The 115,607-nt window shown below is 41.3% G+C and overlaps 12 protein-coding genes across 18 annotated transcripts in view; 5 read left to right on the top strand and 7 right to left on the bottom strand.

Annotated features, from left to right (window-relative positions):
• LOC147269606 (AN1-type zinc finger protein 3-like) overlaps positions 1-3,929 on the bottom strand; it is an 18,790-nt gene extending 14,861 nt beyond the window's left edge. Inside the window, exon 1 of the mRNA XM_086187779.1 lies at positions 3,577-3,929. Within this exon, the coding sequence (XP_086043905.1) occupies positions 3,577-3,659 (83 nt within the window). The 5' untranslated portion in view covers positions 3,660-3,929. The remainder of the gene's footprint in view (positions 1-3,576) is intronic.
• A 9,682-nt stretch (positions 3,930-13,611) lies between these two features.
• Positions 13,612-22,635, bottom strand: slc7a9 (solute carrier family 7 member 9). Its single transcript, XM_086195318.1, has 13 exons — positions 22,527-22,635; positions 21,834-21,965; positions 21,292-21,439; positions 18,698-18,940; positions 18,416-18,541; positions 18,217-18,316; positions 16,928-16,972; positions 16,067-16,190; positions 15,816-15,919; positions 15,526-15,622; positions 15,158-15,307; positions 14,903-15,077; positions 13,612-14,441 (listed from the first exon to the last, which is right to left on the bottom strand). Exons 2-13 carry the CDS (start codon positions 21,939-21,941, stop codon positions 14,362-14,364), a joined length of 1,500 nt encoding a protein of 499 aa, XP_086051444.1. The 5' UTR covers positions 21,942-21,965; positions 22,527-22,635; the 3' UTR covers positions 13,612-14,361.
• Positions 22,636-24,666: 2,031 nt separating this feature from the next.
• Positions 24,667-31,430, top strand: nudt19 (nudix (nucleoside diphosphate linked moiety X)-type motif 19). Its single transcript, XM_086187792.1, has 3 exons — positions 24,667-25,568; positions 26,691-26,898; positions 27,190-31,430. The coding sequence occupies exons 1-3, from the start codon at positions 24,783-24,785 to the stop codon at positions 27,390-27,392; spliced, it is 1,197 nt and encodes a 398-aa protein (XP_086043918.1). The 5' UTR covers positions 24,667-24,782; the 3' UTR covers positions 27,393-31,430.
• Positions 31,431-33,920: 2,490 nt separating this feature from the next.
• Positions 33,921-36,163, bottom strand: LOC147269609 (regulator of G protein signaling 9-binding protein). 2 transcript variants are annotated; one of them, XM_086195337.1, is made up of 2 exons: positions 35,809-36,163; positions 33,921-35,561 (listed from the first exon to the last, which is right to left on the bottom strand). In XM_086195337.1, exon 2 carries the CDS (start codon positions 35,557-35,559, stop codon positions 34,819-34,821), a length of 741 nt encoding a protein of 246 aa, XP_086051463.1. In that variant the 5' UTR covers positions 35,560-35,561; positions 35,809-36,163; the 3' UTR covers positions 33,921-34,818. The 2 variants fall into 2 exon arrangements, with proteins under 2 accessions (XP_086051463.1, XP_086051454.1); XM_086195328.1 differs by having other exon boundaries at positions 33,921-35,564.
• Positions 36,164-48,960: 12,797 nt separating this feature from the next.
• zdhhc7 (zDHHC palmitoyltransferase 7) lies at positions 48,961-61,162 on the top strand. Its single transcript, XM_086187804.1, has 8 exons — positions 48,961-49,126; positions 51,069-51,177; positions 54,845-55,192; positions 55,650-55,774; positions 55,927-56,023; positions 56,656-56,737; positions 57,773-57,903; positions 58,131-61,162. Exons 3-8 carry the CDS (start codon positions 54,851-54,853, stop codon positions 58,311-58,313), a joined length of 960 nt encoding a protein of 319 aa, XP_086043930.1. The 5' UTR covers positions 48,961-49,126; positions 51,069-51,177; positions 54,845-54,850; the 3' UTR covers positions 58,314-61,162.
• Positions 61,163-63,214: 2,052 nt separating this feature from the next.
• terf2 (telomeric repeat binding factor 2) lies at positions 63,215-70,583 on the top strand. Of its 3 annotated transcripts, none has more exons than XM_086187816.1 (13): positions 63,215-63,421; positions 64,937-65,032; positions 65,368-65,498; positions 65,573-65,659; positions 66,407-66,547; positions 67,144-67,265; positions 67,385-67,912; positions 68,201-68,314; positions 68,791-68,901; positions 68,988-69,134; positions 69,698-69,774; positions 69,871-69,908; positions 70,304-70,583. In XM_086187816.1, the coding sequence occupies exons 1-13, from the start codon at positions 63,274-63,276 to the stop codon at positions 70,463-70,465; spliced, it is 1,902 nt and encodes a 633-aa protein (XP_086043942.1). In that variant the 5' UTR covers positions 63,215-63,273; the 3' UTR covers positions 70,466-70,583. The 3 variants fall into 3 exon arrangements, with proteins under 3 accessions (XP_086043942.1, XP_086043961.1, XP_086043951.1); XM_086187835.1 differs by having other exon boundaries at positions 70,307-70,583; XM_086187825.1 differs by having other exon boundaries at positions 63,216-63,421; positions 68,991-69,134.
• On the bottom strand, positions 69,836-72,462 carry nip7 (NIP7 nucleolar pre-rRNA processing protein). Its single transcript, XM_086187844.1, has 6 exons — positions 72,250-72,462; positions 72,050-72,136; positions 71,829-71,967; positions 71,192-71,332; positions 70,883-71,002; positions 69,836-70,734 (listed from the first exon to the last, which is right to left on the bottom strand). The coding sequence occupies exons 1-5, from the start codon at positions 72,303-72,305 to the stop codon at positions 70,883-70,885; spliced, it is 543 nt and encodes a 180-aa protein (XP_086043970.1). The 5' UTR covers positions 72,306-72,462; the 3' UTR covers positions 69,836-70,734.
• Positions 72,355-80,550, top strand: cdc42se2 (CDC42 small effector 2). Of its 3 annotated transcripts, none has more exons than XM_086187857.1 (5): positions 72,355-72,505; positions 74,480-74,722; positions 75,308-75,409; positions 75,492-75,570; positions 77,636-80,550. In XM_086187857.1, exons 2-4 carry the CDS (start codon positions 74,669-74,671, stop codon positions 75,564-75,566), a joined length of 231 nt encoding a protein of 76 aa, XP_086043983.1. In that variant the 5' UTR covers positions 72,355-72,505; positions 74,480-74,668; the 3' UTR covers positions 75,567-75,570; positions 77,636-80,550. The 3 variants fall into 3 exon arrangements, with proteins under 3 accessions (XP_086043983.1, XP_086043999.1, XP_086043991.1); XM_086187873.1 differs by lacking the exon at positions 77,636-80,550 and adding an exon at positions 75,898-77,629; XM_086187865.1 differs by having other exon boundaries at positions 72,400-72,505; positions 74,483-74,722.
• Positions 80,551-82,058: 1,508 nt separating this feature from the next.
• LOC147269614 (interferon regulatory factor 1-like) lies at positions 82,059-87,849 on the bottom strand. Of its 2 annotated transcripts, XM_086195356.1 has the most exons (7): positions 87,640-87,849; positions 87,439-87,538; positions 84,431-84,610; positions 84,187-84,360; positions 84,033-84,085; positions 83,689-83,779; positions 82,059-82,498 (listed from the first exon to the last, which is right to left on the bottom strand). In XM_086195356.1, exons 1-7 carry the CDS (start codon positions 87,727-87,729, stop codon positions 82,380-82,382), a joined length of 807 nt encoding a protein of 268 aa, XP_086051482.1. In that variant the 5' UTR covers positions 87,730-87,849; the 3' UTR covers positions 82,059-82,379. The 2 variants fall into 2 exon arrangements, with proteins under 2 accessions (XP_086051482.1, XP_086051474.1); XM_086195348.1 differs by lacking the exons at positions 87,439-87,538; positions 87,640-87,849 and adding an exon at positions 85,275-85,485.
• Positions 87,850-90,017: 2,168 nt separating this feature from the next.
• LOC147269615 (uncharacterized) lies at positions 90,018-95,320 on the bottom strand. The gene is made up of 9 exons (XM_086195367.1): positions 95,115-95,320; positions 94,912-95,020; positions 94,155-94,303; positions 93,814-93,959; positions 93,162-93,324; positions 92,743-92,836; positions 92,512-92,590; positions 92,263-92,336; positions 90,018-91,711 (listed from the first exon to the last, which is right to left on the bottom strand). The coding sequence occupies exons 1-9, from the start codon at positions 95,170-95,172 to the stop codon at positions 90,832-90,834; spliced, it is 1,752 nt and encodes a 583-aa protein (XP_086051493.1). The 5' UTR covers positions 95,173-95,320; the 3' UTR covers positions 90,018-90,831.
• Positions 95,321-107,017: 11,697 nt separating this feature from the next.
• On the bottom strand, positions 107,018-111,274 carry LOC147269616 (retinol dehydrogenase 13). The gene is made up of 7 exons (XM_086195377.1): positions 110,994-111,274; positions 110,274-110,414; positions 109,921-110,112; positions 109,447-109,608; positions 109,076-109,192; positions 108,151-108,355; positions 107,018-107,886 (listed from the first exon to the last, which is right to left on the bottom strand). The coding sequence occupies exons 1-7, from the start codon at positions 111,067-111,069 to the stop codon at positions 107,790-107,792; spliced, it is 990 nt and encodes a 329-aa protein (XP_086051503.1). The 5' UTR covers positions 111,070-111,274; the 3' UTR covers positions 107,018-107,789.
• Positions 111,275-111,737: 463 nt separating this feature from the next.
• tmed3 (transmembrane p24 trafficking protein 3) lies at positions 111,738-114,579 on the top strand. Its single transcript, XM_086187919.1, has 3 exons — positions 111,738-112,128; positions 112,352-112,597; positions 113,993-114,579. Exons 1-3 carry the CDS (start codon positions 111,985-111,987, stop codon positions 114,224-114,226), a joined length of 624 nt encoding a protein of 207 aa, XP_086044045.1. The 5' UTR covers positions 111,738-111,984; the 3' UTR covers positions 114,227-114,579.
• The last annotated feature ends 1,028 nt before the right edge of the window (positions 114,580-115,607 follow it).

Genomic DNA, 115,607 nt, shown 5'->3' on the forward strand with positions numbered 1-115,607 from the left:
AGCAGCATTCCACGGTGGGGGATGAAGGAGAAAATAAACACATTAATGAGTATTCTCAACTCTTTTCTACCATGGGCTGGGTGCATATTCTAATCTGAATGGCTGCTGGAAATCCGCTGACTTTTGATATGTGTACAACTGCTGTACTGAACAGTTCCAGTCAAATTGTCTGTTCTGAACATCTTAACCTGAGCAGTACCCATTAACTGAAAGGCAACAGTAACGACGAGCTACAAGTTCACTGAAACTGGGAGACAAGTGTGGTCTTACATCATACGTGACAGTCTCATGTCCCATTGACTCATCAACTCTCCACTTCAGGCTGCAACACAGTACAGACGAACTATCATTTGTTCTCTAAAATCTTTATTTGGGGACACTTGACACGTCTGGTATGACATTTGATGTCATACTGTCTATTTATATTAACTCTTTGTTAAACATACACAAAGGCATTAATTTTGACTCTTGCTAGCATAATTTTAGCTTTCTGGTGAGTAACTCAGTGGGTAAGACCTCTCTACCATTGCCAGGCTGTAGCTATGGTCTACCCTATTTACCAGAGAAGTGAACATTGCTGTCATTGGATACGATCCCTGTCGTACAGTGATGAATTTTCCAGGTGTTAGTCACAAAAAACCCTGGTATTACCATAGAGTGATGAAATGACAATCGCATGAAAATGTAAATTATTGGGGGTTTTTCCTTTAGCAACTGACCAGAGTATAAGTGAGATAATACCCTTTGAGGTTTCCATCTGTGTGCCCCCTACCACCCATTAATTCTGGCAAATGGATAACTCCTTAGGCTTTATCACTCACTTGTAGTAGAACATGTGTTCAAAATCGACACACGCATGAAAGAACGTTGTTTTCCCCTGACATGTTTTGCCCTCGTTTTAACCACTTGTCCAATCGGGCGAGTAAGACACTCGTTTTACTAAACCAAGGTGGCATTTTATTTGCCTCAGGCAATCAGGCCACCCTTATTGTCGAGCTGTGAAACAACTCAATCACAACAGATGTTTGTAGGCTTTTCTCTGAGAGGGCTCCTCTCATTTCCTCTCCAGCCCTCGTCCTTACTGTCTGCCCACTGAGCGTGACGGTCACTGCTATCAGTCACATCCTATTTATTTTGGGCATTTGGTGCACACCTTTGTCCCCATTTCTAAATGTAGGGTCAGCTGCAGGGCTGTCTGTCTCTCTGTCTGTCACTCTGGTGGTATGTTGTCTTGGGTATAAAAGAGACAAGAGGAATCAGGAAGTAAGAATGGAGGAAAAATCTCATCATGAGACACAGGCAGGGAGGAAGCCGAGTAAATAACAAGTCATCTCCTGTTGTCAACCTTACAAACCAGAGGTAATCAAATCACAGAATAATCAAGGAAACTAAAAGGGGTGAGGAGAAAAAAAAAAACATGCAGGAAAGAAATAACTACATGCTTATTTAGCTGAAGGAAGTTTGAACAGAGTGCGCGCAATCAGTCAGGCCCATAGTTGGACCACTGCTGCTTCTAATGACGGTATCTGATTGGAACAGACAGGAAGATGGATTCTGCCACCTCTGTGATTCAGTCTGAGTGACACAAAAGAGCAAAGCTTTGATGATGTTACAAGCTTTGTGGGAACTGTGTTGAATTAAGTGCTACTGACATCAACAGTGACGTTGAAAAAAATAAATTCAGTGTATTACAGTTAGAAAAGAGTTAAGATTGAAATTAAGAGGATGTGGCAGAATCACATTTAAGAGAATCACTTCTTCAGTGGCATAAACAGCCAAGATTTTTTTAAAGATATTTCCAACTTGAAAAGAAAAATACATTAAAAGAACCTTGATCTGAATAGCTTGAATGACATCTGGTTTATTAACATTTCATAAAAGCTACACAGCCTTGTAACTTATACTGATGTAGCACAGACAAGTGTTAATTAGGAGCCTCTCGTTGAAAGCAATATCATTTGAATAATGACAAACTAACAGCTACACCTCTCCTTTGATTTAGTGTTTTTTTTTAAAGAGATCTACTTCTTTCACATATTCAGCAAGCGCATGTCTATAAACCAAATGTTTGATCTTTAGGATGACACACTTAATTGCTGAGTTTGGTAATACAGCAACTTATAATATAAAGTAATGATATATTTCTGGCATTTTGCCATCTCCATCAACTACGTCACATTCAGAAAATCAGTTCTTCTTTGCCGTATGTATAAAAAAATTGACATGAGCGTGACTATGTTAGCTATATTCACTCCAAATTGAAGAATTCCAGTCAATTCTAAATCAAATGTTAATAAATTGCAGAATAAAAAGCCGACCATGAAGCCCCCTAAAGATGATATCAAGGCGCATTAGACATAAAACATGCATATTCAAATATTGGCAAAGCACAAGTCTGTCATAGCCAGACTCCACTGGTCTATGGCAGAGACAAGCAAAGCACTCGTCTAGTTCATTAAACCAGTGTGACAGGGATGAGCTTGAAATTGGATGATTACTTCATTCAATGTACTCCGGCCTTGACTCTACAAGTTGCCAAGTTCGGACCAAGATTTGGATGGTGCAGAAGGACAGGCCTAGCCCTCAACAGGCTGACACGAGCAAGGCACAGGGGGGTACTTTTTACTCTTGAAAGTCATCTTTGACTTCTAAGTTTATATATTTTGCATGAATACTACACTAATTAATGCACCAACATGGGTTTTAAAAATGAAACAATAATGATTTCCATTGTCAAACTACAGAGGGTTCTGGAATGTATGGTCAGGGAACACCTGCAACGCTTTCATGGACCACTGAGGGATGACCCGCGGGCCACTGACTGAAAACCGTGTCCTCAACTACAACTTAAGGCACACATGACACCTTAAGGGCAAATAAGGGTTAAATTAATTACACTGTCAAAAAAAGTGACAACTCAATGAAGTCCGTGATGCACAAGATACGTCTCTGCATACACAAGTAACACTTGAAATCGTAATTATCCCTGGAAGTGCCTCATACGGGCTAGTAAATACCCTTAACCGGTGGCAATAATAGATAAGTGAGGAACACATGAACAGACAAAAGGTAACTAACTTATTGAGTCCTCCGGCAGCGTTTCAGTCCAACATATGCAAAAAATAGTAACAACACCACTGTAGCATTGTTACTATTTTTTGCAACTACATGACAAAATCTAAGAAGAGTCATTCGCTTAAGAGCCAACTTCAGCTGGTTAACACTATCAGTGTTTGAGTTCCACCCAGGTTAAGTTAATAAACTATCACGCCTTCAGTGAAATGTCGCTAACCGAGTGTTTAACTGTTATATTTCACCGTTTTATTGACGTTGGCACACCTGTCACTTTACCCGAACGGCTTTTCCCACAGCTTTCTCCCTGTTCAGGAGGTTACCGAAGCCAGCTGGGGTTAGCTAGCTGCTAACGCTACAAAACAATGGGGAGGGGGAGATAACAAGGGAAGCAGCTCATCCCTGCTTGAGCTGCTAACGCTAGTGGCTAGCAACCAAGCTAGCCGCTGCCAGAGAGAGAGAAAGCATCTAAAGCCAAGATATTTGAGCGGTTATCGGTCTTACCCCCAGAACCCACAGGGGCAGCGCGGTGGGATAACGTTAACGTTACTCGGGGGCTTGCTGCCCTCGCTCCCCGTGTCCCCCATGTCGGTCTTCCGTGTGAGGCTCTTCGCGTAGCAGGTGAATCCGGGGATGGAGTGAGGGCCTTTTTATTTGCGTTTAGATCCCCTGGCTTTGACAAATACAGATGCAGTGCCCCGACCAGATGACCCTTTTTCAAATTACACTGGACGAGGAACGATTTGCCGACACGAGCGGCCACTGAGTCCTAAGGATTAAAACAGTTTAAGTCGACGGTTAGACATGAGAGCCGTCAAAGCCAATGACGGACAGGGCCACCGGGGATTCCTGGGCCGATCAGCTGGAGTCAGGAACAAACCACTGACAGGCAGGGGGGAATTGGGGCAAACTGGGCAACCAAAAGCTTAATTAGTGTCTTTTTTCCATGATCAAATGTGCAGTTGTTGTGTTTTTTTTTAAATACACACGCTATTATTTCTCAGGATATATAATAAAGTTTTAGGACGTCGAGAGTTTGAGTTAACATGGTACGATCCATACAAACTTCTTACACTTTGGATTCCACAACACTGTTTTAGACCTTATTTATGCGTTATTTAATCAACACAATTCTTGTAGAACCTTTTTTGTTAATATTTTATACTGGAAATATTATGAAAATTTATTTGTGTCTGCTTCCTGTTTTACCTCCAAACTTCCATTTTTTTTTAAGTTTTGGTGTGATGGACTACAACAGATCTTAACATTTGTAGATATTTGTCTTGATGACTGTTCTGCCTTCACAACATAGAGGCATATCTTACATTTAGATTTTACATGGAATTTAATTGCTCCTCCTGTGCTTTATAAGTTATAAAGTTGCAAAAGACTGTCACATTCTATTGACATGATTTCATGTTAAATGAAGGTTAAACTCATGGAAGTGAATTACTGAATGCAGTTTTCTCCTCACATTGGGCTACAGATTACCTGCCCAGAAATTATATCATACATTTAAAACAAACAAGTGAATTACTGTCAACCTCAGCTGTCGATTAACCATTTGCCAACCCGACAAATGTTTTGAGCAAAAAAGTCTACATCTTGTATTGAGTAGGCGTTAATCAAAAGTGACACTTGACTCTGTGAGTAAAAGCACAACTCATAACTTCATAACTTACCTGTGTGTTTTGCATTGATATGGAAGGAAATATAATAAAAACCTGCTTTCCATTGCCACATCAGAACAAATATCTCCAGGTCTGAGGTTCATGGGACTGCACTTCTATCAGTATTTAGATTAACATACCCATTTTTTTTAACACGCACCAGCAGGTGTTTTGACTCGTCACGACAACACAACAATAACAACAACAACAACAACACCACAGTATCATCAAAATGTGTTAATTTCTTCCAAACTTCCAAAAATGCATATCCCTGATCACAGACCTACAATGACATCCACACCACCTCAGTGAGCTAAATACCTATCCCTAATTCAGACACGTGGTTTTTATCCAAATGTTATTAATATTGAAAATTGGTCTTCTGGGTAACAAGTTCAGAATACATCCACTTGGAAGACATGTCCAGAAATACCCCCTGCCACGCTATCCTCTTGATTGTCCAGTTCGCACAACATTTGCTAAGATCAGCCACAAGTTTTAATGATGTTAAAGAAAATGTTTTAATCAAAATTTAACTTTTTAAGGATGTTTCATCATTTCACAGTGTTCCTAGTTTATGGATCTTTGTCTCTGCCCCTCTCTCCTCCTCTCTTTCTCCCCATCCAACAATGCAGACATCTGTCCCCATTGATGCAACTCAACATTCCTGAGTCTGTTGAAGGAAGATTTTTGTCACAGCTGTTGCAGGATGTGCTTGCTCATGGAGAACTGTTGGGCGTAAATTCAATGAGGGAGTGTAGTACTAGACCTGTTCTACTCATAAAATGTCATGAGATAACTTTTGTTGTGATTTGGCGCTATACAAATAAAACTGACTTGACTTGACTTGACTTTACTTGGGCAAACTTCAGCATTGTGCTTCAACTGCATTTGAAGAATGTTATCCTACCTGTAGGAAGAAAAACTTTGCACAGTGTAAACAGAGGGTGTCAAACAGATCCAGTAAAGGGCCGTGTGGCTGCAGGTTTTCATTCCAACCAAGCAAAAGCAATACCAGATCCAACAAATGAGCTGTGTGGACACAGCTTGATTGATTTGAGTCGAATCAGGTGTTGCTTTTGCTTGGCTGGAATGAAAACCAGCAGCCACACGGCCCTTTACTGGATCCGTTTGACACCCCTGTAAACCATTGCATATGATATTCTCAGAATTAAAAAAAAATCTAGCTGGGTTATCAGTTTTCCTTTGGAATATTATTCATATTTTCACTAAATGCGATGAATATCCATCCGTGATTTTTTTTTTTTTTTTTTTTTTTTACATATTCAGGCAACAGACACACATCTGTGATCACATGACCTCCTTGCCGCAAGGAATAAATGCAATCTTGATTTGGAAGTGTGGACAGACACAGCATAAACATGAGAAAAAGACTCAAACAGAAACTAAAGAATTAACTGAGTTGCACTGCTCTTAAGTTATTTCAAGGCTAGTTAATATTTGTGAGAAAGATTTTAGCAAACATTCAGGTCACACATGCCGTCTGCAGTTTGTTATGACTGAGGAAAGCCGGTGTTTGGTATTTTATGTTTCGTATTAGAACACGATGATCATCATCACAGCCCCAGCTGCCAGGTATCTTGATTGTGAATGTTGTTTTGCTTTCAAAAATATTGATTGTGATGTCTTGGACAACATCTGAATAATGCTTTTTACACTTCATAATGACTTCCAGTAAAATGCAACACTTCACATCATAGCCAAGTGGGTTTCCTCTAAACAAGAACATTCAAGAAGCAGCTTTTGTCTGCAGGGAAGGACAAAGTGTGCCCTGGGTGGAATGAAGATAGATAGCTGATAGTTCATTAGCTAGGCACAGGGAGGGGGGATACCGCAGAGGATTGCAGAATCTCATTTTTCAGAGTTGCTAAGAACTCATATCCAGCGCAGGGCCAAACAATGCCTGCAAAGTTGTTGTTTCAGTTGTTATGTCAAAGCTAATTTTTAGCTCTTAGTTCTCCAGCCACGTTTCTGCTTGCATTATTTTTCTGATGGGAAATACTATTAAAAATAAACCAAAAAAACAATGGTCATTCAGTGTAGCAAACAAGGACATCGCAAGCCCCAGTTTGGGCCTCACTGTGGAAAAATGGTTGTTGCTTCCTTCCCCTCTGCCTGAGTCCAGCCTCGGGCTTGGTTGTCCTCTAGAGATTTGCAGAGCACCACTTCAAAGACAGATCCCCTCTCCTCACACACATACCCTCTCCCCCTTCCCGGCAATAAACACTAGAACTTAAGGAATTAATTAGACACTGGATCAAACACAGGTTAGTAAATTCTATGGGAGTACTGCGATCACATTGTCGTATCCCTTGTCATGTCATGTGGAGCATCTTCGGTATGTTTGTCAAAACTTTCATTTAATTTCAGATCCAGCATGGCATCTTACATTGGCAGTCTCCTGACCTCGTCTCAGTCACCGAGGGATGCGGTTAGGTATTTTGCTGGCTTTGCTCCTCACACTGAGGGACAGCCCTGTGAGAATGCAAAGAGAAATTTCCTTGGTACAGCAACTGTTCCTTTAAGGCCTGTTCTTTAAAGAGAGTTTCTGCCACAAGGGCAGCTCAGGAATTCATTTTCCCATGGCTCACATCAAAGAAGTAGAAGTTCAGATCATCTGTGAAGTATCAAATCCTTCTTATGTTATGGGTGAAAAGGTGGTGTAGTTTTGCAGTATATCTTATTTATGTTGAGGGCAACTTGGTATGGTCTAATCAATATCAATACGAGCTGTTACTCCACAATCCTACAATATCACAGCCCCTTTGTTACCAATGTAATATTGGTATTTATTACAGTAACAAACCAGAGCCTGTACAGTACATGCTGATTACCCAGCTATGCTTGCATCACTCCATGTGTCAATAAAACATGTTGATTCATGGCTGCTAATATGAGAGGCAGAAGCTCTAAAACATGCTCTAGATGGATTGTATGGGAAATCCATGTCAACGCACATGTCCGTAAATGAGTCTTTCTTATCTTTTAATGCCATCCCCAGATAGACAGGCCGGGAGTTATTGACTGGAGGACAAGCCTCATGTCACAGCCTGTAGATTGGCTCTGAGGGCGTTTATCAGAAAACAGGATTAGTCAGATAACTGTGAGAACAGCATTATGGATTTGAATAAGCAAGCTATTTGGACATGAGATTTTGGTTTGAGATATCCAACAGTAATGTTTGCTAATGGTAAATTGTTAGGAATATTTGATGATTGTAAAATGATTTCGAAAAGTAATCTGGAATGACAGCCGAGTATTTTTTAACCGTATTCTTGGAAATCGTCAGGGTAAAGAAATGCACTGCCTTTAGTGATTAAACTTAATGCTGAGTACAAATGTTGTTTTATGGAATTTCTGCTGCTCAATTTGTGGTTGACAGACGATGGAAATCTTTGACAATGAGCTGAGAGATCATAACTTGGCTGTGAAGCAGCAGTGGCTGAAGGCAATGTTTAGAAGCACACACAGATGGGCTGAACATCAGAGAGGACCCTGCTACTAACAGTAAAATCTGTTTGGACTTTTTCATTCAGGGAAAAATGCCCCCCCCCCCCCCTAAAAAAATAATTATTTCTTCATATTTTTCTTTTCTTGACTTACACAAATTTTTTTCTGCCTATGTGTTTCCCTATTTCTTTTTCTTTTTTTTTAAACTTCGCATGTATCTCATCTTGCGTTTACGCATTCACATACACAAACGTAGCCACATCAACAGTCAAGCCTCCCACTGTGAGCTGAATGTGTAGAAGCCACCCATGCATCAGGCAGAGAAGCCAACATGACCAGCCTCCCTACCATCTCACTATCTGCTGATCAAAGAGCCGCTAAAAAGCCAGAAACTACAGCGGGTGCAGAAGAGGAGCATGCACAGCAACACAATTAGCAAGCACCACTTTTTTATATGCTGAATTCCACTCCTGATCCCCGACATTTTCACACACAGATGTGCAAATATGTGCATACAAATTTGGCAAGTATACACAAATACTTCTTACTGTTGGTTTGTTTTGCACACGCACGCACACACACACACACACACGCATACACACACACACAGGTTTGCCCAGCTATCCTTACAAGGACATTGGATTGACTTCTATTTATGTGGACAACCCAACACTAACCCTAATAAACCCCAACCAATTGATGTTGATGTTGATGCCTAACCCTAACCTTACTTCTAACTTTAACCAAGAAATTAGGTTGTGTCACATTAGAACTGGTCTTTGGTCATCGTGAGGACTAGGGGTCTTGATAAGTTTAGTGGTGTTTATGCCACAAAAAGTCTTCAATAGATAGCAAAAAAAAACAACAACAAAAAAAACAGGCACACACACGTAAGACTAGAGTCACTTGTGACAGTGTATGATGGCATCTACCACTGATCTCTAAGCTGCGCAATTAAAGTTAGAGCCTTAACTGGGTGAGAGGAAGGAAGATCAAAGGGAATACAGAAAAAAATCCCAGCAGGAGAAAGAGAAAGAGCATGTGTGTGTTTGTGTTTGTGTTTGTGTGTGTGTGTGTGTGTGTGTGTGTGTGTGTGTGTGTGTGTGTGTGTGTGTGTGTGTGTGTGTGTGTGTGTGTGTGTGTGTGAGAGAGAGAGAGAGAGAGAGAGAGACGTGAGGGAAGGGGCGTGAAAGGGAAGAGGTTAACAAGGGGAAGAGAGTGAAAGAGATGGATGGAACAGAAAGAGTGTGATGGTGCACAAAAGGGAAGAGACGGCAGTAATTAATCTGTTGTGATTCATCATTTCTCCACTGAGCAGAAATCATTTTATTGTAAAACCCCATAAGCTGGCAGAGTTTGTGGGGTCAACTCATGTCATTACCAATTTATCAACAGGAATATCCATTGCCTTGGGCTCAGCTTATCCACACCTGGAGCTGGTGGAAACATTGAGCAAACAACGCTGTATTTTTAAGATTAGCAAGCCGGTGTGTTTTGTATGTGTTAGAGAGAGAGAGAGAGACACACACACACACACACACACACACACACACACACACACTGAGAACAGAGGCAACACATCATTTAAGTCAGAATAAACAGTCATACAAGGAATATTTGAAATAGTCTAAGCACATCTCCTTTTCTGAGATACTGTCTAAATGTATCCTAATTCATTTCATGAAACTGATGAAGAAATATAAAAATTCTTACTTTATTAAACTGTAATTGTTATGGGTTTGTGCAAAATTTGAAAAACTAATGATTAAATGTCCTTTTTTGATAGCTTTTGTCACGCATGAATGACAAATAGGCACATGAGAAAGGCTGTCAAACAAAGTCATCAGTGAGACACTTTTGAAAGACCTTGTAATAATATTTTAAATGAAGCAATCTTCTTAACACTACAGTTAATGCCAGGTGGGGGTGAGTCACAAATCTGGGAAATGTGTCTGGGAAAATGCATCTGCACGGCTCCTCTACTGTAAAAGGATCACAGTGTACATGAAATAGCGCTGGCTCATTTCACCACTACTGCTTATTCAAGTGTGCCCTCCAATGGAGGAAAACAGGTCATGTTGACAAAACAGACTCCTGCGAGATGTTAAAGTCTTCTCTTTCCCACCTCTATTTGGACTCTTTAAAAATGTTATTGTTCCCTTCACTCAGCCAGTTGAGTGCATTTTCCAGAGACTCTTTAAAGTTAAACTCTGAAATCATGATTCCTTCTAACCATTAAATTAAATTAGATTTCATATCACAGTGGCGCAATCAGCTGGAACAAGTTGAATAAGTGTCAGGTGAAACAGAAACAGGAACATCTCAACCAAAAATGTTTGCAAATTGAAATCAGATATTCTAAATAGTTTTCATCATTTGACTTATTGGGGTATTTTTATCTTATTAACCAAATTTGTAGTATGTTTTTTCCTTCTTTCAATGTGGTTTGCTGTATGTAGGAAACAAACTAAATCGAGTTACTTGGACATAACTGTTCCCTGAGGCAATTATTATAGTGTACATGCACTTACATTTATATTGCCATCGTGAGATGGAGGGACATTTAAAAGTAAATTGCACTCATAATGTGAACCCAAGACAAGAGCACTGATTTGCCATAAATTTAAAAATTTATTGCAATTTATCACAAGTAATTTTCCAACCCTGCTGATTAAGTTAACCTTTTTGTCCAACGCTCCCATCCATCTCTGACCCCTCCATCCCCAGCCACCTGAGAACCTCACACAGTAATAATTCTTCAATTTTTGCATTCCTTATTTTTTTCTAATAGACCTAAGCATTACTTGTGACAACACAAAAACAGGAACAAGCACAGCATTCATGTGTAGCGTATGTTTATTAATGACAGATGATAATGGTGTTTTTTGAAAGGTCACTGAGTGATTGCAAGGTTCCAAATGCTAATTCAGTAACTGATTGTCAAACCTCAGTAATGTCATGATAATGATATGCAGATGAGTCCTCATCAGCGCCATCTATCCATTAATGAGATCATCTTTGAATGTACTGTACGTGTGTATATATGTGTGTGTGTGTGTGTTCATTTGTGTGTGCATGTAGCAAAGTGTGCATGTATGGATCATGTGTATGATCTAAGGTTCATTCATTCACATCATCTGAATATTTAGCATATTCATTTTCAATCAGTCTTCCCGAGCTCTAATGCAAAGTTTGATTAAGACATACTCCAGTGAATAATTAACAAATGGAAGCAACTGCTTTTGATTGTCTCACAATTGGTTCACATGACCAGCTTCTTTAAGAAAACCCAGAAAACTTGTTGGCAAATATGTAGCTTACAGCAGGAGTGAGATGTAACGCCAGTGATTATTTGACCCTGCATGTCAAAGTTCTTGATTATGTCTTAAGCAAATTTGAAGGCATTTAGTACAAATGGTAACAATGTTATTTCAAAGATACCACAAAGAAGATTTAATGGGTGGAAGTGAGTTGGTTGAAACTCGGCTGGCTTTTTCTATATTCTGGAGTCACAAAGATGTTAAAAATAACATGCAAGAACATGCTAACTGCAAACAGAGAGAACATAAAACTTGCAGGTATGAACCCACAGCTTCTTGCTGTCAGGTAAGAACCTCTGTGTCTTTATGCCGTCTGAGTAGAAAGCCCATTGAAGTTAATATCTGAATGCATAACCAACCCAGAGTAACAAAATGTCAAGAAAGAACACAGTGAGTCATTCATGAAAATGTCCAACAGAGCTACGTTTTACCTCTGCTTGGGATAAATCTCTTGAGTCGCTCAGTAATGTCATCAAATCCCTGAACTTCAGCGACACTGAGCAGAGTTACTTTGCATCATCTCAAAAGCACCAACACCTCATGAAGATAGAACTTTTTTTTTAAACTTCAGAGTGCTTTTATTCTTTCTGCCCACAATGAAAATGTTGTGGGTTTTTTTTCATTCTGGAATCCAAGCACATTAAAGAGTGATGAAACAGAATGTAACCGTGTATCCCCACTGTTAAAAAGCTAATAGGAGAGTGAGCCAGGCCATTTATGTTACATGTGCACTGAATCCTAACTCCATCTTTGAGCTGGCCTCTGTCAGGGATGTCCTGCATTTTGTTAATGTCTGTAATATCTTCACGAGGGACTTGTAGAGTTGACTCTGCAGGATTACAAAGTTCTCCATGCACTCTTAGACAGAGCCAAACACGACAGGCTTGATAATCAGCTTGCTGCTTCACTTCACAGTTCCAGCCTTGTTTGGCAGACGTTACAAAGCAAATGTCCTCTCATCCACCACAGCCAATGCAGATTTACTGGAAATCAGAAAACCTTTACTTTTACACAGTGATCGCGCGTTAAGATTTCTAGTTCAAGAGAAAGTCTGAGCCACTAGATGGCAACAAACACCAACTACTGTGAACACTTAGCCATGGAGACGTTTCACTACCTACATTTCCACATCGATATTACATCCCCATGTATAAAGAACATGGAGGACCCAGCATGCCTCAAGAACCATGCTACACTGACATCTGGTGGACTTTCTTCAGGGATGTCGGTCGCTGTGATGAATAAAAGCAGTAAGGCTCATTCGTTAAATTGTATCACTCACATATAGGTGTAACTGTCAGAGTAGCCATACAGACAGGAAACAAAGCCTGAGTATTATTCATAACCCCTTGACCCTGATATCTACAGTGCACCTCTTGTAACTGACAATCACCCAGGCTTGCAGACTGACTTCCATGAATAAAGACCGTTTTTCTAGTACAGGTTGTATCTGTAATTGACTTGCTTAAACCAGCTCTTGAGTCTTCACCTTGCTGTAAAGCTGAAGTGGGATTCTGATTTATTATGTATTTTTCTCAAGAAGTATTTATTATTATACTGTGTATGTTTGCTTTTATACAACAGCAGAAACAAAATTTAAACCAGACAAGTATGTAAACCAAAAAAATCTGTTTCCATCCTTCTAAAAAAAATGTTTTAACTGAATGATGATGATTTATATTATCATATTAGTAACAGAATACTATCTTCTGATATTTTGAGACAATGATCATGAAAATCTCAAGGCAGTACAACCCTCCACTGCACCATATGTAATATTAAAATCATAATAAGAAGATATTTAGCAAGAAGCTCTGTGACTTCAAAGGATTTCTCTGACGAAGGCCATGAAGCAAAAACTGTTGCTCAAATAATAAAATTGGTCTTCACTTCAAATGTTGCTTGAGTTTTAACCTTTTGACCTCATTGTTCTTCTGCAAGCTGACTGATCTAAGAACTCACTTTGACTGTCACACTTCTATTAATGAATAGAAAAAAAATCCCAGTTTTTGCCTCAACTGATGCTGCCGTGGGCTGTGAAAGAGAACTCCATTTCCCAGCATTAAAAGCAATCTCTAAATATTTCCTAAACATGCATCGTTATTTACAGTTGTGGTTTCGAGATTTTATTCCCCTTGACAGAGAACTCTTTAGCTGAAGAAGCTGGAATCACAAATTGTTTATTTCAATATATTCATCGAGAGTGATTGATTTCATAAATGTTCCAGTATAATCCGGAGTGAAAGAGAGTAGAGACCGTTATTAAATAATGCACAGACATTATCTAAGAAATATGTTTCAGTTTACACTCCCTGGAGTGACAAAAGTAAACATGTCTCTGCATCACTTCCTAACATGATCTGCTGAGCCTTCATTTGGTTGCCTCCTTCATGCATTTCAAATGTTTACCATATCCCTTTGCTCATGTGACCATTCATCCGTATTAAAATCTTCTGGCAGCCCTCAATTGAATGATCTTTGCCTCAGTGAAAACTGTATTGCACATCAGATAGATGAGGAAATGTTAACGTGGTTGCTCAATGCTTCAGTGCTGGTTATATTGGCAATAAAAAGTTAAAATGTCTCATTTTTCAACTGTCATTAGACTGTATCTTTATTATAAATATAGAATATAAAGTATTTACAATAATTTTCTCATTAAAACAGTAGTAAAAACAGGGATTTGTTGTTTGTTTTTGTTTGTTTTTTTCAAGTTTTTGGACCCACACAACAGATCTTACCCTTGTACACAGATTCACAAACACAAGTAGCTTTTGTCATGTCAAGCTCAGTTTCATCCTTTACTGGCACCAGAACCCAACTGAAGTTCATCTGGTTGTCTCCTCTGCCCGTTCGTCCTCAGGGGGGACGACTTCCATCAGTAACTGGAGATACATGGTGATGGGCCCTAAAAATGAACAAAGGTCTCAGGTCAGGGAACGATCATTTGGAAGGGACACTCCAGTTTATGCTTTTGTTTCCTACTTTTACAATTTAGTCGTGATTAAAGGCAATCCTGGCTCATTTGTACTTCTTTTTTGTCCTAATCCAGTATGCAAACAGGTAGGCTTGTTTTTACTCTTCTACTACACTTCTGCTCTACTCTTCTTCTTCTTCTTCTTTTTCTCTATGCTTCTTTTTTGACTTCTTCCTCTTCATCTTCTACTTCTACAACAAACAAGAGTTGTCCAGGGTGCTCAATGAGCACGAAGCACAAAATGGCACAATAGATGGATTGATGAATGAACAGTTGGATGGATGGATGGATGAGAGGCTACTCTTCATTTAAAATCTTGAATGTTTTTTTTTCACTTTAATAAAGGGAACTGTTTGGAACCAGGCAGACACAACTGTGAAGGGTAAACTTACTCATGAGATTGTGAGCCCAGCTGACCTTCCAGTGGACAAATGGGTAGTAGAGGAGGAGTCCGCTGAAGATGAAGATAGTACAGTAGAGGTACTCCAGGTCTGGCTTATCAATGATGGGGGCCAGGACCAAATAGCAGGACACCAGGACCATTAGCCCTGCCAGGACAATCGGCACCTTTGGGGAATCAAACAAGTTTACATGTTTTATGTTTAACTTGTGCTGTTGTCTTTTGATCTAATCTGGGTAAACCTCACCTTCACAGGTCTATGGAGCTCCTTCCTGGTGAAGCGCATGACTATAAGCGCCAATGCCGTCAGACCGTAGAATGCCCACTGAGCAAAGCTGAAGTAGTTAATGAGGGTGTTGATGTCTGCTGGGATAATGTAGAGAATAGCCACAATACCCTAAAAGATACAACACTTTCACTTTCAGCACTTTCTACTTGATAGGAAAGGCAGTAGAATGTTTCATCTCATTTTTGTGTGTTGTTTTAAAGCAGATTTTTGTCACAAACTTTAATCAAAACACATTGAATGGTCATGCAACATCAAATAAATCACCTGATTATACAAGAATAACAAGATTAGTTTGTTATGTCGACTAATTTAAATGCAGGACTCACGTTAAATACCAGAGCAGGCAATGGGGTGTAACGCTTCAAACTAATATAGGATAAGATTTTCACCATGTGACCTTCTCGAGCAGCAGCATAAGCCAGCCTGTGACAAAGGAAAGACAAAATGTGGGGGTATTTTTTTGTTTTCAAATTTGTATCCCTTTCCTGTTTTCACTCAGTGCACACCATTAAAGTATGTGTATACACACACACACACACGCACGCACGCACGCAGGCAGAGAGATTTCTTCGTTAGCTTCTGCATTTTTAATAAAGTTCCCTTAGGTCTAAGTTACCTGCCAGCAGTGAAGCAGCTTCCATTGGCTGAGCCAAACGTGGAGAAGACAACAAAAAGTGGAATAATCCAAGACAGGGGGTAAAGTACTCGATCTCCAAAAGTCTAAAAAAGTTATTTAAAAATAAAACTCAGAAAAAAAACAGAGGAACATTTTTAAATAGAGTCCAAACAAGACATTTACAAGCTTCGATTTTCACATGCAAAACTGACATGAACATTCATGAATGTTGGATATCAGTTTATTGTTACCACGGCAACGGCTGGAGACAACAGTAGTTCAGTGGTGGTCATGACAGTGAAGTAAGCGACGTTGACCAACACGTAGCACACAGACACAAGAGGGATCCCGATCAGGATGGCCAGTGGCAGGTTCCTGGGGCCAATTAAAGGTATAGTCAGTAATTCTGGAGAAAGATTTTTAACATTGCTTTTGCAGAAGCTCCACCTCCTAAATTCATGGATGCACATTACCAAACAACGTACACACTCCTGTCAAAAGAAGCTGGAAACAGCTCACCAATCAAGTTCACTGAGGATTTGCTACATCTGTGTTTATTCAAATTATTGGAATAAATCAATTGTAAATGAACTGTCTGTTTCCTCTTTTTTTTGGTCAAACGTTCTGAGGAATTTGAGAACGTTTTGGTGCATTATGCCGTATCATAAAAAGCAAAATGGGCGTCAAAAGGCCTTGATGGAAACATGGCCAGTGATAGCAATGTCGTTAGGTGGAAAATTGAACATGGACTCTCTCAGCTGACGCCATCTGATTTCTGACTTTCTGGTCATCATTTCTACAGCCACTTCAATCTAAATATAGTATTTTTTTATCAGCAACTTGCATTTTACCGGTTACTTTTCTTGACTGCACTGTAAGCGAACTGTTACTAGATATTCCCTGAATACTGCAATTGGTGTGTTGCATTAGAGTCAGGGACTGCACTTTCAACAAAATAAATGTTAAAAAAAAAGTGTAACACTGGGTATTGTGATTCAACAGAAATATGTTTTTCTCAACACGTCTGCATAAATAAAGTTCCATAAATGCAGTGAAAAGAATCAGGTGTGGTATATAGTAAAGGAACCTCTTGAATTTTTACTTTTTTATACCTGAATGGGTCTTTCAGTTCCTCTGTGATGAAATTCAGCTGGTTCCTAAGAGAAAATAGGAAGTGGGGGAAAATGGAATATATGAGTCACTCTCAAAGGTGTTAATGCTGCCATACAATAAGATATATGACTAACTCTGATCTTTAATCAAGTGTTTTTCCCCTAAGAGACTATTATTCCCTACTTGTAAGGACTTGCTCAGCCAACCAGACAGACCCAGTTTTTCCTGCAGTAACGACCATATGTGAGGGAATCACTGGAGCCCCCCTTAGCATCTAAAATGTTCCTGACATATGGTTTTCTCACACACTTTGCCCTCTAATTTGCTATGTTGAAGATTTGAAGCCTGGCACTTCCGCTGTGATCTTCCATGACATAAAAATAAAAGTGCATCAATCACATGACCCCACTTCACCCTTTCAGAGAGAACCCAGATTGACCTTACAAAAGCAGAAATCTGGCGACAGTTTTAGACCAAACACTCCTGTGAAGAGGAGATTAGGAGGCAGGCCAAGCAGACTAAGCAGAGACAAAAATAAGTTAACACAGTTTAACCAGTGCATCCTTTTTATATACTGTGGGTAAATAGAGACTATTGACTAACTAATAGAGGTTAAAACAGGTAAACTGTCTGTGCCTGCATCCAAGGATCAGGAAATTAAAGCAGCATGTCAACACCCTCAAGGCTCAGGATGGTCATGGCAACTGAGGAGAGAGCATTTACGCTTCTGCGGCGGTCTGGCTGCATCGCGCTGCAGTTACAACAAAGACTTGCTGGGTGGCAGTAGGACCTCCGCACTACTGTACTGCATTTCCCCCTGCTCATTAAAGCAATGGAACGTGAAATGGAGCAAGTTGTTTTGAACTTTGAATACTGTTGAGCAACAGCTACATTAATTGAAATATATATGTACTGAAAAACACTCAGAGAAGGAGGAGGAAATGGTGTAGAAGTGAAGTAAGTGTGTGGAAATGCGCAGAAGGAAATGTGAAGCCAGGAAGTGGACACCTGTTGTGTTGCTGTGCAGTTGTGGGTGAAATACATCAGGTACATCTGTGATGCAACGTAATGGTTGATTATAATCAACTTGAGCTGCTACACTGACCACAATGGCTCCACATGATGGATCTGTATTGTTAAATGGCTGCTATAGTTTGGTCTATCTAGAAACAACTACTGGAAACAAACAGTTTTTATTACTTAAAGAAATGTTTCATTGGATCAGAGGTAACGCGAAGGAACGGTAGATTTTTTTCCACATCAATCAACAATTTTAGGGAAGTGTTACCATCCATCATAAGCCCAAAGCCCGTTATAGAATGCAAGTCCGATTGCTCCAATAGACGCTGATGTGCCATCGAAAGCATTTGAAAAGGTTTCTGTATTTCCTGGACACAAAGACAAATATGTGCTAGTTATTTATTACAACTGAGTGTTTAGCAAGGGGGACACACGTTTTAAAGCCACTAGTAGAGCATAAAGCTCACCTTGCGCCAACAGAACAATGCCAGCTCCAGCTATGATTACAATGATGACAAGTTTGGCTCCAGTGAAGAAATTCTGCATGAAGCTCGCTAGTTTGACACTCAAACAGTTGACGGTGACGATTAAAACTAAGAAGACAAAATTAACAATATTATACAATATCACCAACACATTAATTGAGCCAGCATCTATTAATTATAAAAGCTTTAGCTAAGGGCAGTGTAGTTTTTAACAACTCCATAAGAAATGTACCACTTTTAACTCACAAGTATTGCAGTACTTACTTATGGCTGCTGCCGACAGACTCTTGGTAACAACAAGAGGAGGAGAGCAGCCAGGGTAAAAAGGGGCGGAGGCATATTCTGCAAAACTCAGTGTGATGATGGCGAAGGAGGAAGGTTTCAACACCATAACAGTGGTCCAGGAATAAAGGTAGGCCACGAGGGAGCCAAAAGCCTCCATTAGATATGGATACTCTCCTCCAGATTTGGTGATCATGGTGCCAAGCTCAGCATAGCATAGTGCTCCTGTGTACACACACACACACACAGAGAGAGAGAGAGAGAGAGAGACAGAATAAAGATGTAAAACAAACTGACGAGGGACTTTTATAATTGCTTCTGTTAGGAGTTTCCAAGAAAGTTCGAAACTTCCTTCCACACCCACAAACTCTGCCAAACACCCTGAAAGTCAAAGCTCTTTACAGCGTAAATCTGTGTTAAGAACATTATCCCCCAGCACAATGATTATTTTATCAAATTATTTTGTTTCTCTTATGATTTAGTCTACTGGTGATGATAATCTCTGATGAAATATAATCATTTTAATTCCTGCTTTCTCTATTTGAAATGAAAATATATTTCTTCAACAGACCTTAGAAATAAAGTACTGGCAACAAGTCGATATTCATTTTTGGAAGCATTTTTTATTTTCTTAGATTTAATCATATTCTGTGTTTTCTTGAGGATAGGTCAGCATGATAAGGTGTGCGCAGAAAAACGTATGGTAGGAACTTGTGGTGTGACACAGAAGGTATTTCCTTACAGCAGGAGTAGGGAACCATGTACCATGGAGGGCCGTGTGTATGCAGGTTTTCCTTCTAACCTAACACTTCAACAGGTGATTTCACTGATTAACACACTTCTGCGGCTAAAAGTGTGTTAATCAGTGAAATCACCTGTTAAAGTGTTAGGTTGGAAGGAAAACCTGCATAGACACGGCCCTCCATGGCACATGATTGCCCACCCCTGCTTTATGGTGTTGCCAATGATTACACTGCTGCTTGTAAACGGACCTTTTATGCTGCTAGATAAATATTTACCACCTCTTACTTAAGGAACAAAGTCCCCATTTAACAATTCCTTAGAAATTTGAACACACAAAGACATCATTTTTGCACAAGCTTCTAAAGAGACACTTTGCGAGGTGTAAATCTTTTTCGGTCAAAGCATCACGACAGTCACGTCTACTGATAAACACAAAAACACTGACTCAGCCGTTCAACTGCCATCAGATTTACTGCAGGGGTCCATTATTTTAGCGTACCATTTTCTTCTGCAAGTGTTCTTTCGGTGACGCAATATTGTCCAGTAAATCCTTCAAGCGAATCCGGTCTTTACAAGGACAGAGGACTAAAGACATGTGCTGAAAGCAAAAAACAATTACTTTGCCTGACAGACATTTGGAGTTGTATTCTAATGATCTCCAGAGCAGGTGTCCCTCCATATTCATGAGGCTTATTGAGTTAATTAGGATTGTGTATTGCTTGTCAGACTCATAAACAGTAAAGGATTCTTGTATGCGGTCTCATATATCTCGGTAGATGCTTTTGTCTGTGCACGCATGTTTCAAGCAGTCCATATTCATTCACCAGCAACTTCCTTAAAGAGGCAACTTGTTTATGATGTTTACCCATTGCAGGTGACAGGTGAGTGACCTGGTTTGGATCATTTGATGTTTGTTAAGAATAAAATATTTACTTTTTTATATCGTTTCAAGATTGCTTTGACCTTGGTCATGACTGTGATGTCATTTGCGAGAGAGAAAAACACTGCGGGGAGCCGAAGATCTACAGACACTGAGCTACCCTTGTTATAAGGACATTGAATGACACTGAAGAACATTCTCTGATTGAATACAGCAGGAGACAACACACTGATTTATAGTTTAGATAATCCGTGCTATGTGTCCTAGATTGTGTGAAATTCATTGGCAGTGACTGAAACCTTACGAAGATAAATACAATACAACGGTGTCCTTGTCACTTTTTTGTCCGATCAGATCAAAAATAAAGGCCTACAAACTCCCCTGCACAGAAAATGTCTTACACCCTGAAAGATACAGTTAAATTTAAATCTTTTAGTTTGTACGGCACACGAGGAACAGAACACAAAAACCCTGACCAAGACACATGCCCCTGCTGCTGGTTGTTGTTTCATCATTTGTAGAGATAAAGGTAACTTCAAGCCATGCAATCAGTTTGCTTCAACAACAGTGCTCATCATGTCAGGAGTTAAGTCTTATTTAGAATCTGAGAAATGTGCTCCCAGCGAAACAGTTTCACACTACAGACTATGTGTGATTAATATTTTGTGATTATTCCAACTTACAGTCAAAGTAATCGTTCACATTGTAGCCAAATTCCTTTTTTTTAACCAGCAGCCTGCTTGTTATGTTTTGCCCACAATCATATCAGGGGCTAAAATGTCAGACAACTTTGACCATCATGGAATGAATTAAAATTTGCAAAGCTCCAAATAAAATATGATTTTATGAGTTCCATCAGAAGGCCCGTCATGACTGTGTTATTGTATTATTTCATGCTGTCTGTGTATTAAAATACTTGGAGCCATCTGAAGTGATCATTTCAGTTTCTCACCCAGAGTGGATAAAACACCACAGGCGGCCCAGATGAGGAGGCAGGGCCCCACAGCTCCGGAGTACAGTAGAACAGCCTTGGGGGAGATGAAGATGCCCGAGCCGATCATCGTGCCCACTATCAGACAGACGCCACTCAGCAGACCAACCTGAGCACCGACAGACAGAAGAGCACCAGACGTGTTGCTTTCTCAGTGAAAGCTTTCATCTGTACACTGTTTGATACCTCAAGTTTTCACCGGCAACTTCTGCTTGTACATGTTTCAGGTTTAATTATGATTAGAGTTAGGAATCATAGTGGTTTATCGAGAGAAAGTCTTTCACTCCCCTTCCGTTCACCTAAGGGTGTAGGAGGATTATAGGTCCTGTGCAGTAGCAATGAGGGAATCATTGGTGAGTGGCACTGCCTGGTACTCAGTCCCAGCCCCCATTACTGCAATTAAATATGGATGGTGGGATCCTACTTTGTGAACACCTAATAAGACTCATTCTCATGGACCTGCACACGCGCAGAGAGGGAAACAGACACATTCACACGGTCACCTCTTTTTGAAGCACAGCGGCCTTCACAGGCTGCTGCTGCTTGTCTCTAATCTGAGAATCAACACTGTGGCCAGTGGACCCATTCTGGGACTCCTTCCTCATCCTCATGCTTCTTTCATCAATTTCAGGTTGCTGACGCGCCAGAAAACACAAAAGATGAGCAAATGGGTTAAATATTGACTTTTACTAGACAAACTGCATCAATTCTACTGTTTGTTGTCATTGTAAGAGTGTACAAAGCACGACTTGATTTAGCTGATAGATAGATAGATAGATAGATAGATAGATAGATAGATAGATAGATAGATAGATAGATAGATAGATAGATAGATGATAGATAGATAGATAGATAGATAGATAGATAGATAGATAGATAGATAGATGATAGATAGATAGATAGATAGATAGATAGATAGATAGATGATAGATAGATAGATAGATAGATGATAGATAGATAGATAGATAGATAGATAGATAGATAGATAGATAGATAGATAGATAGATAGATAGATAGATAGATAGATGATAGATAGATAGATAGATAGATAGATAGATAGATAGATAGATAGATAGATAGATAGACCTTGAGTAAAAATATTTGAATCTGACAATGGCATTGTCAACATAATATGAATAAATGTTTCAATATGAATAAATATTTCAACATTTGTATTTTTATGTTGTTTTACTTACATTGTACCCGCTCTAAAACCACCTCAGGGATGCTCCATGAACCATGAATGTAGCTATTTCCAAATACAGGTCCAGTGAGCCAAGTTAAGTGAAGGGAGGCAGGAATTCTGGATGCAAATGAAAACCTGTGGCTCCCTGTGACTGAGCACACTCCAGTGGTGGGAGGTTTCCTCATCTGATTGGACATGCCTGCTGGCCTTGTGCGAAAGGGAGGTGGTTTCATTCAAGAAAAGTGCCAATGATGTTTTAGTTTTTGTGTTCATGAAACTGGTCATCAAAACTCAAAGGAGAGAGGGGATTTTTTAATTATGACATATACAGACATATATATATATATATATATATATATATATATATATATATATATATATATGACTCATCAAATTGACTTTCAAAGTGACTCATCATAGAAAAACAAGTGGAGTGTCAAGTTACAGTTACAGTTTTTATTGTCAACAGAATTTTGTGACAGTCCTGTCAAGATGCTACTAGAGGTCACAAAGGCAGATGCAGCTGAGATATTTCACTCAGAGTTTTTAATAACAACGTGACATATTAAGGGCAGTTTCAAGTATCAGCAGAAAGACATCTTCCTTATCTAGCTTTGCCTCTCCGACTTCCTTCACAATGCCTCCTTTGATAAGGATACTTGAAACCACTGTGTGTGTGTGTGTGTGTGTGTGTGTGTGTGTGTGTGTGTGTGTGTGTGTATGTGTGTGTATTATATTCTCTTTCTACTCCGTGGCTCATTTCTTTTCTTCAAAAATGCCTTTCTGCTTGAAAAGTCACATTCTCATCTTTCGTACATACAGCAGCCAGTATTTACTACTTGCTGACTATTGCTTCTCAATGAGGGCTGTGAGTGGGGCTGCATGAGTTAAGAAAGAGAAAAGTTTGATTTTTGAAATGAGAAAATACATTTTGCACATGCATGGGTTTATTTATTCATTTTTGCATCAAAGATAAAAAAAAATGGGCTTCATTGTTGTGGTCGGAGTGAATGAGTATATGCAATATTAGAAACATACCAAAAGGGAACTTATTTGAAACTTGCAACTGAAGTAGTTTAACCATGTCTTTAAAAGCTTGTAATATACTGTATACATATCTATACAATACAAAACATTGCAGCAGACATATTCACCATAGACAGCCAACATCGCCTGATCTGCGAGAGAACATAGGTATTTGAACTCAGTAACCCTGACAAAACAGACTTTCTGACCAAAACAGCAGCGCAAGTTTCAAGTTCACTGGGGCTTAAGATGTGACTGAGGGCATTTATGTAAAGTAGCAAACTCAGTCTTGTTAATCTTGTGTATTTAGAGCACCACATATCAGATTCCTGAAAATTTTTGCTTTCATTCTTCATCCTGTATATTCTATTAATTATTTTAAAAAACGATTGTAGCTGATTATGCCAAAGTACAACCATACATATTTTCCTAAAATGCATTACACAATTCTATTTCTGTCAACAAAAATATTTTTTGAATGAGAAAGACAAACACAGGTTTAGTATGAAATAGGGTTTTATCCAATGTTGTGCCTATTCTATTACTATCAAAGGAGACTGAGGGTGTGAGAGTGGTACAGCTGAAGAGTGGAACACTAAAAACAAAAAGATATTATGAATAGTATAAAAAAATCTGTACTATTAATTTCTGATTCACAAATGTGTTTCTCAGTGGTGCAGTGGTCAGCACTGTCGCCTCACAGCAAGAAGGTTCCGGGTTTGAGTCCTGGCTCAGGCACAGGATCTTTCTGTGTGGAGTCTGCATGTTCTCCCTGTTCCTGAGTGGGTTCTCTCCAGGAACTCTGGCTTTCTCCCACAGTCCAAATGTGTTTCTAACAGTATCATTGGCTGAATAAATGTTACCCTTATTTGAGGTAATGTGAAATTGTTAGCCATTTTGTCAGACTTGTACAAAATTAAAATATTGAAAGTTTTTTGGGTTGTGTGTGTTTTTTTAGACGACAGTCTTGATTCGTCCCATGTATTGTGCATATTCCAAAAAGCTCCAGTTCTTTAAAATAGCAAATGGGAACAAAACAAACTGTGCAGCGAGCATTTATTCAGCAGCCTGCAACTCTGAGTCATCCCGCCGGTAGGTGGCGGTAGCAGCTCAGGACAGGCGTACACGACTCCTTTACATGTCACTTCCACCAAAAAAAGTGCGACCCCGAAGGAGGACGAACGAGTAGTTCATAACTTCCAGATGCTTTTGGGGAACATTTCGAGATCTTGTTTTTAAGATGAACACCGCGCTGAAGCACTGGAAGGAGGCTGCCACCCTCATAGTAGCCGCGGGTCACCGCTTCGGCGGGGAAACGCTGTCGTCCAGGACGCCGCTGTCAGCTGCTGGCTCGCCGCTGGGCAGCAGTTTCAGACGGGCACAGCTGCCGGACGAGTCCTGCTATGATTATAAGGTTTTAATGCTGAAAAGAAGTAGTAAAAGTGGATACTTACCCAATGCTTACGTGTTTCCCGGCGGCATGGTGGACTCCTCGGACTTCTCGAGTGAATGGTTGGACATTTTTAAATCTTTCCTTGCCACTCCTAATTTTGGTTTGAGAAGTGTCAGGCAAACGCCGGAGACCAGACCAATAATCTACGCTACTGACCGACGGAAACTCGGTTCTGCCATCCCGGGAGAGGTCGCCTTCCGGATCTGCGCCTTAAGGGAGACGTTTGAAGAATCGGGGGCTCTCCTGTTTGTGCCCAAAACAGAGGAGGGGAGTCTTTTACAGCGCATAAATGACAGGTGTTCCACTGATGAAATAATCCACCACAGACTAGATGAACTGTGTAGTAGTGAAGTCATCAAATGGAGGACTCTGGTGATCCAAAACCCATCCAACTTCATCCGAATGTGCAGAGAGTTGGAGGTGTTGCCCAACATCTGGGCTCTACACGAGTGGAGCAACTGGCTGACACCCATACGTGGGTTCAGTAGGAGGTTTGACACTGCTTTCTTCATGTGCTGCCTGCAGGAGCCCCCCCACACAGTGCAAGATGAGAAGGAAATTGTGCACTGTCAGGTGATACATAAATAAAAGCAATGTGTTGCATGTGAATCTTTAATGCAGGTGCGGAGACAGAAGGGTGGCCTTGAATACTCTCATATCTGAGTGGCCACCTCAAGCTGTTTTTATTGCAGAAACAATGCCGGCTCTACTATTTTGCCAATGGGAATGGAGCTTAATTTTCTGTCATGGTCCATTGTCTCCCCTGAAGTAGCCTCGCCCCCCTGTAAAATTTGACTCCCAACACCGTTCTCTAGCCAGGTAAACTTGGAATATATTGAATGAATTGTGTCAAATATTGGGTGAAGTCTGATGAACTCTCAGGTAAGCAGTCGTATCCGGTACTGCTGGATTGACAGGTACTTGACCCTGCTAGGCCACACAAGCCTCATTCCTTTCATTTGTAATAATTTCGCACACCTTCCCTCGAGACGCCACCATGCCCTCAATTAGTCGGATTTTCCCTCCAACGTAGATTTGCCCGGTCGATTCTTACCACAGCAATTGAAACCGACACACTAGGGTAACATCTTTGAAGCACACCAGGTCAGAACCCCTGTGCACTTTGTCGCTATCCCGCCTTTTGGCCACGTGACACAAATAGTGAGTTCTGGCTCACCTGACCTGCTGTACAAGCTCCTCGTCTCACATAACTTGATCTCCCTCCGTCAAGCTCAGGAGTAACAAGCCTTGTACCTGCACTGTAAATACATGGAGATGAAACTCGTAAAAACAGGACTCCTTTTGAAACAATGGCTACCAGACATGAATATATCAATAAAAGTATTTATCACAACAGACATTTTGTAGGAGAACCACAGGTGTTAATTGAAAGATGAACGCGTCAGAGCATTAAAAGCTGTATTTTTTTAATTTGGGAAACACTGGAAAAAAATACAAAATACAGATAACAACATAATGTTCTTGTTAATTAAAAACATGTAGTGATGGCGACTGGTAATGTTACAGATTATGTTATTGGTTAAAAAAGGTTCCTGTCTCACCGTTGAAGCAAAAATCCTACCCTGTGATCCGGGTCTGCCATGTAATATATGGCAATCACTGCACTTGATGAGTTCTACAGACATTGTGCAGTATGAGCTCTAACAGTAGCATCTGAACCTCTCTGTGTTGCAGTGGTCCACGCCCTCAGAAGTCCTGCAGAGCTACCAGGCACGGAAGTTGTGGACCAGCGTTCCACAGTTCTATGAGCTCGGTCGCTTGTGCCACTTCCCATTGCTGAATGACCTCAACAATTTTGCATGTCTGCGTGCCGCCGAGGGCTGTGAGCAGTGGCTGCCAGTTATTCTCCCCAAGGGTGATCACGTAATAGGAATGCTGCCAGGTGCTGGTCTCACTCGGCGAAGCTTCTCAAACTCTTCCTTTAGATTTGACGATGCATGGCTTGTGGTGCACTTATATAACTGGAATATGAAGTGAGGGTTAGGGTTAGTGAGGATGAGTTGGTGTTAGGTCAGAGTTAATAATTTATGATTGAAAAAGCCATGTATCGACTGGAATCATTGCTCTTTCTGTGAGTGATTGTTTTTTCTTTGTGGAAACAGAGTGTTGAGTGGTTTATCCTCACTGTATCATTTTATTAACAAATGAACATCACTCCTCCCCCCCCCCCCAGGTGACGAACTTTACCCAGTGAAGATTTCCAGGGAGGCAGGGGACGACACAGACCCTCAGCAGGAGGAACCTGGAGATGGTTATGCCCTGAACCGCTTCCTGGTGACGGACTCGTACGTCAGAAGCATACAGACCACCGTCACACCCAAGTACAACCAACTGCTGCCTATTGTTGGGACATACGACTTTAAAAGTGAGCTTTGACTCACCTGACCTGCTGTAGAAGCTGCCTACCTCCTTCAGTCATAAAACAAGACAAGTTTACTTTTTTATTAACTATTGATACAAACCGTGGAATTTTTCACAGCCACTGTCCAAAATATGACTTGTGGCTGTTGTCATCTTTTTCATAGTGCCACTGAAATACCTTCACTCCATTCTGAAAGCGAACAACATATACAACAATTGGACATCATAAAATGCAACACATTATTTTAAGACTGTCCTTGAAGTTCAAGTTATGTTTGACCTTTATGGAACTTCACATTGATGTATAAAGTGTAACATACAGTATGTCTTGTCCTGGCTAAAGGCACTGGAAAAATTGAATAATAGAGTTTATTTTATTTTGGATTGTATGATCAAAAAAAGTTAACCTCTCAATGACTCCCTGTTCGGTGTCCTGTACCCATGAAGATGTTCTCCCCCTTTGATAAGCACAAGGTGAACAGCAAAACTGTTCCAAAACTTCAGTTTACAAACTCTCAAAATCATCATCCACTACAGTCCACAGCTTCTTTATTCAGCCATATACTCAATAATTGTCAGAGGTTTTGGTTACGGGCCCAAAATGAGAATACTATCTTGATATTTAGCCAACGATAACAGTTTTGATAGATACGACAGTGTATTGCAAGACACTGCAATGACAATTCGTCACATTATCAGATCACAAAGTCAAAAGGTGATTAGAGAACCTGTTTATTAAAGATATTAAAAAAAATTAAGAAATTGGTCTGTCAGTGTATTGTAAATGGAAATAACACAATTCTATTGCGCCATTATTTTACTTCATCCCTTCTTAGGGGTTTTCAGTCCAAAGTTAGCTTGTAACCATAGAAACATACCTGCTGTATCAAAGGAATTTGGAGACGCTACCTGCAGCTAATTGGTGAGGTGTGTGTCATGATGGGGCTTCTCGGTGGGAGCGTGTGTGTCTGTGGATGAGGCGCTGCGGGGCACCCTCCCTCACTCCTCTGGGAGTCTTCCCTGCTAGTAACTCAGAAGAAATAATCTCTGTCAAATGGGTTGTACCCTGTGTCTGCCATTTAGAGATTGATTTATTATTAAAGGAATCAATCAATTCATTATTAATTTGATCTTTTTACTGATGCTGTCTCAAACTGATCTTTGGTGATTTACTCAACAGCATCGCTGCAGTCACTGGTGCAGATCTGTAACAGCACTCAGTGAACACATTGAATTCAATTGAATAAAGTGAAGGGATGCTCTACACATTGTACCGTCCAGTTCTGGCATAATAATGCAGACACTAAGAACCTGGCAGTTTTAGTTCAACAATCGCGTGCTGTCGCTCAACTGAAGACTCGCTGGTTCAATCCTCACTTCCCCCAGTGACCATGTCAAAGTGTCCTTGAGCAACATACTGAACCCCTGATTGCTCCGGATGGCCCTGTGACAGACTGGTGACCCATCCAGGGTGAACCCACCTCTTGCACGATGTCAGCTGGGATAGGATCCAGACCCCCGTGACCCTTAACAGATAAGCAGTATAGAAAATGGATGGATGGATTAATTTATTCTAAATAAGTGTTTACTTGAGTTTCCCATAGAATATTACTTTTATAATTCCATTTAAAAGCTACAGAGCAACAAGTCGACTGATTAGTCGAAAACATCGTCCGACATTCGTTGCTGCATTCTACATCAGAGTTTCTCACTGGATGAATTAAAAGCAATTTTTCGGGAATGTTTATCACATCACCCAATCTACCATCTGACCTCTACATCATAAAATTTCCCGTCTTGCAATGTAGCCGAAAGAAAAAAACTGACTCATCCATTCAGCTCGTGATTTAGAACCACACCAAACTTTTTGCGTAATTCAGCCTGGCGATTTTTACGTAATCCTGGAAATAGATATCAGCCTATTCTTCCCCCAGACTTTCATCATCCCGCCGGGGGTTCAGTTTCACAGGATTCAGTAAAACTGTTCTCAAGTTGCAGTGATGACTGTGGTTACAGGGGCAAAAAGGGGAAAGAAAAAAAAAAGTGCAAAATTCTCCATTTCTCAAAGGCCCCCCTATCTTGTTCAATGATTGACTGAAATATGAAGCCAAACCTTCAAGGCGCATGAAGGATATTTAAGAATCTGTTGCAAAAATAAACACCACCACGGGAAGTTAGCAACAGCAATCAAAAACAAGTGACCCAGCTTTGACCAAGTTTTACTGGATTTGGTGAAACTATTTTGCAGAAGTAGAAACACACTTTGGCATTGACAGTTTCATTTTTAAACTGAGTCCCTCAATGAATGTAATCTGTCATTACGGTGCTTTTCTGTTTTTAAAGGTTCCCTCATGTCACGATGACCTGACATTTTATTCTGAAATGACGATGAAGCACACTATAACAGTTCAGCACCTCTCTGTCTGACTTTAATTTGTATGGCACATTTCAACTGTCAGCATGCCCTCCCGGGTCCTCGCTGCCCTCCTCTGTCCTCCCGCTGCACCTCTCTGCCTCAGAATGTTTAATGTGGAGGATGATGGCAGCGTCGCATGGGAGCAGAGTTGAAACAACACGACTCAAGCTTCTGTGCTGTGGAGAGTCAATTGTGGGTTTCTATGGCAACGCACAGCCTTGGAAACCCACTATCTTGGTCCAGATGAGATGATGATGCAGTTGTCTGTCTGCCAAGTGTGTAGCTGATGTCTCTATGAACAAGTCTGCTTAATTTATTTGTTTCTAAGCAACAGAGTGAGAAAAATAAATGGCTCTGTCATGCATAAAATAAAATATCTCCAGTCAGTAGGATGAAAGTGGATTTACTCACCTCTGAATGGCCCAAGGTCAATGTTTATGCGCGATGAAGCGCATATTTAAAAACTTTAATACTGCGGCTATTTTGAGAAACCACTTACATTGCAGAGATTGCAACAACAAAAAAAAGTCATTACAGCACACTGGAAAGTTGGGTTAAAGTAGACTTGCTCCTGATATGTCATGGACAAGTGCAATGTCTTAGAAGTTTTCATCTCGTCCACTATTTAAATCCCTACCCTTTCTTCCCCATGTTTAATTAATCATCTGTATATTTTTGGATCTCTGAGATCTCTAGATGACAGTGTAACTCTGTCAGAAATTTCACCGTGAACAGAGCTCGGTGCCTCTGTGAAAATGACAGCAAAGAGAGACAAGATGTCAGAAAATCGACTCTAAATCCCGCTTGAGTACGCCATGCAAGTGATTTTTACCAAAATCCTGCACTGATCTCTCTCAGCTCCTTCCTTCAGCAGTCCAGTTGTCTAGCATGTTTCCAACCCACAGTGGCTAAGAAGAGAAGGATAATTTAGGGCTAAACAGTAATGAGGTATGGAGAGAGAGGCAAGCCTGCTGAATAATCATGTTATGCCCGAAAAATACTATATGTCTATAATCGTGCAATTTTTTTTTAAATATTAAAAGAGTATAATGTTTTGTGTGCAAGTGCAACCATTTGCTTTTATCAGGGTCTGGCTTCTTCTTTTGGAGGGTAGAGATTAAATTTGGTCTTTTGAGATTATTACATTAATTGTAAAGCCTGAATTAAGACTGAGTGCTATTTAAATGCCACGTACCATTATAGATTAATAGGGGAGGTCATTCTCTCAATATGGAACTACTTTAATGGGCAACTGCTGAGCTGCAAGCAATTACATCTTATATTACGGTCTTAAATTACAGTCTTTTCATTAAAGAATTCACATAGAAGCTTTTATTCAGAAATGAATTGCTGGTAACTTCCTGTAGAGCTGCGCTGTTGATGAAACATGCAGACAAAAAAGTAACTGATGTCAATACAAGACAAACATTTTAAGTGACAGAGGAGAGGCACCAGATCCTCTCAGATATTCAATATTGGCAATGAAATAGTTTTCCTTATCATTATGTGATATTAATACCTGCAAACTTTTAATACCATTTGGTCCTGATCTTTTTTTTGTACACTATAGACCCTCATGAGAAGAAAAAGAAGACAATAAAATACATTCTTCAGGAAAGCTTGGAGGAAGAAGATTTTTTTTAAGTTTTTGAGAGTGAGCATAACCATAGAAACAATAAGCAAAAGTAAAGAATACATTTTTGAACAAACACTAAGAGAGGTCCTGTGAAGGGGGAGAGGAACTTGTACGGAACCTCCTTTCCCACCTGAGCAGGAAAAAACAAAGTGGGGATGGAGGGAGGTGGCATGGTGGTGCAGTGGTCAGCACTGTCGCCTCACAGCAAGAAGGTTCCGGGTTCGAGTCCCGGCTCCAGCACAGGATCTTTCTGTGTGGAGTCTGCATGTTCTCCCTGTTCCTGTGTGGGTTCTCTCTGGTACTCCAGCTTCCTCCCACAGTCCAAAGACATCAAGAGGGGACGAGGCTGATTGATACTCTAAATTGACCGTAGGTGTGACTGTGAGTGTGAATGGTTGTCTGTCTTTATGTGTTGTCCCTGTGATGGACTGGCGACCTGTCCAGGGTGAACCCAGCCTCTCGCCTGTAACTGCTGGGATAGGCTCCAGCCCCCCCCCCCCCCCAACCCATTCCCCGGCAACCCTTTTCAGGAATAAGCAGAAGAAAAAGGATGGATGGGTTGAGGGAATATATCAGGCACACCTGAGAGCTGGAGAGAGGAGAGAGGGAAATTTCACAAGGCTTTTGACAAGAGGACAATGGAGAAGTGAGCGAGAAGCAGAAGGAGGAAATGACCCAGAGGTTTGATTCAGTTTATGACAAGTTTGAACTGTGTTCCGATGACAAGCTTCTGAAACTTGAGGGACAACAATGGTCGGTGGAGATGAGCTGATCTCAGGATTGGGTGGAGCTGGTTAGGCTCATCAGACTCTAGGACCTGTTCGGATGCAGTGGTGGCCTTCTTTGGCTCTGGTTGGACGGTTGGAGCTTCACAGGTTAAGTTAAGTCTCCTTTCTTATCAGCTCTCCTTGGCCTCTCCAAGCCTCCTCCCTCAAACTCACCCATATTTCCCCTCCCACTCATTCAATCCACTTCACGCTCCCTGAACCGAAATGAACTGCATTCAGTTTAAGTTATTATGGGTCATTATGAACCTTACGCTTGGGACAAGTCTTCCTTTTTTGGATCTGAGCACCAAGTGAAACTGGTTTTTGTAGAAAGATTCTGTAGTCAGGGGATATCTGGGATATCTCTCTTGTTCTTTGATGTCATTAATATACTTTTAAAGTGACAGGTTGACAATACATAACAGAACACATTTCCCTCTGTGGCTGTCAACTTAATTGGAAGAAAATCCTACGCTACGACTGGCTTTTTTTTTTTTAACACATTTGACAGTCAGTGTTCACCTTTGAATGACCTTTTTAAAAGCCAAATTTTGAATACTTGATTTTAACTTTATGTTGAAAGTGTAAATTTGTAAAAAAAAAAAAAAAAAAAAAAAACACAACAAAAACCCAAGATTTTCAGAGGCATGTCCAAAAGTGAATGTGATATAAATCCAAAATTTAGCAAAGATGATTTCTGAGATTGACATCTTCCGGTCACGACCAGTTAGAGCAGACTTTACTGGGAAGTAACAGACATTTTATGTTCAGCAATTTCACAAATTTGAAATTAAACATATTTGTTTATTCATGGAATCTGGACCTTTTGAGAGAGAGAGGAATATATGGCATTTTATTGATGTTAATATGTTACTTGTATGTGTGACTTGTATGTTTTTTGCTTCAAAGCATGTCAGACACATGTACAAATACTGACACATTCTTGGCAAATTTCATATACCGGTATCCAGTTCTTCAAGTCTCTTCCTAACTCATCACTGGCGATGAGGAAACGACCCTTAATCAATGATTTATGGGGGTTTCCAAATGTTTTATAAATTCTTAAGGTTTTCATGTTTTTTTTTCAGTGTGTACATGTTCTTTTTGCTTCATTTTTTTAAATTTTTGTATGTTTAAATGCGTTTGTGGAGGGGATCTTCAAACACGGCAATCGATACAGCCCCAAGAATGTTCTTGCAACAACTAATGTATATGTCAGTGATTCACTCCTGCCCATCTAACTGTGACTTTTGGTCTTAACTTGTTCTGTATTATTTTCAAGTCCTTCTGTTCATGCACGGCCCAACCCCCAAGCTCCCAACCCCCTCAGCCGACAGCCAGGCTTTTTCCATCACCTGCTGTTCCAGGAATACCCTCAAATACTCTTAGAAGTAAAACCATTAGGGAGGGAGTTAAAGCATCTTTTTTAGTCATGTCTCCATTTTAAATGAACCCTACTTTAGCCTTAAGGTGGTTACGTCCAAGGTAAGTAATCCTGCTCTTACCACTAGTATATGTATCTAAAGCTGTGCAGTGATTACAAACTCGACCTGGCTTTTGGCTCATAGTTTGATCTCAAAAGCAGGATTCCAATATTCCGAAGCCTCCTAAATTATAGAAATGCGACGTTCAATTCATGCGTCATTGTCTCTGCAAAAACCGATGGACACTGTGTTGCTTTTATAGCACCTGAGGGAGCAATTTCATCAAGGCTCAATGTGTTTCAAATTTTTTTTAATAAATATACTTGATCGTATGTACATTATCTGACACAGCAGTAGACTGCATGTACAAACTATTCACATGTTGCAATACATTCAACACTGTTTGCAAGAAAACCCTGAAAGGAACATAAACAGGCTTACAGTGAACGGGTGTGTTATTAAAAGACAGGTGATGTCTCTTAGGTCCCAGGGTTCTCATCAAGAACACTGGGATTTGATGCAATGAGATGCAGGCTTACTACATCTATCTGGATATACAGATCTTTTATGTCAAAAGTGTGTGAACTGGAGTGTAGAGCGGTGAGGGCAAACCTGATGTGAGGAGCAAACGTTTACCTTTAAGTCGTCTCTTCTTGTTTTCGTTTTACGTCTCTGCTGCTAGTGTGACTACATGCCCCCATGGTCCCTTCTGATTTGGCTTGATTGAACTTGTAAATTTAAAACATCAATCAGCAGGACATCAAGGCGAATACTTAACAGTAGGCTACATTTATGCATGAGCTTTTCCACTAATCCACTTGGATTACGTGTTGTTTATATCATCCTGATGGCCAGACTCTGTCACGTAATTTTCTGACTTTTTTTTTCCCTCTCTTCCAAAAATACACAACCCTTTGCCCCCTCAAAATACCTCAAACTGTGTCCGTCATCCTTTCTCTCTGACTGACAGACGCTGGCTATACTGATCTACATTTTTATCTAGTCCAACAACTCCTGGACTCCACCAATTACATTCACAAATCAAGATTTATAACTGCTTGTCCATAAATTTCAGCCCCTCGAGCCCACTAGGAGAGCTCTGTTACTCTCCTGTGGAGCTGTTGGCTCTGACCCACGGTGGCGCTTCCGTGGGCTGCCTCGCAGGATGTCCGTCAGGTCGGGCTGGTACTCAGACAGTTCAGGACATATTGATCACCAAATATCCTAGAACCAAAGCTACTGTCACGATGACAAAGAATACAACAACGGCGCAGATGGATGCAAACCCCGCGTCCCTGCTGCCCCCACCTTCCTCCTCCTTTGGCTCCTCTTCGCAGATGGAGATGACACCCACGGAGGAATTTCCTACACTCATGTTGGACTTGAGCTCGGCGCCTGCCTCCTGCTTCGCCTCCACGGCCCACGGCGCCACCTGCACCTTCATCTCCATCTCCTCCATCATTTGGCTCACCTGGGATATCTCGGACTGCAGGTCCCGCAGGTCCGCCGTGTCGATGTTGCTGTCCGCCTCGTACTTCATATTCTGCACGCTCATGGCTCGGGCCGCCACGGTGGTTGTGCTGCCGGTCATCCCGGTCTGGATGAGGTGCCTCGTCGGCACTTTGAGGGGGAAATCCTTCCCTATCTCCAGGGACCTTTTCATGTCTACCTCCAAGAGGTCCATGCTGCTGGAGAATAGCACCCATAGGCGCTCATACTCAGCCCGGTCCTCTTTGCTGATGGTCTTGTCTTTGAGCAGAGTGGTGAGTTTAGTCCTGTTGGCCACGGCCAGCTCCTGGGCCTTTTTGCGGGTCCTCTTCAGCTCCTCTCGCAGGTTCTGCGAGTCCGAAGTGCTTCCCAGGGCGATGACCAGATGCCTGTAGCAGGCGGTTACTTTGTTGAGAGCGTCCAGCATTGTTTTGCACTCTTCTTTCCCCATGGCTGCTAACAAAACAATGCAAATTAGTGTGAAACAACAAACAAAAGACCCCTTAATAGAAATGGCGAGCTGTTAGTGACGGCGCTTCAGCCACTGTCCGTAGTTTAGTTTCCACGGTAGCACATCCCCAGCTCTACAAATCCCCTAGTCAGAGCAAATTCCTCTCTATCCATGCTCCTTCCTGATCTGCAAGCAGACACAGAGAGCGGCTTAGAAAAATTAATGCGTCCGTAAATGGCTTACGGCTACCTTTGCGCTTCCTCGCTCCAGACCAAACAGCGCTGGAGCACCTCTTTTGCAGGACGGATGTGAAATAATTCAACCTTCCTGGAGTGGATATCCAGATTCAGCTACAGGTGTCAAAGCATCCGCCTATTTGTGGTGAGAGGTGGTGCCCTTTTTCGTCTAAATAAGTCCGGAATGACTCAAAGACAAAGCTCGGCTGAGAGATGGAGATCTTCATTGAGAGTTGAGAGGAGAAGCGGCCCTCTGAGGGTCCGTAAGCGTGGGGAGCCGCCGTGTTTTGGTGTGTTTATCTGAATGGGGAGCTGTCCACTTCAGGACCCAGTCGATGATGTTTAAATACCAGTAAGCGCCTTCTGTTGTCACATGTGAGCGCTTAACAGAGCTATTCTGTGACAGGCGGAGAGGCTGGCAGCGACACAGAGCAACCTCGCTCCCATTGGCTGGCTCGGGATATTCGTCAAGTTTGTAAGTGTCCACGTCATTGGCTCGTACGTCCCTTCTGTGGGCTGGACGGTGGAGCCGGGATATCAAATCACAAAGCCCCAAATTATCTGTCACTATCTGCTATTTGTCATCTAGATCCCCGCATATGTTGTCAGAGACAAGTGAAGTGATGGCTGATGGAATCAGAGAGTCAACAACAAGAGAGCCCCTTCCTCTGCTCTATGAATGAAGCTAATCAGCTTTTATTCATCAAAATAAAGAACTAATATAAGAGAATCCGCATGTTGCCGAAACAGTTAACATCTGAGGAGGAGGGTGCTGCATGCTGTATTGGTTGGATGATGCTACACTGCTGTTTACATAGCCGGCTCCTGCTGGGCTGAGAGGTGAGAGGAAGACAAGGCTGTGTGGTGTCTGCCTGGTTTGCTCTTTTTGCATTATTGAAACGGATGGAGCTTAATGATCCAGTAACTTCACTGTAAAGCTAATGGACTTAAGCACAGAGGATGCCTGCAGAGCTGAGGGAGCGGCTCCATCATGTTCGCTGCACATGACATCTGCTGTTGCATGGGGATTTATGTCCTCTGTTCTGTTTCGTCCTAATTTGAGAATAATAAAACATTTGTTTTCCTTATATGTATTTCATTTGTTTTGAGAAGGGCGAATGTACATTAACCAACATTCAAACAAATGTAAATGTACCCAACATCAGGCAGTCCCTTTTCCTGATGTTGTCTGGGATCCCAGAATAATACAAATAGCACAATAATCACAATAGTTAAGAACATACCACATATCGATCTTAGGGGTGGAAGTTGTGGTGATATAACTGATGTTAATTTAGCTCTCATTTGTCTGTAAACACTAACAACAAATGTCCTGGCTGAGTCCGATTTTTTCTTTTAAAAAAGATATCTGCAAATGGTTCCTTCTTGTTGTATTTGTTTCCATAGCAACCTCTTACCCCCCTGCAAGTTATTTTTCACAAGGTTTTCAATTACTGACATTGCAGTACATTTTTTTTATGCATAAGACGTTTATGGCAGAAATATTTGCACATGGGGAGTAGTTTAATATCCAGCCAGGATAATCAGATCCGGTGTGTTTTTCTTGTGACGTGTCCCAGCGTTGCCAGATCACAAGTCAAGTTTGCAAGCCTCCAAATACGTCGTTTTGTTGTTTGTTTGTTTTTACCAGAAATGAATAAAGCGAAGATCATTGGTGCTGCCTTCCCTCTCCTCCTTCAGTTTCTGAAACAAAATCGATCTCCACCGTTAAACTAGTGTTAGTTCGGATCCTCCTCTTCATGCACTGGTTGCCTACGAGTCAGAGACGGTTCAGAAACAAGACGCTACCTTTTGAGTCATTTTCTTGTCTCTGTGTGACTGCTGCACCCCCAGGTGCTGAGTCTGTCCTCTCCACTGGCCTCAAAATACTTATTTTCATAGAGTACTTCATTCATAGAGTAGAGGAAGGGGCTCTCTTGTTGTTGACTCTCTGATTCCATCAGCCATCACTTCACTTGTCTCTGACAACATATGCAGGGATCTAGATGACAAATAGCAGATAGTGACAGATAATTTGGGGCTTTGAGATTTGATATCCCGACTCCACCGTCCAGCCCACAGAAGGGACGTATAAGCCAACACTTAATACTTATTATTTTCACTTCTGATTTTCCCATTTAGAAATAAATCAGTAAATTCCATTTAAATGAACAGAAAAATGAGAGAGTTCATCCGTGTAACAGAAGCAACACCCTCACAACTGCAAAGGAGAATTCTATTGCATCTGTTCCCGCTACCTTTCCATAGAACCACTGACAGTATGAATGCTAAATTGAAAGATGACCCTGTAAAGCCTGTGGTGCTGCCTGGCCGCGGTGCTATAAAACCAGCTGATAACCTGGTCTGTTTGATTCAAGTGTGGAGATGAGTCAGACATGCTGAGGTCTGATTGCTCTCAGAGTGAACCCATCATGGACAGCTTAATGTGATTTCCGATGCAGAGGCTCCAGATGGGTCACAAAGAGAGTTAGATCTTTTATTCCCCAAATGCTGATGTTCGAAACACTGGTTGTGAAAAGAAAAATGAATCCTGAGAAATCCCAGTATGCCGACATTTTATCGGTTGTTGTCAGCAGCCCAGTTTTATGGGGGTGTTGTTTCTATTAGGTCTCTTCTTTCTTCTCTTAGATGTGTATTATTTACCTGACTAAGATAGAAGGTGATCTATCCGTTTCAACCAGATGTTTCAGCGGAAAAATAACCAAAAGCCAAAATGTAGCAAAAACATTTCTTCTGATGTGATATTTTATACACACATCCAACACAATAAATTCCCAAACCCACAGAAAGAATAAATCAAAGCTGTTGCCCAAAAAAGTTAAGTGCAGCTTTCCAGCTGACTTCCACAAAATATCATTAATCACCTCTTTGCACAAGTTTGTGAAGGGATCCTAAGAGATGTTGTTCCAACGCTGTGATGCTGTTTCCAAATTATTGCCCCCTCACAACATGAATCTATGACTAACACATCAACTGTCAGAGCTCTGAGTCAGATCTGGCACTGCTGGCACAACACACTCGATAACAACCCTAGAACGGTCGTTCATGCTGTTGTGGTTGATTTCTCCGATGGCCTTTTTGAAGCACCGTCAAGAGCATGATATACATGCCGGCATGTGTGTCAGATGCTCCCTACGACTCATTGTGAGGAGCTACGATATCTGAGTGACTGAGAACAAAGGGAGCAGTGTGGTTCCTTTGCATCTGATACACCAACCAGGGTCCCCCATGGGGGGGCTATCATCCCCATTGCTCTTTGTAATATGCATCAGCAGGCTGGATTCACATCTCCCTCCCTCCGGTATCCCTGTGAAATATGCAGATGACCTCACAATCACAGAGCCCCTGATCAGGTCTCCGCCTGCAAGAGTCAGAGGGCTTTGGATTCTGTGGCTGATGGCAGTTTTACAGGCAATGAATGAAGCGATGATCATTGGTGCTGCCTTCCCTCTCCACCGATGATCTTCAGTTTCTGAAACAAAATCACTCTCCACAGTTAAACTAGCGTTAGTTCAGATCATCCTCTTCATGCACTGGTTGTCTACAAGTCAGAGACGGTTCAGAAACAAGACACTACCTTTTGAGTCATTCTCTTGTGTCATCGTGACTGCAGCACCCCCAGGTGCTGAGTCTGTCCTCTCCACTGGGAGAAATGAACTGATGATGAACATATTATATTGCTCAGTAGTCACAAAAATAAATGTTGTTGCCTTTATTCATGATCCAGGTACCCTCTGAATGTTGTGAAGCTAAAATCACATTTTCAGAAAGATAAATCTGGAGAAAAGTTCCTTTGAGATATCTCCTCTCTCTGCTGATGCTGAACCGTCAGTCTGGTTACGCTGTACAGCCGTAGACATCTTTCAGAACAAACAAACCGAAATGGAAAGGGACTCATACTTAGAGTCACCTTGAAATAAAGCTCAGGGAAGAGGCATCCAATCCCGCTCAAAAAATGTACCATTTACTGCCATTTCCACAGCTAAAGTGGCATCTTTTCTGCGTATTCTCAAAGACAAAGGTTGGTCTTCCATGTACCGTTCTGAATTACCTAACCTTCATTCACCCAGACCAGTCCTGATCCTGCCAGGTCACCATCTTGTTCTCTTCCATCTCTTCAGGAAAAATGATGAGGCCACCCTGCACTCTCTCATCAACAAAGTCACAGATAGTTCACCCCCCTGGATGCTTTCCTGCCACTTCATCATTTCATCTATGCTGGGATTATGTAGTGCCCAAGAACGACACAGAAAAACAGGAATCCTTTTTTATTCTTGTGTTTTAAAGGCGCTGTGTGCAAGAATTCAGTTGTCAACTGTTGAATCTTTTCATACTCCACACTCCAAAAAAAGGGAAAAGCATGTTGTAGGGTGTTTTAGTCAGTCCACTGCAGGGGTGGGTGTTGACTCCACTGTCAGTGTTACAGTGCAGCACAGTCTGCATGTCGCAGTGACAGAAACTTCAGCAGCTGTAACTGGTCGGCTGTATAGCGTCACATTTCCAGCTGTGCTATTCCTCACCCTCATTCCCACCGTCACTTAATCTTGTCTGAATCCTTTTTGGATGTTATATTCATGACAGTAAAGGTAACTTTTACTCAACAACTCGTGGCTCGAACACCAAGTCAGCACTGCAGTTTTATGTATGTCAAGTGTTGCACTGGGCTCTCGTTTCTTATCGCTTGCTCGGCTCCATTTTGAACAACCGCAGTTTTGCAAGAAAGCAACTACAGACCAACTGTATGCTGGGTTTAATTGCGCTTTATCTATTTCAGTGTGACCTTTGAAAATGGGGCCAGATTTGTTTGTTTTCATAATAGACTCTTGAGCAAAGAATTAGCTTGAGGAATAAGTGCTGTTTTTGTTACATAAAGAGCTTCAACTCGCTGAACAGAGCTGGACAGTCACTCTTCATCTGTCTGGAGACAGAAAATTGTGTATTTTTTAACTGAATCACTTTTGTTAATAGCCACAGCAGTCATGCACAAATGACAGCCTTTCTAAAAAAGCATTTACAACCAAAAGAATATGTCACATACGGCTGATACATAGACTGAAAATACAAAAAGTCTAAATAAACTGTACCTTGTACCAAAAACAACCTCAGACTCAAGAAGACAACATGAAAAAGGAACCAAAGACGTTAAAAACTTGGAGTAGGGACACTGACAATGGATGCTATAAAATTATCAACAAACTTTAATCCAGATTACCAGGTTTGTAAAGGTCCTGGGATTAGCAGTGTAATGCCCACTAATGTATCTTTTAATGGAGGCTGACTTCTGTCTCTCTCGTGCATTTTATCATATGGAATCAATGACCTATAGGCAAGAAATCCAGCCTACTACAGTTGGACTGACAGAAAGATATTTTGCCACAAAGTGCAATAATGCCCCATGCAAACACATTAGAAAACTCTAGAATATCCTCTGTTTACCCTCTGTTATCTGTGTTAATAATCCCAGTAAAAAGCTCTGTGCTGCCCTTTTCAATGACATGTAGCTCTGCTTTCTAGATAAGGTTTCACTATAAATTCTAATGCAGTCTCCACAATGTGACGGTCTCACAGCAGTAGATGACCACGGTGAACTGTAGCTGTGTTCGTTATTTCACCAAGAGCATTTTTTAGACGCATCAGAGAATACCGGGTGAAGCTTGACAACTACTGTTGAATGGATGAAGCTTTATTTGGAATATCTGGAAAACATCAAAATCAACAAATCAGACAAAAATCCCATATAACATGAACAACTGTTTTCTTAAGGAAAATAGTCAGTGCATATTTTTGCATATCTAAACTACACATAAGGCCTTCATTCAAAACTCTGCATCTGTTCTGATGGAGCATTACATTATTCATATATTTTTGCTTATTTCAGCCCATTTACCAAACTTTTTACAAACGTGATTGGTGTTGTTAGTTTATTATAATTGTTTTTAAATTACACCTCTGCTTTTGAGGAAGAACCAAACAATGTACCCTTGTATACATTTATTAATGATATTATTAAATGATTGAAGATAATTGTATAGAACAAACCTATGTTATTATGACATCCCTTTACATTTGGACCAAATCGGACCTCACTATGCAGAGATTTGTAACTTTTCTTTATATTCCATAATATTAAACTTCATTCTTGGTTGTTCTTTGTATGTCTTAAATACTAAGTCTATCTCTGCCGCAGAATTATGCAACATCTTCTAGAAACTAATGAGATTATGGAGTGTGGACCAAGAAAGAACCTGTCAGTTTTTGATATGGATCCTAATAGGAGTAAATCCATGTGCTATTTGCATGTTATCAAGATTTCTCAAAAACAAAATGATGTATTTTGATGAAATCTAGTGGGATGATATGTAATAGTAAAGAAAGAAAGAAACTGGAGCAGCAAGAGGAAATCATGAGGCCAAATCCAGGGAACACAAAGAGAAATTTCATAGATAAGTCAGTGGGGTCCGAATCCAGGACCTTCTTGCACACTGTGGTAGTAACTGCTCACCCATCAGCCACTCTGTCCTCAGTGTAAGTTTCTAAAATCCTCTTAATCTCTCCTCCTTTGACTGCTTCAAGTTTAATGTCTTACTTAGTGATGCCCATATTTTCGTGTCCGGAAAAGGATAATCACAGCATGTAGCCCTAATCTTACATGATCAGAAAAAGCTGACTTGGTGTCTAATGTAAGGAAAAAAAATCCTCCATAAGCCAAAGCTTGCCTGGATGGGCCACAGATTTAGATTTAGAAGTCTGCTGCAGCATGTTTTAAGTGGTTTTGGGATTGTTGGGTCACTGAAGAGGAAGGCGGATGAGGATGCTCAGATGGAGGCTGTGGTTGAGAGAGGAAGATTCAGTCAGTTAGACACGAGAAGGAGCCGGGGTGGGGTGGGGTGAGTGAAGGGATATCCAGAGAAAGAGGAAGTCAGTCTTTGCTCAATAATTGATGGACCTCATCCCCTATGTGGGCTCTCACATGGTGCAGCGTGAAGCAGCAGGATGAACTGTGACTCATGCCTCAGCGCCACGAAGGTCCAGACTGAGGAGGATCTCCACGACAGGGGCACGCCCACACACACACACACGCAATCGTTCACCCAGACACACACACACACACATAGAAGCTTTAGATGCTTTTTTGAGACACACACACACATACACACACACACACACACACACACACACACACACACACACACACACACACTTTAGTTACTTTTTAGGAAGCAGCATAGGCATATATTCATTTCCCTAACCTCAACTGGTTGAATCTTAACCACAGACCCAGAAATCAACATGTTACTCACATTGTCTTCAATAACTGATCTCCAGGCTAGTTTGTGTCCCAAACAGTGGCGTAATTCGTACTTACAGTACAGAGTGGTCAGTCATGTTTGCCACAATCAATACAAGGTTTATAGTGGGGCTTTTAAGGTAAGCTTAGCTCTCCTGTGTGTGTGTGTGTGTGTGTGTGTGTGTGTGTGTGTGTGTGTGTGTGTGTGTGTGTGTGTGTGTGTGTGTGTGTGTGTGTGTGTGTGTGTGTGGTGTGCAAATTATTCCTCATCCAGGACACTCAGAGAGGCAGATGTTAATAAGGCTGGAAGTTTTTGCACAGGGGAACAGTCAGCAGTGGTTAGCCACTACAAATTTCTGGGGACAGTTGTGGATGACACATTAAGCTGTAAGCCCAATGTGAGAACCATCTTAAATGAATGACATCAGTGCTTTTCTAAAGGAACTTCAGCAGCTTTAATGGAGACGATTAACTTCTGAAAATATTTTACTCCTCTTGTTCTGAGTCAGTCCTTACCTTTGCTTTTAATCGGCTGGTTCTGGGACCTAACTGTGAAAGATGTGCCTCCAGAGGTGGGTCATCAGAAAAGCTCAGAATAAATTCAGGACCCTCTTTATCCTGTCTCGAGTCTCTCAGTTGAAATCTGGTTGTCTTTCACCAAACTTGGTAGAGGGATGTAGTATAGACCAAGGAAGAACCCCTTTATTTGTAGGACAGATTATTCAAAGTACTCAGGTGAAGTTTGACTGCTTTGAAACAGGCTTTTTTTTGGGGGGGGGGGGGGCTATTCTGTCACCAAGTATTCCTTTTCTTCCTTCATTATAGTAAATGTATATGTGAGTAACTGAATGAATGAATGAACAGCCTGACATCCTGCAGTGTTTGAGAGGGGTGGTTGTTTTCCATTTTGTAATCCTTTGTGTCCGTTCCTCTTTTATAGAAAATACAACAGTGAAAAGAGGAAACAGTTAGTATTTAGAAACAATGTCCTTCCCCGGGCTTTCAAACATCTGCCACAACAATATACTGTACAACTGTTCAATAATTATCAAGAGAGAAACTGCATATAAATGACCTCTTAAAACTAGAGTTATTTCCGTTTCTTCTACTTTGCACTTGAAGCGAGCATTTCCCTGCATGCACAGTTCTTCCTAACAAGCAAAGAGGGTTGATGGTCTGGTGGGCAAAAGGTTTCAGCCCTCCAGTGTTTGACTCCTGGTTTTACTTCTCGTCCTTTTAGAAAAGCCAGCAGATAGTCTCTCTCGGAAAATCCTCTCTAAAAGGCTTCTGGGTAGGATTTGTGTGGGCGAGGCGAAGTTGGATGCAGCCCAGATAAGCCTGTGCAAGGTTAGAGGCCTTTCCATCATCATATGGGTCCCTGTCATTCCTTCTGCCACTGTGACAATAACAGTCTCTCTGGTCAATCGCAGTAATATAAAGTGTCATGCTTGAGCTGTGATTTTCTGTCATGCGTGCCAGCTCCCTGTCTTTCCTGTCCATCAGAGGGAGAGTGTGCATACATATATTTCTTGGATGTTTACAGCTTAGACAGATGGTGTTGAACAGTCAGGTCAGCTGTGTAGGATATGCATTAGCAGAATTAGACCATATTAGGTGTCGGGTCATGTGACATTTGAATGCAGCGCTGTTGGAAACTGCATACCATACAGACTCAAAAACACCTACACAAGGGGAAGCCTTTAGCCAAGAGCATCTGCCCCCAAGAGCCCTCTGCAGTGGCTGTGGGTTAGACTCCCACTGCAGCCCTTTGCGATACCAGCCCCCCCCCCCCCCCCCCCCCCCAGCTCTATAACTAAGGACACATTGTTAGAGCATCAAACAATGCCAGCAAAACAAATCATTTCACGATCAGAGTGTGATGTATTTGGTCTGATAACATTTGGAAAGTTTAGAGGAGCCGCACAATTCACTTATTTATCCACATTCAAATTAGCAGTAGGCTAACCGACAGCAGTGAGCTAAGTCAGTGTAAGCTGGCAGTGCAGGAATGACGCCACATAGAAGAACTTTATACTGTGAAATGCAGAGAGATTTACCAGGCAAAAAATAAGCACAATGGGCACTGTGAGAAGGGAATTTCATCTAACTGGTGCTCATTTAATTGAAAATCCATTGTAATAGAGTATTAATTAAAATTTATTTGATTAGTCATTATGCTGTTAACAAACAATTCAATGAGCAGATGTCCTGGAGACCCATTAGGGTGTTTTGTTTGTTTTGTTTTTTTAACCCACAGTGAGGACGATTACAATCGTAATTCATAATGATTAGCATTACCAAACTAATTACAAATAACAGAATTAATTATCCACTTAATAAAGTGCTATAACAGTATTAAATATCCCTTCTACAGGTATTACGGTAGCCATCAAAATAATGGCTATTAGGTTGGACTTCTATGCTCTCTTCCCACTTAAATAGCACTCAAAGCGCTTTACAATCTTCACTCATTCACTTACTCACAAACAAACATTCACCCACTCATGGCACAGGCCGCCATGCTTGGTGCCAACCTGTCCATCAGGAGCAATTAGAGGTTCAGTATGTTGCTCGTAGACGCTTTGACACTGTCTCTGGAGGTCAACAGATAGTTTACAAACTGAGTATTAACAAAGTATCTGCTCCACCAAACTTCTACATTTATAGAGATTTTCCCGGTGATTTTTTTTAAGTTCTAATTATCATTTGGTAATTTTTAAGGAGTGTAGTTTATTGATATCATCAGAATTCAATGAGTATCATCTCTTATCGGCTTTTATACAACATAGGATTTATATGCTGATTATCTTATTTAACACAAATCAATGAGTAAACAATGACGAGTAAATATTAGCCATTATTCATCATGATCATCAATGATAACTCTCATTTTATTTGAAAACTTATGAGGTTTAAATCGCTTGAATCGTGTGTCATCTTATTATGAGGTGAACATAGTTCAACAAAATCACTACATGTGGTAATAATTCTTAGGAATTGTATCAATATCTTACATGCATAGAAAATATAGACATAATAAATTAATTACTATTAATTAAGTGACCAAATACAAAAATACAGGAATGACTGCTTAAGTATTTATAGGATAAAAATGAGGCTGAATTCAATCAAAAACAAAAGATCAAGAACCTGAAGATCCGAGATTAACAAGCAAGGAAGTCTTTAAGTTATGAAAGGAAGAAATCAATCTGAGTGCGTGAGGAAAAAATTGTAATTTGTAATTTAATAAACCATTCGTTAATAGTGGACGAAATAACTTCATGTCATCAGTCAGTCAGTTTCTTTCATCCTACATCTGCATCGCCGTCTCCTACGGTTTCTTTTCTTCACTTTCTTTCTATTTCTTTTTACCACCGATAAAATTATGCCAGGTTCAAAACCCCAAGGCGGTTCCTCTTGGGGTGCTTCACGCTTTAAGAATTAATGAACCCACTGCTGCTTTCTCGAGTTTACTTCTTTTTTTCTTTTTCTTTTTTTTTTTTTTTACGAAGGCATTTCCCTCAAGTTGTGAGTCTCAACAGGCTTTCACACTCTGACTTTTCTTCTTTTTGTACTTCGGAGGGTGAAATACATATGCATTACCAGCATGAGGAATCACTTTGCATATTTCTTAAGAACTACAGTTAACTTGTAAAACTCAACATAAGTTGGACCTCTCATTGCTTCAGAATGTTACACAACACAGCATAGAGTCTATTACTGCTAGAAAAGAAAAAAACTCAAGAAAGGATTCTCTTTCTGAATATGCTAAATTCATCTGGTTCACAATGCATCGTACACAAGTGGCGTGTTGTGGTGGGGGGTCGTAATGTGACGACATGCTAACTCTTTAGTCTGGCTTCCGTGGTAACCCGACCATTTGGGGCTTTTTCGCCAAGGCTAAATTCAAAATGACCAGTTCTACTGACAGAAAGATTTGTGTGCCAACCACACCGACATGTTTTCCTGTCATGAACATTAGCTTTTATTTGTCTCTGCTTGATTTCTCTTTTTCTGTTTCTTTCTCTAAATATACTTTTCTCTCTCTTCCTTTCGTCCCCCTGGATGTAACCCCACATGCTCCTTTCTTCTCATATTCCTGCAGAAACACGTTCATGCACACGCGCACACACACACACACACACACACACACACACACACACACGCACACACGCACACACACAAACAGATGAGAGGACCAGCAAAAGTCACATTACACACTTGCTCCAAACCACTCTGCTCTCCACTCCGCTTTGCTTCACTTCATTTCACTCCAAAAGCCAGCATGTCAACAAAGGGTGGTGGTGGCAGTGGTGTTGGGGGTTGCTGCACCAAAATAGTAATGCACATGGGAATCCATGGCCCCCGGTGGGAGATTTTATTTGTTACATGAGCACTTAGCATTCATTATTTAATCGGATGCAAGACTTCTGATTACATCTCTAATGTGTATTCTTGTGTATCCAAGCAGGAGATGTTTTTTGGGGGTGTATATCTGTGCAGGTGGGGATGGAGGATGTAGAGGAGAGTTTACATGCAGCCTGTGGTTGTGGTTGCTCTTTTGACTGTCAATCAGATGCTCATGTAGCCATAATGGAGAGAGAGAGAGAGAGAGAGAGAGAGAGAGAGAGAGAGAGAGAGAGAGAGAAGCATTTCTGGAAATGGAAAGGACTTCAGTCCCCTGATTCAGCCTTTAAGCTGCTTTAGAGGATTGCTGGATTTTTTCCCCCCTCTCCCGCTCTCTAAAACAGCCAGCTGATATTGGCTCTGAACCAGAACAAGAGAGGGCAGAAGCCCAGAGCTTCCATTGCGCAGCTGCAGACACAGGCCAGGGAGGGGTCAAGCTGCTTTGTCTTGGCTTTATAATCTACTCTTGGGAGACACGTGACAAGCAGAGACTGCTGCCAGAAAGGTCCTGCTGCTCCCTGCTGGGGATGTGCTTCTACAAGTGCATCTCTCCCCAGCTGACCACAAGAACCCAGGGTCAGGTCACACTAAATATTTGACTCACAGTATGTTTTTTCTGACTCGTCAATCCCTGAAAAACAAAATACTGGGATGATGTTACTTAGTGGGCCAGTAGTACAACCATCTTGGAGAGCAGTACATGGATTTAGGTGACAGTCGAAGATCACATCTAAGACATTGTAGAAAACATTGTAGAGGCACTGTAGTCATCCAGGTGGTGATCGAGAGGCTGATTTGAATGCAATACAACCATGATGTAATAGTGACAGAAATGTATGCCAATTCAATGTTCACTGTTACAGGTTTCATCATTCAAACATGTGAACATGAATAAGTCTTAATTTAAAATGAAACTGCAGCCAGAATCTACAAAAGTGCAGGTTTGTAGTGTACACACATCCAGCCTATACAGCCAACATTCAGTACACACTTACAATGAAGGATGTAAAATGACATAAGCGTAAATAATACTGCAAATGAAGAAATAAATGTGTAATAAATGAAAAAAACTACTTCTGTATTTTCAAATATTTGGTTTATTTCTTCATTTATTTTTATAAGATATTTCTATCTAAATTGATATTTGTGTAAATATTTATGCTTCAGTCATTTGTGTCCACTATAGCATACATACATGCATTCTCGAAAACATTTAGCACAACAACTGCGCTTTTACAACATGTAGAAAATTAGTTTAAGGTACTCTCAATTTGACTTTATGATCGCAGTAATGTACTGCCGTTTTTAATTTTATTGCGTTGTATTCAGTCAGGAGCGCCCTCCAGCGGACATAGATTTTTTGCAACTTTGTCACGATCCATGCGATGGCGCTATTGAACCAAATATCGCTTAACCGGACATTCACGAATAGAAACGGGAAATGCCGAAGTGAACCCCGGAAGCTTCGATGTTACTGGTCGCTGTCAGCTCCTTGTCTAGGGGATGTATTGCTGCTGCTTCTGTAGTCACGGTCGATTCAGTTGTAGTTTATCCAATGTGAAACATCAAAATGTATTAAGAAGCCCCCCTAAACTACTAAAAAAGGAATATTGAGGTAGGTAATACACTTGGCAATCTAGACGCTTTTACACCCGTCGCTCGCTTACAGTATTAGCATGCTAGTTGCTAGCTTCCGCTGGTGGCTAGCAAGCGAGATTTTCCAGCCAGTCCGGTCGCATGTGAAGTGTGAAGCTAGGAAGAAGCCGCCGTGTTCCCGGTGTGTACTTTAGGGTACCCATATCAGTCACGACCTTTTTCAGTTTTTCTTTATCGCAGGAAGGGAAATTCAGCGGAGTGTTAATCTGTAGCCAGCGACGGGTTTCTTAAGATGATCAATTCACGTAACCCTGATGGCGGATGATGAATGAGAAGGTGGTGATTTATGGGCTCACGGTTGATGAGGAGAGGCTTCGTCAACGCAACCTACCAGCAAACTGACGTTGACTTCCATAACAATGCTGGGAATACGTTGCTAAAGAGAAAACATTTCGTGCACCACACATACTTTAGTTATTAGCGATGGCCAGAGCCGTCGGTGCGTGTTGTTGCATGTTAGGTAGGTATCACACCGGTGGTTCTGACCCCGACCTTTGTGTTGAAGTTCTGAGTTTAAAGGGCGTCGAAACTCCTGGAAAAGTTACGGAAGTTGATACTTGACATTTCTATTAATGTATAAGTCATGGAGAAATGAATACATTCAGAGCTTTTTTTGGGGGGGGGGGGGGACAAGTTCGTTTGCTGCACAAATACCTGTCTGTGTGTGGTTCAGTCGAGAACAAGATCATACATGAGTTATGCACATGAATCAGACGTCATGTCATGCCATGATTTATGACTGAGGTCAGTTTTAGGTGGAATTTTTCTCCTTTATATATTTTGCATGTTCTCAGTTAAGGCACCTGTTTTTGCACGCTGGGTCCGAGAGGACTGAAATTTCATCTATGCTGTATGTCATGCACATATAGTATATTTGACAATAAAGTTGACTTTTGACTTTGACAGATGTGTTAGAGAAGGCAGGATCACAAAGATATTTGTCACATCTACTTCCCCAAGTTATTTCCCCACAGGGTAGAGTGAAATGGTGAGAGTCAGGAGTGTGTTTCCCTGTAGGCAACGCTGTCATCAAGCTACCAAAGGAAAGTTGGATACAATGGCGATGTTTGATAGCTCCATAATACTTTCATTACTTGCAAATTTAATTGATTCAACTGAAATAGATTCTTTCTCATATTATAGCTCTGCGATAAATCCTACAGTGGACTTGTGAGAAACGCTTTTTATGAAAATTGTTAAGGAGGTCTTACTGGGAGAGATTTATCGTCAAGCTAAAAAAAAATCTGTGGTATTGTCGAATTATGCTAAATAAAGATGAAGAGAATACATACGAGTCAAGACACGGAGCGGTCCACATAGTATGTGCTGCATTCGTGAGATTCTGCGGTTGTTTTAACAACAGGCAGTCCTACATAAGCGGCAGGTGAATATTCAGATCCTAAACCGGTGTTGTGACATCTCTTTGAGGGCAGGCAGACGACTGGATGTGCTGCCAAACTGCTTGAACCGAATTCTGAGGCAGCTTGTTGTTGAGCAGCTGTTTGCTGAAATGACACGCTGGCTTCCAACATGCCAGTTGTTCTCTCCCTATTGACTTGTGACATCTGGGGTATTGTGATGTGACAATTGACAGCTCTGGAGGATTTTGGGGTTATCGACACATCATAAGGAACATTCTGCATGCAAGAGGTGGCTTACAGTTATATAAACTAATATGAAGGCAAAATTTGACAGAAATATGATTCTTTGAGCATACAGAATACATTTTTGAGGTTGTTACCAATACTTGTATTTTAATAGGTGCATACTGCTTTGGTTTGAGAGAGTTAGCAATATTTGGTCTGTGTTCATAGTTCCAATAAATGTTTCTGGAAGACGGGGTTTATTACAGATTTGGTATGAATTAAAGATTTATTTCACCCATTTTTTGTCTTTTTCAGGTGTCAGGGTTTTCCTGCTTCCATGCCACTCTGCACAAGTACCCTATCCCAAATGCTGGTCCAGAAGTTACACACCACAGCATGCTATTGTGAAGAGGGAAAATATTAGGTATGCTGCCCTACATTTTACTCCAACATGCACATCCATTTTTAGAGCAAAATGTGTAACAAGGTGTAAACCAGAGAAAGCAGCTGCCTTCATGTTGTCTGTTTATGATCTTATATGTACAAGTTTGAGGAGAAGCAGACCTTGCTTTGGCTTTTCACTGACAAAAAGCAGGTTCCCTCGGAGAGGCTAAGATAATGTTGCAGGCACACAGCAGTGTAACATTTTTTCCACTTAAAAGAATAGTATTGGGAATTCCAAATAAAATATTAAATCCCTTACTGAGTTTAGTCTTTTAGGCATTTCAAAATTTCTAACTTTTTTTTTTCCTTGACAGTAATTTTATCAGAATGAACTACTACGGATTTTTTTTTTTTTTTTCCATTTTAAGAGATGGATAATTATTTTGAATATATACATATTAGAATGTGGGGGAAAGATACAAAAATTTGTCAATGAAATCTTGAATTGTAAACACATATGAATTGTAAAAGCAGAGGGAGTGGCATGTGCAAGTATGTCAACAGTGTGGTTCGGCACAGTTTGGGCACAGTTTGAGTGCAGTTTGAGTCCAGTCGGCGGTTATGTAATGTACAATCAAGCTCATGTTTGAGCTTGACCTCATATCTGCAGTGGCAGAGCAAAAAGGAGTCATCTCGTCTCCTCCGCCGTCGTTCAAGCTGTTGTACGAGGCTGCAATGACACAGTGCGAGAGATATGTGTTGTCTTTAGCAATTCATGTGACCGAACACTTTTTTTCCCCCACAGTATATTGCTGTATTTCTTTGACCGTCTTGCAAGTTACATTAGTGCACGCCGTTACGTGGTGTTTATATTTTCAAAGGCATCTGTAATTGCCAGTGGTTGGGATGGTCTCTCCTGAATTTGAACTGCGAAACTTACATTATATTGTTATTATTTTGATGAGTTTCAAGGTTCGTTGTCTTGCCTCTGCTTTGGGGTTTATTTCATATTAGTTGGCTGTCCTCTCTTGTTGGGCTTCAAGACAACATTGCACCCACACGAGAGCGAGGGAATGTCAGCTTTGAACCTTTTCTGATTGGGATAATGGAGTCATCTGAGGGGGAAAAAAGCCTATTAAAACATCGATTAGCATTGAGTAGCTTTATCTTCACCTGTCGCTGTCTGCTGTGTGTTTGTGGAGCAGCTGCTTGTAGGTGTAAGAGCCAGTGAGCAGATGAGAGGAAAGAAGCAGCGTGACTGGCTAAAATTTCAGTGGCATTAATTATGCAAACAAACATGCATATAAACATAATGGGCAATGTTGAGATCAGCAGAAATGTTGAAATTTACATTTGTGTATTCTAGAATAAGTCACTAATAGGATTGTGATAAATCTCTCTATTGTTTCATCTGAGTTCAGTAGATGCCAGCCCTCGTTATGACATAAGATTATTCTGCAAGAGTGACTGTGTGCAGACTGACACTGAGATGAGGGGCAGTTGTGTATGTCAGGTGTCAAAGTGAAGAAGCTAGAATAGGAGAGAAAGAGGGAGACAGAAAGGGATTGAAAGAATGTTTCCTTGTGTCCTTCAACTACAGTAGAAGGGGCAGATGGCTAAAAGAGCAGCTGGTGTTGCTTTAATGGAGCCGCCCTTTCATTGATCGCAGGAGCAATCAATTTGTCTTTAACTGACTTAGACTTTTTTCTGTCTTCTTTAGGACTGTGAAAATTGTTGCTGTTTAAAAACAGGTCAACACCGCATTCAAGTGTTGTGTGGTTAAAAAAAAAAACAACCTGTCATTGAATACAGTTGTGTGATATACTGTGCGCATGTCACCAAACCCACTGTGCAAAAAAAGAAAAAAGCGGATGGAAAAAAAGGATGATGATCCATGATGTTTAAGAGCTGGTTTGGTGTAAAGGCAAGAGTAACTGCAAGTTTAGAGTTTGGATTCAGATGCAGAGTCAAATCCATGATTGACAGAGACAAAATAGAAACAATGCTGAGTCTAAAAATGAGGTCAGGCATGGCGAGGGAATTGTTGATCAAAAAAAGAAGAGAAAGACAGGCCACGTCATCAGCGTTTTATGTGAGGTCTGACAAGCATGTGAAGTTGTTCAGTTTAATTAACTTAGTTCAGTTCTAAATGAAATGGTTCAATGTAGAAATTGCACGGATCATCATTTAATATTATCCTTAAATATCTATTGGCAGAACTGAGAACATTTTGTCGTGATATTCCAGCGGTATCGCCCAGTCTGGGACTCCTAGTTTTGGAGTAGATGCTTTTCTGTTTTCTGAAGGTCTGGAAGTCGTCTCTGCTCGTTTCGTTTCTAGTTTTTGCTTGGCTGAGCAAAAGCATGCCATCCCTGTGGGAGCTCCTTTTTTTACAAGCAATCTCAATGATACTCACTGACAGGACACATTTATGGATGCAAGCGAAACAAATAGCCGTGTACTGCTATGGAGGGCTAGTTAGCCCAAGACTGACAGCTTTGCTCTGCACCACTAATAACACTGGAAACGCCTCTAATTTGATTTGAATGCTTCGCAAAAGGAAATGATTGTGTCTAATTACAATAAAAACAATTACTGCCTCTGACATCTTATGATAATTCTTTAGTTTTGCGTCAAGCATGGACAGGATTCTCCATTCTATTGTTGTACTTTCATGACTGGTCCTGGTTTTCATTTCAGAAATGGAGAAGTCCTATTTTCTTGATTAATTTCAAGAGGAGACAGTGTCATGTAACCTGTGACTACCAGGAATACAATGCACATGCATAGAATATTTATAATGTCTTCCCTCCATGAAATAATTACAGACTAGGAGAGAGGGAAAAGAGTCTCTGCTTTATTTTTGCAAAACACCCTTCTGTTCATTGAGAAGCCACTTGTGTTTTACTGTCATTAAGGAGAAGCTAATGGCAGTTTGAGCATTTTATTTAGAACAGATGCAATGGAAGGCTTATTTGTATTAAATGGCATTTCATACAAGTGTTGATTCTTATATCACATTTATCTGGGTCTGTCAGTTTGTAAAGAGCAAATGCACATCATCACATGAAATGCACAGTCTTCAACAATATTATTGTATTAAAGTGGTATTTGATTAAAAGGAGTTTTAACGAGCAAATAACATGTTTTTTTTATTGAATATCAAGTAGAAGAGCTAAAAACTGTCTGCTACGGTCATATCTTTTGCTCCGTGAGTACTTGGGAATAGACAGATTTTGGCATTTTTGTTAATCTCATATGAAATTATTGTCAAGTTTCGCCCTTTACACCAAAGATGCAGCCTATAGTGAGTTTTGATGTTGCTTTGTCTCGGTGAGTCATGGTGGATCGTAGGAGCAGAATGTATCAAGGTCTTCTACTTATTATTAGCCTGTATTCCTTGTACACATTTACCTCAGTTGCAGGATCAGTTTCCTAAAGGGACTGGTACAGCCATCGATTTATCTTGAAGCTGCCAACATAGTCTCTTGAGTTGGTTCTGACTGTTCAACTGCGACCTTGACATGAATACAGAAGAGGAACCTTCAATGCCTCATGTCTCTTGTAGTAATACCGTGACCTTGAAGATCTGGGAACAGTTTTCAGTCAGATCATGCATTTTTCACCAGTAGTTAGGGATTTAAAACATTACACCCCATTACCGCCCATGAATTTAAATTTACTTTTCCTATTTTACATCTCCGTAGGGCAGGATGCACTCTTCAAACCACCGACTGCGAGATATGGAGCAGCACCATCCACTGCTGTCGGCAGGGGCAGATGTTGAGTCAGGGAGCCTGGCAGCTGGAGTGATGGTCGGGGGTCCTCACACAGGCCACACAGGGAACCGCACACTGTGGTTCATCCAGGATAGTTGTGGCATGGTGTGTGCGACAATGACCTGGTTCCTGGTGCTGTATGCTGACTTTGTAGTGAATTTTGTCATGCTGCTGCCCGCTAAGAACTTCTGGTACACACTTCTGAATGGGGCCACCTTCAACTCCCTTGCTGTGCTTGCACTGGCCTCACACCTGCGCACCATGTTGACTGACCCGGTAAGGATATAAAGAAGAGAAAGAGAGTATGGGGGAGGATATAGAGTGAAGGAGGAGTAAGTCTTTAAAAGAGGAGCACGCAAAAGCATGTATAGTGACAATGAGCAGGAGGTGTGTTTTTTTATGTTTTTTAAAAACTATTAAATGTTCATGCTAACAGGCGTAACAGGTTCTGTGTCATTTTAAAGGCAGTTACACTTGAATTTGATTCTTTCAGGAAACGGAGTGTCTGTCACTGTAAAGTATGTTAGTATCATAACGTCACCAGCAGAGTTCATCGTTCAAAATATAAGAACAGTGTTTAAAAGGAGTGGATATGACAATTCTTGTTCCCAAGCCCAGAAATATAAAAAAAAAACAACAACAACAGTTCATTTGCTGCATACAGCAAGGTGCAGTTTGACTTGAAGGCAAAGTATTTGTCTTTAACTACCCCTCCACATCTGCCCCTCCTCAGGGTGCAGTTCCCAAGGGCAATGCAACAAAAGAGTACATGGAGAGCTTGCAGCTGAAGCCTGGGGAGGTCATCTACAAGTGCCCAAAGTGCTGCAGCATCAAGCCTGAGAGGGCACACCACTGCAGGTCAGTCTGGTTGTTGACCCGACCAGTTTTAATCTCAATTGAAATCACAAAATGGCTCTTTGATCCCTACCTTTTAACATTCAAACTAAGCTTCAGAAAACAATTTTATCACTGTGTCATACATTAACATTTTCTCTCTCCCCCGCTTGCAGTATTTGTAAAAGATGCATCCGAAAGATGGATCACCACTGTCCCTGGGTCAATAATTGTGTAGGAGAAAAGAATCAGAGATTCTTTGTTCTTTTCACAGTAAGTATAGTGGCATCCAAAGTGGTCCGTTTTCTTTCAACTGAAGGACTGTGTTTGGCTGTCGAAGGGATTAGTATTACACATTTGTAGTAGTCCAGTCCTAGTTGTAGTTGAGGCTCAGGATTTAATTTCCAAAAAAACTTTAGTTGCATAATTTGTTTCTGTTGTTGGCAAAACCCAAACTTCAAATTCTGCCACACATGTTTCACCAGTGAAATAACCAGCAGGGATGCTCTGCAGCACAGATTCAGACCTGCATCAAATGTGCTCTCAGCCATTTCTGAGTTTCAGCAACATCAGCACTTTTTTATGGCTTCATATGCTGACTGGAACCTTTTAACAGCAAAAAATATGAAGCTGTCTTATATTACTGAGCAGTGTAAGGTCACACTTTTAAAGAAATTATTTGCTTTCCCTTTTTTATAGATTAATTAACATTGAAAAACATGTACATGCATAGCCTGGAGATATTAACTTGATATCTTTTCAATCAGTTAATAATTAACTTTGACAGCAAACAGGGGGTTAGGAGGCCATATTTGTGAGTGTTTCTAGTTGCGTGACAGTGGAATGGAACATCCTTTTGATATATTCTCTGTAACATTTCCCTTGGGTTTTTGTTCTGCCTACAGATGTACATAGCCTTGATTTCTGCCCATGCCCTGGGCCTCAGCGGTATGCACTTCTTCACCTGTATTAAAGTACAGTGGAACGGTAAGTCCTCTCTGTCTGCCATAACTGACTTTATGTATGTGACTCAGAAGGACAGAGAATGTCAGAGTGATGCATTTTATGAGTCAAAGACCAAGCTCCCGTATTTATGTACAATATTGAAACTTCTTAGAGAGATCAAGAGAGACAGACAGAGCCGAGTGGTGGAAACAGAATGAGATTATTATCCTACTGTCTGAACTGATGGTCTGCTCAGGCCATTGGAGCTGAGCAGCACAAAGCTGCCATTGATCTTTTTCCTCTCTCGTGGGTCTCTGGTCACAAAGATCCAGGAGATGAAGATTGTTATGAGTACTACTTCATAAAGTATCTATCGCCCTCTAGTGGACTGTACTCTCCACAAAAATATAGACTCGACACCTGGGATTTTTAAACATTTTATGTCCTGCTCTTTTAACCAAATAAGACCAAAAAAAATTGAAATCAAAAGCATGTAACTAAATACAAGAGACGTCTCCAGGTCAATGATGGACATGGTGATGATTGCCATTTTTGTAACGTTGTACAACTACTTCTCATAGATCAAATCTGGCAGGGAGAGGGAGGCCATTCGAGAACAGGGATGTTTTAACCGTTCAAAAACCTTTGTGCTCATCCTGGCAACACAAGGTCAAACGCTGTTAAATCTGGACAAATTAGTGAGTAGAGCTTTTTGCCAACAAAACAGAGTCCATCAAATTAGTGTAAGCCCACTGAAGTAAGTTGTACACTAGGTACATAAAACAAGTCCTCATTTTAAAATCTTGAGTCTGGGTGGATTTACTTTTCCAGTTAATACCAGGCACCAAGTCAGAAAGGAGTGCAGTCGTATCGCTGCTTGCATGTCTAATGCTATTCGGGACAAGTCTGCTTGACAAAACCTGAGTGAATCAACACACGCTACAGAATCCACAAATGAACTGGAGGAGGACGCGGTTGTGACTCGGGTCTTTGCTGGAAAAGCTTTTGAAATCGGACAGTTCTGTTGTTATTTGCAAACCATAAACTGGAGCTTCTGTTTCGTCTGCCCACGGCTAGAGTGCAGTGACTTCTCTCCAGGAGTGTCCGTGCTACTGCTGATCTTCCTCTGTCTCGAGGCTATTCTTTTCCTCACCTTCACTGCTGTCATGTTTGGTACACAGATCCACTCCATCTGCAATGATGAGACGGTCAGTGTTAAATCCACTTCACAATCTGTGCTCGTCCTTTTTTGTGTGTATGGCAGAGAGGATTAGTGTAAGATGTGGAAATGTAGGAACCTCTTACAGTCTTGCCAATATTATCTCAGTTCTGCAACAATGCTTTTGTTTTGTATCTTCGCATGCGTACGAGCCTCAATAAACCAATAACACAATCAGGAATCTTCCATTTACAGATCACTTTGAATGTCTTGCAGGAGATTGAACGTCTCAAAAATGAGAAGCCCACGTGGGAGCGTCGCATGAGATGGGACGGAATGAAAGCCGTGTTTGGAGGTCCGCCTTCTGTGCTGTGGTGCAATCCATTCACAGGCTTGCGTCTGCGCCGCTTGATGCTCTTGACCCATGGACGCCGCAGCGGGTCTGAGTTTTCTGTCTGAGAGCCGGGTGGACTGATGCAGCTCACCAACCCTTAGTCGTCTTTAAAGCAAGATCTCTTGTATGCCCTCCTCGGACAGGGATAACATGCACAGTTCCCTGCTCCCTGGGGCTGTCAATCGTGCGGACGATTGGGTGACACGCTGCTCCAGTGGGAACCCAGTGTTTCAACACCCTCCACTGGAAGTTTTCTATTCCCACTCTCACATGCTGATGTAGACCCAAAACCTTTTTGGTTTTATTGTGTGTTTTTAGGTAACGCATGCAGTATGTAACTCAAGTGAATCTTTTATTCCTTGTGAGGCCATCCGAGGTGCTGTTAAAACTCAACTCATGCACCTTTCTTACTTCAGCAGTTTGTTTTTGTTGCTGCGCCGATGAGATTCAGGGTCAATCTTTAATTTTTTGGTGGATGCAGGAGACAAGCGTCATATCTTTCACCATAACTTGAACCAGACACGTGGATCTAAATTGGGAAAGGCTGGAAATTGGTCTTTTGGACCCACACAGGGGAATCAAAGTCAAGGACAAACGCTACTCACATGACACTTGACGGAGAGCCTGCGTATGGAGCCCAGCAGACATCGAGAATGGATTTGTGCCGCCTTGATTTGTATGTGTAACAGGAGGCTTTCGCCATCTTCAAATGAATGAACAGACGACTGTGAACACAAGCTTCATTTTTATTCAGCAGGACTGAGTGGCTTTTCCTATCTTTCATCTCCTGTGTCGTGTTTTTCATCAGTGGGCTGATTATTTTGTTTACATGGGCCATCACAATTACACAATGATACTGATGAAACGTTTCACCACAGTGACCAGTTCTCAGCAGTTTACCATATTAATTTACTGAAGTACGATTAACTTTTATTAGTAGTACTTGTCAGTAAATCAACCACTCCTACATGCTGCTCCACGTTTTATTCTCCACCAACCGACAATTATCCTCCAAGCACTCCTGCCTGTGTTTCCATGACACAAGTGGACTTGGCGGCTACATGTGTTTTTCTTATGTAAAACCTGAGGCTACTTCTGTATACCGGTTGGAATCCGGATCCACGAAGATTTGGAAAAGAATTGATAGCATTTAAATCTGAACAGAAACAACCTCACACACTCTGAAATTGCAAACACAGTGGCTTTGCATGCTCCTTGTCCATCATCAGCTGTGATGTTTTGGGGAAAGAGACCTTGCACAGCCACGTTTTGGCAAGCTCTCTGCTCACTCTGATCTACAGAGTCAAGCTCTATTTTGCAGTCAGCGTGTAGAATTACAAACTGCTTTGCTAAAAGCAGTTTCATTATTCAAGCTTTAAAGATGAACAAAGCCGTGGGGTGCTGAGCAGGTGCTTGTAGGGGCCTCTCCTACTTCACCCTAGAAATATCAGGCCCAGCTCGTGCTAGTGGCAGGACGGTAGCAAGCACTGTTCCAGTGTTCGTAGTGTTTTACCACAGGAGGAGTCATTTGTTTATAAAACACCTTTGAATGTCTTTAATGGTTAAGGAGCTTTGATCCCCTGCATGAGTTGTTGGTGAATCCAGCCAACCCCAGCCGTGTAGTTGCCGCTGGAAGCATTTCCTGAATTCGTGATTCACCAAGAAGTCATGCAGGGTAAAAAAAACAAAACCATCTTCATGTACACAAAACATCTAGTAGTGAGTGTGTGATAAAGAGATGACTCCTGTTGGGTGAAATACCTTAAAATCCATGCCTTTAACACCATTCAGTGACGTGGATTCTTCCACTTGAAAGGATTTATCACTATTACTGAGTTTATACGAGTTTTATTTCTATTTTGTGACGAGTCTCTGTTCTTCAGCTTGTCCCCGGTTTTCACCAATTAATAGGTCTTCATGCACTGGAAGAATGTGGCTTTTGGAATCGAGAGTTCCGAATTTAAACTCATTTCTGGCTGATTGACTGTCATACTATCATTAGATCATGATTCTCAAAGCCTTTTTTTTTTGCGTGTTGGACAATGTACTGCTATTTGTTCACCTCTGTGGTTGTGAGGAGAAGGAAGTCTAATGTTGACGCTACACGGGGATATCGGATGCTATGTGGTGAGGAACCGTGCTGTCTTGAGAATTTCAAATATATCTGTTGGGTTGAAGGGACATGGCACTGAAACTAATATCAGGGGAATTTATAATTCTGGCCTCTCATCTCTCCGACTCTGCTGGACTATATCAATTTAGCAACTACTCTCTGGTTAAATGCTGGGAAATACTTTTTATCAATCAAGAATTGTAATATTTTCTCTAAGTTAATGATTGTTCATTCAGAAAGTCATGATCAATGTTCCTTTTAATTGTATGAGGTGAAAAATGAAAGAAACGCTTCCGAGAATATAACAGTAACATTTTTATTACGCAAAATATCTTGCTAATCTGGTGTTAGCAGCAAAATAATATCCAGTGCCAATGAGAGGCCTAGAGTTCAATAAACAGAATATAACTACACTAGAAGCAAGCTGTGGCAGGACTAATGCACTGCTAAATATTTCATTGTATCTGTAGAGAATAGGAGAACGTGCGCTATTAATTACTGACCATGTTGACTGGTACTGTGTGGTTGATGTTGAAGTATTCCACAGGAGGGTGCAGTTGGACGCTGCCAAACTGTGCAAACCAATACAACACTATGTCGCTGACATTATCTCGATGCGCTGGGAACGGTTTTGTTTCCTTAGAGAATGTGTCCTCAAGAACAAGTCCTTCAGCTTTATAAACAAAGTATAAAGGTTACTATGAACAGTATATAAATGGAATGTTTTATTTCAGTTTTTTATTAATGTGTCATAATCTTATGTCATATCTTTAATGTCATTCTTTTAAATAATAAACCTAATTAAATGATTAATAGAAACTGTGATTTGTCATCATTCGTAGTCATTTTTCCTACATTTTTTTCATCTTTTTTGAATGAAAGAAACTGGTCCGAGTTTATCACTGACACAACACACTGAAGTTCTGAATAAGATTTGTGATGAGGTATTTTATCTGGTACCCTCCTTTTATACTTCCTTGGGCCTCATCCTTGTCATTGGTCTGTAAGATTGTGAGCTGACCTGACCCCAGGCCTTGACCTGGGGCAGTGAACCTGTGGTGTCTCCCATAAGTTCTTTTATAATCTTAAAATTGTTGTTAGAATACTTACCGATAGTAAAGCTGATGCTTACGACACCAGCATGTCATATCCTGATGCATAGCTGTGTTGACACTGCGTGAAGGTAACATTTTGCCGGATGTTCCAGTTAGGTGTTACTGGTAGGGTCCGACATTACTGGTATGACTGTTTACGAGGGGGGAACTCAGATGTTCTGGGGGAGCTCACGCAACCTCATCACCTTGTACATCTGCTATGGAGGTCCAGTAAGGTGTCCCGTGTCAGCCGTCTCTGAGTCTCCAGCCTGCTTCTTGTGTGTGATGAATTCATTCATCACACAAAATTCCTCTATGGTTTGTAATTGAAGGGCTCAGAGAATCTCTCCAATAAATGCTTTAAATCCATATGGTATAATGGCCACCTAGAGCGCACATCCAAGGCATGTTGCTGACATATGACCAATTGGAGACCGCAGACCTCAGCCTGCAAAAATATCTCTGTCAAGCTGTTAAACAGATTTGCCCCAAAACGGGATTTTTCTTTGGCCTGTGCTACAACTTTCCAACAAGTTTTGTGAAAATGTGCCTTGTAGTTGTTGTGTCAACAGCGAACTGCATCAATCACATTACTTCCTTGGTGGAGGTAATATACTGTATACTACAGCATAAAAATCAAGAGCTAGCCAGAAATAGATTATATCCAAACAAAATCTATAGACAGTCTGATGAATGCTGATGACAGGCTTATGGGAGCTGATATATGTGTATTTCTGAATTTAGAATTAATAGAGCCGCTAATAAATTGTTACCATTCTCTGCAGAAATCTGCCTTCAGTGTAGGGATGCATGATAATACTGGCATATCATCAGTATTGACAGGTACTGCATGGATAATTTTGTAATATAGCTGTATCACATCCAATAATGAAACTTCAAATGAGAACATAATGCATCAAACATATAATTTATGGACTTTCCTCAATGTTTTAGAAATAAAAACATTACATTTACATCTAATAAATTAGGTACTACAGGATTTTATCTGGTTATAATGGCATAAGATTCTTCAAGTCATGATCACAAGATAATATCCTGTTTTAGCAAGATAATGGCATAAACAATGATTGCAAATGTGACTTTTCAAAGGGGCGGCCCGGTGGTGCAGTGGTTCGCGCTGTCGCCTCACAGTAAGAAGGTTGCGGGTTTGAGTCCCTGCTCAGGCACAGGATCTTTCTGTGTGGAGTCTGCATGTTCTCCCTGTTCCTGCGTGGGTTCTCTCTGGTACTCCAGCTTCCTCCCACAGTCCAAAGACATGCAATTGGGGACGAGGCTGATTGATACTCTAAATTGACCGTAGGTGTGAGTGTGAATGGTTGTCTGTCTGTATATGTTGGCCCTGTGATGGACTGCCACTGGGATAGGCTCCAGCCCCCCGCGACCCTCAATAGGAATAAGAAGAAGAAAAGGGATGGATGGATGGACTTTTCACAGCTTACATCATGCATTTTCCTTTAGAGGTTCTAAACCAATTCAATTGTGGTCCATGGGCCAAAGGGAAATACACTTTGTTTTGACAAAAATGATCCCATCCCATCACGTGGAGGGGTAGGTTATATAATACAAGCAAAATTATGAAATAAAGCGTGTATTTTTGTCTTTTTTTTAAGGGCAAGTTGTAATCGTAGGGTCACTATTCAGACTCAGTATTCGCCAGGACAGTAGATGGCGCTATACACCTTAAGGTACGGTCTGCTGTCAGAGGCGGGAAGAAGAGAGAGAAGCCGTAAAGCAAACGGCTCTATTCAAGGAAGTCTATGTTCCTTCCTCGTCTATGTTCCTCGCTACGATGTAAATATGGCGGCAAAAGAAAATCTCAAGGATCTTACTGACGTCGAATCCGTGGTCAACCGCTGGGTTGTGGATTATTATTTGTCTTTAGCGCTGGATTTGTTTAAAAACAACCAATACTCCGAGTTTTGTGAGATAAGAGATATACTTGCAAGTAAGTGACCAACGGGGTTTCGGCTCCTCTAGTCCGTCAAGCTATACTTTGTTTAGCTAGCTCTAACTTGTTTGCTGTCCGTCAAACTGTGGTCTTTATTTTATTTATTTATTTATTTTTAGCAGGACAGATTAGAAAATAAAGATTTAAACTACCGTGAAGGTGCGACTAGCTTAACTTAAATGTTAACAAGAAATACTCTAGTTCTTGAAATTTAACTTTTTTAGCTCCTCCGTTGCGATGCTAATGTTAAGTTCATAGTTAACGAGCGTAATGTGCCTTTTGTTTTTATGATCATCACTCTGCTGTAAATATGATACCACATTTGGATTGAAATTAAATTTAGAAATAGCTTATAATCCTAAAAACTAGTGCATGAAGCAAGTAAATTTATGTTAAAACAATATATCAAGGGCATGAAAAATCACAATATTTATTGTGGCTCAAATTCGCTAACCCACTGAACCTGCATTATCTCCCCAACAGTTTGGTGACAGCGAGAAATCGTTTCCCATATCATTCGCCTTACACTTATGTCATAAATGTATGCAGCCATCAGTTACATAAACACTCATACATGCACACATGACTTTTATTCAAGATTTGAAACCCAGGACTTCTCCTCTAAATGTGAGGAGGTCCTGAGGTCGATTCCAGAGACTGAGCAGGACTCAAAGCTGGTGATTCATACCCATTGTGTCCAATCTGCTTTCAGGTCTGTCAGCACTAAAAGGGCCACAGGACCAGATGGGATATCTGCCTTCCTGCTCAAATCCCACGCAGAGGAGCTGGTACCCCATCTTCCAGAGATCTGTGGACTGGATTATCCCCAGTCTCTGGAAAAAAATCAATCATAACTCCGGTTCCTAAAAAACAATGTACTGTGGTCAACAATGACTTCAGGCCTGTGGCTCTAACGTCTATGATGAAGTGTTTTGAGAGGGTGATGGTGACTCTTCTCAGGAGGGAAGTGGATGCACACTCAGACTCCTTTAAGTTTGCCTACAAGCAGGGTCGCGGCACGGATGATGCTATCAGCAGCATCACACATTTGGCCAGCAAACACCTTGATGACTTCATATACACGTGTGTTGTTCATTGACTTTAGCTCAGCGTTCAACACGATGCAGCTGCACCTGTTTGTAGGAAAACTGAAAGAGATGAATGCGAACAGTTACATCTTGAGGTGGTATCACTCCTTCCTGACACAGCGTTCACAGCAAGTCAGGGTCAACAGCGCCCTCTCGGAACCCAGATTAATAAGTAAAGGCATCCCACAGGGCTGAGTCAGCCCCCCAGTCCTCTTCACATTGTACACAAATGATTGTGTAACTCTGGGAATTATAAAGTTCTCTGACACAGCTTGTATGTTAATTGTGAGCTCTCAAGATTTTGAACCATTAACCAAAAAAGACTCAAAGTCAGTTAAATAAATTGCGTGTGTGAAACTTTATTTGTGAAGTGAATATTTTTTGCTTTTAGGGGGAATGACAAATAGCCATCCTGTCGTTGCAGGTGTCCTGGTCCGTCCTGTGGCATCCACTGATGTCACAGCAACAAAGATTTTTGTTATTCAGTTACTCTCCCGGATCAATGAGGGCGAAAAACTTGGTGAGATCATTTTAGAAATTCATCATTAAGGCACCTCAATGTGAAAAACTTAAATCTGCATCTTTCTGTGCAGTTGTCAAACTTTGCATTGCAGAAAACATTCACATAAGCTTCACGCCAAGTGTCATGGATATGTGGTTAAGAATAGTTGTGTAACTGCTCATGTAAGGAAAGGTGCTATAAACTGTATGCGTACTTATAGGTTCATCCTATTATTCTGTCTTGAAGTTATTTTGGGGAAAAAATTGCATGCCATCATTAACTCGAAGTCGACCGATACTTTGTACATTCATAACCAAACATTTATAAAAGTTTTGCCTTGTCTTTGTCCACAGACACGTCATTTGAGTCCGATAGTACAGTAACTCCTCTGGAATCAGTCTTAATGTTGCTGGAAAAAATGAGGCATAAATGTTCCGTACACCAGCAAGAGTTCGAGAATGTCTGTACTTCAGTCAAGGAGATGGTATGTGGGTTGTTGTTTGTTGTTGTTGTTTTTAACATGAAGCATTACAGACTGGTATTTGTCTCTGTCTATAGATAGTGAGGATTTTGATCAAGAACTGTGATTTCGACAAAGCAAAAGTGATGCTCATTACACATTTCCCCAAACCAATGGTTGGCAAGGTGAGTTCAGTTCACGACAGCATGTTTGTTAAATAACATCCATCAGCTCTTCTGCCCTTGGCCGTTCCTGGTTGCATAAATCCAAATTACAGTCTGATGAAACTTTGACCTTCTAGCCTGACACAGATTCCACAATATTGCTGCACTTTGTTAGTTTACCCAGAGGCAACCAACACTGGTGTCAAATAACCATATTTGCCTCGTCTGCATGCACCTAAATGAGTGGGCAAGTCTTAATTTGTTGTACAATTCAGGATTTAAACTCAAGAGTGAACTCTCCTGTTCGTGATGCCTGGATCAACTCTGACCATGTCCAAATCTACATTTATTCATAAATCATCCATCCAAAAGAACGATTTCCTCAGATTTGGTGTCTTGATAAGCCTTCAAATGTGTTGTCTTGGACTTCTTGAATTGTATTTTTCTGTACTTGGTGCCCGAAGCAAAGTGTCTCCACCATACACTCCTTACTTTTAAATTGATCTGAGTGGCAACAAAGATTGAGTGTAGATGTTTGTTTGTCTCATGTGATCATCAGATCGAGCTAATGACCTAGAGAATAGCCTTGATGTGCTTGCTGGTGCAAATTTACTGACTCGTGTCAAAAGATCTGCCATGATGCGTGTTTCAGTTTGTTTCAAGTTTGCTTTATTACATTATTAGCCTGCTATTAATGACCTGGTTACTCTCTTTATTGTGCCCATGCCGTGTGTTTGTTCTCTGATCATTTTCCTGTGTTATCTGTAGAAAGCCGTATTCATGGGTCTCATCAGTCAGAAGAGTAGAAACCACGATGCCATTGAGAACATAGACTTCCAGCAGTTTAGGATGGAGATGTTGGAGTTTTGCCAGAAGCTCTGCCCGTTCACTGTTCCTTTTCTCCACAAGGTATGCATGTAAGGAAAAATACACTCTGAGCAGATTTCAGTGAGTAAGAACTTAATATATTTGAGTCGATGTGCAAATGGAGATTAAAATCAGCCCATTTATCTCTAGTATCCAGTAACGTGCACCCACTTACGCGTTTAGGGTGCAAATAAGAACGACTGACTGAATGTTAAGATTTTTGGTGTTTTTGGTTTTACTTGGAACTGATTTGTTCATGTGAGCACAACAGAGTATTTTCAGAAGTCCATCATGTCTTTCAGCAGTTTGAGTCTCCCCAATGTTTCTTTATGAGGGGTTTTTGCTTTGTTTCAATTCGTCTTAGTTTCTGTATTTAATCGATACATGTAGAAATTACATGCTTGAAAAGTGGTGAAAAAAATGAACTGGCTCCACGAACCTTGTACTTCAACAGATACATAGATAGATAGATAGATAGATACTTTATTAATTTCCAGGAGAAATTCAGGAGACATTCCGGACATACACTACACTCTGCTAATCTCAACTTTTTTTTAACCAGTCAATACATCTTATGTTGATTTGTTGGTGAAGTACAAGTATTCATTTAGGGGATTTGATTTGAAATTGTATACCAGGCTGCCAAACAGCTCATTGATCGACTTAAGGAGCAGGACGATGAAAGCCCTGGAGCCTATGAGCTTGAGGATTGTGACCTGTCCTCTGGTCCACCAGCAAAGAACACCCAGCTCCTACCATGGTAGGCTGTTTCTACACTTAAGTTTCTTTTAGACAAGCTTAATTTTTCTTTATTTTTTATGTTTTCTTAACCTAAATCCTATAAAGTAATTCTTTTCTCACCTCTTACTTGTCTCCCAGTAAACACGCCATCATCCAGAAGAATCGGCTGAAGGCAGCCTATAAGGCTTTGGCTGGAGTTTCAGAGAAGAGAACATTTGCGCAGCTGGAAGAAGAAGTAGAAAGTGAGGACATGGTCCAAGCACAAAGAGACGATCTGTCTCGACGCCTCTCACCAACCCCAAAGAGGGTCTCCCGTTGGGACTTGGAGCGAACTGGGCTATTACACAGAGACTCAGGCAGTCCCATGGAAGCTTCCCCAGGAGACCAGCAAATGGATGCCATCCCTCAAACACAGGCAGGTTCAGTCTCAGAGACGACCTCAAGGCCGAGGGACAAGAAGCTTTACACTCTGGCACAGCTGGTGGTCGAGCCAGACTGTCAGGGGAGCTCGCATTGCTCAAATTCCCAGTCTGAAGTCACAGTGGAAGAGCAAGCTCAGTTATTGGATGTATCCAATACAAAAGATCAGCAGAGCCCAGAAACGGACAGCGAGGATACCATCCACACCCAGACGACTCCCAGACAAGCCACCGGAGCCTCCGGAAGGTAAACATTTTGTTTTCCATCATTTAGTCCCACTTGAATGAGACCAGTTTCTCAAACAGCTGAAGCAACAATTGGTTAACGAAGACTTTCTCCACAAACTATCAAAACCGTCTCAGGGAAGATGTTTTGAGAAGATGTCAGCCTGACTGCTGGCTTTTTGTTGTAACCAGCAATAGGGGGCCAATATTATATGGAATGTTTAACTCTGCCCCTGTGTATGTAGGTTGCTTTTGATCCTGCAGCGCTCAGGGGATGTTTGACATTAACAAGGTCTGTTTTGTCACACAGAGCCTCAACTAGTTTGACAGAGGTGCCAGCAGACTCTGAAGAGGAATCCCCTTACTTTGTGGCCAGCAAGGACGTAGGTGTAAGCAAGCACCAAAACAAGACTTCACCAAGCAGGTGAGAGAAGAACACTTTTACCTCGGTGACTGGAAGAACATTTTTGTCCTGTCTGCCATTACTTTGACTGACTCCCGTACCTTGTTCACTGTCAGTTTTTTCTGTTTGCAATCGTTGAGTCTGGTCCTGTAACTTTCATTCTCCTTATATGTTAGAGAGCCTATCTATGCTCAGCCAGCTTGACTATTTTTTGAATCTGTTTGCGAGAATCAAAAAGTGTTGTATTGAACAAGAGAGGTCATTTTTCTTGTAGGAACATGTTAAAAACCACCTCTAGCAAGAGTCAACTAAATGAAGACATTTCACTTTAAGCTTATTGAAAGTTTGCAACACGGGAGTTTTTTGATAATAAAAAAAACCGTATTGAAATGAGATTCTAGAGCAAGGCCTCTTGATTTGAGGCAGAGTGACTTCAGTCAAAACAGATCTCTTGTTCTCCAGACAATGCCTCTCTTGTCTCAACTCCTCTTATACAGAAACTGCAAGCCAAACCTGTCATCAGAGAGCACGGAAGACCCGCACGACGATCAACCTGAAACGCCAAGGTGGAATCTTCCAAGAAAAACAGCCAGTAATCCTCAGAACCAGTAAGTCCAAATACAGCTGCGTTCATTTTGATGCTCGCACGAGAGTTTATGTAACAAACACTGAGGACAAACTTTCTATGTCCAAGCAGGGACGACGGGAGTTTATCTGAAATCTGCATCACAGATTCCTCATTTGACAGCTCGCCCTCTCTGCTCCCTCATCAGCGCATCCCTCAAAGTTCCACTCCACACAGGTCTCAGGGTGACGACACAGGACCGTCGCATTCAAAGTGGTTCGTAAACATTGCACCCATAAGACTCTTACTGAAGCAGTTGTGTGAACAAATCGTAGCACAACAATAAAGTTAAGAATTTTGATTTTTTTTTCACAAATAAGAATGCATCCATTTGTCAAACGTGGGCCTGTTAGATAGATTTTTGAAATATTTTCAATATCTGCGGTTTTTCAGAAGATGCTTGATTTTACTTATGTTAACCCCATCATCTGCCTTTGTGAGAGACTAAGTTCATCTGAGGCAGAAGAAAAAGACAAAAATAATCGCTGTGTGGTACTAAAGTGGACCAGTAATATTGTATAGACAAGTGGCTCTTAGCTGGTGGGAGTGGAGGCATCGGCCATGAAGCTCTTGAAATCAAGGTTGGCTGCTCTCTCCAGCATGTTTTTACAGCTTAAGGTTTAATGTTAGTATATGGCCCAACATGCAGTTACTCATAGTGGCTCCACTGCAAACCACAGAAACACGTCACTCAACTACAGTTAAAGAGTTAAGTCTCAGTCCTGTTATTGTTCCATTGTTTTGCACAGCTACCTGATGAACTCTGCTCTATATGACAGGAAGCAGCTGTACAACAATGCTAAGGAGAGTAAGGAAACGTGGCCAGATGAAGACTCGTTCTTCAAAAAGAACAGTGGTAACGATCATCACTTGAGCATCTACCCTTTAATTAAGTCTGTATTAAGTTTTGTGTACTATGTGTTTTGGTTCCCCCCCCCCCCCCCCCCCCAAGGATCACCAAACAAGAGCCCCGATTCACGCCTAAGGAAGGTGAGCATGTTCTCATACCGGATCATGAGCAGACAGCCATTGTTTTAGCATCCGATAAGCCTTAAATCTCAGGGGATTTATTATTCGTAATGAATTTAATTATATTTCATTTACCCTTAAAAATAAAATCCTCAGATTTGGATTTTACACAACCTGTGAATGGACTCCATTCAGAAACTAACCTCAGCTGATTGATTTTTGCAAAGATATTGATTTGGTTGCTTTCAACAAAGTTGCAGCTTTGCAGTCAACCTGCAGCTGCCAGCTCTAAGAGCACCACATAAGCAAACCTCTCACTTTAGTCAGCTGGAATTTGACACAAGGCCTTCTGGTCTGCTCTGGACTGGTGTCACGACACTAAAAAGCTGAGTAACCTCCTCTTCCTGTTATGGTAGCAGAAGTGGACTGAGAGTGAGACGCAGATGCTGATCAAGGGGGTCCAGAAGTTTGGAGAGGGCAACTGGAGTAAGATAAGGGAGTATTACTCGATCAACAACAGAACTAATGTCAACATGAAAGACCGATGGAGAACAATGAAAAAGTTGAAAATGGTGTGAGTTGAGTTCACATTGTCATTGGTTTGTTTTTTGTTTTGATATTAAAATGTTAATAAATCTTTAGTGTTTACACTGTCAAGTTCTTGAAGGAAAATAAACACTAACTTGTTCAATATAACTTGGTTCAATACAAAATATTTTCAGGATTTAATTGAAAGAATGACATTTACCAAAGAAAAGCACACAGAGGCAGTCCCTTTGATTGGTTTGAGTGATAATGGTGTATGTCTCACATGGCAGACAAGCAGAATCCAACAGTGATAATGTCCCTGGATTTGAAAAAAAGGCCGGTTGTAAAAATCTGCTAACGAGGTGCCCTTGAGCCAGGCACCCCTGATGGAAACGCCACTGTGAATATCAAACAAGAACACAGTGGCTGTTCTGGGTTTGGAGGTCCAAATGCTGAAGCATCTTCACCTATGTTAAAGTGTCTTCATTCCTAATGTACTCCCCCACATCAGCTTGGTGGAACACCACAATCGACATGGGATCCACCCTCCGGCACTCCTGGGTGGACTTGGCAGCCACTCCAAAACCCTGACAAGCAAAAGAAGTTAAAAATCAGAAGCAGATCTGTTTTCTTTCTACTGGTTTCACTCCCTAATAAATTAATTATTTTACTAAATAACGTGTGGATTTATTCAATTAATACACTTAGAAAAAATATCAGTCCCCAACCACTGTCACAGGAACATGGCTGCTGGTCCCAATCTAGGGGCAACTTACCAGAGGCACGTCAGCCATCGAGTACACCACCAGTCCCTGGTACTGCATCGTGTTCTCTGTGATTCTCCCAAGGCCAGACTTGAGCACATGGTTCCCATAGAGGAAGGACTGCTCTGCCCCAGGTTTCACCCACACCTTGAACTGGAGATGGGACAGAAAGTAGCACCTTAATTGGACATTTAGCAGTGGGACAGTACCAAGTCAAATATATCTAATCTGAATGCTTGAATCTGGATACTAGTTTCAGTACTGTCTCAGCTATATACACAGTTCTCACGATTCTGTTCATACACTTCATAGAGTTATAAAAAAAAAACACTGGCAACAAAGAAGGATTGTGGACTATCCAGTACAAATCTTTCAGTTATACAATGCCGTTATGTACCTTGTAACCAATAAGGACAACAGGGAGCAAAGAAAAATAAGCCTATATGGACTACAAATCTATGTCTGAATGGCTGACGATGCAGCCATCGTGACGGAAATTCGCATTCAAACCACTGCTAAAAGGCAAATTACTAAAGAAATGTTACATATGATACGACCTTCATGCAGTCCATCTGTGTCACACCTGATGGGACGCAAATGACGTAGAGCAATGATGCAAAACAAAGAAGGTGATAATACCCATAATCACCTTTGCGTAAGGCGCCAGGAACTCCAACGATGTGATGTGCAGCCGAAACTTCTTGGTCTTTGTAAACTTCCCAAAACAAGTGCCCACTGACACCAGCTTGTCCCGAGAAATGTTTGTAGCCAGTTTCAGTATTTTCTCACTGCGGACATACGAGGATGGTTCATGAGTATCTCGTGTTTCAACACAGCTAGACGGTTAAACTCACCTGGATCCCGTATTACCTCATGTAGTAGACGCGGTCATTGTGAAGTCTGAAACAATAGGAACCGTCGGGTCGATCCACCAGAAGTTTGATGTTTTCACCGATGCTGCAGAGAGAGAAAATGCACGAGTTACGTCCACAGGCTAGCAAACATGCTAATCACTTCTAGTTATCTATGGAGAACATAAACTAGCTAAAATGTCGTCCCAGTTAACTCACTATTTCGACAGCTTCTCGAACATAGTTTTCGTCTCTTCGTCCGTTAGTGGCCTCATTTTAAGAATAAAAAAATCCCAATTATAACCCGTGAATAAACTCCTCTCTACGAGAAAACGTGGGTCAACACGGAAGACGTCACACTTTAAAAACGGAAGTTGAATTACGTAACCAGAGACGGTAGTTCCTGGGTTTTTCTGCTTTCTTCATCTTTCAGTCGATCGTACAGGTTTTACTCCGGCAAACCAGTCGTCATCTGGTAAGTAACTTCTGTTGAAATCGAAATTTAATCAGAAACATCTTCCCCGTGTAGCTGGCGGGTGGGTGGGTGAGGAGTCTCCTGCTTTCCATCTCTCCTTTGATGAACACGGAGTCCCACTTTCGGGAGCGGGCTAAGTTAGCTAGCTGGTTAGCTAGCTGTCAGTGGGGAGAAAAAGCAGCAAGCCGTGCGGGATGACGACGGCGAGCTGGCGGAGTGAGTTTGCAGCTGAACGCGGGTTTGCAGCCGGCAGGGATCCAGCGCTGCTGGTAATTCAAATAAACTCACAAGCACCGGCTATTCGTGTGATTGGAGGCCGTGTGAAGACGCGGTGATTGCCGCAGCGGAGCGAGGTTGGCGTTACATAACATCCGTTTGTTTGTAAATATCAATTACGGTGGTGTGACGTTAATCCGAGATCAAAGGGAGAGCAGGTAATCCCTTTAGAGGTACGACGAGTCGATTAATCGACCAGCGCGCCTTCAGAAACTTGTTCTGCCGGGATTCTGTTACTGTCTTGAGTCCTTTACGAACCGACTCCTGTTCCTGTGTGAATCACAGTCATTATCATTGATATAACATTGTCGTTAATGCACCTCTTTGTTAACACGGTTGCTTGACAGTATAAGTGGAGGAGACTAAACTAGTAATTATCACTCCATGTAAACTAAAACACTTGATAAAAGCACCTGATGGACAGCTTTTGGTTTTGGATCTTTGGTTAAATATCCATTGGAGATGTAGACTTGGACTCCAGCAAAGTCCGATGCACACTTCTATCATTTACAATGTTTTCTGGAGTGGAACTTGCCATGACTATATAATTAAAGTAATATAAATGGAAAATTGTCTTCAGATGTGAGCCGTCAGCTGCAGAGTGACAAATTAAGAAACCCACCATGTCAGCGACCTATTTGCATTTGGCGGATCACTTGATGCCTCAGCCTCCTCCTGTCTGGCAGAAAAAGCCTGAAACCTTCCTTTTGATGCTTCAACAGTGAAACCATTATATTCATTTATTCTTCTCTCATGACTCATCTCAGAAGTATCCGATCCCATTGCCTTTAAACTAAATATTAAATTCGCTGCTTTAGATAAATGTCTTATTGCTTTTGGGCTATATACTGAAGCTTGGTTAAGGTTTAAATGTCAGACATAACCTGCCTCTTTCGTTCTCTCAGAAGCTTCTGCTCCCACGGTAGCACCTCCTCAAAGGTGCAGAACCCTTTAAATAGGAATAACATCCAGGCTTCAATGTTTGACCTCTATTCTTGAAACCATTTATCTCTGACATACTGATACTTAGTGAAGTGCTGTTCCACACCACTTCTTTTGCTTTCTTTTCTGTCCACCTTATTGAGGCCGCGGGGCTCTAAAACGCGGGCCGGTCTTCAGTAACTGTGTTTGCCCAGGGTTGTAATCATAACACATTGTGGTTGAACACACAATAACTCCTATTGATCACTCTGCCAGCCGCTGTTTATAGTGGCTCGCTGCGTGTGAAGCGAACACAACGCATTCTGACCCAGTTTCTCCCACTTCACACGTGTGTGCAAATAAAACCATCTGTGTGCTCTTCGATACCGTCCATATGTCCTCAGATTTTAGTTCTTTACCCTGGATAGCTTTTAATTCATAAGTCCAATGTTTTAAGGTGTGGTCTGGCTGGACAAGACGTAAAACGTCAAAGAATTAAATATAGTACTTTTTCTTCAGAAGATCTTGCTGTGCTGCCTGCCTCTGGAGGTAGAGGTTTGACCTCATTATCTGTGCGGCTTGCCAGAGGAGGAGCCTGCTTAAGTGAAAGCACCACCGACTGCTGACTTTTCACCAGGGTAGATCAGACTCAAGTTGTTCATCCAAATGAGTGCATGACAGGAAACACAATCATTATTAGGGACCATAATGGCGGCTCTCATCTGATATGTCAGGACTTTAAGTAATATTTGTTTTGTGTCTTTCACTTGTCAACAGCAGAGCGCTTCCCTCTCGTTGGGAGAACAGATCTTGTGCCAACGTTTAACCACAGACAAACCAGCAGTGCGCCTGTCATCAGTTTCCGCCTTGTGTTTGTGGCTCTGCTAACACTGAACAGGAAGACAGACGGAGAGAGACGTCTGAACTCGGAGAGGAAACTGCTGTGGCTTCTTTGTTAGCCTCAGAATGACTGAATTCTGGGTGTGTTTCAGCTGCTGCATTGCAGAGCAGCCGCAGCCTGTGAGTATCAAATTAACTTCTTTCCTGAAAGATGTTTGGGAAAAAACATCATACATACACTTAATGTTTAGCAGTGTCCTGGTCCAGATGTTTTCTTTGGGGCTCAAACTCTGTCACTGTTGTCATCAAAGTTTTTGAAACATTTGGTGCCTGATTGCAGAATCTATATCACACCCTCTCCAGCCATAGATGAAATTAGACTTCCAGCTCGCCACATCCTGCTGTCTGGTGCTGTCGTGTCTTTCACGCACTGCTGACTTGGACATGTAGAGACTTTCGCCGCCTGACGGAGCTGTCTGAATCAGTCGGACTGAACGTTGAACTGACCCAAACCTGCCGCCTTCACTGTCAGCTCAGGAAAAAACTAGACATAAGCGAGCCTGTCCTCTATTTACCAACAACCAATCACACAATTTCCAATGTGGAGCCACATGGCCCCGTCCCACCATCAGGACACAGGTTCCTGGCCCGTTCACAGACCTTATTTTGAACCACTCGCAGCATCCAACCAACACATTTGTTCAAGCCAGGTTTGCAGTGGGATCTTGCCAACTTTTCACCTTCCCCATCCCCTTTCATTTTCAGAAACGGCGGCGACGGATCGATCGCTCCATGATCGGCGAGCCAACAAACTTTGTTCACACAACACACGTAGGCTCTGGGGACATGGGCCTGGGATTGGCCTCGGTAGGTTTTGGTCCTTTTTCTGAGTGTATGAATTGTTTAGCAGTGATATAAACACTCAACATTGACAAGTGAATGTTTACAGGTGGACCTGGTTCAGGCCCAGATGAAATCCAAAGGCGGCTACGCGCACGGCGGCTCTGAAGGGTCCCAGTTGTAACAAGGTGAGGGATACGGTTTCATGTCCAAGCCCAGCTCAAACAGGCTTTACTCCAATAGCTTTTTTCGATGTGTGAAAGGAGGAGTTTTAGACACCTGGTATGAAGGAAAATATGATTTTACATGTAAAATATGAGCCTGCTTGTCCAGTAACATTGTTGAGCAATATTTGGCAGCGGCGCAGCCACGTTGGTAACACTAATAAGTAGCCTGCTTTAAAAAGGGGGGGGGGGGCAAATTTGGCAAGCAGACAACCAGACTGATAACAGATATAAAAACTGAGGTTGGTGACGTGCATGTTTTTAGTCTTCAGCTGAATTTCTTCTTTGCAGAGGGTGATGCCACGCTGACAAAATTGACGTTTTCCACTTCACATCACGTCCCGGTTGCACCTGTTCTGCGTTATGGTGGCATTTCATGCTTCCCCACGATCCCCAAGCTGGCTTTGTGTGGTTAAGGGAAAAAGCAACGCCACCCAGTGCTTATTAGTTTGAAGTTTTGTTCAGAGTGAACTGGTCCCTCCGTGAAGGAATGACTGTCCCTTTTCCACTTGATTAGCTCCGTTATGCTGAAATGCTCTCGTTTCCCTTGTGACAGTGACTCTGCTATCAGGATGATGACTGATTACATGGACGTAGTTTTGTCCACTGTGGCGTCTACACGGGCTTCCTGGAAGCTTAACATGTTCATGTTAAAGGGTAATTCTGGTATGTTCCCAAGTGATTGATAGAAACCAAGATTATTTGAATTGTTCCAGTACTGAGCCCGAAGACGATGACCAGCAACCTCAGAAGGGCCGCAGCTAGCATACGGGGGAAGTATCCGCGACGTGGCTCTATAAAAGGGTCGGACTCCTCCCTCTGGTTCTCCGTCGTCGCCCCACTCCAGTTTACTGACTCGTGTAAATATGGACGAGTGTCACATTTATCCACGTGTAGTTGCCTGTGACTTTGGAAATAGATTATTTGCAACAGAGCCTCTATGTCACAGGCGAATAAGTGATGCGCTCTGATAAGTTCAAGGCATGACTTGCCCTATAAACGTGTCAATCCCCACCCACAACAGCTGTACACAAAGTGTAATGCTCAGCTACACTCCCATAGTTTGATTGGACTAGTAATTGGTTTATTAACTGGAGCATGTGTGGAGTGGCCAGTGGTGGTACAACCCCCCCCCCCCCCCCAAGCTGGCTGCACTCACACTTTCTATCCCCGTTCACCAATTGTGTCACAAAGAGAACAGGATGGCGAGCAGCAGATTTAAAATCAGACGCCATCATCGGTGGATTTTAGGACCTTTTAACTCTGTGAGCCCAGACAGCATGAAGTCTCCTGTCTGGAGCATGAATGCTGGAGTAAACAGACCCCCAGTTATGTAGTTCTGTTACCCCAGACTTTGAGAAGTCAGATTATCGCAAGACATCAGATTTTGCAACCGTCGTGTCTCATACTGGGTTTCACTGAGAGGAAGGAATCCTCCCTGTGATGCCGTCAGCCTCTGAAAATAACAATCTGAGTGTGTTGGTGTGTTTGTAGTCGCCTGTCACGGGGTTCTGTCCTAAGTGTTGAATTTGATCTAAATCGTGTCTTTGGTCCTAAATATGATCTGATGGATCCCCGGTGTGCAGGATTAGGAGGTTACTTCTGCGTTGTAGCAGAAGTAACGTATCAGGCTCACATCAGATGTGTTTCAGCTACACAGCCTGTGTCAGTTCCCCCCAACACATCATTCTCAATGTGTGCTCAGTTACTCAGCTGCTTTTATTAATTGCGAATTGATGTACTCTCTAAGTTGTTCTGGGGCCAATATATTTTTTCGTAATATTTTCCCTTCATACGTCTTTTTTTTTTTTTTTTTTTTTCAAAAATGGCTGTGAAATACATCTTAAATGTTGAAATGTCGCTGAAGCCTGCAGAAACCCTGTTTGAATCCCTCTGGATGTTTGACACTTCAATCATTTCAAAAAGCCAAATCCTCCCCAAGCTTTGACCAATCAGGTGGGAGTTTGATTTGAGGTACCTGGGTTCACCGTCCACATCCTAACACGTGTTCCACTTTTTCCCCTCGCAGCCCTTCAGCCGTGTGGAAACTGCTGTTGTTTATATGAGGAAGCATTTTCAAAGAGCAGTTGAGTCTGTAACGGACGCAGGACCAAAAGATGAAAACTACTGCTTTTCCATAATGTTGTGTATATATTTTTATTTCCCATTCCTTTTTTTTTTTCTTGTTTTTTTTTATGAAAGCACTGCTATCCATTTGCTGCCATGCTGTTGCACTGTAAAGAGTAATTGTTCCGAGTAGAGGAAGAGGGTTTAGTACGCTCATAGACTCAGTCAGACGTATGCTTGTGTGTATGCATGAGGAAAAATATTTTTCAAAAATATTTGCTGTTGTAGCCCATTTGGATGCCTGTATTTATTATCTGATTTGTACACGGACCTCATGGTGGCTGGGCCACGCCGGAGATGTGGAAGCTTCAGTTTCCTGCTTTATTCTCAGAGGTTTATCAAAGGACAGGTAGAGCTCGCAGGGCAAAAAGCTGTTAATGTTCATTGTTTTATTCTGAGAGATCTCATGATTCTCTGAGTCGCTTTCAGGGTTGAAGATTGCTGTTTTGTAATAAACTTGAAATGAGTAGAGTACACTGGACCATACATTGTACACTCACACTTGCTTAGGAATTTCACATTGATTTTTTTTTTTTTAATATTCATTTAGATTGAACCATATAGAATATTAATAAACGATTAACTTCTTTATCGGCCGTCATGTTCTTTATTTTCCTTTCTTTCTTTCTTTTGTGATTTAGCAGCGGCAGATTTTGAGCTTGGTAGTTCGAAGAAGATTCATATTTTTGTACACATTCCTTCTTTTGTTTTTCTCCCTCTTCTTCTTCTCCAGTGTTTGAATAGTTGACCAGGAAATAAAACTGGGACAACAACGTGAACACTGCAAACAAATGTGGGCCAGGTCACGTAGAGTTGCCCGCCAACCCTGGAGCCGCCTTAGAGACAAACGCACGTCGTGGCCATGATGTATAACTTGATCCTTCAGTTTAATTATTTTGAGACCACAAGGTCAGCTTTGTTCCCTCGACTTGGTTACCCCGAGGCCACTTGGTCTATCTTACACCCTCATTTTAGTTATGCTCAGACCACAAATGTCATCTGTTCCCTCAATTTAATGGATTTGTTCCTGCGGGATTTAACTTGTTCCCACAAATTAATCGAAGTGTGAATGTATCTTAATATCTTGCAACACAAAGGGTCAAATTGTGGAGACATTTCTATTTCACGGGTCTGCATTAATTCAAATGAGTTATGTGGTCTGATAATTACTAAATTGAGGCAGAAAAGTTTTATGTTGTGGCCAAATATTTTTTAATTTCCCTTCTCTCTGTCTCTGGCCACTCCAGGGCTCTGTATATTGCAGTAATCCTCCACTTCCTGTACTTCCCTACTGTAGGACCATCAAGTGCTTGTTGGTTGGTTTACTCTTTACCAGCTTTGCGTCCTTAGACCAAGAATCCCGACTCTTTCTGGCCTGTGGAAAACGCTCTTATGACTTTTAGTCTAATCTGACCCACTTTTCATAGCAGTGTTTATGATCACGCTGCTTCAGTTTTGATTGATATTCTCATGTGATGCTAACTTTATTTTGTCTGACCCACAATAGATGTTCACCCAACGACGTCTCACTTAACTGTTTGTCTCAGATATCATTTTACAGACGCCTCCCCTCTCTGTCGAAGAGCAAATAAAAGCCCTCCCTGTCGCCTCATTTTAAGCCGGTTACCCGTCGTCGTCATCGATCAGACTGGTCTGCTGCCTGGTTATCGATTGCTATGACACGGTAGCAGAAAGCCGATACATTTACACCCATCAGTATTGTCGCGTGCAGTCTTAAATATCTGGACGAGGCTCCGCGGGAGGGAGAAAAGGCCTTAATCAAATCCTGGTTTTTGTTGTTTGTTTTTGGATTGTGACAGAGCAGCTTCAGTATGAATGTTCAACATGTGTTCATCATGTAGACACACTGCTCACCAGCAGTCACAGTGATCACGAGTCAGAGAGGTCGGTGGCGAGCAGGCCTGGATCTTGTCATGCATGTGATTGTGTGTCCTCCATGTGCATCCTGTGGTTGAGAACAACAGAATGTAATTGTATAATAAAGTCAGCAAAAGTCTATGTAGAGTCTATGTTGTTATTAAATAAGTGAACACGCTATTGTCAAAGTATTTGATATGAAAATTTGATTTTTTTTTTTTTTAATGCTTCCCAGCAACAAACAGAATAACTAACATTAAACACTCTGGTGAAACTGAGAAGAGACAAGCATCAAAAGTTGTAGTCTAAAGATTCCGACCCCTCTGAGGTGTTGAGGGCAAATTATGTAAAAACTACCTTTGGTAATTGAGCCACGTTCACGACCAGCACTTCTCCGACTGTTGTTACTCAGCCAGCACCGACCTTTGACCCTCAGCATAGATGGGATTATGTCATGTTCATCAGGCTCTATTATTGGAACTCAATTTGTCCTGTTAAAAGTTTTATTTCTTGTGATTTCTGTGTGCGTTCTCTCGTGATCCTCATGTGTTTTTGTTGTCTTTTTCACCTCTGGACTAAATGCTGTAATGTCCTCGGGGAGTGCAGTATATTGTGTGACCAGCAGGTTGTGCTAGTGGACTGGTTGAATGTGATTAAAAAAAGAATATCTTCCTTATTGTGTGATGCTGTAAATTCAAAAGAGAAAAGAAATGGATCCTTGGTTGATATGTATTCAGGTTCATTCACACATTTTTGGTTACTGTTTTGTATTAATTCCAGGAGAGGTTGTCAGAAGTCTGTGGTTTTTTTTTTCTTATTTGTTTTATTCCTTAGGATCTGCCTGACATGTAGTTACAACTTCTAGAAAAATTCATCAGTCTTTTATCTGCATTTTTCAGAATAAGCGATGAGAAATAAATGTCATCTGTTGATGTTTTACCGACTGCGTCCTCCATCTTTTCGCCGCCTACACTCCAGGCCTCGTCTCCTCTCTCCTCCTGCCTGTCACCCACAATTTCATGTCAGCTGCCATCTTGAAGCCTATCCATGTTTTGAAGGATGATTTAACTCCAAAAAAAAAATGCATCAAGAGGACAGGGGAGCCCTGCAGAGGCCCAGGAGAAGGGATGCACGAGTGTGTCCTGTCACAGAGGTCTTTTAAGCTCATTTAAATTTAGGTGTCATACATATTGGGAGTCTAAGTGAAGCTCGGACTGACCCAAGTTGGAGCTGCACCCAAACCAAACCAGAGTTTTACAGCTAACAACTAACTCCACTACCACCTCACATTTTATTTATTTATATATATATATATATATATATATATATATATATATATATATATATATATATATATATATATATATATATATAATATAAACACTATAAAAACTCCTTAATCAGTTACTGTGGAAAAACTAGAGGTAAGCTGTGATATTATGGCGAGGCACTTTATGCCATCAAACGTGAACATGACAACTGGACTCCTGGTCAGGATCTCAGCCTGAACGCGTCCAAAGCTGGATTTGGGTCATAGCACCATCTAGTGGGTGCTGGATGTAAGCCTGATGTACCAAACCTATTTTACGTAAGGGGGGAATGAGAGGAGGTAGATGTTTTTTCATCCTGCACTCCGAGAAAAAAGTCAACATATGTCTTGAATGAAGGTCTTGAATTCTCTTCCAAGCTTTTGTGGTTTATCCTTCAGAGCAGTCGCAGTTTCCGGCACAGTCTCTTCAAAGTCCCAATACTGATCACTACAGTGTGTTTGTGAGCTAAAGGAGAGAGTCTGAAGTACAGTTCCACCAGTTCATCTAAGCTCTGCACAGCATTTTGTAGAAGCTGGTTGTTACAGTCTCAAAAGGTCAACTTTACTCTTGACATTGTATTTCGACTTTATTCCCGACAATTTGACTTTTTTCTCACAGTGCATGATGACAAAAAAGATCTACCTCCTCTCATTTTTTAATTATACCGTGTTGTCTTCACCTGATAAACGTCATCATGCGGCCTCTAATGCCACCCAGAGGACACAGGACGTGACACACAGTTTGCTGCGTCAAACCCAAATATGGTCAGGTTTTACCTCCTTCTCTCTCTGTATAGAACAACCAATGTGGGAGGGCTCAAGCATCGCTGCTTGTAGTTTTAATTAGGGCTCAAGCACAACTAGTGCCAGGGGCCAAAAGTTCCCCTAAGTGGAGCTTTTGGCCCTCTGAGTGCTTTCCAGTTATTGTTTGGGGTATATAATATTCTCAGAGCCCGTATAAACAGGGTGTTTTACAGGATCAAACTATAAACTAAACGAAACATTGCACAGAACCACACAGAACAAAATGCACTGCTACCTCATTAAAAACAGTATTTCGTATGAGCAAAAACAGCAACAGCAAAAAAACAAACAAAAAAACCCACAAATCCACAAACTGTAAGAATCAGATGTTCTGAGGTGCTGCACTTTATTTACTGTTGGTTAAACTTACAGTAGAAACTGATCCTGATCCTGAAATGAGATCTGTTTACCGAAAGCTGAAAGTGGCTTGGTGTCATTTGAGTGTGGAGCACTGAACCCTGATGAACTGAAGTGATGATGACAGAGGCAAAGCTTGGCTTGGAACAAGATCATCTCCGCCAGCTCAGCACAGAGGATGAGCGGCGCTCCCGCGGACGAAGCTTTAGTCTCCCTCAGTGATGGGATCGGGAGGAAGCAGCTGAAGTTTGCACAGCTCTTCATGATGAATGTGCGGTGACTTGGCAGGTGCTCACAGTTATGGCATCAGTGTTTGCTGATACGAGGACCAATCAGAGACTTCCTTGATGTAGTTCGAACCAAAAAGTTCACTGTAGTTGTCTGTGTGCAGGTAGTAAGAGTTATCGTCAGCTGGGCCTGAGGAGAACAAAACAATAAGGGGAACTCTTAGATATCGTCTCAGTGAGCCTGCACATTTGTCACTGGAGATGATTTTCTTTAATCTGCGGTAGATCTTCATGCTTGACAGCTGCAGACAAAAATAGCCAGTAGAACTCATTGTTACTTCCTTTCTAACTAGAATCTAGGAGGACAGTACCTTTCACTTCAGAAGTAGCTCAGATCAGAGGAGAGTACCATATGCAGTGTTTAAATTAATCATGAAGTAATTGATGAGCTGGGGATTTGTCTCTTTGATGAAATGCAAAAAAAGCAAAAACCTGAGCTATAATAGATAAAGGATGCAAGAGTTCAAAGGCTGAATTATATCTAATTTTGTCAGTTGTTATTATTTTGATTTATTTTGAAGGCCTGCAAATATATATATATGTATGTATGTGTATATATATATATATATATATATATATATATATATATATATATATATATATATATATATGTATGTATTTATATATATATATATAAGCCTCTTGAAGACAAATGAACATATCATTGCAGGAAAAAAAATACAGTAAATGTTCATATTTTATTTTGTCAGGAATGTTAGTGACTGTGTATCTGTCACTGCCAGCCAAAACAGACGTAACGGACTCCCTGACTCCTCCCCCAAACGCATCAGTTTGCCTCATCTCTGCGTCTTTCCCCTCGCCTTGCCTTACTAAAGTTTGTCTCTGTTCTCTGGCCTTGCCTCAGCCTTGTTCTCTGGCCTTGCCTCAGCCCTGTTCTCTGGCCTTGCCTCAGCCTTGTTCTCTGGCCTTGCCTCAGCCTTGTTCTCTGGCCTTGCCTCAGCCTTGTTCTCTGGCCTTGCCTCAGCCCTGTTCTCTGGCCTTGCCTCAGCCTTGTTCTCTGGCCTTGCCTCAGCCCTGTTCTCTGGCCTTGCCTCAGCCCTGTTCTCTGGCCTTGCCTCAGCCTTGTTCTCTGGCCTTGCCTCAGCCTTGTTCTCTGGCCTTGCCTCAGCCCTGTTCTCTGGCCTTGCCTCAGCCTTGTTCTCTGGCCTTGCCTCAGCCTTGTTCTCTGGCCTTGCCTCAGCCTTGTTCTCTGGCCTTGCCTCAGCCCAGCCCCATTGGCTCTAAAGTGTCCCGCTCTGATTTGTTGGATCCTCACAAAATCATACACTACATAGACTAAGGGCAAATATTGGGTCTTACAGTGGCAGTGGTCCCACAGTGTGTGTGTCCTCCATCCTCTCTGGCACCCCGTCTGGTTCCAGATGTCAGCACTGTTTAACTGGTCCATCAGCTACAGAACACACAACACGTGGAGCTCAAATAGATGGAATCACATTGCCACTTCTCTTCCTTGTTCCTTGTCTTTCTGCTGTAGGAACCTCGTGTGTTTTATAAGTGTGTATTATCACTGTATCAATATAAGTACTCCTATTCTCTTATAAAAGAGACAGAGATGAGTAGAAAAGACAAGAACCCTCATCAGTTGTTATTTTTGTACCATAAACAAGTTAGAACCCCCTGAGTCAGTCAGCAACATGTGATACCTTAAAAACAGCCTCATTCTGTTCCTGGTCATCTGGTTTGACCTCCCAGTTTCCTGCACAATGACAATCATCATCATCATCATCATCATCATCACTAGGTGAGAGATGACTTCATTATGAATAACCAGAGCAAACAGATTAATAAACATCTCACCATGTGCTTGAGTGCTGCATAATTCATCTTCTGCACAGGTCTCCACTTTGAGCAGCGAGTCTGAAACGGGTGTTACCGCTGTAGGATGCCAAGTGTGTGTATAGCAGGTATCAGCAGGTGTGTACGCTCCTAAAAGGGCCTGTCTCTCTTGGGGTCCACCCAGAAATTGAATCCCTGCGAGGAGAGGACATGCTGGATGTTACAGGAGGCCTCTGCCACAGAGTTTTCTTTAAGTGTGTCTCACCTCTCTTGCGTTTGTGTGTGTGTGTGCTGGGCAGCATCTTGTAGACTCGGTAGGCATTGTTTCCTCTCTTCTTGCTCTGCTCATGCAGCTCACAGACGTCAGGAAGAGAATTCAAGGCACAGCGGAAATTTGCCTTCCATGTCTTTGGGTCTGGTTTGTTTTTCCCTGGACGATATCTCCCTGAAGAACAAGATTACACCATTACCGCTGAATTGTTGTGCTCCTCTGATGGTCTCATTCACTGAGTTGAGAAGTTTTTCTCCTGACTTTATTGTGCTCATGGACTTCCAAACTGGAAACAACATGGACAATGGAAAGAAGGTGAGGCGTATCTCATTGTTTCTCAACATCTGATAGCTGTTTTCAGTATGTGAGCGATGAAGAAGGGCAAAGGACAAAGATCAGGTGAGTCATGACACATCATTGTATGTTCTCAACTCGAGGTGGTGTGCACATGCATTTAATCAGAGAGGAACTAATTTTTCAGGTCACTTTTCCGACACTTAAGTGCCACATATGTCTTTGCATAAGTGGATTATCTTTTTTTGCGACGCAGGAGATCTTAGATCATCAAGAATCCACAGCAGCCATTGTTTGTTCAAACAAGGAGGTGCAGACGTTCCTCAATTTGGTGAAAGAGGAGAGAATAATGTGAGAGTTGGATGAAATGATGTGGAACGACCAAGACGTATCTGAACCGACTGTCTCGACCGGTGATCAGCAGACCATGCTGGGAAAATGTAAAAGTGACTACAGGTCTGTCAAGGTCCAAAATGATGAACTGATGAGCAATGGAAGGGTGTGAGTCACTGGAGGATGGTGAAGTTTAATGTGGGAGTCTCACCATCATCACCCATCTTTCCATGCACAGCTTCTCCAGTTTTCACCACCTGACCCCTAACTGCTGTATTGTAATCTGATAAAAACCACAACTTTAAACAGAAGTCGGTGCACAGTTGGCTTGGAGGTTTATTAGGGGACGTGTGTGATGACAATAAGATTTGGGTCACTGCCAGCGTCAGTAATATAATCACTGGTGCAAGATCCACCATGGATCACTTACAGCAGAAAAGAGAGAGAAGACAAGATGTGAAGCTCCTCACACTCAGAGCTCACTCAATGTTTACGGCAGAATTGTGCTATTCAATGGAGACTCAGTTAGATTTGTTTAATCAAAATCTCTTTAAAATGTAGTCGAATCATAACTATGCTGATTCTGCACAATTCTCAGATGATGCAGTTGCTGGGATCTTGAGTGGATCAGCCCGGTTGTACTTTGACAGCAATACGATCGCTCTGCACTTTGACAGCAACTGAAGCTTTCCCATGATGTGATGCAGCTAATGTGCAATCACAAAGCATGACTCTGTCAAGATCACAGGGTGGGGGCTGTCAAGATCATTTTACTCAACATAAAGAACATCAGGTTATGAGACTGTGGAGCAGTTTAAACATTTAATGTCTCTTATTGTAATGTGTGTTTATATTATTTCGTTGTTCAGTTTATGACAACGCACTTCTTTACATGCATGTTTCATATTTTGTGCAGCAGCGTGGGAATGTTTCATTCATTGTTCATTTGGCTGGAATCATCGTTCATCAGAGATTTGCAAGGATGGACATGGATTCATAAATCTTAATGAATGAACGAGTCACCACAGACTGACAGAGTAGCGCACCTTGGCATGAATTCTGCAGGTCTCGAGAGCTCAACTGGAGGGATTAAGCCCTTTTCAACAAAGCATTTTCTCTCTCATGGAGCATTGATGGAGGTGGCGGATTCTCTAAAGTCTGTTCAAATGGCATCTGCAACATTCTCATCAAATCAGCGATGTGTCCTCCTCCCATCAGGATTGGAACGTGTGATCAAATTATAAAGCAGACCACGCAGAACAAATTCAACTGACTTCCAGTGCCCCCTCCCTCCATGCCAGGACTCACTGTCACGGTCAAGTAGAGAGGCCTGCACTGCTCCAGTGGTGTACACACATGCACCTGTGCTTATTGTTCATCTCATTTGTTATTGAAATACCACACGAGCATCACAGTCCTCTAATGTGTGCCGGTGCGCAAAATTGCCAACTTTGATTGCTTCCTGATTCAGTAAATGGTATAAATCTACAGATCACTTGATGCAATGTGGTCGCAGAGGGTATTGAGATTAATGTGTGTCTTTATTATGTAATCAAAATCATTTCGAGAGAGAGACTTCTCACACTGCCTCCAATAATTTGATTTGGGAACACAACTGTCCAAACTGCGGTCACAAGCTCGACTCGTATTCAAAACCTTTGACCCCAAAATCATTTTTAATTGCTTATAATATGAATGTGTGATTATCTCAAAGTTAGGTTTGAAAATATAGTGCACAACAAAGTTATTAAATATTTTTGCTCTTAAAAATTCCCTGTGACAGACAGGTGAGCAAACGTTCTTGACAAGGAAACCAAACACAAAACTTTTAGATAATCACAAATTCATTGACTTGTAATTACTAATTAACACAAATCAACCTTCATGCAGGGAGCTCTGCTAAATGCAGGTAACTGAGGAGTTCAGTGTGTTGCTCAAGGACACGTTAGACACCTGGACGAACAAGTCAAACCAACCAACAAATTACAAGTCAATGCACTTTACCGTTTCAGCTACACCTGCCTTGTATCATGGATGTTTCCTCTTGCAATCTTGATCCAAAATCTAGATCAACTTCTGAGGTACCGGAATGTTTATTCCTTGTACTCTGTATATATTCTGATCTATATCATGAAATTATTCCCATTTATATAATGATATTGCTTTCATCCGTATTGCCATGTAGTTTTGGCAGCTCTGATGTTGGTTTTCTTCTGTGGTTTCCCTCATCAGTTGCCCTTCATTAAACATCAGTATTTAAGTGTAAATGCAATACAATGACACAAATGACCAAGTATCAGAATTAACCATGGAGGAGTTGACACAAAAATAAGATGTAGAAAATAAAGCTCTGATGGAGCAGCTAGTCCTCCTACCAGTGTGCATGGCCCAACTCCTGAAGAGAGTAGCATCTCGGTCAATACTCCAGCCGTGGCGAGCTGCATGTTTCCATGGGATTTGGAAAATTCCTGCTGACTGAAGAAAAAAAAAGACGTTTTTTTTTTTTAATTTACTCACGCGCGCGTATGTGTGTGTGTGTGTGTGTGTGTGTAAGGATGTGTTGGAGAGGTCTGTACCTTGTCCAGCCAGATGACTCCTGGGTACCTCCCGGACTCAATCTGCTCCTCAAGCCAAAGCCTCAGTCTCAGCCGGCCCGCTTGTTGCATGCTGCAGTCTGAGCTTCAGGTGTTCAGAGTCCCCAGGTACACAGAAAGGTTTCAGATCAATGTCCTAGGAGCTCACATGAAAGCAAAGTTACTCTTCTTCACTCCACTCCTCCAATGAAAAACAACCCCCATCCTCCACAGTTTACATGACTCCTCAGATTACAGGAAGTACTGTACACACATCGTCTGAATGAGTCAGACTAAGGTGGAGTTGACACAAGATTCCATATATATAGAATACAATATAATAAAAATAATAATAACTACAAATAAAGTTATTATTATTATTATTGTTGTTGTTGTTGTTGTTGTTGTTGTTGTTGTTGTTGTATGGTATTGTTTTATATAAAATACAATTGCAACCAACAAGCTTATCCAAGAATGGGATAATGAAGATGTTGCAGACTGAAGAAGTCAAATGACCCTCACAACATAAAGGACATTTGGAAAACATCACTTTAAACTTGAATTTTTAATATTTAAAAAATCCATCTTACTCTTTAAAAATGTGTTTGGTAATACAATCAAATGTTTCATCCATTCTTTCACCAAAAATCCATCCTTCCATTGTCTTCCACTTATTCCTACATTAAGGGTCGTGGGGGGGGGGGGGGGTCGCTGGAGCCTATGCCTGCAGCTACGGGCGAGAGGCTGGGTTCTCACCTTGGACAGGTCACAAGTCCATCACAGGACCACCACATATAGACAGACAACCATTCACTCTCACAGCCACACCTATGGTCAATTTAGAGTATCAATCAGCCTCGTCCCCTCTTGATGTCTTTGGACTGTGGGAGGAAGCTGGAGTACCAGAGAGAACCCACACAGGAACAGGGAGAACATGGAGACTCACACAGAAAGATCCTGTGCCTGAGCTGGGACTCGAACCCCGAACCGTCTTGCTGTGAGGCGACAGTGCTGACCACTGCACCACCGTGCCGCCCCACCAAAAATCCTGTTAGATAATACATCATAATCAAATAATTTTGATCATAACAATCATGCTACGGTAAATGAAACTGTGGCAACATACTGTACAGTGCTTATTGTGGTTCAACTTATTTGAAGATGAAGGTTTAAAATTTCTGAATATTTTTGGGGTATTTCTACCTTGATTGTGGATTTTGTACATAAACACCTGTAAGAATCTTGTGTCAACTCCACCTTCGTCTGACTCATTCAGACCATGTGTGTCCAGTACTTCCTGTCATGGAGGATGGCAGAATGGCAAGAGGGAGAATAGGAGAAATTTGCTGATATTTCCGTGTCCTTGTGAGAACCCTAGCTGCAGTGTTTTGAACGAGTTGGGGACGGTTGATAGATTTCTGTGGAAGTCTGGAAAATAAGGAGCTACAGCAGTCAAAGTGGCTGGAAACAAAAGGTTGAATTAAGAGTTTGAGCATCACTGAGTGAGAGAAATGATCTCATTTTGGCTATGTTCCTAATTTGACTGATAGCAGTTTTGGTGATATTGCTGAAATGTTTGGAAAAATTCAAATCAGATTCAAACACTACCGTACACTTTAAACCCGTGGAAGGTGAGGTCTGAGGGATTTATAGACAGGCAGATTTGAGAATCATCTGCATAAAAACTGACCCAGTGGGAACACGTTACAGAGAAAAGAGTAAAGGGCAAAGAACTGACCCTTGAGGAACACCACTTTTAATATTTGCATGACTGGAAATGACATTGCCAAAGGAGACAGAAAAGGTTCTGTTAGCGAGGTATGAATTGAACCAATCAAGAGCAGTCTTGGTAAACACTGTCAAAATATCTGAACCTAAAAATGCAGAAACCTCTTTAAAACACCTTGTGGGTAAAACATCTAAAGCAGAGGAGGAAGCTTTCATGCCATTTATCAACCATATGAGCTCCAACTGGGAAAGTGGATAAAAAGAACTGAAGGTGTGATCCAGTTCTCTGTATGGTGAAGTAAACAGAGATGGCAAAATTTGGGTTCTGATGTTTGAAACCTTCTCAACAAAAAGGAACAAAAGGATTCACATCCTTCAATAGAAGCTCCTTCAACAGTGAGAGGAGGATGGTGGATTTGGAAATTGATGGTCTTGAAAAGGAGCCTAGGGTTATAGAGGCTAGCAGCAATTACTTGGCCTCCCTGACAATTGATGCATGTACACATATATGTATATATGTGTACATGTATGTGTGTGTGTGTATATATATATATATATATATATATATATACAGTATATTATATGTGTGTGTGTGTAATTGCTTTAATAAAATACATTTTTAGACATTGAGAAAAATAAAAAAAAAACATCTATACCACAATGATAGACCTTTAATTCAAAGTAATACAGTAAGTAATTTTACAGTTTGTAATGCCCTCTCTACGTCTTCCATATCTTCTCTGTCTTTTGCTTCTGGAGAAAAGTGTTATTTTAAGTAACAAGAACCATCTCTGAGAAGGAATGTTTTGTTTCTGTGGAAGTGACCCACCAGTTCAACAGAAGTTATGACACAATCATGAGTTAACATGATTGCTGTTCTTGTTTCAGACACAGCACTAAGAGCCATGGGACAATAACTTTGGCAAGTTTCAGTGAGTTCAAAGCATTTGTGCAACATTGAAAAATAGTGATTCCTTGAGCCGATGAGAACAAACAACATCTGCTGAATCCCAGGTGCACATCCAAGTACATGAGCTGAGTCAAGAGCTTGTTATCATCTACTTACAAATGTGTTGTTTTACTTTCAACAATTCATGCAGCAATGTCATCCAGTACACAGTTGAACACCTTTTGATCCTGTTATTCAACAAAAAGCAACAAATCTTAATAAAAGCATCTGTAACAAACTTGAAAAAAAGTTCCAATTGAGCAGCATCCATTTAGTTGCTCTTATGTATCATTTTGATCATGTCACGTGACATTTATCAGCACATTTGTTGTTCTAAAATGTATTTTAAATTTAAAGAAAGTCTCGGTAAACTCTCTCAGCTTATAAAGATCATGTGACATGATCAAAAACCTTTTTACAGATGTGCATGCCGTTAGGGCCGACATCTCATTTCTCAACCGTGTTTCTTAGTGAATACAACGAAACTTCCGTCAAAAACGAAAGAAAAACTGTCGATGCTACATAACGTGGTAGCTGCTGTCGGTGATTACTGGCGCCGACTGATCAGCAGGTATCAAATAGAGCAAAGTTCCGTGGTGCGTAGGGATAAACTGACCACCCTGAGTCCCATTAAAGTAAAGTGGGTTGAAGATGCTTTTGGAGCTCTGGTTGGATGAATCCTCAGGGACTTCCTCCCCTCCTTTCTGATCTGAGAACAACATGTCAGGCTGCTGCACCAAAGCTTGAAATGCCAGGTAGTTGTCATCCACCAGCGTAACACCGTTGCTGCGATCATCAACAGAGTCCTGTTCTCTGCCACTCAAGATCCTGGACGACCTGACCTCCTGTGTGAGAGAAATCTCGGCAGACTCTCCACTGCTCACCTGATATGACATGTCTATCTGCATGGGAGATAAACCTGCTGGTGGTAAAATGATATCTTGTTGTGTTGGAGGTGGACAAACCCATGCCTGCCTGTCAGGGCAGGTCACCATGTCACCTTCACATGGACGGTAAGAAGAATCACAAAGCATTCCAGCTTGGTTTTGATTCTGGAAAACATCGTTCATTACCTGACCGCTTGGAGTGATGACGGAACCTGTCTGGTTACCAAGTTCAGATGATTCAGAATTTACACCGTCGGCTCTAACGCCACAGGGATTGTAGGGAGTGGACAACAAACCACTGACTTTGTTTACTTCTGTCAGCAGGTTGGTGGTCACAGGTGATACTGATATTGGGCTGATATTGATCAAGACTTTACTGAGGGCATCCTGAACGCCTGCTATAATGTTGGCCGGTTCTGTGTCAGCGTAAGTGACAGAGGAGGAGCCGGTGCTGATTCCACTGCTTTCCTGAAGGCTCTCAGTGCTGTTGTATTTTAGTGACTCCTTTGACCTGCACACAGAACAAACACAGCTTACCAAAGCAAAGACAGTCACACAGAGGCTAACTCTTTAAAGAACCAACCACCTTTTTAGGAAATAGTCTTTGTAATTCTCCCAAGAGCCTGACAAGAAGACAGATAACCTTCTGTCTTCCGTGTTTGTGCAGAGAAGAGGTAAATGCTAGTTAGCATAGCGCAATGAATGGTAGTGGATGGGCAGGTTAGCATACCTTAGTCAAAGGTCCTAAACTATATTTTTCTCCAACCTGGTCTTTGAATGCATCAAGATAACTAGAGTTGGGAGTTTTAATGTTTTTTTGTCATGATGAATGTGGTGCACAACCCAAACTGTATGTGTAAACGAAGGTTGTTTTCGAGAAAAGTGTATTTCATAACCTTTTACTGAAGGAAGATTTACTCTCCATCCACTATTCACCAGTCATGAAGCTAAGCTAACGAGCCCTTTTAGCTCCCAACTACATCTACAGAGAAGAGTAACTGTCTTCTTCTCTGGCTTTGTAGAGAAGGGGTGGAGTTTTTTCCCCCTCAGAGCCCTACTAACCATGGTTTGCTGTCATCAGGAACAAGGGGCTCAACACAGACAGATGAGATGATGGGAGGGATCACCTTCAAAACCTGAGGATTTAATACAAATCACGCATTAACTATTTAACCATTGAAAACAAAATGTCTGAAATTGTTTTCCAAAACCTGCATGATGGCCTTGTTCAGACTGCCAGTGTATATGGAAAAACATTTGATCTAGACATTCAGACTTTCCTGTAGTGTGACAAAGAACAAAATGTCTCACCTCTTGCTTCCTTGGAATTATATCAAGATGTCCAAAACTCTGACATTCACCAACTGAGTCCCACCACTTCCTTTTCAGCCTGAAACCAAATGAAGAATTTGTGTGAATTACAAAGATGAGGTATCATCTTGTCTTTTAATCCACTCTGACAAAACAATTTAAATTTCCCTAGTGTGGGATAAATAAAGTATTCTTATTCTTATTATTCTTAAAAGATGCGTGTAAACTTACGTGACGTAGCAGCCATATACAGCGCCGCTGAGGATGGCTGCAAGGATACTGAGGCTTATGATAACAGCCAGTAGCAGAGCTTTACGGGAAGGAGCTGTGAAATGATAAAATACAGAGACACATCATGTCCACGTTAGCTTGAAAGATAACTCTAGGAGGCTTTTAATTAAGGTTTGCTAAAACTCCCACCCGCGACCATTCATTATGCTAAGCTAACTAGCAGTCAGCTCCCTGATGAGGAGGGTAACTTGGTTCTTATCTGGCTCTGGGGAGGCAAATGGGTGTATTTCTCATAAATTGGTGTGTTCATTTTAACAGGATATTCTGGAGTATCAAATGAACCGTAGAAACAGGCAGTGAGCTCTAGTACATCGAGGACAAGAGTCCAGGAATATAATCCACATAATGAAAACACTTACAAGTTTTGAATCCAAACTCTTTACTGCTGTCGCTGGTGAGATTACTCCACATCGAGAAGCTTCTCACGCTCACCACATATGTCGTGCTTGGCTCCAGGTTTTTACCCAGTATTTCATAGTAATTCTGTCCTTTATATGTACTTGGTTTGATGAACTCAGATACCTAAAAAGACAAAAGGTAAACTCTGTCAGGTAAAACTAGGTTATCATCTTTCTCTGCATTTTGTCTTTCATCATGCTGGAATAAGAGGTTATTTTGCTTTATATCATATGTCATGACCTCAATGTGAATTGGGATTTTTAGGGACAGACTGATTAAATGAATTAGCTATTTAAGGTTTTCTGTAAGGCTACATTTAGGGCAAAAAGAAACACTTGGACATGAACGAAAAATGTGCAATGACAAAATTGCCACTGTAAGATCAAATACCTCTCAGTTGGGTGCAATTTTTTTTTTTTTAATTCCCTCAGACAAAGATCCTCTGACATGAGCTTCTGTAGTTTGTCTGATATTGTTGATGTTATAAGCCAGATACTTGTCAGGTATAGTCAGTGTTTTTAAGTCCCTGTGCCAGTTATTTTCTACTGCAGTGTTAGCTGACACACCCTCCAATATCCAAACTGCAAAGTAAGTCTGTTTAATTTCTCTTACCTCTTTTGTGTCTCCTTGTTTACGGTAAGTCACCGTAGCACTCAAGCTTTCACTGACAAAGTGGGATTGAATGTTTGTCCTCCAAACAACTTGGAAGTTCCCATTAGATTCTTTCACTGAGACAATTGTTGGGACTTGAGGCTTCACTGCGGAAGAACAGAGACGGGAAACATCAGGGGAATGCCTCTGATTCTCTACCATTTATGGACTCACCACTTCCTCCATTGGGAAAAATCTTAATTACTTACTTAATGCTAGTTCACATCGTTACATTGGGGTAAATAAATATTCACTTTCACGAGAAGGACTCTTGTTTGTATGCTTAAAAAGGGGAGACTCACTGCTGGTTGTAATGCTGATGATTTTGGACGCAACACTTTCTCCCCCTTTCAGAACCGTCGCTGTAAGTCTCTCATCCAATATCGTTTTCAACTCCACGGAGCAGCAACAGCTTCTGATGGTGCAGTTTTTGGCGGCGCAGAGGCTCTCCCTGTGGAATACACAATGACATACATGCTTTTTGATTTGCATCATTTTGTGTGTTCATGTGTGCGTGTTTGAATTGTGTTGACCAGGAGCAAAAATACTGCTCTAAGTTCTCTGTTAAAATGTTGAAGTTGAAGGAAGAAGCAGTCTTGCACAACTGTGTTGCAAGGCCAGTTTAATTCTAGTATCCGGTTTCATCATTCTTCTTTATAATGACAATAAAAGACAAAAATTACTTTACAAGACAATACTCAAGTTGCCAGTGAGTGTCTGTGGGTCGATTTTGTCAGCACTACATGCGAGACTACTTCTTACTCGTGTCATGATGCAGCATTGAAAACTGAGTACTCAGCCAATATGTCCACCTATCTAAAATTTGACTGAATACCCCTAGAATACTGAAATAACAACCATTGCGTTTCGTGTAATAACGACGTAATAATCGCTGTAATGAGTTATCTATCATGCCTCAGAAAAAGGATCTACAAGCACCACAACAACAACAACAACAACTGAGTTGCCCCTCTTGGTGCCATGAGCACATATTATCACAGTACTTGGTGAAACACATGACACACTGATTCTTGAGAAAGGGGAAGGTTAAACACTCACTCATGGACGTAGATGTTCCGCACGGAGACATAATATTCACTACAGTTTAGTGCGTCAAACTGGCACGAAATCGATCCATCAAAATCGTTGGTACAATCAAGACTGAGACCTGTTTAACAACATAGAAAGTTAGAAAAAGAGTTATTGCTTGTATAAGACAAGTTCATAAATATACAAGCTGTTCACACATCGGCTTGTCATACCAGGAAGAGCGCCTGCGGTCGCAATAGGTGCCAAAATAATCAGGATAAAAATCATCATGGCATCAACTCAGCTGAAACAAACATCATGAATATTCCTAGGATAACAGCAAAGTAATTCAGCAACGGTCCACTGCGCTGTGAGGCTTCCTCGCCATGTAAGAAGATTAAGGCGTATCTCACAGTTCTTCCTCATATGGAAATCTATCACTAAGAATTTACGGGAAAGCGTTCAGTCACTCCCAGTTCCACGCTTCCGAGAGGAAGATCTTCATCTCCCCCTGGTGGCTGGTTGCAGTACAGGTCATAAACATGACCGCCTTCATGTTAGTAGATGGGACTTTGATCAAACCAGTAAATCAAAATACTTTCATTGACATATGATCTTTTTAATGAAGGGTACCAGCTCTTCTTCTGTTTTTTTTTACTTAAAAAAAAAGACAACAAAGAAAACAGCTTAGCCCAACTCCCGGTAGGCTTGGGGTGGGCAAATAGCTGCTGTTAGTGGTAATAAAGAGAAATTACAAATAAGTAAAGAGCACACTCAGCTCAGTGTTTGACCGCGTGTCTTTACTCGCAATAGATAAGTTACACAAGCTCTCAAGTCAGAATGCAGAACCATCTGCCACCGGACAAATAAAATAAAGACAAAAGAGGGGGAAAAACAGGTAGTTAGTATCTATAAAGGTAGATTCTGTTGTACTGCATAAAATCTTGCAAAACTGAAATTAATTATGGTGTATTTGGGCTGTTTTTTTTTTTATAAATCAAAAACAAAAAGGGATGTTGTTTCTGCTGTTTTGGAGCCGTTTAGAAGTCGGTCGGGTTTCATATTTGGCCACTAGGTGGCGTTACGTACTTTGAGAGAGGTCAAACGATACTCAGGTCACTCAGGTTTCCCTTTAACTGACGACCCGTTTCTCTCTCACCTCATAACACATAGAAGAAAATACACACATATGTGGAAGCCAGCGTCTACCATAGCAATCCCCACAAATCAATGACACTTGTATCCCATTGTGTATCATTTGTCTTTCCCTCTTTTACTCATGAGGTGTAAATAGTCACAACTTTTCCACAAAAGTAGTTTGAGCTTGAATTAAACGCTAAAATGAAACATAAAATGAGACTGCTATCCCGTATATGTTGATATCATAATCAAGAAGATGTCAGTGTGCTTCTTTCGGGGGAGTTTTGTTCAGACACAAAACTGCGACAACAGACATCCAGCTACAGGCCACCAAAATTATTTTGTTCCATTCTTTCTTTTTTCTGTCTTTCTTTCTGCTGTCACTCTCAGACTTGCCTCACTCGTTGGTATGTCCTAAACAACTCAAGTAAACTGGAATTGATTTGAGAATCTCACCAAATGAAGAAATGATCCAGGATGACCCAGACTGTTGTTGTAATAACAGCGTGAAACATTTTGGGGGAAATTCAGCATTGAGAAACAATAAGAGCTGTAGCGCAAATTAGCACAGACCCGCTAGTTGGAGCAGTATCAATCTAATACCAGATTTCTAACCATCATGGAAAACCTGGTAGTGAGGAGCTCTATTTTACTCTCTGTAGCTCTGTTGTTGGCACATTTCACCCCCAACAGCTCCAGTGAAGCCTGTGATGACTGTCAACAGAAAATCTTGGTAGTGAATAAGTTGTTCATCTGATGGTTTTTCTTGTTTGGGCCACATCAACTCTGGACTGTACCATATTAAACTGGATGCTTTTGCATTAAACGGTGCAAAGCGGTGTGTAAAGTGTCGTATGGCCGTCACAAAGCTCTGTTTCCATGGAAGACAAAGGCCCTTTTTCAACCTTACAAGTCATGACAGGGAAAAGCTCAGTGTTTCTGCTGTAGTTGTGCACGCTGGTTTGTTCTGAAACTTGAGGCAACATCATCATCATCAGTGGTCGTGTAAACAGCATAAACACACCACTGATGTCTGCTCAGTGTCTCCCATTATTCACTGTCTAGACAAAGCCAAATATTCCCAAACTATGGCTGCATGATATTGGGGCTTTTTTTTCTTTTTCTTTTTTTACAGATATATAATGTGACAGCATTTTACAACTGATATGGCGGATGGCTGATATTTACTGATATTACCTGTGTTGAAACAACATGACATTTACATTTTGTATGGATGGAAAACCATGTGAACAATGCCAATTTGAAAAAGAAGAAAAAGACGAGGAGATTGGAAAAAAACTGGACTACAACATGTAGTCCATATATAGTAGTCGCCTATGTATATATAGATATAGATCTATCCATCCATTGTCTTCCACTTATTCCTACATTAAGGGTCGTGGGGGGGCTATCCCAGCAGCCTTCAGGTGAGAGGCGGGGTTCACCCTGGACAGGTCACCAGTCCATCACAGGACCAACACATAGAGACAGACAACCATTCACACTCACAGTCACACCTACGGTCAATTTAGAGTATCAATCAGCCTCGTCCCCTCTTGATGTCTTTGGACTGTGGGAGGAAGCTGGAGTACCAGAGAGAACCCACACAGGAACAGGGAGAACATGGAGACTCTACACAGAAAGATCCTGTGCTGGAGCCGGGAGCCAGAACCTTCTTGCTGTGAGGTGACGGTGCTCACCACTGCACCACCGTGCCACCCAGTAATAACAATAATCGTATTATTCCTAACCAGAATCTGATTCTTTCCCCAACTCCAAAACCAAGTTAGGAGGAACAAGGAGAACATGCAGACTAACACAGAAAGACCCCGTGCCTGAGCTGGAACTTAAACCTGGAACCTTCTTACTGTGAGGTGACAGTGCCAACCACTGCACCACCGTGCAGCCATAGCTATAGATATAGCTATAGCTATAGCTATAGATATAGATATAGCTATAGATATAGATATAGATATAGCTGTAGATATGGATATAGATATAGCTATAGATATAGATATAGATATAGCTATAGATATAGATATAGATATAGCTATAGATATAGATATAGATATAGATATAGATGTAGATATGGATATAGATATAGCTATAGATATAGATATAGCTATAGATATAGATATAGCTATAGATATGGATATAGATATAGATATAGCTGTAGATATGGATATAGATATAGCTATAGCTATAGATATAGCTATAGATATAGATACAGCTATAGATATAGATATAGCTATAGCTATAGATATGGATATAGATATAGATATAGCTGTAGATATGGATATAGATATAGCTATAGATATAGATACAGCTATAGATATAGATACAGCTATAGATATAGATATAGCTATAGATATGGATATAGATATAGATATAGCTGTAGATATGGATATAGATATAGCTATAGATATGGATATAGATATAGATATAGATATAGATATGTGTGTGCATATCCATAAATCCAGTTTTGCTCCAATCTCTTCCAAGTTTCCAAGTTTTCTTCTTTTTCAAATTGGCAATGTTCACGTTTTTCCAGATGTGTGTGTGTGTGTGTGTGTGTGTGTGTGTGTGTGTGTGTGTGTGTGTGTGTGTGTGCGCGTGCACTTAAAAAGAAAGACTCAGGATCTATTGACATAATGGCATGCTGATATTATCCCACATCCCTCATATAAATACCCAGATAAAGTATTCTGTATTCTGGTCTCCCTGTCAAATGAGAGCCAAATATTTGAACTAGAGTCAATTTAAAAGTAGAAGTAAACATTCAACATGATGTTGGCCCTCTGAACATTATAGAACACATTTTTAACCAAAAGAGTGAGGACATTTTGACCAGTCCTCCCAACCTCAAAGGGCTTTCTTGGTTGCAAAACTTGGTTTTGGAGTTGGGGAATGAATCAGATTCTGGTTAGGAATAATAAGATTATTGTTATTACTGGGTGGCACGGTGGTGCAGTGGTGAGCACCGTCACCTCACAGCAAGAAGGTTCTGGCTCCCGGCTCCAGCACAGGATCTTTCTGTGTAGAGTCTCCATGTTCTCCCTGTTCCTGTGTGGGTTCTCTCTGGTACTCCAGCTTCCTCCCACAGTCCAAAGACATCAAGAGGGGACGAGGCTGATTGATACTCTAAATTGACTGTAGGTGTGACTGTGAGTGTGAATGGTTGTCTGTCTGTATGTGTTGGTCCTGTGATGGACTGGTGATCTGTCCAGGGTGAACCCCGCCTCTCGCCTGAAAGCTGTTGGGATAGGCTCCAGCCCCCCCCCCCCCCCCCTGACCCTTAACAGGGTAAGCGCAAGAAAATGGAATGGAATTATTATTACTATGGTTAGGGTCAATGCTATGGTCAGGCATTAGTTGTGATGGCTCAGATTAAGGTAAGGAGCTAGGAGAGGCATTATGGTAATAAGGGTCCTCACAAAGATAGGAGAACAAGGATGCGTGTGTGCTTGTGTGTGTGCGCACGCGAGTGTGTGTGTGTCTGCATGTGTATTCTGATTGTGTTCTTTTGAAGATGACAAGCTTCAAGTTTTAAGAAAATCATCTTCATCAGGTTTTCAGTGCAAACTCTTTTTCTTCAAAGTAACTAGTAACTGATAGTTTAGTGGAGTCAGAACAACACAGTCCCTTAAAATGCAAGTACACACAAGTAAGGTGCAGATATTTGACAACGAACTACAGTACAGTACTTGATGAAAAATACTTTCCACCACTGCCTGCAAGTATCATATCATTGTCAGGGCGAAAAAAAACTATGGAGAAAAGCGTTCAGAAAAGCCCTTGAGTAGAACATATGGAACCCAGGACAGAGAGGAGCAGAGGGATGTGCAACTCCACGCACAGGAGATTGCACTCAGCCTGGTGGTTAAAGGTTTATGACAGGAATCCTTACAAGTGGGAAAAACCTTCTGCAAAGCTTGAGGAAGCACGAGGGGACATTCCACCGGAGTCCACCCAGGGGAGTATTCATCATGCCAGGGGGTACTTCCCCCGCTGCCTGACCACGGCTCACATCGCGTGTGATGATGGACTCTGCTAGTCAGCTCCTCAAAGCTGAGGAAGACACAGTCATAGTATTTTATACTCTTGTTTAAAGTGCGGCTGTCGGGGATTATTTTACTTTGAATTCATGAAATGTTCTCATGCACAGATTTGTTCTTAAGCAGACAGCAGGATTATTTTCATTTCTTGCTTTCTCATTGCTCCTGAAATCCTTTGTGTATCTCTTGTAACATTAAAGTCTCTGCAGGTGACTAACAGTTAAAGAAGTAAACAGTGGAGGTCAGGGGTGAGGGGTTACAAATCCCCATCAGGCTTTGCTTCCTTCCTGTACAATGGATTTGAGGGTCAAAATATTCTGCGTGCGCAATAGGATTTTGAGAATGAGCTGCATTGTTATCATTAATATTCCAACATCACTCTGGTGTCATGAAATTATTAATTTTCTAACTGTGTTCTTGTAATGGACTCACTGAATTTGCATCTTTTCCTTTGCAAAAAAATATTTACTTTAAGTTTCAGTGTAGCTCTGAGCACATTCACGTCGTCTGTTGTCTTTAAAACTTCCCATACAAAACGATGTTTAAGTTACAGGCGGCTGATTTTTTAGTCTAGAGAAAGTGCACCTCAATTCAGCCAAAAGCATCTTTGCACTGCAGCTCTGTTCTTATATAATTTAAAATATCTCATTTTTCGGTGACCTGCCACTGTAGAAATCTTTATTGATTTTGTCTCATTCCTATTTATCCGTGTGTGTTCATGTGTGAATGCTCACATGTGGATGTTCGTGCATTCGTGACAAGCGCAGTGTGAACTGAGAGTGGTGGGAGCGGCAGAGCAGAGGGGCCAGGAATGTGTCCGCTCTAATCCCAGTGAGGGACAGAAGATGTTTTAGCAGATCTCCTCTGGTCCACATGAATGGCCCTGGCATCTGATGTTCCTACAAACTCCGGAACTGGATAAAGAGAGGACAAGGCCTGTTTGGTTAGCACCAGACTTTCACACTGACGAGAGGAACTCAACTAAATAATCGACAACAATGCCAGCAGAGATGGCTCAAGCCCTTCCTGTCCCGTTGGTATGCTAAGACATCACAAAATATCAAGCCCAGAGGGTCAAACCATGCGGAAGAGGACTGCGCGTTAAAACTGCTTGGCACCAAGTGGAAGACTTCTGGAGTGAAGGGCAGTAGAATTAGTTACATGACTTGGTGACAAACCAAAAAGATTCATCTGGAAATATGAAACATTACCAGAGTTAACATTTCTCTTATCTGTCCTAATAACACTACCATTCCACAGCGACTCATGTACCTTAAACCCAAAATAAATTTAGTGTAATGGTTTAATGCCAACTCAGACACAGAACAGAATTTGCGCAGAGCATTATGATGTCAAAATAACTCCTGAGCCTTCACAGTAACTTATACCTAACAGCGCTTCCTTGCAGTTCCCATAATGCACCAGTTTCTGTGTGAGGGACCTGATATCGCCCATCATGCATTTTGGTCCCCTATGCTATAGCACCTGTTATAATGGACCATGTCACTGTTGGAATCCAACTGAATATTCTAAAGTGCTTCTTTGAACAGTAATGTGGGAGTCAAGCAGCCATGACTCCTGACTTGAGGAGCCGATGGGAACCGTGCAGTGAAGTTTGGAGCAGCGCAGCATACGCTAAGCCGGACAGACAGCTGACTCAGCACCTCCCCTGCTGTCTGTGTGCTCACTCGACAATGTCCTTATCTGTGGCGACAGAATACAGCCTCAGGGTCCGAGCACACCTCACAGACATCCGAAAATCCTCCCAGACCAGGCCCTGGATTTGTTTTATACCCCCTGAGCCTGATCCTGATCGGCCCTCACTTTTTCTTCCCACAAATACAAGCAGAATCATTAGCAGAGATACGGTCGGGGTGTTAATGATAAGTCAGGAGCTTGATTTGTACTCAAAAACAAAAAGAACGATAATAAAGAAATCTAATTGCATTTAATATAATCAAGCAGGTATTTGTCATCTGCCCAGGGAGTGCAAATAATTGGGGATCACTAGCTTGAAATCTGGTAACTGTTAAAATTTAAATATTTGAATAAATATGAGAATTAAATACATTCATTTACGATTAAAACCACAAAATCCAGCTTCCTTGACGAAGAGTTTCATTTTGGTATGTCTGAGGCTATATGGGCCATGTTTGAATACTTTTGATTGTGTCTTAAACAACTGCTTCAAACATGTTTCAGACTCTCTGCTTTTTGACTTCCTCCTTTTTCCCCCTTCTTCCTCTGGATACGTTTTATTGTCAACAATGACAACATTGACGTCAAGCTTATTGTTTGAAAAATGATGACAGGATTTGGGTTAGATATTTTGACATTTCTTTCTACGGCATAAAATATACCAATAAATACCATACTGGTGACTTTCAAAGTTTTTATGTGTTCCAAAAATGACGGTTGCTAACAAGAAGCTAAACCAGACGGAGGCTGCGGCGGTTATTAAACATGCCGACAAAAGAGGCGGCGCGAATCTAGTGTTGATGTTGAAGAAATGCGGTGTCGCTCCTTCATAACGTTAGCTTTGTATGTTTGACATCTTCACTTATTTTGCCTTGGAGCATATGGAGGCAACATTTCTAGGCTTCAGTAGCTGTTGAGGAATCGGGGCGCCGTGAACTTCTGGCGCCTTTATTTTGGGGTTCACGGGTTGAAAAGTTAGGAACGCTCTGCTCCACTGAGCTACTCTAAAACATCCAGATGTAATGATATTCTCATGTCTGCACACCACTGTTACTAAACAGCTGTCTCACTGAAATTCTATACACTAAAGCTATACTGTTACCATTATGACTGGTTCTTACACCGTGGCAACAGTATCATTTTCTTGTGTTATTTTATCCATGTTTGATATCAGTGATTCTGCAGGTTAGAACCAGATTTGGGTTACAGGCCTGTTTCATACATGTGGAATCTCTTCAACCGCAATTCATCAGTTAAACGGTCAAAAAGAACCGACGTAATTTTCATCAGTTGAGCGACTGGTGACACTGAGAAGCTTAGTCACTGTGGCTGCTCTGATTCAGCTCCGCACATGCACAGACTCGTCGGAAGGTAATCACTGCATTAGGCTGCCCTGCGCCGCGCTGCTCTAGGCCCATGAATGCGGCAAACCTGCATTCCCGCACCTGCCTAAGGCACACACTGTTCACTTCTGTTCTGAGAGAGAGGAAGAGAGAGAGAGAGAGACCAACTGCAAGTTGAAGACACACACACACACACACACAACAGGATGATAGAGAACAGACTTAAAGAAAAAGGGTGAAATGGAGAAAGAGAGGGAGGACTGCATACCAGAGGGGCAGACAGTACAATCCTCCACTTCACACACATTCTCCTCGAAGCTTTATGATCTCCAGAGGGGGCAAACAGCCGCAGATGATCTGACGTTCTTTGCTGGGGAGAAAAGCGCATGCCACTGCCTGCACCTGTATGCCAACTGATTCGACATGTCAAGATGCATAACGAGATCCAACTGTGGTAGTCTGAGGTTCCCCCACACTCTACAATTTGTACAAACATAGTTGAAGAGTTGCTTATAGTGACTGCCAAACATTTTGAAATACCATTGTGACACAAAGGAAGCATTTTCACGGCTATAAAGTATGACACGTTGATGATAGTGATGAGCGGAGCCTCCAGGCTCCAGGCTTCTGAATGAGATATCAGAACTTTAAAGGAAAAAGTATATACTTTGGGAGAAAAGTTGATAGTTACTTATTTTTGCAACTGAAACAGGAGCCATTTACTTCTCCCTCGACATGGGCCCCAGGATGAGGAAAGGGGAGAGTGAGCGGTCAAAAGAGGTCCCACTTTCTAGGAGCAGCTGAATAGCGGAGGAGCTGACAGGTATGTACATATTGGAATTTGCTTCTCACCCACACCTGTGGGGAACACACCCGCAAAGCCTGGCCTCCCTCATCCCACTGGCTGATCTCCCTGTGATTGACAAGGGCAAGAACTATTTGGCTCCGTTCCACAGCAGCCAGGGGGCAGGTATGGTGAGTTCCTCATATGAACCAATGGCAGCCAAGAAATTCCTCCAAGCCAGGCGGGGCTGCAGTGAAATAAAACTCATCAATGGGGTGTGTCTCAAAAGTTTGTCAGCAGTCAAACAGTGAAGGGCTACTGCTGCACTTTGACTGGTTGAATCTTGACTAATCCATGGCAGCACGAGGACCCAAGCTCTTTTCAGCAGGCAGAAAAAGACAGAGGAACTTCTCTCCGTGACACACTTGTGTCTGCTGTGGACGAATGATGGAAGCCAAACGATCTTCTGCTCCAACTTCAGGGAACTCAGCTTTAGGGCCACGACTTTCGGGAAAGAAATGGCAGCTCCAGGTTGTCCTTGGTTTGAGGATTTGAGAGCTGCCGCAGAGCCTTTCACCATGGTTGTGACCCCCTTGGCAACAGGTCCTTCATCCCAGTGAGATAGAGATTGAACAGATGCTGTTATGGTACTGTGGTCGCTCACATCTCCTTATCACTTTTCCAGCCCAGCTATAGATTCTGTATCCGTTGGACGGAGAACTGATAAGGGCATGTGCGTGACACTACCGACAGATACCGGTGAGACAACATCTGAGTCAGAGGGCCTTTGGGGTAATCCAGTCATTCAATCGTATTCGCTGATCATGCTGAACACTGTTATTGGTCATTATTATGGACTCCATTTGCATATAAGCTACAAACTGATGTTTAAAAAGATTGCCAGAACTGTACTTTATTTACTTTAACGAATGTTTTGTTTGTTGAGTTGTAAGATGTGAGAATTGAAACTAGCAACACTAACATTTAAGATGAATTTCAATCATCTTTCAATTTGGTTTTAATATGAAATAAATGATCTAAAGTCTTGTTTTGCCATGTTTTAAGCTGTGCTGAAGAGTGGATCTTATTTTTTGTTTCTGTTTTGCATTTGTGCTGCTGAAAAGTGAGATGCAGGGGGGATATTAACCGAAACCATAATTGCCTCCAGGCAGCACCTGGTTTTAGGTCATATTTTTCCAGAGGCAACCGTTGTGAGGCCTTTTTTGTCGGCTGCAAAGCCACGAGAATGGGTCATACGGTTATTCTGAGGAAATAACACAGAAGTCTGGGGGTTTGTACAGTATCAACATTTAAGAATTTTTTAAAAAAAATTGGTTGCTCCCTGAAAAATATGAACTGGAACAAGCTGACATGATAGGACAAGAGCGCCATGACCTATTGAAAGCATCGTAACAGAGGATGATGCAACTGGTGAATTGGAACAACAAAACCGAGGTGAGTCATTTTATTATGATGCATGCCAAAACTACTGATGTGTTTTTCACACCCACAAACACGCAACCTTGTTTGTGGGTTTGTCCACTTAATTATACAGCTCAGTGTAAAATGAATTATATAAATTCTACAACAAGAAGCAGCACGTTATAAAACTACTAACAATTTTATGTAATTTTAGCATTCTAAAAGGAAACGTGAAAGAGTTTTAAATCACAGATCTTCTCTTTAAGGAGCTCAGATAGGCATCGTATATTTAAGAGATCATTCACCTAAACTTTAAAACACAAAACATTTTACTCCTCTTTCCTGTACTGGTATTTATTATCCAGCCTGACTGTTTTGGGGAGGGTTCAAGAATTTTGGAGATATCTGTACATATGTGACAAATGGCGGGTTTTATTTTGCTCAAAATGTCTATATACACGCGCGCGCACAAACACACACACACACTTTTGAGGAACTCAAAAGCAAAATTTGTATTCCAGAAATTGTGACATCATTTTGAGCAGATTCATGGGAACTTTCTTGTTTCTTTTTGCAATGCTGATCCATCACCCTTACATGAGGACTGTAACATGATGTCTTCACTGAATCCCTTCGCAGGCAGTGATTCTTTATTTCAGAGGTCATTGAGGAGATTTTAGTTTGTGGTGCTGCTCAACTGTACTGGGTTCTACTGGGAGGTGTTCCACTGATGCATTCTTCTTGGTTCACTGAAGAAATAATCAAGTGATTGTATGGAGAATCGGATTCTTGCATTTTTTTTATTATTGTCCAAGAGTTTAAAGTGTAATTATAATGTTGATAGTCACCCGTTGTACACTTCAGATGGTAAACTTACTACACTTGATTCTCACTAAATCTGCATCGTGGTACACCCAACGGTTTCCACAAAATAAAGACAAACAAGAATTCACTCTGGAAAGTGAGGTGCTCCCTTTTACATCAAATCACAAGACATCAATCATTTTATTGGTCTATTTCTTGGGTTGCCTGGTGCATATATATATGTATATATATATATATATATATATATATATACATATATATATATATATATATATATATATATATATACATACCTGTGGGAGGATGCCTAAGAATGTGGAGCTTCTCACAACCGCCCATCATTAATGTCACCTCTCGGCCGTCATGCAGACACTAGTTACTTAATGTATAATTACAAGTCCATTTATTTTTACGCAAATTGGCCCTCATCCGTCTTTCCTATGAGATCTTCAGAAAACACAGTAAGACCTTCCACAGTTTCCTGACTGTGGCGACTGCAGGGATGTTGATTAACGACTGTCCTACAAACTGTAGAGGCATCGTTTGTTTTTCTGTAAGTACTGCTCTGATTAAATGAAGCATTTCACATTATCAGCCTGTAGGTTATGTCAGTGGAAAAAAAAGGTCATTATCATTTTGAACAGTACTGCAAAAATGTGGAAGAAATGTTGTTGTTTTTTGCAAAAGATCTTTTTGTTATTATTTATCTAATTCATTTACTAAATTCATTCATTTAGAAACACAATTACTATTAAGCTATTTGAATTTTGTATGTTTGAGCTGAGAAATACACATCAGAATCATCATTGTCATTGTATCATGTCATTTGTGCAAATCTTTTTGGAAAACAAGCAAACAGAGTCATGATGCCATTTGTTTATTACATGGTTATTGCAAATCAAAATACTGAAAACAATGAGTTCACTAAATCATTGAGCACGATATAGTGTTTTAGCATCTTCTACTCACAAATAAATGCATTTTTGTATACTGAATAAAAGATACAAAGTCAAGGCATGATGAGGACAGCCCGCATTTAAAATACAAGTGCAGCCAAGATGGTTCATTAAAAACCAGGTATTAGCTAATTTTGCAAATGATATAGCAGCAGGAGCGAAATATAGTAGATATGCAGAATATACATAATGGAGTAATTTCAAAATGAACGATTTGAGATTAAATAGAGCGCTGCAGTGGATTGAAATTTAACTGAAATCATAATGTGGTCTAATCCCAATTTCAAATTGCAGTTTGAGGCAATAATTGTGTCTAAATATCTTTGTGTGCTGCAGGCATGCCCTGCCTAAACACAGGTAGAAAACATCTTCTATAAATCACACTGTTATCACTTTTAAAGGAGGTTTCCAGATAAAAGGGGAATAATGATGGAAAATGAAAATGTCCTTAAATAGCAAATTTAATATCATCCTCAATACCCACAATAAGATATTTCCAAGATCTGGCAGCTCCTTCAATGCAAATTTTTATACCTATCAGTATATTTTACATTTCTAAAAGACTCAGACATGTAACATTATTGCAATGCCCTTATGTATATATTAGACAACTCATCAAACACCATGTGACCAGGGTCACTGACTTCAGCAAAATGGCTTCCAAAAGCAGGGCGGGTGATGGAGACTAAGCCAGACCCACCATGGAAGCACTGAGGTCCCACAGCTTCTTGGCTGTAGCATCATCCAGGGCCTGTGGCGCTGGCGTTTTGGGGGCACAGTCACTGTACACAAAAGACGAGGGCTCCATCACTAACAGCCCGACGCAGAGTGGAGATAAACAGTTGCTGCGTATCAGCACTATCTTGAGTAAGATGACACTGAATCAATACTGTTTGAGTCTCAATTATTATTAATTGGATTATGTCTGGTTAGAAAAAAAAAGGCAACCATACTTCTACTGTCCATAAAAAAGATATATTCTCATGAGGAAACTCAAATGAATACATTCACAGGAGTCCAGTGAGGCTTCTTGCAGAGGTACTTGCCTGTAGTAGAGGCCACTGACGTCTGCCAGGCTCTCGTCCACAGCACAGTAGATGGTGGTCTGAGCTCCTTCCCAGGAACTTTTAATCAGCATCATAAGGGGGCGGGCTATAATCCTCTTCCACAGGGCTAAGGTAGGGAAGATGTGGCGGCCTAACTCAGTACGGATGACTCCAGGATGAAGACTGTAAACTGTCACACCAGTGCCTAATGGGAGGAATTCATCAAACCATCTTAATACCACCAGTGCATGAAACGGTGAAACTGGTAAAACAAGGGGAAAAAAGAAAAACCTTCATATAAAATTGCACAACAGTAAACATTAGTTAGTTCAGAAATGTTTAAATGGGACAACAGGGAAAAGAACACACCAGTTTTAAGGAAATATGCCCTTTTGCCACCCTCCCCATAGCCAGACAAGAAGACAGACACAATTCTCTGCTCTGTAGTTGCATTAGGGAGACCAGCTGACCGCTAGTTAGCTTAGCACAGTCAATGGTAATGGATGGGTGGGTTAGTGTACAGATACCAAATATCCATTCATCCATCCTTCCATCCATCTATCGATTTTCTACCACTTAACCTGTTAAGAATGGTGGGGGGGCTGGAGCCTATCCCAGCAGCCTTCGAGCGAAAGGCGGGGTTCACCCTGGACAGGTCGCCAGTCCATTGTAGGGCCAACACATAGAGACAGACAATCATTCACACTCACAGTCACACCTACGGTCAATTTAGAGTATCAATCAGCCTCGTCCCCTCTTGATGTCTTTGGACTGTGGGAGGAAGCCAGAGTACCAGAGAGAACCCACACAGGAACAGGGAGAACATGCAGACTCCACACAGAAAGATCTCGTGCTCGAGCCGCGGATCGAACCTGGAACCTTCACAAGGTTGCATTGAGGGGAGATTGTGTGCATTTCACAGCACCTTGTAGTCTGGCGGCCAGTTCTCGGCCAAACAGCACATTGGCCAGCTTGCTTTGGCGGTAGCTCACTTCACGTTTGTAGTTATTGTCAAGGTTGATGTCATCAAAGTGTATTTGACCTGCAAGAGACAACTTAAAGTAGCCTTAATGAAGAAAGGCAGCAGCAACAACATGTCGCCTGACTTGGATATTTGAATATTTCAATTACAACTAGAATGTATCAAAGTGCTGTTACCCCTACAGTCACCATGATCAAGACTTTCGGAGGCCGATCATTTTCCATGGCCATTTTATGGTGAAGGAAGTTAATTCTCATTTCAGCTGCAGTCAGGCATGAGACAATAGCTTTTATGCAGTTAAATCAAAACCTTACCTTTCTCATGTGCCAGACTGGAGACGATGACAACGCGACTTGGAGCAGACTTCTTCAGCAGGTCAAGAAGACAGTTGGTGAGGAGAAAATGTCCCAGGTGGTTGACACCAAACTGCATTTCAAAGCCATCCTCAGTCTTCCACTTAGGACACATCATAATACCTGCAGAACCACAACGCACGCACACACAATTAAAATGTTTTAAACACATTGGTTCGAAACTGAAGTCACACCTGGCCTTTGAACTTGGTGTGTTTGATGAACATAAACATCAAAACCTGCAAACTTGTTGGTTGGAATATGTCGTCAAAACTGCCCCATCATGAACAATTTCTTCACACGCTAGTGCACAATGCCCTTCTATTTCCATTCATTTGTGCTCCCTCCTGCTTGCATGTGCATCATGTTTACAATATCGTTCATATTTTACTTTCAAATTAGACAAATCAGTTTAGAGGCAGTCCCTCTAAATACCTGCGTTGTTGATGAGGATGTCGAGGCGCTCTTCATTCTCCCGGACATCTTTGGCCAGATCTCTGACGGACTGTAGAGAGGCAAGGTCCAGTTTCTTCACCACCACGTTGCCATTCCCACTCTGCTGCCGGATCTCATCAGCTGCCAAGCGGGCTCTGGTCATGTCCCTGCATGCCAGGATCACTCTGGCCCCTAAACAACAAAACCAGAGTGTTGTTTAGAAAAGGCAGCTGGCAGTGTATGACAATAAAAAGCTGAAGGAGAGCGTGAGGGATCAAAACAGATGATCCATGTGGTCGCATCCATTTACAATAACAGCTGCAGCCGTCCTCCTCTCTACAGGAGGGTCTCACCTCGCTGGGCCATATCCAGGGCCGTCTCTTTCCCAATACCAGTGTTAGCTCCAGTGATCAGGACTGTTTTCCCATCTAGTCTGACCTTGCTGCGACACACTCCCCCAGCCAGCCACCGCCGCAAGGCCAGCATGCCTGCGCCTGGCAGAGAGGACAATGTTAATATGCTGACAATATGTCACCAGAATCATCAGCTGGGGGTGTCATGGGGGTCTTTTTATCTACGTTTTCTATTTCAATTAAAAAAAACAAAACTGGCTAATGTTTTTATTTGTCCTTGACAATATAATAAATTCTCCCAAATCTTCTGGGTTTATTTACAGTACATTTCTACAATTCACCAAGCCAGGGAAGGTTGTTTTTTTTTCTTTTCATCCAATTTCATGATTTTCTTTCTTCTTCTTTTCTTTCTTGACTACACAATAAATCCTGTAGTTTTGAACAGAATTGTATTAACTTAGTGTATTTTTTAAAATAAACAAAATAAATAAGTTGATACCAGTCGACATGAACGGACGATGAACGTCACTAATCAACAGGACTGAGACTCTATGATACAAATTATGATGATAATCTGTCAGGATATTGGTACACTTACACAAGTAACTCTTGAACTGACTTTCGACCTGAGATATCTTGGAACAAAATCAAAAATCAAAAATCCCCAAACTCGAGCTAAATCACCACATTGTCGTTTTCTGTAACAATAAATCAAGTTACCTGCAACAACTGCAACAGTGAGACCGGTCGCGTGCGTCTCTACAAAGTGTCGTATCGTCGCTGCGTAGTTTTGCATCTTTGACGCTGTTAGCTTGCTAAAATTAGCACAAACGTAAGGAAGAAGTTTTGTCACGGGCGCTTAAAAAAATAAACGTTAAAAGTAAGATCCTTTACAGTGCTTCACTGCGGTTCATAGAGTGAAAGGAAAAATACAGTTACAGCCTGTTGGGAAACCTGTTTTGACTTTTCCCAGTCAGTCACCGGGCGGAACAGAGGGCGTGTTATGCGTCAACAGGGATTTTCAGAATAAAACGCACCCTGGTGTGTGTACTCGCGGTTGTCATAGCAACTTATTCATGATATTATTCTAATTGCTTAAAATGAATTTTTTTTAATGAAATTTACATCTGAACAAGCAACAACAATAAAATGTTACATATTATGATTATATATATATATATATATATACATACTACATATTACATTATTATTGACATTATACAATATAATAATAATTGCTCTATTGTATCATCATTCCAAATGTCTCATTTTTAGATTTTATTCATGATTAACTACCTAACTAACCACATAGTAATTACTCATGTTCTGCTTAAATGTACAAGAAGAAAACTCCTAAAAATGTCTTAAAATTGTAAGGCGTAATTGTGCTTTTATTTTGAAACCCATACGTTCCTTGGACCCTATGACGTACTGTATTTACCTTGACGGGGAAAAAAAAAGGAAAAATACCTTTATTTGTCGCTTCATTGCTAGAAGTGGTAGAAAAAATACCTCATAGTCTCTACACCTGGTATTGTTTACTTTAATGTTACATTTAGTGACGTAACGTTGGCTAATTTTATTCCAACGGTATAAACAAACCTGACCCGGAAGTTGTCTGTGCTCGTGCCACGTCAGGGGCACTGTACTGTCATGAAATCACCTGAGGAAGAATCCCGTCATCGTGTTATGCCGACTTGTTGCCCTCACCATGCTGCACCCCGTACTCAGCTGTCTCCTACTCCAGGTGTGGGCGGTGTTCGGGACCGAGTTCACGTTTGAGCTCCCAGACAGCGGCAAACAGTGTTTCTACGAGGAGCTCGACAAAGACGTGAAGTTTGACGTAGATTACCAAGTAGGTTCAGAAAGCTGCATCCCCCGATCAGTCTGTGTTACCACTGAGCTGCCACCGACTAATTCCTGGGCATTTCTTGCTTTTTTTAAATGTTTCTGTACGCAAGCTTGCATGGTTGCGGAGCCGTTTCACTTTAGTTGAAAACTACAAGAACTATGCGAAAGTATCTTCGCATTCATCGTTTATAGCATTCACTTGTTTATCTGTTCGCTTTTCTTCATAGGTTATTTCCGGGGGAAACTATGACGTGGACTGCTTTGTCACAGACCCTCAAAACAATGTCTTGTATCAGGAGAACAGGAAGCAGTATGACAGCTTCTCTCACACTACAGCTATGAAGGGAGCCTACCAGGTCTGCTTCAGCAACGAGTTCTCCACTTTCTCTCACAAAACAGTGTACCTGGAGTTCAACCATGGGGATGAGGAGCCTCTCCTCCCGGCCATGACTAGAGCCACGGCGCTGACTCAGGTAGAACGTCCACCTGCAGCTCTACATGAAGAACAAGGTGCACAAACTGCTGCCATGCTGAGCAGCAACTTGGGAAAAAAGACAACCTCAAAATGCATATTTGCACATGCAAAATGGATCAAGGTGGTTTTAAGAAATAGGAGAAATTAGCTGAGTTGCGGGTGTCTTACGTAGAGCGACTGGTATTGGCTGGAATTGGTCTGTTACACAGAAAATTTAAATGATGTTAGAAAAGTTTTCAAGTTATTGTGTCAGTCCGACTACAACGAGATCTGTGAAATGCATGTAAGCAAGTTTGTGCAACTTCTATCATTTTTTTTTTTTAAGTTTGACGAAAAACATACCTTCATAACACGGTTGGTAATAAAAAACTCGTAGGGTCACTCTGGTGTTAAACAGCAAACATTCAAGGGAGGTGTCTTAATGGCAAAATTACACTGAAAACAATTCTTGCCTGAAATAAGGAAGAGACCAGCTTCATACCACCTCGGCTTTACACAACCGCCATGTCAGCAGAAACGATAACAGTCCAATTAAATGACTGCAGCTATGCAAGTAAATGAAATATCAGTGATTTGTTGTACATATATATGTCATAAGTTTTTGAAAAACTACATTTGAGGAATCATAGCAGAAAGATATTGGCTGATATATCGATTTCCAGAAGTAGTTGTTTTTTTTAACTCTCTAATTTTGTCACCAGCTTCAGCCCTGAAAATCCAGTATCAACCAAACTCTAATTGTTACAACATCTGAATGCGATGATACTGTTTGTGTTACTTTGTCCATCATTTTAATATTTAGTTATATTGTGACACGGTGGTGCAGTGGTCAGCACTGTCACCTCACAGCTAGAAGGTTCCGGGTTTGAGCCCCGGCTCCGGCACGGGTGTTTCTGTGTGAGTCTGCATGTTCTCCCTGTGTCTGTGTGGGTTCTCTCTGGTACTCCAGCTTCCTCCCACAGTCCAAAGACATCAAGAGGAGACGAGGCTGATTGATTCTCTAAATTGACCGTAGGTGTGACTGTGAGTGTGAATGAATGTTTGTCTCTGTATGTTGGCCCTGTTTTGGACTGGCAACCTGTCCAGGGTGAACCCTGCCTCTCGCCTGAAGGCTGCTGGGATAGGCTCCAGCCCCCAGTGACCCTTAACAGGATAAGAAGTAGAAAATGGATGGACGGATGTTTAATATCTACATTTGAGTGATTGCAATGAAAAAAAGTTTTGTTTTTTAATGGTCATTGTCCCTGTACAAATAAACGTAACTATTGGGATGATACATCAATATCGGAATTTTCTTATTCCCTAACATCGGCATTGGCCCCAAAAATCCTGTGTCGTTGCTGTCCGTGTTTTATTTCACCGTCTTAACAAGAATTGATCTTTCTTTTCCCAGCTGGAGTCGACGTGTGTCGCTATTCATGAGATCCTGAAGGTGGTGGCTGAATCCCAGACGTGGTACCGGCTCCGAGAGGCCCACGACCGCGTAAAAGCAGAACACCTCCTGGAACGCGTTACCTACTGGTCTATTGGTGAAACCGTCTTGCTGTTTGTCATCGGCATCGGTCAAGTCATGCTGCTCAGGAGCTTCTTCACTGACAGGAAAGGCTCTGTGGCAGCCATGACTTAGAACACCTGATCCTTATTGTGAACTTGTCAGTGTGATCCAGAGATTAGCACACAATTTATAGGTTTTTCAGCAAAGTTATTGCTGCCGAGATGACTTGAGGAACTTCATGTCTTTGTGCTTGTTCTGTGCCTCTTTTTCATGTCACTGTTGTTGAGTTAGTGTAAAGAAACCTTTGCCATCTATGACATTCACATGTTTCAGTCTTCCACAAAGTATTTATATTTTTATAGGTCGTAATATGACTCTAGTTACCCAGAATGCCTTAGTACCATTGTGGCTTTTCATCTTGATGCAGATAGCAGATGAAGTTGTGATACAAGAGTAGGAACCAAAGAACACAAACTCACAACCAACCATGTGTAAGAGTCGTTAATTTCAAAGTTTACTAAGTTTGAGGTTCTTCTGATTTATGTGTAAAAGGCAGTGTTGCAAGCTGTAAAACTTCTTCCTCTGTCCCTTACATGGCCATGTTTTTTTTTCTCTCCCAGTGTTTCTGAAGAAATTTGTTTACTTTTCATTTTCACTTCCTTGACAGCAAATATTTGTTATATTTTTATTTGTCTGTTATGTGCCATCCTGTTGTTAGTGATCATTTTTTATGTTTGTTTTGCTTGTGGGGGTTACAACTTGTAAACCTGATTTAAAAAAAAGAAAAAAAACAGCTTAGAGGAGGCTAGCTGGTTACCGTGACAACTTTAGAGATATACACATATCTCTGAAATAAAGCAAGATGTCTTTGTTTGTGGGGGTCCCAAACAGCAATTCTCATATTTTGCTTGTGGGTAGATAAAGGGGCGGAGCCTCATCCACTCCAGACAGAGGAAAGCTTTCACTTAAACAAAAACGATTCATGACGCACGTGTCACGGGAACTCCCGATAGTTAGAATATGTGTTTAATACTGCAATGTAAGCTTCTCACTTTCCTTGTCCTTGTCTAGAACAGAACATTGCAAGTGAGAGGGTAGGTGGAAACAATGGTTCCCATGTTCCCTGATGTTGTTCGTAGATGTAAAGTTCTAAAAGTAGATGAATGTACAGGTTTATGAGGTCTGTTTCTGCAGGTAATAATAATAATAATAATAATAATAATACTAATAAATCAATTTTATTTGTTTGGCACCCAAGGACACCTTACAATAAAAGATACAAACCAGAAGTACCTTCAGGCTCAGGCCCTAATAATACAAATAATGCAACAGGTAGATAAAGGGGCGGGGTGGAGCTACTGGGGAGCTGTGTGGGTAGATGAAGGGGGGTTATGAAGTAATAACATGAAGTCAATTTATGATTTGGCTTTGTGATTGACAGCTTTTGTTTTGTGATATCACACCAGGCGTAATAAACTATGGAATGCTGGGGGTCCATACAAAGTAAAATGAG

The sequence above is a fragment of the Aulostomus chinensis genome, chromosome 2 (genome assembly GCF_037954235.1).
Source record: "Aulostomus chinensis isolate RoL2024-O1b breed Wild chromosome 2, RoL_Achi_v1.0, whole genome shotgun sequence".
NCBI classification, from domain to species: Eukaryota; Metazoa; Chordata; class Actinopteri; order Syngnathiformes; family Aulostomidae; genus Aulostomus; species Aulostomus chinensis.

Coding starts and splice junctions, on each gene's coding strand:
- slc7a9 (XM_086195318.1), bottom strand. CDS start 21,941: ATGAGGATGAGGAAGGAGTCCCAGAATGGGTCCACTGGCCACAGTGTT. Junction 21,440..21,833: donor CCGCTGTGCTTCAAAAAGAG/GTGACCGTGTGA, acceptor GTCGGTGCTCAG/GTTGGTCTGCTGAGTGGCGT. Junction 15,920..16,066: donor TGTCTCCAGCCGTTGCCGTG/GTAACAATAAAC, acceptor TAACTTTTTTAG/ACTTTTGGAGATCGAGTACT.
- nudt19 (XM_086187792.1), top strand. CDS start 24,783: ATGAACACCGCGCTGAAGCACTGGAAGGAGGCTGCCACCCTCATAGTA. Junction 25,569..26,690: donor AGGAAATTGTGCACTGTCAG/GTGATACATAAA, acceptor TCTGTGTTGCAG/TGGTCCACGCCCTCAGAAGT. Junction 26,899..27,189: donor CGTAATAGGAATGCTGCCAG/GTGCTGGTCTCA, acceptor CCCCCCCCCCAG/GTGACGAACTTTACCCAGTG.
- LOC147269609 (XM_086195337.1), bottom strand. CDS start 35,559: ATGGGGAAAGAAGAGTGCAAAACAATGCTGGACGCTCTCAACAAAGTA.
- zdhhc7 (XM_086187804.1), top strand. CDS start 54,851: ATGCACTCTTCAAACCACCGACTGCGAGATATGGAGCAGCACCATCCA. Junction 56,024..56,655: donor GATTCTTTGTTCTTTTCACA/GTAAGTATAGTG, acceptor TTCTGCCTACAG/ATGTACATAGCCTTGATTTC. Junction 56,738..57,772: donor TATTAAAGTACAGTGGAACG/GTAAGTCCTCTC, acceptor GCCCACGGCTAG/AGTGCAGTGACTTCTCTCCA.
- terf2 (XM_086187816.1), top strand. CDS start 63,274: ATGGCGGCAAAAGAAAATCTCAAGGATCTTACTGACGTCGAATCCGTG. Junction 65,660..66,406: donor CCAAACCAATGGTTGGCAAG/GTGAGTTCAGTT, acceptor TGTTATCTGTAG/AAAGCCGTATTCATGGGTCT. Junction 68,315..68,790: donor AACAAGACTTCACCAAGCAG/GTGAGAGAAGAA, acceptor CCTCTTATACAG/AAACTGCAAGCCAAACCTGT.
- nip7 (XM_086187844.1), bottom strand. CDS start 72,305: ATGAGGCCACTAACGGACGAAGAGACGAAAACTATGTTCGAGAAGCTG. Junction 72,137..72,249: donor TTCGAGAAGCTGTCGAAATA/GTGAGTTAACTG, acceptor CTCTCTCTGCAG/CATCGGTGAAAACATCAAAC. Junction 71,003..71,191: donor CGATGGCTGACGTGCCTCTG/GTAAGTTGCCCC, acceptor TTTGCTTGTCAG/GGTTTTGGAGTGGCTGCCAA.
- cdc42se2 (XM_086187857.1), top strand. CDS start 74,669: ATGACTGAATTCTGGGTGTGTTTCAGCTGCTGCATTGCAGAGCAGCCG. Junction 74,723..75,307: donor TTGCAGAGCAGCCGCAGCCT/GTGAGTATCAAA, acceptor TTTCATTTTCAG/AAACGGCGGCGACGGATCGA. Junction 75,410..75,491: donor TGGGCCTGGGATTGGCCTCG/GTAGGTTTTGGT, acceptor GAATGTTTACAG/GTGGACCTGGTTCAGGCCCA.
- LOC147269614 (XM_086195348.1), bottom strand. CDS start 85,482: ATGGTGGATCTTGCACCAGTGATTATATTACTGACGCTGGCAGTGACC. Junction 84,611..85,274: donor TGGAAAGATGGGTGATGATG/GTGAGACTCCCA, acceptor CTTGTTCTTCAG/GGAGATATCGTCCAGGGAAA. Junction 82,499..83,688: donor ACTGTGGGACCACTGCCACT/GTAAGACCCAAT, acceptor TGTTCTCCTCAG/GCCCAGCTGACGATAACTCT.
- LOC147269615 (XM_086195367.1), bottom strand. CDS start 95,172: ATGATGATTTTTATCCTGATTATTTTGGCACCTATTGCGACCGCAGGC. Junction 95,021..95,114: donor GACCGCAGGCGCTCTTCCTG/GTATGACAAGCC, acceptor GTTGTTAAACAG/GTCTCAGTCTTGATTGTACC. Junction 92,837..93,161: donor AGAGTTTGGATTCAAAACTT/GTAAGTGTTTTC, acceptor ATCATTTCACAG/CTCCTTCCCGTAAAGCTCTG.
- LOC147269616 (XM_086195377.1), bottom strand. CDS start 111,069: ATGCAAAACTACGCAGCGACGATACGACACTTTGTAGAGACGCACGCG. Junction 110,415..110,993: donor CACTGTTGCAGTTGTTGCAG/GTAACTTGATTT, acceptor CCTCTCTGCCAG/GCGCAGGCATGCTGGCCTTG. Junction 109,193..109,446: donor CAGTCTGGCACATGAGAAAG/GTAAGGTTTTGA, acceptor TGTCTCTTGCAG/GTCAAATACACTTTGATGAC.
- tmed3 (XM_086187919.1), top strand. CDS start 111,985: ATGCTGCACCCCGTACTCAGCTGTCTCCTACTCCAGGTGTGGGCGGTG. Junction 112,129..112,351: donor AGTTTGACGTAGATTACCAA/GTAGGTTCAGAA, acceptor TTTTCTTCATAG/GTTATTTCCGGGGGAAACTA. Junction 112,598..113,992: donor GAGCCACGGCGCTGACTCAG/GTAGAACGTCCA, acceptor TTCTTTTCCCAG/CTGGAGTCGACGTGTGTCGC.